General features: G+C 39.1%; 6 protein-coding genes across 9 annotated transcripts in view; 5 read left to right on the top strand and 1 right to left on the bottom strand.

Moving 5' to 3' along the window:
• LOC108671277 (malate dehydrogenase, cytoplasmic) overlaps window positions 1-9,111 on the top strand; it is an 11,086-nt gene extending 1,975 nt beyond the window's left edge. The window contains exons 2-7 of the mRNA XM_018158779.2: window positions 3,215-3,410; window positions 4,046-4,182; window positions 4,418-4,573; window positions 5,021-5,191; window positions 5,756-5,980; window positions 6,286-9,111. Of these exons, the coding sequence (XP_018014268.1) occupies window positions 3,215-3,410; window positions 4,046-4,182; window positions 4,418-4,573; window positions 5,021-5,191; window positions 5,756-5,980; window positions 6,286-6,390 (990 nt within the window). The 3' untranslated portion in view covers window positions 6,391-9,111. The remainder of the gene's footprint in view (window positions 1-3,214; window positions 3,411-4,045; window positions 4,183-4,417; window positions 4,574-5,020; window positions 5,192-5,755; window positions 5,981-6,285) is intronic.
• A 3,016-nt stretch (window positions 9,112-12,127) lies between these two features.
• Window positions 12,128-24,294, top strand: LOC108671283 (coiled-coil domain-containing protein 6). Its single transcript, XM_018158787.2, has 9 exons — window positions 12,128-12,439; window positions 19,050-19,199; window positions 19,400-19,543; window positions 20,018-20,106; window positions 20,578-20,741; window positions 21,184-21,269; window positions 21,768-21,918; window positions 22,537-22,658; window positions 23,141-24,294. Exons 1-9 carry the CDS (start codon window positions 12,212-12,214, stop codon window positions 23,486-23,488), a joined length of 1,482 nt encoding a protein of 493 aa, XP_018014276.1. The 5' UTR covers window positions 12,128-12,211; the 3' UTR covers window positions 23,489-24,294.
• A 10,497-nt stretch (window positions 24,295-34,791) lies between these two features.
• LOC108671292 lies at window positions 34,792-44,680 on the top strand. The gene is made up of 13 exons (XM_018158800.2): window positions 34,792-34,947; window positions 35,096-35,443; window positions 35,850-36,189; window positions 36,369-36,592; window positions 36,792-36,951; window positions 37,292-37,598; window positions 37,944-38,230; window positions 38,467-40,398; window positions 40,611-40,805; window positions 40,983-41,107; window positions 41,302-41,832; window positions 42,079-42,223; window positions 43,236-44,680. Exons 2-13 carry the CDS (start codon window positions 35,325-35,327, stop codon window positions 44,331-44,333), a joined length of 5,463 nt encoding a protein of 1,820 aa, XP_018014289.1. The 5' UTR covers window positions 34,792-34,947; window positions 35,096-35,324; the 3' UTR covers window positions 44,334-44,680.
• Window positions 44,681-46,181: 1,501 nt separating this feature from the next.
• LOC108671276 lies at window positions 46,182-67,951 on the top strand. Of its 2 annotated transcripts, XM_018158777.2 has the most exons (5): window positions 46,182-46,205; window positions 47,181-47,448; window positions 57,635-57,802; window positions 60,497-60,619; window positions 67,385-67,951. In XM_018158777.2, the coding sequence occupies exons 2-5, from the start codon at window positions 47,302-47,304 to the stop codon at window positions 67,502-67,504; spliced, it is 558 nt and encodes a 185-aa protein (XP_018014266.1). In that variant the 5' UTR covers window positions 46,182-46,205; window positions 47,181-47,301; the 3' UTR covers window positions 67,505-67,951. The 2 variants fall into 2 exon arrangements, with proteins under 2 accessions (XP_018014266.1, XP_018014267.1); XM_018158778.2 differs by lacking the exons at window positions 46,182-46,205; window positions 60,497-60,619 and adding an exon at window positions 65,904-66,005.
• A 5,037-nt stretch (window positions 67,952-72,988) lies between these two features.
• LOC108671275 (hemocyte protein-glutamine gamma-glutamyltransferase) lies at window positions 72,989-83,346 on the top strand. 3 transcript variants are annotated; one of them, XM_018158775.1, is made up of 17 exons: window positions 72,989-73,042; window positions 73,740-73,818; window positions 74,396-76,037; window positions 76,218-76,371; window positions 76,595-76,773; window positions 77,035-77,226; window positions 77,453-77,588; window positions 77,901-78,127; window positions 78,574-78,787; window positions 79,010-79,119; window positions 79,572-79,722; window positions 80,045-80,210; window positions 80,566-80,746; window positions 80,899-81,077; window positions 81,265-81,502; window positions 81,747-81,883; window positions 82,294-83,346. In XM_018158775.1, the coding sequence occupies exons 2-17, from the start codon at window positions 73,778-73,780 to the stop codon at window positions 82,433-82,435; spliced, it is 4,089 nt and encodes a 1,362-aa protein (XP_018014264.1). In that variant the 5' UTR covers window positions 72,989-73,042; window positions 73,740-73,777; the 3' UTR covers window positions 82,436-83,346. The 3 variants fall into 3 exon arrangements, with proteins under 3 accessions (XP_018014264.1, XP_018014263.1, XP_018014265.1); XM_018158774.1 differs by having other exon boundaries at window positions 74,375-76,037; XM_018158776.1 differs by lacking the exon at window positions 73,740-73,818 and having other exon boundaries at window positions 73,003-73,042.
• Window positions 83,347-86,376: 3,030 nt separating this feature from the next.
• On the bottom strand, window positions 86,377-95,458 carry LOC108671256 (neuropilin and tolloid-like protein 2). The gene is made up of 8 exons (XM_018158753.2): window positions 95,417-95,458; window positions 92,463-92,615; window positions 91,461-91,712; window positions 90,218-90,378; window positions 89,724-89,967; window positions 88,545-88,672; window positions 88,048-88,191; window positions 86,377-87,614 (listed from the first exon to the last, which is right to left on the bottom strand). Exons 1-8 carry the CDS (start codon window positions 95,451-95,453, stop codon window positions 87,039-87,041), a joined length of 1,695 nt encoding a protein of 564 aa, XP_018014242.2. The 5' UTR covers window positions 95,454-95,458; the 3' UTR covers window positions 86,377-87,038.
• Window positions 95,459-144,179: the final 48,721 nt, after the last annotated feature.

Raw genomic sequence — 144,179 nt, 5'->3', positions numbered from 1 at the left:
AAAGACCATCACTTTTTTTTAAATTACATAAAGACTATGAGAGGCAGGAGCCAGCAATTTATGGTGAGTGAAGCTAGAGTATAGACCTGTATTTTGCATGTTTCAATTCAAGTTTAATTTAGCTAGTAAAAAATGGCTTCATTTGCAAAAAAAGTGGTCTAAGTTACCCCATTTTACAGTACATAAGAAGTTGGTTTAAATCTTGAGTAAATGAGGAAATTAAAAATGAACTGATTCTAAAAAATCTCTGGTTTGTCACTATGATTATCATACTTAAGAAATTGGTTTAAATCTTGAGTAAATGAGGAAATTAAAAATGAACTGATTCTAAAAAATCTCTGGTTTGTCACTATGCCTAGCTAGTAGGTACCTCTGCTAAGGGGGATGCATGCCAGAGGCCAGCATTGCCCAAGACCAGCATATCTTTCATCCTCCTTTCCGTGCGTAAGCCTGCTAAAGAGCAGAGTAGACTAAGGGATTATATGTTGAAAGCCAAAGGTACAAATCCCCTTCATGGAAATTAACCAGCGAGCTAATTGGAAGTAAGCCACCAATACAACCGCTCTACGCCGTATTCAAAACTGCCCAACAGCTCTATCCCATGCCGTCTAACCTCATGATTTTTGATAAGCTACTCCCTACACCATACCGCTGTTGATACACAGCCAGCACTCCAGCCCGTCTGTTCGTCACAGCTTTTTTCCCCCAGCATAATTCTACCTCCATGCCTCCATCTCCCCGCTTTTTTTACCCCAACTGCCGGACGGCTTTTCTTAGTTTCTGCTCACTTGACTGCATTACGCTATGAGAAGAGAATCTATACAAATTGTAACCTAACCTAATTCAGATAAGCATCAAAGGTCTGTGAAAAGAGCCTCCAGTTAGCCATGCAATAATGGTGGAGAGTTGGAGTATGTGTGGGGGAAGAAGATGCTGGGGCATACTAAGGCAGGGAAACAGTGATGCAGGGTTAACGTCTTGCGGAGTAAATAAGGTGATGACGCATTACCATTTGGTACAGTTCACATTTGCGTCAATGCAGTGTGGTCAGCGGACACTTAGGATAACAGCATGTGTAAGAAGTGATGGTATGGGTTACGAAGCATTGCAGAACAATGTATTGACTGTTGACAATGTAGAGTAGCAGCTTGTGTGCTGAAGCAGTGTTGGTTTAAAGTTTGTGTGGTAAAATAGGTCAATTGACTACAGCTGCTTACGTGCCAGGATGACAATATCTATAGCATTTAGATGGTTGATGTTGGCTTCAGGGCTGATTTGAGCGTTAATTTGCTGGTCTATGGCTGCACACCCTGCAAAGGTCTAGACAAAAAAATATTCCCCAAATTCAAAAATTTTACTTGCATGAAAGTTGCACATGGGTGTTGGCTTAAAAATTTGATTGATAGAATTTTTGTATCTCACTAAAAAAATGGCAGCCATTTCTACAAGACAAAGTAATATTGAGGGACACCCCCTGGGCCTGGGGTAATTAGGGTCCTAAGATTAAAGGTTAAGGGACACTCCTAAAAATTAATTTACAGTAGATCCTTGATTAGCCAAGGCTCCATTTAACAAAGAAATCAATTAACAACAAAAATTTTTGATTACATTTACTTTGCTTGCAGGTCACACTGTCACAGCTCACTGACAATGCTCAGGCTCAGCAAAAAAAATTCTACCATGAAAATTTTACTAATAACAAAAATTAATGCTTCATTGGGCTTTATAAAATTCCTGCATAGAATGTCACAATCATAGATAGAATTGTGCACCTGTCAATTTAGAATGAAAAGTAATTAACTTGAACTACCTACCATTGTTTCTCCAAAAAAATATGGTAGTTGTCACTAAAATATTCCTTTCTATTTTAGGTATGTTTTTCACAATCTTTTTTCATAGTGAATTCACTTGACATAGTAATTAAATGGTGTGAAATTAGGTACAAGCTGGAAGCTGCCCTGTAAGCTTAGAGATACATATAAAATGCCATAAGGCTGCTGATATGAAGCTGGCAGTGAACAAGGTCATTGTAAATGCTCAATGGCATGTACATGGAGATGGTAATATCACATCAATAATATGGTACCTAATGAAGTAATGTTCAATCTTGAGCAAATGGAAGTTCTGGCAGTGATTTGCAAAAAATTGTTATTATTTGGGACACAACCATTTGTCCGGTGTCACTCTGGCATCTCATTATAATAAATATAATTATATTATATTATTAGACATATGAAATTGGGGATATAATTTTCACTTTACCTGGTAGAGATTGATGGGGAAAGTGCTAGCAAAACCTTGTTTATGGGCAGAAGCTGATGGCTATATAAGGGATTGAAACCTTAGGAAGAACTAAAAATTGACCAACATGTGTAAATTCCCCATTACCAAAGGGAAAATTAGACAAAATCGTACTGTGAATGTCATGCAAATGTCTGTGCTTGCAGTTAGTTAAATCCATTACTATGACAGCTCAGGGGGTCTTCTTACTTCTTCTGCTCATTAGAATCCCTCGTGATTTTGCCGTTTTAGGGGCAATTTTCCTGAGTGCGTCACAACAGAGCTCACAGTGCCTAAAGGAGGGTTTCAGTTATGGGGTTAAGCTTTCATGTAGGCAGTATTCCTTGCATTTTTCTTCTCCGTCTCTCTTGTGCGGGGGGGCGTAGTCCCTTGTTAACAACCTCTTGTACGAGTCTTTGTTTTTTTTCACTTGTCCCTCCTTGTCACTTTGCCTCATTCAGATGCTATTACTACTTCTTTCAAGTCAGCTTCAGTATGCTGGACAATTGAGACCTCCAACCATTTTTGTTCTGTTTGCCTTGACTTCTGGTGCATGATAGCTAAATAGCTGTAGTGCTAGTGAATATGTGGCCACAAAGCTTAAGTAACCCCCCATTACTGTGGCCGTTGCATAATTTAATTATAAAAAAATAGGAGGCACTATTTTTTCCTGAAATTTTGAAGATTGCCTGTAACAGGATTTTGTAGGTTGGCTGAATGGTCTATCTGGAATTTTGGGCAGGTATTCTAGATGAGCTGTGGGTACAGATGATCATTTCATGGATTATTTTTAAAATTGTGGCAAAATGATATTTTTTTATGAAATTGAAATTGTATGTGAGCATGAGCAACATGTACCAGCAATATTTTATTTCTTGACCACTGTATTGCTTATTGAGTGACGCTATTATGCTAATCTTTATAATGTGTGCAGGCATCCCCTGTGAAAGTATGTGTGACTGGTGCTGCCGGTCAGATTGGCTACTCTCTGGTGTACATGATTGGCTCTGGTGCTGTTTTTGGCCCCAACACGCCTGTCTCTCTTCACCTCCTTGACATCCCACCCATGATGGGGGCACTTGAAGGTGTCTGCATGGAGATAGCCGACTGTGCTCTACCATGTGTCAGAGGTGAATATTAAATATACTTGTATCACAATTAGGTACCTCGTGTAGAGTAAGAAAATGGTTTGAAGCCTTGCTTTGAAGTTAGTTTACATAATGTTCTACTGTATAAAAGTTATTTTTTACCTTTATAGTGCAGGCCTCTCAAAAAAGTGTTGATTTGAGTTCAAAAGAACTTGCCCAATATAAAATTGAATAAACATGTATAACTTGGTCCCCTAAGTTGCTCTAGTCATTCAGGACCAATTGCAATGACATGAAATAAAAAAATGACCATCAGATATTTCCTTCAAATAACATCCATTTTATGATTTTTGCAATTTCATAGAAATTCTTGGGCATTTTTTTGCAATTTTTGTCACATTATTACTAGAGAAAACAACTTCCAATGTTTTCTGTAATTAATTTATGTTAGCTCTTCCTAAGCTTTATGATTACTATAAATTTCCAATTTGGCATTAATTTATTTTACAAACTTATTTCTCAAAGTGAAACAAGTACATGGTTGTAAATAGTTTGCACCTAAAAGCATATGTATACTCAAGAATACACCAGCCTACCAGGTGAACATTTTGGAATTTTTTAATTCTACTGCAGGGTTTTTCTTGTTGTTTTACTTCAACTTTTTCCTTCTTATATAGACGTTGTTCCTACTGCTGACCCTGCTGTGGCATTCAATGACATTGATGCTGCCTTCTTGGTGGGAGCAATGCCTCGCAAAGAAGGCATGGAGCGAAAGGATCTGCTGGCAGCTAATGTGAAGATCTTCAAAGTTCAGGTTAATTCTCAATTAATTTAGTGGCTTCTTATTTACTCAAGCATGGTTAACTGAGATATAAAATTCTCATCAAAGCCTTTATCTCCTCATTTTTGAGTTTATTAGATGATAGACTTAACAGAAAATCTTGTTGTACGAGATCTTTTACCTATTGTGGAAATATTACAGCAGTCATTACATTTGAAACACGTCTGCAACCTCTGTTGATATTTGACCACTTCTGATGAATACGCAGGGAGAAGCGCTGGACAAATATGCCAAGAAGAGTGTTAAAGTTTTGGTTGTGGGTAATCCAGCCAACACCAATGCCCTCATTTGCTCCCAGTATGCACCCACGATCCCTAAAGAGAATTTCTCTGCAATGACCAGACTGGATCAAAACCGGGCCCAGGTATGCCTTCTCATCACTATGAGAGATTTATATATCCCATTAAATGTCCAATTAATGAATGTAATATTTGTTGATGGTTCATTACATGCAGTTACATTTTATCTTTGATTAATGTGTCGTTTTCTCATGAGATTGACTGCCAAATCTAAGCTTTATAGCATCTTTAAATTACGATGACTTCAAACATTTCAGTCGGTTTAGTTAATTTTCATGGCATGTGTGAATAACCACCATTCATTTCCATCGAAATAAAATTTCTGATTCAAATTGAAAATGAAAGTCTTCTACTACTATTGCACTTGGTTTAATATTTATTATGTTTAATGGTACCAGTTTCTTGCAGTTGATTGCTTTCATGGGTAAATCTCACTTCAAATGCTACTTGCAGGGGAAATTGTGATGCACTCTTCATGCCTGCCGTGATTGCTAATTCTGAATACACCTCAGGCTCAGATAGCGGCGCGCCTGGGCGTGCCAGTAGCGGAGGTGAAGAACTGCATCATCTGGGGTAACCATTCGTCCACGCAGTTCCCGGACGTTCGCCACGCCACCGTCAACGGCAAGCCTGTTTACGAGGCGGTCAATGATGACGCCTGGCTCATGGGAGACTTTATCTCTGTATGTTATTGACTTGCTATGTGAGGGAAGTTCTGGCACTAAAAATTTATATTCATGAAGCTTCTGAAATTGCTGTGAGGATCCACGAGCAATTCTAAGAAGATTACTAAAAGAAATATGTGTAAAAACCAAGTGTACATTTTTGCGCACATAGTTTGTTATGGCCAATATAATTGATTGATGTAATTTTTTATTGGATTACATGTTCACTTTTCATCACGATGATATAATTGATGTGATTGTTAATCCTTGACCTTGTAAATGGATAATCTTGATTAACAATGGTTTGTACTTGCAAATTTCACCATCAAAAATTTTGGGTTTTTTCTAGATACCAATTTGAAACGCAAAAAATGGTTGTAATTAGCAAAATATTGCGTGCTCGTTGTCTTTTAAGAGCCAATATTCTAATACTTCTTTTGAGGCAGGGTTGCTTCCTCTGATGAATTATGTTCTCGCCAATGACGCCAAATTTATCCATCAATGCTTTTTAGTATTGATGTGTACTTAATTCAAATCGTTAACTTGTGGCCAAGGATAATGTGTCTCCAACATCACTGACAGACGGTGCAGAAGCGCGGCGGTGCCGTCATCGCTGCCCGCAAGCTGTCATCAGCGATGTCGGCGGCCAAGGCGGCCTGTGACCACATGAGCTCTTGGTGGAATGGCACTCCCGACGGCCAGTTCGTCAGCATGGGTGTCTTCAGCGATGGTTCTTACGACACTGCGCCCGGAGTCATGTTCTCGTTCCCTGTCCACATCAAAGATCGCAAATGGTCTATCGTGCAGGTGAGGAAATATAAGAATGATCGATTGACCATTCAATGTTTCATATACTGCAATTTAATTTAATATACAAGACAATGGCCTCATTTGTATTATACCCTGAAGATCGATTTTCAAATTTAAAAAAAACTCCCAATCAAGAAGCTTTCAAAGTGAAACTGTATTATAAAATATTTGTGTAGTTTTAAGCTAATAAACAGTGATATCAAATTTTTATGCTACTAATATGAAAGTCATATTGCCATAAATTGAACAGGTAAAACTTTCACTAGTTTTTGCTAGTATAACCCATAACCCGAACATTGCAGGGTCTTCCCATTGATGACTTTGCGAAGGGGAAGCTTGAAGCTACCGGCAAGGAGCTGTGCGAGGAACGTGACGACGCCATGTCGGTGTGTGCCGCTGCTCAATAGGATGACGAAGCAGCTGTTTCTAAACTCTGAAATTCATCACTGCTGGTCATTGAAATTTACCATGGTGCATATCTCTCCTAGCCAGCAGCTCTTATTCAATTATACTACTTCCTGCTTGAAGCATACAGCCAGGGCTCACGCCTACACATCTTTAGTCTTAAATTCGATCATCACCTCTGAATCTAAAGATAAATTCCCATCCATCTGTTCTCGGGAACCATGCCAACAATGAAGCTGCGGACAACATATGCACAGAGTTTCTGTTGAACTACCCCAGAAGTGTTCGTTTTGTGAATGACCTTGTCGGTAATAAATGGGCATCTTGTGCAAGGCTGAGTCAATGGAGCAGCGTAAAAATGACACTAAAATTGAGAAAACTTTAAATTTTCACTGGCAATTACAACCTTGTCTTGCCAGGTTTCCGTTTGGATCCTTCCGTCTTTTTTAAAGCAGAATAGGACCACACGTGGCAATTTTTTGCGCTCATGGATGATTCCATGCTGCCGCGTTGTTAGCCATGTTTTTTAACAGCACAATTTTTCTTGGTTTTTGCTAATCTTTTTGGAGATGCTTGTCTTCAGTTATCTCCTGCCTTGTAACCCATGCGCGCCTACACCCACTCAAACGCTGCCTCGGAGTGGTGCTTTCGAAGCTGGCTACCTTATAAACTTCTTAAGAGCAATCAGTATATTAATCAAAATAGGTTCTATTGAGACATTAGACAATTTTTGAAGCGAAATGTGCAACTGCACAGAACTCATTCGCATCATTATTTCCCATGAGAAATGTTATTCGAAATAGATCGTCAATAAATTATAATTTTAAATAGCTTTTAAAATGTTTTGTGAAAGGATGGCACTAGTAAGATTCCATTTCATCATCGTTGATGTATGAATTTATGCAAATTTAATGCTGAAGATGATACACCTGCAGTAATAACGTCTCCCTATAATAACTCCGATTATACTCATTGCATTACGTCTCAATCATTGTGATTGACTCGTATAAAAAAATTGTACATCAAACGAACGATCAAATTTTAAACTCCTTTTTAGCAAATTTTGTCTAGCAATTAGATACATCCTTTATTAATATACAGCTTATTGCAAACCTCTGCTCAGCCCCTTGTTCTGTTCATCATGATTTATGTTAAACCCAAGTTTGGCTAAATGCTTCGAAACTCGTAGTTTTAAGGGCTTTTTCTTTATTGAAGTCCCTGCCTTATTCACTGTTAGAGTAGTGCTATGTTGAGTAGCTGATAGTAGCACGTTGCTATCCAGAAGAATTGCAAATTTTGTTCGTAGATGCTTGTACATAGTTAAATGAAACAAACTTGTAAGTTTAGTTGCATCGTTATACTTTTGTCAATTCTACTGATTCTGTTTAAAAATTGTACGGCACTGCACGTTTTAATAATAGCAGGCCTACGCTCAACAAAACGGCAGTCCTCGTCACTCAACCACTCGTAATTCATGCTCACCTATAAAGTTGATTCCCTTAACGGGTAAGGGTATGGTTGTTGCTTCTCTCATCTGTAAACAACCTTGATAGTTTATTGTAATTGTTAATGCAACTTCAGAGTTTAGAGTCGTAAACTTCACCGTTTGTTGAAATGTGGGAATGACTTATACATTTCCTACAAGACGTTCCTGGATTGTTGCATTCATTGCTATTTTCCTAAGAATTTGTCGTTTACTATTCATATGATTTCCTTTCTCCTACGAGAATTATATGAAGCCAAATGTAATATTCATCAATTGCAATTTTCTTTTGCTACTCTTTAGAACCAACCGCGAAAATTATGTTCTGATAAGATTTTGATATACTCTTTTGTTTTACACAAGATTCTTTTGTTCTTTTCTTTCAGACATGCTAGACATTGTTGTCTGTTTAAGCGTCATCAGTATTTTTCCTCTTGTTACTTGTTCTCCTAGTTCACAGGATAATGGGGTTTCGATTTTAGGTTACGACGTGCCTTATTACGGCTAGAAATATTCACTTTCACGAGGATTAACTTGAAGCGGCCCCTCTTGCGTTCTTCTCAGTACGATCATTAATGGCTTGCCATTAACATCCACGTTTGCAATTGAGCCTATTAACGAGGTAAGTCCTGCAATTGAATTTAAAAATCCGTCACTTCAAAATATTTATGATATTTCTATTGCATTACTTAAACGCGCGGATCGTGGCTATAAACTGAGCTACAGCAAGTTTTATGGTACAGAGGTGCGCTTCATCGTTGTGCAGCTCACCGGAATTTTAGCAACTATTGTTCATTCGCATGCATGACCTTTTAATTAATAAGCATGGGCCGTGAGTAATTTCAGTTAGTTGCCGCTCGTACAGTCGGTCGGTGAGCTTGTTTTCTTGCTGTGGGAGGTATATGCAGAGCTATCCTATGCGATTAATTTTGTGCCATTGATTATATTAGCGTTACATATTCTCTGAGCACATATAGATGCTCATTTTGCCCGAAACTGCTCATTATTGTCATGCACTTCTTTCAGTGCTATTCAGTTATTGACCACCAGTTATCCCTCTCAGTTTAGAGCAGCTGCCGAGTTCCGAAGATGTCTTTATTGCTGTAAAAATTTTATCTTCTATGTCGGCAAGTTATTTCTGTCTATGATAGGTAATGCTATCGAAATTATTCTTTTCTCGGTCCGTCTCTGGTTTATTGATTCCTTTAATAAGTTTTAAAAATATATATCTGTTCGTTTATTGCAATTATTATTTGATGTTGAAATGAAAAGCTGTTAATTGCTTAGACTTATTTGATTGCCCTGCTTACGTAACACCTTTAATGAGGCAAGAAAATAAGATTTGAGTGTGCTGTATAAAGGTAGACGCGCAATGAGTTCTGATGCTACTTTGCATTATCCAGCCGTGCAAGGCACCTGCCATGCCCATGGTGTGAATGCATCTATAATAGGAATGCATTAAAGAATACTGGACTGGCAGGTGCCTAGCAGTGTGGTGTGAATCCGGCCTTATGATCACATCCGAAGTTTTCAGGCCGTCATTCAGACGTGGTTGGTGCCTCCTGGTGCGGTTGGTCTTCGGTACTCAGACCTGGGCAGATCACTCAAGTGTCGTCTTCTCCCTGACGTGGTCTTCCTCCTCGGCGTTGTCCAATTGTAAACTCGAAAGCATTTGAAACTAGTGTGTCGTCAGTATACATGGAGCACACCCTTGTCACTGCTTGTGATAGATCGATAATAAACGCAATGAACAAAAATGGCCAGAGAACGCTTCCTTTTGGCACGTCTCTGTAAACTGTTGTGCGATGCGAAACTTTTTCCTGGACCTTGGTACTGTCCCGTTGAAGTCTACCAACTATAATAAACCTGCCGTAAGTCCACAGCCAGGTGCTTAACCATGCCTACTAAAAAGCAGCCAGTTCTGCATCCGGTCGCACCTACTCTCATTGCCTTGACTCTTTTACCAAAAACCTGCAGTTTTTAGAGACGCTGTTGCATTTTGAGGCTGGGCATTTGCTCACCGGCTACCTTCCATGACACACAAGTCATTAGCAGAAACTGCTCACCTCGCCGCTCGTCACTAAAAACCGTATACGACTTCTCTGAACTGTGATTTTTAGGTTTCGACAAATAATGTGAGGAATGAGGATGGCTAAAGGAGTTTGAGATTGGATTTAGAAGTTACAAACGACCGTTCTTCTCATTATTTAGTACTAATATGAAGGTAGGGGTCAAGAAAAGCGTGCTGAAAACTTGAGTCAAGGTGTATTGATCAAGGTTTAACTCGAGAACGAAGGAGCAATCGGAAAAATTTTCATGAGCTTAATTTCACCATTTGGTTCTAATAAATACGTGTACAGAGTTACATTGACCTCCCTTCATTACTTTGGGAGATATTTCTTGGTAAATGCAAATTTGAAAACCGATCGCAAAATCTGCCACAGAAATGCCGGTCGTTCCTCCGTATATCTCGCAAACGAAGACAAAATCGAAAAAATTGCTTTGAGCTTAAGGGGGGGGGGTACACCCTCCAGAAAAACTCCCACATTTACTAACGGTTCTTTCTGAAAATTCACACATATGTGTAAAAACAAAATGCAAGAACATTTTGTTCGTATGATTTTTTCGGAAAATTAATAGAAAACGTGAAATTCATAGAAAACGGACAAAAAAGGGGGTACTGTAGAAATCTATCTCTTAGGGTTTTCAAGCTACAACATTGAGACGCATACAACATTGAGACGCATATCATTCGATGCGTGAAGACCATACCAATCGTGTAACGAAGCCCGATGTTTGATTTTTGCCTTAGTTTTTTTACACTCATTTTTCCGTTTTCTTCTCATTTTCTTCAAAATTTTCCCCCTCCCCCCATTTTGAGTCCAAACTATGCATAAATCTAAAAAATGTAACTCAGTACTCACAACAGTGAGTGACAGAGAGCGCATTTTCTCGTCGACGAAAACTTGAGGTCACGGACAGACGGACGGACAGACAGACAGACGGACATGGCGAGCACAATAGTGCATTTTTTCCATAAATGAGAAAATGCGCTAAAAAAGGCTTCGTTACCTGATAGGTATGGTCTTTACGAATCGAATGGTATATGTCTCATCGCTGTAGCTTCAAAACTGTAGGAGGAGAAAGGTTTGCAGTGACAATAAGTTAAACTTTTCAGTAGAGCGCGACAAAGTCCCGCGTTCATCGCAATAGGCACTCAATGTAGTAGGGATATGAAACTGAACGTTTCTGGAGTTTGATTCCACTCAAGGATGGTGGGAGCGACTACATGCGCACCTCCTCATACAATGCCAGGCGGGTTACTGAGCTGCACCTCAAGCTTAGTCGGTCAAGCAAACACTGTATTTATAGTGCTGGCAGCGAATTAGTTCCTATCTAATTTGTTAAAGAACTCCCCCACCCGACCCCTATCATGATCTGTCGTGAAAGCATAAATCAACGTACAGAGATGGCAATGGTACCGTTGGATAGGGCAGAATGTCAGCTCTAAGATGAGACTAAAACCCGAAGAAGCCAAATCCGAAAATTTTAAGGTATAACCCCCCCCCCCTTAACATTACCATTGAGCAGTTAGGAATGTATATTCAAAGTTTCGTTCAAATCTGTTCAATAGTTTAAAAGAAATGTCTCGGTTTGGTCACTGCACATTTTGGCCCGTATTGCTGTATAACTCACGAATGTAGGTGAATTGATAATAGGATATTAATAAAGATTTATACGGCCCGTTTCGCGGTTTAAATCACGATTGACGGTGAAATACAGAAAATTTTCACGAGCTAATTAACAATGTTAGGTTCTAATGAATGCGTGTACCAAGTTTCATCGAGCTGCGTTTTTTAGTTTGGGAGATATTTCTTGGTCATTAAATTTGGAAATTGGCCACGAGACCGGCCGCGAGTCCGGCCGTAAAATTGTCCGACATGTCAGCGATGTAAATGTAATCGTAGGACTTTGAATTTACATATAGAGATGTAATTGATGTAACCGAAATAGATTTGGATTCAAATATTCTAATTTTTAGTTTTTTTTTATATTGATGCACTCTTCATTCATCTTATGAAGCATACATAGATTATGTCTTAATATTCTTTAAAGTTTTAAACCAATTAGATAGATGCATTGTCAATTTATGAAAGACCACAGGAAGTATGGGCTCGCAGTAAGAAATTTGCTAAACTGAATACAAAAGTTTCAGCATTTATTTCTCCGCTCCATATAGGAATGACTTTGATTAAATTATTACTGCACTTCGGTTTTCTATGATATATCTTATGGTATTGCTTCGTCTATAGTTGCATAGCAGTTCACGTTTTGTAAACATGGCGGATAGCGCTAGTGAGAGTGATTCGTCTTCGGTTGCCGATGGCCCTACTATGCAGCCACCATCTATGCCACCGTCACCCATCACGAGAGAACAGTGGCAGAAAAGGATTGATTCTCTCCAACAGCAAAATCGAGTACTTAAAACAGAACTTGAAACATTCAAGCTTCGAGTAAAAAGCCTGCAAGAAGAAAATCGCGCTCTTCGACAAGCATCAGTCAACATAGTAAGAATAAAATTGAAGAGTTGAATATTGTACCTACCGAGTACCGACAGTACCATAGCAGGGCTTCTTTATCGCTTTATGTATATTATGCCATAGATTTTTGATAAAGTCATTAATCATAATGCAACCAGTTGCTATTCGTTAATCTATTTTGAAGTAGAAATATAATTTTTCTTAATCATCTTCAAACCCAAGTCAAGCATCATGATCATAGCATGGAAAACTTCTAGGTACCATTAGGGCTATGGGCTGCAGCCAGAGCTTTCCTACCATTTCTGGAACCACAAGATATCTGCCCATTGACCAATGAATTACTTCCTATCTAGCCTAATTGTTAACAATATGCACAAATAAATCACAATGATGATCAGGCCGCAAGATTCCAAACTAGTCTGGAAAAGTCCTATTTTTGTCTGAAATATCGCGGCTCTAATTTAGTCTGGAAAAGTCCTATTTTTGTCTGAAATATCGCGGCTCTAATATCATATAATTTCAGTAGGTATGAAATCTCGCGGCTCGAATGTCACAAATTTTTGTTTGATTAAAAAATCGCGGTTTGCACTTCGCAAACATGTCATTTCATAAAATTTTCAACTTCCGCAATCCGCATTGCTTTACCGTTTCTGCCAAAAATATCTTGCAGAAAAAACATAAACATCGTAATGTAAACAAATAAACAAAACGTTTGTTGAAGATCGCGCATAGTCATAGTGGCAAAGCAGAGAGTTTTTTAGACTCTCCCTCAAGTTCATTTTTGAGTCCTATATGTAGACCAGTAAAGTATCCTGGATACCTGCATTATCCTACATATGAAACTGGTTTAAATCATGAGTAAATGAGGAAATTAAAAATGAACTGATTCTAAAAATTCTGTGGTTTGTCACTATGCGCATAGTTGCGGTCATGTCAAAGCGGTCAGACTGTATATTAACACGTGCTGAACTTACAGTAGAGACAAATTTTATTGTTGCCGTTTGACTGTTTAAGGGTAAAATTAGAGATTTGGGGTAACACGTGCATAAACTTTGTAAATAAATTTGTGCTAGAGGCGGGAAAATGATGCGTTGTGAAAAAAAGTCGCGCTAATCAAAACTGGCACCGTGTAGATTAAGGGTAGGTCGCAAATTTTATTTCCGCGTTGATCAAAACCGCGGTATTCAAAACCGTGCTAATCAAGGGATTGCTGTAGATTCCAAATGTACTAAAAATTTGTCATGTTGGAGCTGTGAGATTTCAGAAACTAGCAGGAAAATTCTAATCCTTCCCAAGTTTAAACTGGAAAATTATGCCAAAGTCATCAGTTAATGAAACATTGAAACCTAGTGTGGAATATTGGGTTGTCCTATAATCTTATTTATTGCCCAGCTTGTTGTCTTATTTATGGGCACTTGAGATTGTATTGACCTTTTGGGCATTTAGAAAGATTTTCCATTCTAATACCAGTATTCTAATTGAAATATTTAATTTCAATCTTTGAATATGTGAATTTATAACTAGAAACAAAATAATGACAATTATTAAACTATCTATAAAATAATTAAATGCAGTAAATAGAAATAAAATGTTTGAATTGTGTACAGGTTTATTTCAAAGTGTTAGCTTTTCTCATAACATAAGTCTTGTTTCAAGTTGTTTGAGGTTTGTTTGATTGTTGTTCAGTTTATGTTTAGTATTGGTTTATTGGTCTGAATTAAATGGGAACAGTGCAGTCAGTCACTACTATAGTTGGTGTGTTTAGAGAGTAGAGTCTGGATCTGGTAGATTTATAGCACATGAAACTAGTAGTTCTATCAATAGTGCTGTCCACTGTGCTATCAGCTACCTATCTGTTAAGTGACTCTTCAATGTTTAGAAGATCAACATTCCTGAAGTGTTTTTGAATATTGAAGCCAGTTGAATGGTCAACATTTAGCTTGTTACTTTGCTCCATACAAACTTTACAAAGCTAATGAATAGATTTATCAATAATTATTTACCCAAAAGTCCCAAAGTGGTAAACACCACCTTGGCCATTCTTGAAGGCAATAACTGCCCTTTTTAGCCATCCAGATACTGTTATTGTTATTAGGCGAATTGCAACATAAAAAAATAACATTTCAAAAAGACAAAAAAGCTGAAAAAAAAAAAAAAAATTATAAAAAATAATAAAAAAATAACGAATTGCCAGCCCTGGAAGCCACCATGAATGAGACAAAAAGACCTATGCTTCTGGTCAATTTCACCTGTTTTGACATCCCCTGCCTAATGTTTTTTTGTAAAAGTTGGGAAAAACAGCACATTTTCAACTCCATTATTTAAAAATCACCCATGAAACAATTACACGGAGTCTTCAGGTAACAAATAGGTTGTGTTCCAGGAGGCTGTTAGTAAGTACATTTAGTTGTATGTACAAAGTGGTGCATACAGTGTGTTTTGTTTATGGTACAACCATATATACTGTCGGATGTACCAATAAAAACTATATTTAATTTCAATCTTTATATATGTGAATTTGTTAGGGTGTAAGGCAATTTTATTTTTTATTTTTCTGGTTTCATTGTCCAGAGTTGTTTAACTACAAAGGTTTAGTTCATAAATCAAAAATTTTAATAATTAAGCTCCATTTACTGGTTGCACAATGAATGTTGAGTTTTTACAAATGAAGAATTTTTAATCAATTACAGTGTAAGTTTCAATGAAATGCTTAACCCTTTACTGCCAAATTGTACTTTCAAGTTGCCTTTAAAAAAACCATCAGTTTTCTAATAATATCACATTTTCTTTCATTTTTCAAAAAATTCACACGAACAAAAAAAGTCTTAGATTTATTTTTTACATATGTGTACCAAGTTTCAAAGTTATCTGTCTGTAAATAACCGAAATAAAATTTCCAATTTTCAATGGCAATTTCCAATTTCTTGTGGAAATTTTATTCCGGTTATTTACGGACGGATCACTTTGAAACTTGATACACATATGTAAAAGATAAATCTAAGACTATTTTTGTTCATGTGAATTTTCCGAAAAAAGTACCATCAACCGGGGCTACTCGGGACAAGGGGGGCTACTTGGGACAGGCCTCCGACACGTCGTAAAACTGTTGTAGTAGCGAAACTAATTGGAATATTGCAAAACTGAAAATAGTGGCGTAAACGTCAACATTTTTCCTATCTATGTAGTATAAAGGAAGTCGAAAAATACTACATTTACTTGCTTTGAAAAATTCCTGAAAAAAATGGTGAAAAACTATATTTTGTAAAGTTACAACTGCTAAGGTATGTAGCAAAAAAATATTTGCCGTATTAAAAAATTTTACTTACATAAAAGTTGCACCCAGGTGTCGGCCTGAAAACGTAATTGACAGAATTTGCCTATCTCATTCCAAAAAGAAATGGCAGCCATTTCCGCAAGGCGGGGCTACTCGGGACACCCCCCCAGGGCTATTAGGGACACCCCCAAAAACGCATTTACCATAGAACCTCAGTTAGCAAAGGCTCCAGTTAAGAACAAATTGATTAAAAACAAAGAATATTGATTACATTTACCTTTACCATTGATTACGCTGAGCAAAAAAAGTTCACTTATCATCACACAAATTACAAGCCGTCCTGTATGCTTACAGATACAGAAAAAATGCTATAAGGCTGCTGATATGAAGCTTGCAGTGAACAAGGTTGTTGTAAATGCTCAATGGCATGTTCATGGATATGGTAATATTGTGTCAATAATACAGTAATATCCCATCAATAATAGGGTACCCTCAACTGGGGGATTCTGCCATGTTCATAATGATGGCCAAAGCAGGGTCATAAATGGTCATAAACAATGGCCAAAGTCACTGGGGCGTTTATGTCCTGGTTTACAACCCTGGCGTTTATGACCCCGGCGTTTATGACCCAGGCGTTTACCACCCTGCATTTAGGACTCCAGCATGAATCAAAAACAAGGCCAAAGTCACCCCAGTTGACAGTAATTAATGTTTATGGTAATATCATATCAATAAAGGAAAAACAAGTATAAATCACAGAAAATGTCATTTATTCTACCTCTACATCATCTACAATGAAAGAGGATGACTTCAGAGTACTGTTAGTAATGGATGAGTAAGCTCTGCATGCTTCAAATGTTTTGAAATGAAGTTTTATTCCCCTTGTCCAGAGTAGCCCTGACCAACAGGGCTACTGGGGACAATCTTTATTTTGCGTCTGGCACCTTAGGAATAGCATATGGAATTTTTTTGACAATGCCATTCGATAGCCCTGGCAAAGAGCTATAAAATGAGACTAAACTTGTTTATGAAATGTTTCATCATAAGAAGTTATTGACTGTTATATATATATTTAAAACTAATCGACAATGTATTGCACACTTGATGCCTCTGTACCAAAAACATTCCATTTATTGGAACCTAATACACACTAAAGGCAACAAGTTTATATACCAATTTGTCATTCATAGTACATTTATACTAAACCATGAATAACAATACCTCAATATAAATTAAAGACTGCCACTCAATATTTTTAAATATATGAAAAAATAAAAAAAATCATGATTTTTTATAAAAAAATCAAGTGATTTTATCACATGATTTAATCATTTTGATTTAATCATTGCCAACCCTGGTTGATTGACATGTTAATGAAGACATTTTTGAAAAGTTTTCTCTGAATTAATTTTATGTGTCCTTCATAATTTCATGCACCTCCTGAACAGTATCTTCTTAAAAAGCTGCTAGTCTTACTTTTCTGTTTGCCTATTGTTTATTCATCATAGTTCATGAGTAGTTATTCTGTCTAAAAATAAACATTTTGAATTACCGTAAAATGGGGTAACTTAGACTCCCGGGGTAACTTAGACCACTTTTTGTTATTTCAACAAAAAAACCCAAAACTCAGAAACTATTTGACATAGAAAATTTTTGTCAATGGGCATTAAAGGCCTAATACTGAGGCTACGTAACACAATAGGAAGATTTAAAAAGTTTGCATATCTAATAGGTTAAAAAATTAAAAATGTGACCCATGAAAAAAGCTATTATTTGAAGCCTGTCAGAGTACCCCCTCCAATTTTTCCATTTTTTGGTAAAATAATACCAGGTTTTGATGCATTGTAGTAGAACTCTTCTAGTTACATGTGCAAATGACAAATTTTAGGAAAGTCAGTTTGCAAATGGGGGGCGCCGCCCCCCAATGGGAGAACTTAGACCACCTAATGTCAGCCCTGATGGGGTAACATAGACTGGCTTGGAAATTAATTTTAAATTACCATATATAACATATTTTATGTTTGATACACCTATTATGTTTTTTCTATATGTTTCAGACTCTACAGAGTCTTATATATGGTAATTTTTGCTTAATTTCCAAGCCAGTCAATATTACCCCTTCATGGCTGACATTAGGTGGTCTAAGTTCTACCAACTGGTAATTCTTATGTTACAAGGTTTCTAATAAAAGTACAATTCTGATATTCAATATTATCCATCTAGAAAGACTTTATTTGATTAAACAACCACTTGTTACTGTTTTGTGTTGTGGGAAGTCAACTCCAATATCAGTCACATTGGAGGTTTTGTAACGAGAAAACTTTGTTGACATTAAATACAGCCATATGATCCATTTAGTCTTTTTGAGCAAAAAATATGGATGATATTATATAGCTGGCATAGTTAATTATCATTTTATACTTTACTTTTGCTAGCAAAAATAAGAAGTCCAAGAAACTTGCAAGAAACTCCAGTATTTTAGCAATAATGCCTTATTCAAGATTGAAGTTTTCAAAGAAATTTGGTGAGAGTGAGCAAAAGATAAAAATTTTGACCAAAATACTCCAGTTACTGCATAATAATATATTAATTTAAAAATTATTTTTGATATACTGTAGGGTAATAGAGAACCATTTGTGGGGTAAGACTGGACCATATGTGGTGTAAGATAGGACCGTTTGTGGGGTAAAACAGGATCATTTAGTGGTCCCGTCTTACCCCATGTCCGGTCCTTTTTTACCCCATTTTAGAATACATGTCAGGCAGTGATGGTAGCAGGTAGGAATGCCAAGTATGTCTCAAAAGTTGCTTATTACTTGAGGTTACCTGCCTACATCCACAAACCTGGCCAAAAAAATTTTTTGTCATTAGACAGAGCTTATTTCCTAAACAGGGTTAACTATTTTGTGACCGTTCTTCACATAGGTTTTCTTTAAAAATTAGCCAGAAATTCAATATTTGCAGAAGAGGGTTGAAACAAACACTGAAATGACAGGCAATGATTGCTCTAACATATTCTTTTGTTAAATTAAATTTAGTGCAATTAGAATGCACACCATGGGCTGGTCCTTTCTTACCCCATGAAGGCTGCGATCCTGTCTTACCCCATTTGACTATAGACCTATATTTTGCAAGTTTCAATTAAAGTTTAATTTAGCTAGTAAGAAATTGGCATCATTTAAAAAAAAGTGGTCTAAGTTACCCCATTTTATGGTACTTCTTTAGTAGCAAATTTTCATCTGGGAGCATCTAAATTTTTCTGTGTGTTTTTGATTGTCATATTATGGCCTCATAAATCCTTGGTTTGAATGAGTACTTCAAATCTGTTTAACTGTCACCATTACTAAAATGTGTATTTTGCAGCAAGCCCGTGCTGAGCAAGAAGAAGAATACATCAGCAACACTTTGTTGAAAAAAATTCAAACTTTGAAGAAAGAAAAGGAATCTCTGGCTCTTAATTATGAACAAGAAGAAGAGTGTCTCACAAATGATCTCTCCCGCAAACTTGTTCAGGTGAGTATATATGCTATTGGTTCATAAAATATCAGCTTCCTAATTTTTCATTTCTAATGCTTCACACATTTTTCACAAGTGTATATTAGAAGTTGGAGAATCTTCCTTGTGGAGAATCCATTACTGATCATATTGCAAAAATATCTCAAATAAACTTAACTTAATTTATTGAAATTTTAATAACTATATAATTTTTCCAGCTTCGAAATGAGAAAGTGGAGCTTGAACAAACCCTGGAGCAGGAGCAAGAAGCTTTAGTGAACAAATTGATGCGTAAAATAGAAAAACTTGAAACAGAAACACAGAGTAAGCAGAATGACTTGGAGACGCTGCGTCGAGAAAAAGTATGTGGCATATTTGTGAATCTATTTTTCTCCAGTCTCAGCCATTATTGATTATTGTTGCAAAAGCATGTTTAGCTTTATTTTCTCCAGTGGACAAATTTTGCCTATCAGCAGAAAACTAGAATGTCATTGATACCATCTCTATCCTACAAGAGTGATTGAAACAGCCTTAAAGCTGCTCTCTGAAAATATTAATAACAATAAACAATGCTAGTTTTTCAGTATGTGTTTACCAATAGTAAAAAGTTGAAAATAATATATTTTGAAAATTAATGCTAATTCCTACAGAAATTGCAATCTTCTTTCATCAAAAGTAATTCCATTTGAAATATTTGCTACAGTTTTGTAGTAGGTAAAATATTTCCCTTTCTCCCTTATAAATTACCTAGAAGTAATGTGTGATTAACTGTAATTCAAAATTGAGCAATTTATTGCAATGAAATTGTGTCTGACTAGTTGTTGTATATTATTCAGATTGAACTGGAGAACACATTGGAGCAGGAGCAGGAGGCGCTAGTCAACAAACTGTGGAAACGCATGGACAAATTAGAGGCAGAGAAAAGGTGTTGTCTCTTGTTGCCTAGTGACTGATTTGTTTTTTATTGATTTGATTTTTATTTACCCTTGTGTTTATTTTCAATAATTTTGTATGACCACTGTATCTATACATTGTTGAAAAATGAATGTAACCCAGTAATTCTGGCTAGTTATTGCAACTTAAGCCTAAAATTAAATTCTTATTGGATCAGTCTAAAACTGTTAACATATATGCATTGATTTCCAGTCCTGTGTCTACTGATTTTTTTATGACAATTTTACATTGCCAAGTTATCAAATATTAATTTTAACTTTGAACTTCCAGCAAATTCCATGATATACGGTACGGTACTTGTATTTGAGCAACCAAATAAGCTCAACACTGCGCATTAGTCCTAGAGCCCTCACAACCAGAGCCTCTCATTGCACTACAATAGCACTACATTGCTCAACAATTGCAAAACTTTCTAAATTAATATTCATTTCTTCATGTGCAGGTTATTGCAAGGTAAACTTGAACAGCCAATTAGCAATCCTCCATCTCCAGCTGACTTTGCTGGTGGAGATGGTGATGCTGCAAATAATATCTCGAGTCACATCCAGCACCTTCGCAATGAGGTCACCCGCATGAGGCATCAGCTCACTACTACTCAAGATCAGCGTATGTCCTGTTGATAGTTTTATTTATCAACTCAAAACAAACTCACTGCTGTGTTTTTCTTTCTCACTCCATGCAATTGACTGTCCTGAATCTCATGAGGTACAGGCTTTTGGAAGCTAATCCAACTTTAAAAAAACTATCAACCCTCCTGTAGTCTCTGGGACAAAATGACCCACATTTTTGACTCGATGCCCAGATGTTAAGGACATACCTAATACCTGAAATGAAGACAGCAAGCAAGGTGATAGCATAAACTAGTGCCATTCCATAAATATAGAATTTTTGGCTTCTTACATAATTTTTCGTACAATTGTACTATTGTAAAACTATACATTTCCCTGTAGTTTTGTTGTGAATATTGTAATATACTGTTTCCTGTAGTTTTGTTGTGAATATTGTAATATACTGTTTATTGACTGTTTTTAGTTATTCTGTGTTTTAGACGAGCGTAGCAGTAAGCAGCTTGCCCAGGAAGAGCGGATCACCAGAGAGGAGAACAAGAGGCTGCAAAGGCGACTACAAGAAGAGGTAACATGAAATTTATTTTTTAATATCATGATTACCTTGTCTACTGTACCAGCTTATGGTTGTATTAAACAAAGTGATTATAGGCTCTGAATCAAATCTATCAAGTCTTTGCCAACTCATACAACCTAATTTCCATAAACATGCCGTTTTGATGGTGTTTTCAGTTAGTATGTTATTATAGAGGAATATTATATTCCTTTAATGTTTTTTCCAAAACATAATTTTCTAAAAACCTACTGTAATTCAACAAATTTAGGAGCGTAAATACTCCATTAAATAGAAATAATATACATGAAAGGAAGCTGGAGCTGTCACTCCTACAGTCCTGAGGATGCTCAATCAGCATCTTTTATTAAATCATTCTTTTCAGAATCGTAATTTTTCCTCGTAGTCAAATATCCATTGTTAATTATGATTATAGCTGACTGAACTTAGAGAGACTCCTGTGCACTGGACGAAGCGAATGCAAAATATGCACCTTCTTATTTCTGTGTGCAGGTCGAGCGTCGTGAGGCCCTGTGTCGACATTTGTCCGAGTCAGAGTCGTCACTGGACCTGGAAGAAGAGACCCGCGTCCTTGACAGCGTCCCTCCTCCTCCCCACGCCCGTCACCGGGTCTCCCCCACACCTGGCAGGCCACTGTCCCCAGGTCACTAGTGCAGGCTACAACAATTCCGTCATGTGCTTAATTGCAGCCATCTTCGTATATCCACCAGGTTCAATAGTTTGCCAGCAAGTCGGAGCCAAGTATAGAGATGATTGCCTTCTCTTCATCCCGGAATTTACTGTCAGAAGTATTTTAAAAATTCTTGTGCTAGTTTCCAATTTTTATCACTGGATTCGAAACTTACATGTCATGTAAGGAATCAAGAGTATGAGCTGCAGCTGAAATGTTCAAGAAATATATAGATGAATGTTTCAAGTAAGACGTTTGGAGGTAGAGTACAATATTCACATGCTCCCCAGTTTTAATAATGATTTTGTTCTTGATTTGACCCTGTTCATGGTTTCCTGTGATCTGCAAAATGACTATAGACCAGCTAAAATTCTGAGCTTTAGCATCTGGAATAAGTTGAAACTTATAATGCCCGTCAAAATTTATTCAATCTGAATCCACAACTCATATTCATCTACCCTGAGAGGACCAGCAAAAGCTAATAACTCTTTCATACATAATAAAATGTTAGGGTCTACAGCTCATTGTTATTTGTAGTTTAGTATAGATCTATAATATCCAACCTCTAAATTTGCCTGTGTTTTAATCCAGGGAGCGGCAGCACCAGCAGTAACTGGATGTACTTGTACAACTCACCGATGTGCTCACGCTGCCCAAACTGCAATGCAGCTTTGCCCCCAGCGCTGTCTTCGTCACCTTCTGGGCATTCTCACGTGAGTGCCGCTAACTCAGGATCCACTCTAGGTTTTTCTCTTATAAATGGGTTTAATCTCTACCATAATTGATTGATATTGGAACATATTATCTTGCTTTGGAATACTTTTTTAGATTTTATGAAAGATCTTTGTACTAAAGTACTTTACCAGAGGTTGAGCATATGAAATGACGTCATGTGACTGTTGTTTCTCCCATTTCCCATGAACAAAATTCAAGTTTTAATCTCGTAGTATGACACCATTATTTCTTGGAAACCAGGCTGTTAACATGCGCTATTTTTTATGTGGGATTTCGTTTATGTGCGGTATCTTTCACGTGAGGTGTTGTTTTCGTGCGGTGTTGTTAACGTGCAGTGTTTATTATGCAAGCTTCATGGTCTATATTAAGTGAAGTGTTGATATGGAATCATCATGTTTCCTGATAACTTACTAAGATTTTTAATTCATGTGAACAACCTTGATTTATATTTTCTCTTCAGTTTGTGCGTCAGTCAAGTCGGGGAGCAGAGCGTTTCGTGAAGCCATCACCTCCCCCTCCTTCATCTCCGCTGTCATCACTGCTTTTGCAACAGTCGGGCGGCTATGGAGGCATGCCACCATTGGCATCTGGTTCTGCTCGCGCGCCGGTCGAAGTTCCTCTTAATTCTATGAGCATTAACAATGCCTCTCTTGGCCTAAGTTCTGCTGGCGGCAGCAACGGTGCATCTCTTAGCACGAGGTTGAACACTGCAGCGACCACCAAACAGCAACGCCCACCAACGCCCGAGACCATGAGTCTTGACCACCCCGCTGCTCCTCCTTCACCTATGGACATCTCGCGAAACTGAGTTTCCTCGTGTATTTGGTCAATGTATTGACTGCAGGAGCTAGGCAGCATGTAAAAAACCTGAAGTAATCGTCCATTTCCGGTGCATGAATGTTTTTTGTGCTGAATTGAGGCAGAGTGATATGATTTTTTTTAAACGGTACTTAGTTGCAGAATACTTAGTGTTAGCGCATTGTATCGGACTTAATTAGTCTGCTAACCTTGTTGAACTGACGTCAAGGGTATTATTGTTTCAATCATATTACGAGTGCTGCTGCTTGATATTAATATAATTGCACGCAAAATAGAAAATAAGCTAATGCATCTTCCTATCTCTTGCATACGAATGCAAGATGCGGGCCGAGTTAATTAATTCTAATGAGCTGGGATGAGACTCTTATTCTAGAGCATTCTGAAACAGAGGCTTCTTTATTAACTCTAGAAATATCTTGCACTTCACAAAGGATCCCTAAACCCTGGAATGGAAGGTGGCTCTTCCCACGCCAGTCTTGTTGGGACTTACGTGCAGCTTGAGCCTTACAGTAATTTGATCTCTGTTCAGTGAGCGTTTGCTGCAGCTTTTTACCTTGGGTAAAATGAACCAATTCCTCAATAATAGGCTTGATAGAAATTATCCAGTGTTTAATAATAAAATTATAAAGGGTAACTCTCGAATTAGATCCATCACCTGTGCATTGTAAAATTAAAAATTATTCGGGTACAAATTACTCACTAAATTTTGACAAGAGTCTGTGGCTCTGGTTTGTTGATGGTTTTTGGGTCTTTCTTGTTCAAAGTTATTTAATTTTCACGATACTGCGAATCGATTCGGTACAGTGATACATGAGGTCCGTTGACGCCAGCATAGCGTTTTTTTAAACTGTTTTTGCAATGCCTCAAATCCCGTATTTCCTTGAAAAAATTTCCTCTTCATTAATCATGCAATCAAGCACAATCTATTTTCTAAACCAAATTCTTCAGTCGTTGACGTGAATTAGCCTACAGTTTGATCGACAACTTAGTTATACGGGGGATAACATTAGTTTAATCATCGTCGGCAAAAGAGTTCTGCGTTCCCAGGCACCTATGCACTACAAAGCCAAAAATCGGCCTTTCCATAAACTGCTCTTGTGAAAACTTCTGAATCTCATTTTAAATGCGCCCTATTTGCGTAGCATGCAATTGTTCTTAATTGTGGCATTTGACAAGCCAACCTCTTGCTCTGCACTAAAAGAACAATAGCAGGTTACTTCCATAAATATTTACAACCATTTATTGCTGTACTTATCAATTAGTGTCCACTGCATTAATTTTCCTCATTCGTGTTTGTTAGCGTTGCTGCCGACTGAAGTCAACACGATGAGAGGTAAAACGGTATCTCGATTTATTTTGGAATCTTCATTGAAATTACGGATGAGTTTACAGTTCACTATCGTTAATTTATTACTGCTTCATCTAATTATTTTGAAGCATTTTCTGTATGTTTTTGCTTGGTATTTTCTCCTTGATAATATTTCATACGGTGACAGCAAACATGATAGGTGCGGTGTTGTTTACGTGCGGTATTTTTCACCTATATCCTATAGGTAAAATTATCCTATAGCGGTTACACTAATGTAGAGATGTGAGATAACTGTGCTGCAGCTTATTCGTAACGAAATGTACTGTTCAGTCCCTGCAGCGAATAATGAATATGAGCGTTGCATTCTGTTGGTTTCCTTCCAATATTTCATGACCCTGGAAAGAGCGCACCTCATAGTTGTACGATAAATGGTTTGCTTACCTACTTACTTATCTAGTCTTAACTGTTCCTGATGCACAGAGGCGTCAGGAAAACGATCATACATCGCTGCTGGCGCGCCTGGTCTAGTATAGAGCACTCGTGTCTTTCGCTCTCGTTATTGAGCTAATAATTGACAATATCAGCTTTGTCTGGCGCTGTGCTGATAAAATTTATACATGTGGTGTCACCAAAGAGAAATTCGCTTCCAATTCTCTCATGGTGGGTACTCATTGGCGCTCACATTGTTTCAGCGCGTGTTGAACACTTATTCTTAAAATTCAATTTATCTATATTTTCTTTATTTTGGTATTCTTAGGAAAACCAATTTGCTATGAAATTACCGTTAATTCCACGAAAACATTGCTTTCTGTTCCAGTTGCGAAGGAAATTTTGTTTTGATCTGCATACAAAACATTCCCTGGTCTAAATTTTCGCGACTTAACATAAGTTAATGTACCAATTCTTTACACCAAAATGTAGGGAAATGTAGAAGTTTCTCCTTGTATTACTTGAGTTGTGTTTTTCTTGCTTGAATTCTTGGACTCCACATTTGCTTTATATTTATTAATTTGACTTTATGGTTTAGACAAATACAATGAAATATGATCTGATTTTGTGCTATTAATTACTAAAAAAGTTTAAATTAATAACGTTAAGAAATTATTGTATTGAGAATGATCTTAATTTATTTGAAAATTAATAGTATTTCATTTCGCTGATATTTTCTATGCAAGCTATAAATCTATGCAGATGATGTGTAACATGGCGTCGTCTTTTGCTATTCTGTCTTCCCTTTAACGATTTCATGTTCCTGAGATATTTTCCGCATCTCTAGAAATTAACGACGCACTTGATAGAGCGACATTAAACACAAATTGAGTTCATCATATCACAAATTTTTCAAAGTTGGCCTGACTTGCCGTGTTAGAAAGACGTGACCGATCTTTATTCTTGGGCAAAAATAAATAATGTCGTGTCATTGACGTTAGTTACGTGCATTAACTTGAGAAAGCATCGTGTTTTCGGTATTTTGTAAACCATCTGCTCATGTGCAAGTCATGGTATCTGCAAGTTCATCATTATTGAAGTATTCAAGTTTATGTACCAACGCTTGAAATTTATTTCTCAATCATGGATCAGGCGAATTTCAGAATAGTCTTACATTTGTTCAAGTTGTTTTGTTAGCGATGGATAAATCCACGGGCTTAAGTGCTTAAGTGCGCTCTGAGGACATTATTTAATTCAGTAAAACTTCTTGTATGTTTCCCTTGCCGGCGTTTGAACGGAGGCAATTTCTTCTTTTTTTGTAGTGCATTCGCAAGGTCTGATAATTTTTCTTCCATTTATTATGTCACCGACATAAAAATGATGAAATATGCAAGCTGCTTAATGGTGATGCTGGCCCAATCACAATTGCGTTTACTAGCTTCAAAGGAGGGTCGATAACGGGAACGTGAATGACGGTGTTCACTAGGAGATGTGATAAAATTGTTTGATTGTACAGCTTCTCATTAATTTATAATTTTCCGCTGTGTTTTTCTATATTAAAATTTTCGATGTTCTGAGCTTAATGGAAAAGTTTCTAATAAATATGCCTTAAATAATTTCGAAGTTTCCTTCCTGTATTACGGCCTTTATATTACACTAGATCTGACTTGAGCTCATCAGACGTATGTACGGTCATGAAACCCTCATGAGACTTCACTAGCCGCTCTTTTCTTTAATTTATACCTGGGAAATAATAACGCCAACAAAACTATCGAGTTTATACTGATGTAAATAGTCGTTTTTACCTGAGCTCGTCAGATATCCTATGGGATTTTGCGTTCCTATGGCATTGCTCCTGAGCGCTCCACCACAGAGCTCGCGGTCTCTGTTGTGCGAGTAAAATTGTAATTTATGCCAATCGGCTCTTCTTGTGCGATTCGAGTGAGCAACCTCGTGTAGTCGTGTATAGGATTTTCGTTGCTGTTGCTTTTCTCCTGTCACTCCTTGTCTTTGAGAAGCTAATTCTTGCCAGCTTCATTGGGCTGGACACCTGAGACCAACCGCCCCTTGTGGATGATGAACAATTTGAGAAATTTTCAATAGTTGAGACCTTCCGCCTTACTGACGATGTTTATTTGTATCTCAGGGTGGTTTTTAATAGCTTTAGCCTAACCTTCTCTCCTATGCAGAAAAATTAATCGACTCTCCATGGATAAACATCGATACGGGTTTACTTTTTAGCGAATTTTCTTATTTATGAAAAAAATGCACTATTGTGCTCGCCATGTCCGTCTGTCTGTCCGTGACCTCAAGTTTTCGTCGACGAGAAAATGCTCTCTCTGTCACTCATTGCAGTGAGTACTGAGTTATATTTTTTTAATTAACTTACCCGAACCATGTTGCCAGTGCCATTTTCACACCTCTGCTTTAGTTTTCCTACGTGAGTTTGTCTCCCTCAGGGGGGACTTCTGACGCGTGTCTGTGCTCATCAGAAGTTCTATGGGATTTCGCGCTCCCAGGGGGATTGTTTCTGAGCGCTGAGCTCGCGGTGTCTGACATCAGTTCTCGGTTGTGGGGTTAAGTTATTATGTAGGTAGGATTCCTTGCATCTCCCTTCTCTGCAGAGGTGGGCAGTAGCGCGCTACATGTAGCGGCCGCTACTAGCGGCCGCTACAATTTCAGTAGCGGTAGCGGTAGCGGCTCTACATTTAAGGCAATGTAGCGGTAGCGGTAGCGCCCGCTACATATTTAAGTAGCGATACGAGGTTTTGCCGCTACAGCGCTACCGCTACATTTATAGATAAAGCCTTTAGTTTAGTTGTTACCTGTTAAGTTGTTACCAGTTACCCCTTACAGGTTTTTTTCATCTTTCAGTTTGCTTACAGTTATTTTTACACAGTTATTTTTATGTTTCACCTTCCCTACATGGATGTCTACTTTAATCTACCAATCTCAAAAATAATCCATATACCTATATATAAACTAAAAAGACTGATTTTTATATGTATATGTGGATAATTTCTTAGATTGGTAGATTAAAGTTCACATCCATGTAGGGAAGGTAAAACATAAAAATAACTAACTTTTATTTACTGTATCTAACCCATACTAGTTCGGTTAGGTTAATTGCAATAAAGTTGCATTGATATGTTTTAAAAATGTTTTATTATCATTAAATGTTAATGAGTAAATCCCAATAGCAGAACAATAAATATTAATAGATTTCTAATAATTTTGGCCATTGTAGCGGCTAATGTAGCGCGCTACATTTTACTGTAGCGGTAGCGGTAGCGCCCGTTACAATCTAGTGGATGTAGCGGTAGCGGTAGCGCCCGCTACATTTAGAGCATGTAGCGGTAGCGGTAGCGGCGCTACATTTCAAAGTAGCGCTGCCCAGCTCTGCTTCTCTGTCTCTCTCGTGCGGGCGGCCGACGTCCCGTGTAAGCTACCTCTTGTTCGAGTGTCTTAGTTTCTCTTGCTTTTCACCTGTCCCTCCTTGTCACTTCGTCTCTTTGAGATGCTAACGCTGTTTCTTTCGAGCCAGCTTCAGCGGGCTGGACAATTGAAACCTTCCGCCCCTTGTGGGTGATGATTAATTTGAGATGTTGAATAACTGAGACCTTCCGCCTCGCTGGCGATGCTACTACATTTTGACTTCCGGTGCGAAATAGCTTGATAGCTGAAGCGCTAGCAATTTATTTTACTACTACTACGTGAGTTTGTCAATAATGGTATTGTGTCTTTTGACTGTTAATAGAAGATTTATCGTTCCTTCGATTCAAGTGCTGCGTCTTGTGTGGGCTTGACGGATATCCGTAAAGAGCGTTTTATGATTTGGATTTTGAACTAGTAGTCGGAGTGAGGCTTTTGGACTTAGCTACCACAAGTAAACTTAGATTAATGACCTTTCGAAGATGCTATGCATTTATATCAATTTAAAAAAAAAAGTCATAAAGAAAACACTGGGCAGGGTGGCCCAGTGGTTACAGTTCAGAATACCAGGATTGAAGCAGAGAGGTGCGGGTTCGATCCCAGCTCTGTGCGCCAGTTTCTGGTCAGAATCGGCGAGGAAGCCGGGCGGTTAAGCACAGCAGAATTGTATCAGTGAGTTGCGTGTTCGAGACCGCAACGAGCTGTGAATATTCTGCGATGTTAGTTAAGAATCGGCGACAGGCCTACGGCCTAGTAAACGCTGAAACCGCTATTATTATTATTATAAAACCTTTAACGGACCTCAGCAGGCTCGTCTTGATTTTTCCCTACGTCAGCTAATTAAGTGTTATAGCAGAGAAGCGAATACTTTAGAGCTTAGACTATTAGGGATTTATGGTTATGGATTTATGACAATTTTTTCTTAGTAAAAAAATGAAAAATCGTGAAATGTGATCCACCGTCCGTGGCCCTGGAATGGGCCACGAACACGGAACACTGAGAAGTTGATAACTCGTGTTATATATCCCTCACTCGTCACTCCTCCAAGTTTGTCATATTCACAGACTCCCTTGCCTGCATTGCCTGCCTTCGATCAGCCCGCCCCTCCAGACATCACCTGGTGCCATGGATCCAGAGCCTTCTCATGACTCTCACTCCAAACAAATTTTCCCTGGAGTGGGTCCCTGGCCATCCCATACCAGTGCTCCTCATGTCAATGCCGGCTCACTCTTGACCATCTCTTCATTAACTGCCCTGCACTGTCTCCTCATCGCAACCAACTGAAAGCTGCTTGCATCCGCCTTGGAGTCTCCTTCAGCCTGTCCTCGCTCATCAAGTACCTCCAAGACACCAACATGCTTGACAACATTTAGTAATCCACGAAGATGCTGAATGGGGGCGCCAATACTTCAGTCGGTGACGCGCCTCATCTTAACCAAGTAACCAAGTAAGTAACTCCTCCAAGTCCAAAGCAGCTTGCGTCGGGGAAAGGAACCTTCAGGCTGAGCTTGGGAGGAATGGTAACTTATGTGGATTATGGACCACTACCTCGCTCGGTTGAATGTGCTGTGGCCCGTCTGCGTCTCGGTCATGCTGGTGTAAGGGCTCACTTGGCCCGTTTCAATCAAACCAATTCCAGTATCTGCCCTGAGTGTAATGTGGAAGACACAATTAGTCACTTCATCTTGCACTGCTTGCTCTTCACTGATCAGAGAAGGGAGTTTCGCTCAGCTCTGGAGAATCTTTTGATTCCCTGGAACCTCATCTCAGCTCTTGGTGGAGGAGATATCCCTCAAAAAAGAAGAACTGCAGTAATTCGTCACCTTGGACAGTGCCTGTTGGGATGCAACATGGTTAACAAACTTTGAAAAATTTCCAGTGTCTAATCCTTTTTGTACTTCCTTCCATACAACATCCACCGGCTGGTGAGAGGCCTTAGAGATCTACTTTGAAATCAGAGTGGCATTGTGGCAATATAGTACAAGGAAACCCAGTTGTGCTCAGGCTGGGAGGTGTGATCTGTTCATACCCGAAGTCTTAAAAGCAATTAAAAAAAAAAAAAAAAGCAGCTTGCGGTGTGAATCGTTGAAACGCGCAGCACACCGATAACTCGCCAAAGAAGACAAGACAAGTCCAAAGTATTACGACGCGGGGCTGGGCCGCTGGGTCCCCAAACGAAAATTAAGAATAAATACATTTGACTATTTGCATTTATAAATTTATATTATAATTCTCTGGTCTTTAACAAAACTTGTTTAAGAGAAGAAATTCTGCCAGCCTACACTAATATTTATAAATTTGCGTACTGTTGATTTGTTTCAAAAATTTGTATGAAGTAATCTAATTTCAGTGTTCTATAAATTGTACGAGATGAATGATCAGTGAGTTATGAGTCGATGCTCGAGCCTCGATGACGAGCTTGCCCCATGCCAATGATGCCATTTGCCAGTTTGCCGCAGTCATATGGCCCCGCTCCCACCTCCGCCGCTCCGCGGACGGTGGACCCCACCCCCGGGCCCCAGGAGTTTTCCCCTGGCAGTCTGGGACTCTGGGTACTGGGTAGGCTAGTGTTGTAGTGGGTAGTACCGTACATCTAACTATCTAAGTGACACTGTGACCATAGCCATAGGCCATAGCCATACTACCACTAGTCCACTACGATTACTACCCACCCAGGAAGATGTGGAAGATGTGCCAGGTGCGCGGGAATTTATTTTGTCATTTTAACGACCTGCGCGGTGCGCCGTACTATGCTGGTAAAATAATGCGCCGTGCGCCGTACTTTAGAAAGCTAAAATAGTTCTACTATTTTAGTCGACAATATACGTGAGTCAAACTGACAATAATAAAATGTAAGACATGTCCAGGTTACTTCTGACTCTTCCGCTTGTCCGCCTTGTTGGATACGGGAACGTTCGTACGGTAATCGTAAACTGCGGCTATTATACATACGAAATGTAAACAGACGGTGTTCAGTGTTGCCATATGACTTTGGAGAAAATTTCTTCTAAAATAAAGTTCTAGATTTCTCATTCACCAAATTTCCGTATCAAGAAAAATCATATATTATTGAAAGATAATTAAAGGCATACTGTACTGAGGAATGTGAGTATTACGTCTGTTCTTCCACAAACAGACAAACTGCTCGTGCGCGGCAGCGCAACGTAGAATTGATGGCCGGGATTGCGCAAACACGTGCGTGAAGTGTGAAGAGAATCAATTTTCATTACATTGCGCCAACTGTGCACAGCAATAGCTTAAAAAAGTGAAAATACGCGGGAAAATTCACCAAAAACATACATCATCCTGAGTGTGGCTACCCACTAACAATTACAGCTTACAAAGTTACAAAGTACCATCAATTTGTCAAATGGGGTAATAAGGGACAGGCGGGATAAATCAGGATGCGCGTCCCAGTCCCACATTTTGTAGAAATATTGTAGCAGCTAAACTAGGTAGGGCTAGGCTAATCACTAGGGTAAACGCGGTATATTCCGTCACATTAACATTAAGGACGCATCGAGAAATGAAAAACTATAAAAAAATAACCGTATGCGTTACTCAAGTTCTGTTTGCTTTAGGTGACTCTCAAAACACTGTACTACGTGTCGGCAATGATGAAACGTCACAAAATGTTGCCATATTTATGTAAAAGCCTTTAGAATGCAAACCTACAAAATCTCTATATTCCGTCACTGTGTTTGGCAATATTTGGCATGTGGTGAGGCGTATTCCGTCCGCGCTTCAAATTCTACTGATCTGATAGTGATACGTAATGCCATCATCCACGTGTTCAAATTCCGTTCGCTGTGTGAGCTGTATTGGGATACAACACGGCTTTTAATTAGAACACTAATGAATATTAAACACTACCTAATTATGCTTTTAATTAACAACTATTAAGCTTTTAATTGAGCAAATTTTAATTTTTGTACAAAGCTTGGAACGATCTGTGTGTGTCCAATTCAAGTTTTGACGGAATTAGTTTTCATGTGTCTAAATCCATTTCTCAACTTAATCATCTATTAATTTATTTACCACTTGAAATCAGCGAATACAAGTATACTTAAAGGATTCCTAATATATTCACAGACGTATTTAAAAGTCTCAAACCATAATATTCTTCCTATACAAACAGTTATTCACTATTTGGTACAGCAAGGTCAACTGTCAAATTTGACACATTTTTCGATGATGTCACTGGGTAGCGTGCATTGTCTCTCTTTGGATCTCAATATTTTCCCACTAGATGGCCAAGACCTAGTGTTTTGGCAGTAGTTTGACGCACAAATGTATGACGTCATCATTTCAACCATCAACAAATGCATGGAGCTAAAACAAAGCTTAATATAAAGGAAAAGCTAGAGAGGTGACAGAATTACCCACGATGATGGAATATACCGCGTTTACCCTAATCAAAATATTGCAAAACTAAAAATAGTGGTGTAAACTTCAACATTTTTACTATCTAGGTATTATGTATATAAAGCTACCGTACCTACCTAGTTAAGAAATCAAACATTTACCATCTTTAAAAAATTGCTGAAAAAAAGTGTGAAAAGTGCGATTTTGGAAAAGTAGGCTACCTCTACCAAGGTCTAAGGTCTGGAGCAAAAAAAAAAATTTGTTTTATTAAAAAAATTTACTTACATAAAAGTTGCACTTGCACACAGGTATCGGCTTGAAAACGCAATTGACAAAATTCGCCTAGGCTATCTCATTTAAAAAAAAATGGCAGCCATTCCCGTGTGATGGGGTATAATAAGCCAAATAAGGGACAGTGGCCCATAGTGGCAAAGCAGATAATTTTTTAGCCTCTCCCTCTGTTTCTCAAGTTCATTTTTGAGTCTGATAAGTAGACCAGCAAAGTATCATGGATACCAGCATTATCATTGTCATACATAAGAAATTGGTTGAAATCTTGAGTAAGTGAGGAAACTAAAAATGAACTGATTCTAAAAAATCTCTGGTTTGTAACTATGAGGGACACCCCCCCCCTCCCATGGTAATAAGCCATAGTACTGTCAATGATGATATAGTCAGATGGGGTAAGACAGGACCGAAATCACTAACAAGCATGTAGCATCTATACCATGAATAAATAAAAAACCCTAAACCTATCACAAGGTGTAGTTATGCAATGGGCTTCTAAGCTACAACCCAGACTTTCTGCATACAACATAGTTTTCTGTACAGATTAAAAAAAGTGAGCTGGTCCCATCTTACCCCACTGGGGTAAGATGGGACCGGGCATGGGGTAAGACAGGACCAACAGGTAATTCTTGTGTTTCAAATGTATGACGTCACCATTTCAACCATCAATGAACGCATGGAACTAAAACAAAGCTTAATATAAAGGAAAAGCTGGAGAGGTGACGGAATTACCTACGATGTCGGAATATACCGCGTTTACCCTATCAAGCAATTCTGTCTGACACCTGGTTCTTATATATAATTTGAATGTTAACTGAACAGGTGGCAGTCAGCACAGCAGCACCAAACATTGCCAGAATATGTATAAGATACCGTATGAATCAAACCAATGCATCAAATTGTATATTTATTTGATCATAAAATTTTACTATGAATCTATTTTTTTGCTGGTTCCAAATGGAACTGCTTGGCATTAATGGGTCAAGTTGCTGGCCTTTGACAGAAACGATCTATTTAGAAAAATTTAACTACAAATCTACAATACTGCATGATCAAAACAGCATTGTAGTCATTACTTGGTTGTCAAAACATACAAATCATACATATTTCTGACCAGTTATATGCGGTTTTTAGTGACAAGTATGAGCAGATTCTGATGTGAGTAACCAATGTGTTATTAAAAGTAGAGTATTGCATTGAAAAACTGCAAACTAGACCTCCCTTCTATAACTCTTGTGATTATTCATAACTGATTTTAGTTACTAGGCTAGTTTGATCCTGAATATTTCAACCACCAAATAGCAATTCTAAAATTGTGATAATAAATTTTTATTTTATTTTTTTAAAAACAAAAAAATAATATCAACAATTAGAATAGCTGACAATAAAAGCTTTTTAGTGGGTAAATTATGTTGATCTTTAGTTCTATTTACACCCAAAGAATTAGTTGGCAAATGGTTAGCAATGACATAAAATTGCTCTTTCAGGCCTAATCCTCCAGTTTTATAATTCCCTGTGTAATGAATGAATGTGATTACTTATGTAATTATTTTCTCTAAATAAATTAAAAGTATACGGTATAATGGAAAACTTCTGTTTTAATTTGGGTTGTTAATCATCTTAAGGTAAGTTTGTTACATATCTGTAATGATGTATCTAGCAAAAAATTTGGTCTGGGTTTAGCAAGTTTTGTTAAATCTAAATTTATCCAATTGTTTCTTGTTTGTATTTTGCATGTACGGTATACTTTTTGACATCTATACTTTTTTTCAGATGGGTGCTGTCACTCATTACTGCATTTTTGGGATGACAGAAACCTTCATATCTGGACTTCAGCTCAATTCACAGAAGACCAAGACAAGAAGTGGAATTTCCATACCAGAAAAAGCTAGCTCTCATCCTTCTTTCATGTAGCTTACCTGTTGAATAATGAGACAGAGGCTGAACCCACTTCATACATAAAAATTTCAATAGATTAGTCTATAGAATTTATAAATATAGAATGGAAGAAGGAAAAGCAAGAGCCCTTCTGAAACTGATGTGCTCAGATTCTGAGAAAGAAAGAGGAATGAGGGAAATCAAGAAGAGATTAGTTGATGCTACAAATATTCCAGTATTTAGGTGAGTCAATAATATAGTAGCTGAAACATTGTTGTATATACACTGTGCATTGTAATTGGAATGAAGTACATACTTTTTGTATTGTGTAAAAAGTATTGAAAAAATTAAAACCTCATTAATTTAAGCAACAATGCACCAAATCATATTCTACTACAGATTTGTTTAATTTAATTCTGAGGTAATAATGGGAATTAATGATAGGCTGCTAGCACGCTGCTTTATTGATTTATTTAAATTTGTTTAAGCTGATGTGACTCTCAGTTTCTTTGCATAGGAATTAATGGTCCCAGGATTCCTAAATAAGAAACTTAACTAGAAGTTGAGCTGTTGTAAGTGCATCTATGAAATCAACAATGCCAGGCTTGTTCATACCAATAATGTAGTTCCCTCCCTCCTTTTCCTTTAGGAAGGTTGGTTTGGTGCCCCAACTACTGAAATTGATCAAACAATTCTCTAAGACATCCAGCACCTTGACAGCTGATGCCACTGTTGGTGCAACTAATTTGAAAACTGTTGGTGAAGATGAGGATTGTACCCTTGATGTGCAGAAGCTAGAATTTGAAGACCTGCAGCGTCTGAAAGAACTGAGCTGCAGCTCAAATTCTGCTTCAATCTCGTTGGAGACCAGCTATAAATTTGTGCAACTTCCTCAAGTTGCTGAAATTAATAATAAAAGTTGTAAAATTCTCTTGTATGCTATGAGTCTCCTCTGTAGCATGCTCCAAGATTACTCTGTCAAAAAACAGGTAAAAATTGTGCTGCATAGCAACAACCCAAATGAATAGAGAGTGGTTGACTGCAAATTTTTTCAACTTTGTAATTATTTATTTCTCTATATTATGTTCACAGTTGACAGATATATAAGGCATTCAATAGACATATGTTATTTTGCACACATGATAAGGTTAAAAATAACTTATTTCAGTGTGAAGGCTACAAAGCAGTTCGTTTTGTGCTGCCACTGCTTCTCTGCGGAGAGCAGCTAATTGCCGAACGTGCAGTAAGAGCGACTGCATTCATGGTTCAGCTGCCTGGCTGGAACCGCCAGATGTTCATTAGATATGAAGGACCTAAACATCTTCTTCAAGCGCTTCTTAAGCCTACTTCTGAAGATGCTTCCTTTCATAAAACCTTGCTAAATGCAATTCGGTATGTGGGTGCTAAGGCTCGTTTCTAGCAGACTAGCTTTACATGCTTGTCAATTGAACTTTACATGCTGATCTCAGATCATCATGTCTTGCAATTAATGATTTAATTTGTTTATCTTTATGAAATATGTTGACACCTACTGTAGCTGTTTAAACTGCTCTGCCACATTTTCCGTGAAAGGACTGTCATGTGTTGACAGCTTAGTGTCATGCTGGGGTGACTGCTGTGAGGCAGTGCTAAGAGCCAAAGGACTCGTGACCGTGTGCAATGTGGGACTGGCTTGCCCTGACCTCCAAGCGTCAGCCGTGCGCATCTTAGCGACCTACAGCTCCTTGCAGCAGCAAGATGCGCTAGTGCAGGTAACTTCATCTCTGAAATACCTATTGTCAATTTGTTGGTTATTTTGTTGAGCTCATATTTTGAATGGATTTGCTTTCTTGGAGAAATTCGTAACATATCTGGGATACCATCCTTCACAGTGCTCATTGATTATGAGCATTTCACGTGATCTAAGTTTTTAGTTCATGATTTAGGTATCCTCTATTTTCTATTGCGTCTAATCTAAATACTGATAATAAGCTATACATATCAAGGGAGGCACAGGAGCTTGTTTCAGTACAGCATTCTTATTGAAGACCTGTTATATGACTGGATTTACATGTTCATACTAATGTTCATGTCTATTTATATACTAATAAGCTGCTGGATGGAACGAAGGAGTTGAATCTGCTATTGCGTGTGTGGCAAGACAACCGCGCATGCGCAGTCGTCCATAGCAACACGGTGCGCGTGGTGCTGAACCTGGTAAAGCTGGCGACCCTGGCCACGCAGCAGAAAATGGGCAGCGCGCGTCATACGTGGGTCGCATCCAGTAGAGCCAGCGACAAAAACGACGCCAGTGTGCGTGCTAGCGCTAATCTTCCTGCATTGAGAGTCCGACTTCTCAAGGCTTTATTTGGGAGCAAGGCAGCCACTGCTCTCGTTGCTGAAATAATTAGTTTTGAAGGTAGGGCGAGGCCCAGACTTCTGCAGTTTAAGCAAAAATTTTAGTGCCTAGTTGCTCCTAATATGTTAGGAGCTCACCAAGTAGCTTGCAATTCATAATAAGAATTTCATGTATTTCCTAGTCGGATAAATTAGAAAAAATATTTCCAAATTTTCTTAGAAATCCAAGATTCTTGAAAATACATTTGCTTTATCCTAATGAATTTTCGTGCGATATTTAACTAAATACGGTACTGTTACTTATAAAGAAAGAAACTACTCTGATCCAGTGTCAATACTATATTTCACATTTCCTCCATAGTTGCTCATATATATATATCCAATATTATTTGATTGTCATTTGTAGGCATGTTGCCAGAGAAGGTTGTATCGGGCCTATGCACCCTGTGTGACGGTTCACTGGAGCCTGGTGACCCATTGAGTCGCTCGAACGTGGCCCTGGTGTGGCTGCAGGTGGTTGATGCTGGTGGCATCAAGCCGCTCGTCGGCGTGCTGCTCAAAGGCGACCCTCAATCTCCTGACGACGGCAGCCAAACGTACGATGACGAGGAAGACGCCGGCGTCGCAAGGATGCAGAAAAAAATATTAAGTTCTCTTCTTGCACTCGAGTGCAATAATGGAATTCAGGAGATGGTGAGGAAGTGGTCTATTGGAGTTGGTCGGTTTTCATCGTTCATTCACAGGCATACGAGGAGAAAATATCCTCACTATAGGTTAGTGTAGGAGTATATTTCCTTTTATGTTCATGTGTGACTACTTAATAGGTCTATACTGTTGGATGCACGAAGGACCACCAACGGATTTTAGAAATGAATTGTAAAATGTTTTGAATCCTCCTCAGTGCAATGTACAATTTTATAATTTTTCAGGTCTTCAAGCACTGCCTTGCTGCAAAAATTCTAACTGCGTTGTGCTTGCATTTTGACGCGGCTTTTGCACGGTACCAGAATAGCAGACTTCCTTATGTTGAAGCGTCGTGCTGTGCGCATCAAGTCAAGTTACTTAATGGGAAGCAAGGAGGCGACAGCGGCAGAGCTGCCTCAAGCTGTAATAACAGCAATAGCGGCACAGTGTCTCATAATTCTAGTCGAGTCAGTCGTTCAGCAAATTTGAAACTCATTGTTGATGGATCTTGTGTCCCAGAAAATCAAAGAAATGGACGAAATTCACGCTCTCTATCCCCTCCTCTAGTTCATCCCCTCGCTCCCGTATCTCCTCCCTCCAGTCCCTATGACAGACCTCTGTTTGTCTACACTCCATACTCTCCTCCATCAAGAAGAAGACACAAGGAACGATCAACTTCAATTTCACCCATCCCGTCGCCTTTTTTCCAGCCCATCACCTCTCCGTCATCTTCTCCACCGCACTTGACTGCATACTCACCCATCAAACCTGGCGGTTCATCACCTTTTGGTGGCTGGAGCTCACCGTCTCATTCATCTTCATATTCACCTACTCATTCGCCATCATATTCAGCTGCTCATTCTTCATCTTATTCGCCTGCTCATTCTTCATCAATCTCGCCGGCTTATTCTTCCTCATATTCGCCTGCTTGTTCTCCGTCAAACTTATCTTCAGGTTCATCATCTTCTGCACCCTTTCAAGCATCTTGCTCATCAAGTGTCTCCCCTAAAACTGTAAAGTCTTCCTCCTGTTCTTCTGTGTGTCGCCCCGAGCCATATCTGCCAGGAGATCTGACTAGTGCTTCTGTTGCAGTCGAAAGAAAGGCTGAGTCTGTACCTCAAACTACTTTGAATTGTTCCTTGTCTGTCAACTTAAAGAGAGGCAGGAGTGGGTCTGACAATCCAACAAGAAGCAGCCTGAAAAAATTCAAAGACTTGGGAGCAGCTTCTAGTTCTTTGTTGATTCCTCTAAAATCTACTGAGAAACTGGCAGATAGTGAATTTGACAGTAGCATAAATGAGGATAGACCTCAAATTAAAAGTGGACATCGCAGCGTGAGAGAGAGTGAAACTGATGAAACATCGCACCTTGCAGAAGAAGTTACAAAAAAGTTACTGGAGTCAGACTTGTTGACAGACCAATCTATTAATAACGTGCAAATGGGTTCTGGAGAATCATCTTTAATCGATTCACCGAATTCATCGTCCAAAACCAAAGTCAGTAACTATTGCAACCGTCATCAAAAGTATGCTCAAGTAGAAGTGCAGTGCACTGCAGTGAAGCCGCTTCAACAGGATTTTGATATTGATAGCCCAATGTTTGAGGATCCTGTAATTTCAAAAACATCATTATCTCAGATGACGAACACAGAAACAGTTGTCGACACTCAGGCCATGAATCGCGTCAAGTTTCAAAGGAGTAAGCAAACCCGTGAACGTCGCTCCTCGGAACCTGACTCGAAAGTCGCTGCAATTCCGAGCATCTTTGATGACCCCGCCGAGTTGTCTCCCGGGGACGTTAGTGATTCAGGCAAGGACGAGTCTTCCCTTGGCTTTTTGAATTCTATTAGTAGAAGTGATGTGAACAATGCACCATCATTATGTAATTCTGATAAAACTAGGATCCAGAAAGATAACCTAGAAGATGCATCCAGTTCAAAACCGACTATTGAAGACGAATTCAAGACTAAGCAGCAACTTAAGAGTGTTCTTGTACGCGAGTTCAATCATATCAAATTTCGGGTCGGTAAGAGAGCTAAAGCCAATGAATCAATCTCATCCATCTCTGGAACAAGTGATCAAGGCAATGAAACTGGTCATATTACTGTTAATAAAGACAGCTTGGGCAATGCATCAAATGCGCGACCATCAGCTCTGGCCACGTCTAAGAACATTTCCGTGAGTATGGTTGTGTGATTTGCTTAAATCATAAATATCGGTAATTTCCTAAGGTACCAATTACTGTGTAATTTTAAAAACTTGAGTATTTAATGACAAATTGAAGGATCCAGTTTAAATTATTCTATCCTAAACAATTACAATCACGTTTACAGCAGTTAGACCCTTTCATTATCCAAAGTGGTGTGCTCGATAACATTTTACCACTTCAGAGACCTTCTGGTTCGGGGGGAAGTTTGCTTTCTAAAGGAGCTTTAAAAGGCAAATTAGGAGGTAGCGATACGACCACGACTAAAATTCCAGAGAAAAAGCCACTTGAAGCAGAAAACGATGAAGCCGACCGTCCCCAGGAAGATTTGGAGTCTTGCTTACGTCATCTTGAAGTTATTGTCCGAAATATTTCTCAGGTATATTATTCATGTATGACTTTCCGCCATGTCCATGGCAGTCTGTAACATTGAGAGAATTTATGTTGTATTTGTTACTGTTACCTTAATATAGTACTATTGAAATAATCCTCGAATTCTCCTTGATCACGTCTAGCAGCAGAACTTCAATAGAAATTTATTGTTTGTATGGCGCAGGTGTGTGAGATTCAGGAGGCGCTGGGGAGCGTGTGTCAGGAGTTCCTGCCCCGAGTAATGCTTTATCTGCGGCACTGCCATCGCGTGCACCCCGCCGCCACGCGACTCCTCTCCACCATCACCAAGTAACTCTCCCTAACGTTTTATGTAGAGGTATTTTATCTATTGCTAAAATTAATGTGGTTCAGTATAGATTTGCCATATTGAAGAAATGTGTTGCACAGCATAAATTTTCCCTATTTGTCCTCCTTGTCAATATTTGTATTACTGTTATAATGATAATGATGAATGTTTGGTTGACCGCCTATTCGTACCTCAGGACGCCATGCAGCATCCAGGGACTCCTTGACACTTATTTCCCCGCGTACGTGGGTGTGCAATTGTGCGAGAGTAACATAGTCGCCAACAGCGAGCTTATGAAATGCATCTGCCCTTGCTGTGTCAGTGGAAGAGACTTGTGCAAAGTCTCTTTTAACGAAAATCGCCTCACTTCAAACTCCTCTGAGAAAAAGCACAACTCGACTACCAGCATGGCTTCCGATTGTACAGCCTGTGATACAAGTTCTGCTTGTGATGAAAGTTGTGCCTGTGATACAAAAAGAAAAGTCACTACTTCTCAATCAGAACCCAAGGCTTCAGATGGACGCAGCGTAAAATGTGCGGGAATTGCGAAGAGGTGCAGCCAGTGCCTGCTACTCGTGGCTGGCGGTGAGGCGTTTCTTAGCAACGTGCTAAATTTTTTCGGCCACGTGCATCAGTACGGCAGCCAAGAAGCCCGCAACAGGCTGAGTCCAAATGCCCCTGCCTATGTTAGAGAAACTTGTTCTCTTAATATACCTCACGTTGCGAGGTGAGATTGGACGTTATTTTTCTCAAAAAAATGTCAGGCCACCATTTCTTGTGTTTTTCCAGCAATTTATCTAATATTGCATGGAATTAAAATGTTAATTATGCTGTTGAAAATCGTGTTGTGGTTCAACATCGAAACATGACAAATTTATCGTACAACAATCTTGTCGATCACTATCTTACCAAATACCAAGTGTGTGGTAAGGCATAAGTATTAATTTCACTGGTACACTAACTGTTGCTACAGATGTCCGCTGTTGCTGCAGAAGCTGTTGATACAGTTAGGAGGTCTGCAGGATATCTTCAACGTTCTCTCCGAGAACGAGTCGCCTTCATCAGTGCGCTACATCTACGCGGCCGCTGCTCTACACGCCCTCGCCAAAACCCTCGACGTGAGAAACTTTATAAATCTTGATATGGTATAAATATTTACAATTTTTTCATTTTCTTCTGAAAAAATACCACTCAACAAGTTTAACACGTTGACTACGTATTGGTACATATGTGTACCACGAAATGTATTTCTCCAGGAGGTAGTGGTACATAATTCAGGTTGCCTAAAATCGGCCAAATCCGAGAACAAAAAAGGCCAAAAAAGGCCGCTAATTCAATGTATACTAGTTTATTTGTAGGTTCCGCCATAAAAATTCCATTTATTTTCTTTTTGCAGTATTTAAAATTTAATTAGGAAGTACCCCTATCATAAATTTTAGCCGGCCAACGCAATTGAGAAAAACTAAATCACGGAATTTGTCCGGAAAAAATGACCGTCTGGCAACCCTGCTTAAAAAAAGTACAAAAAGTGAAATAATAGTACAAGATGAAGCAATCTTAGTCAACGTGTTAAATGAAATTTTAAATGTTTAATCTAATTCAACCCCTCTATTTCTATATCTCATGATGACTGCACTAAAAGAAAAATTATTCCCTGGAAACACCCCGACGTGATAGGTATCAGCGATACGCGCACTAACAGCCCCTATATGATTACAGCGCCATGAACAACACGTGAACAAACATAAACTTTCACAAATTCATATATTTGAGATTATCAGCGAGGAGAAATTTCACTCGTGTTTTGAGCAATTTAACTTAGACTGAAATTTAAGCCCTTGAGCAAACTGCTGGCAACTTCTTGAGGAAAGTGCAAGTCTTCGGCAGACTTGGGAAGCGCGCTTGGATATATACAACTTGTGGAACAGAAAGCCTAACTAATTAGCTCCGGATATAGCCGGAGCCTATTCAATTTTTATGAAAAAATGTAATCTTTCACACAGACGCTATAATTGTCCGAAATTAACTGTGTTGTAAAATGTTGACATTTAAATTATGCAATTTTAAGGACCACTACACGCAAAGGGGTATGGGGTTATTTAAAGATATCTGTTGTGTTTTTCTGTGCAGCTTTCCTTAACTGCAACTCGCGGTACAACCTGCACCATGTGCTTGATCTCAGCATCGGACAGCGAATGTGGAGAGGAAAAGTCTCATCCAGAAATTTCATTTTTGAAAACTGCCCCGAAAGCCAACCACAAAACACCGAGTATAAATTCTCCCAATGTAAATTCATCACACACTAAATTCAATCACGGCCGTTGCTTGTGGTCTGAACTTAGCGATCACGATGTAGTTCTCGAAAGCATTGACAGCAATGAGATAGAAATGGAAGATGATTCAGGTCCTGAAAACTTCCTCCAGGACGAGTACAGCGAAGAGGAACTCAGTGACATGGACTGCCATGATCGCGATGAGGCGATGCCTTGCGGTGCTTCTAACATACTAAAGTGTGGTGATTCTGTACAAGTAAACACTGGTAAAGAACCCAAATCCATTGTTACCCTCGATGCCGACCAAAGTTCCACGCAAAAACCGAAAGTTTCTATAGCAGGTAACGAAGTTGTTGAAGATAATTCACAGACCTCTGGAAACGCGAGAGGCATTCGCGCCCACCGGTCTGTCCTGCGGGAGGCCAGTGAGGCTTGGGCGGCCATGTTGGGTGACCAAGGATGGAAAGAGTCCACTGACGGGGTCGTGAGGGTTGGTTCGGTCGGTCCTGAGAGCCTGAAGGCCATCGTGCACCACCTGTATGGCTGTACTTGCTCTGCCCTGTCTTGTATATCCCTGAGCTCGTACGTTGAACTCCTACACGCCTGCCACATGTACGGCTTGACGCGCCTACAAAACTACGCTGCTCACAGGATCGTGCAGGTCTGCAGGTCCGGTAACGACGTCGTGTCGGTGTTCAGTCGTGACGTGGGCAGGATAGACGAAGAGGTCGTAAAGAGCGTTCTGTTACGTGTCGTGACGTGCACCAACGTGCGGTCGTGGCGTCGTGCTCAGTGGCTGCACAGCATAGCTCACTCCGTGCATGGCAAAGACCTTCTGCACAACCTCCACACCATCCTCTATAACGCGCTCAACAATAACAGGGACTGCTGCAATTGCAACTCTGCTAAAGGCCTCTACATGACCAGTTACTCGGTCTATGATAAACTCGTGTGAGATCTTCTCAGGCCACGACGTTCTAGTGCCCCTGCCTAAACAGTTCTCAGCCAATGAAGTCAATGATAAGCTCGTCTAATGTCTTCCGTTGTTATAATAACCTTGTGACCATTTATGACCAGTTACTCGCCCAGTCAATGATAGACTCACGTTATGTCTTCCGTTGTAACGATATTCTAGTGAGAGCGATAATTTAGGTAAACTTTCCCCAAATACAGCATCATGTTTTCATCCCAGATAGAGCGTTGTATGTTTTTTCCATGTAGAATAGTCTCTGATTAGAATGTCCTTGTCTTATTTATTGATGATATCTTATTTTATTTACTGGGCAGGGTGGCCCAGTGGTTAAAGTTCAGAGTACCAAGATTGGCGCAGAGAGGCGAGGGTTCGATCCCAGCTCTGTGCGCCAGTTTCTGGTCAGAATCGGCAAGGAGGCCGGGCGGTTAAGCATAGCAGAATTGTTGCAGTGAGTTGCGAGTTCGAGACCGCAAAATGCTGTGAATGTTCTGCGATGTTAAGAATCGGCGACAGGCCTACGGCCTAATAACGCTGAAACCGCTATTATTATTATTATTATTATGACATTTAGGTGTTGCTGTTATCATTGTTATTTATGCCCTTGCTATTTATTTATGTAAGGCTATGTATGATATTCAATAGAAGTTGTGTGAGCAGTTTCCTTTGATTGCGTTTCCACCTTTGAGCCTTAAGCGGAGCCAATCAATCTCGCATGCTTTTGGCTGTACCGATCAACCCAAGTTACTTGCTGTGGCTGTGCCAATCAACCTATCTGTCATTAGTTAGGCGTGCAAAGGAGGCTAAAACTTCTCGTTCAGTACACTGCCTGAAAACGAAGTGGAAAGAAACTTCAACGCTAGCAGGAGTATAGAGTGAATAAATGGCTTCGTTTTTAATTGGGTTAAGATCGATATCTATTTCAAAACTTATCCCTAGTAAACGTGCTCAAATTTAGCGTTAAAATGTGCTAATTAAAAACTATAAGGGCAAAAATATGACTACGCTCGCACGATCGGATTGCGAATAAATAGCTTTTTAATTAGTTCACGATCAGCTTCGATCTGAAAAACTCGTGCGTGGAAAACGTGCAAAGAACATTCTTGAAGGGGTCGACGGGTAAAAAGTTTGCCGACCCCTGGTGTAGAGTGAATAATAAACTTCGAGCTAAATCTTCACGTGCTCGGCGTTTTAACATTCGCCCCACGCCCGTTGTGGCGAGGAAAGTAGTCAAGCTGAGACGGTTGAAACCGCGGGTTTTGAATGGACCTGAATGAGCTACCTGGAGTAATGCGTGGGTGATGACGACGAAGGAGGTAGTGCGTACGCAGGTGCGTGGGAGCGGCCGAAGAATTGCTGTATTTTGTCAATTCAACTTCCCCTTGTAAGCCGTATCGTTTTTCCGAGTTGCGCACCAAACATTCTATTTGGATGTGAAGGCAAAACAAGAAGGATAAATTTTAATTTAAACTTTTTTTATATGTGTATAGTAGTAATTTTCTAAAAGTGTGCGAGAAGATAGAAGAATCGTCAATTTGAAACGTTTGAAGCGCCCTCTAGAGTGCGCTTTGAAGAATAGTTCTTTTTCTTTCGTTCAGTTTCGTTCGTTGGGTGAGTGATAGCAGTGCATGACTCAGACCTGTAGGCTACCTAGAGACTGGTCTGAAGTCTGAACTCAGAAGCTCAGTAGAAAACACAACTTGGTTGTGAGAGTTTGGTGCGCTAGAAAATTTGTGTCAAATGATTTAGAAGGAACACGTCCAGTATATTCTCTCAGTGTGCTAATAGCGATTTATTCTTATGAAAAACTCATCTCTATCAAGTGATAAATATGGTTTGAAAAGGATTTTCTCACAGGTTTGTTATTTAAGCACGTTAGTGCGAAAAGAATGTTTATGAAATTCAAGTGAAGCAGAGAGGCGTGTGTGGACTGTAAAGGAACCTTACATGGAGCGCTGGTGTCCAACCTGTGGCTGTAGGGGTCGTCAGATAGACTCTCGCATCAGAAAGATATATTTATTAAAGTTCAGCAACCACAAGTTATAGCATAATTTGAATTGATACGAAATATTTGATTGTGAAAGATGATTGTGTGGTTGCAGATTTGTAATTGTTGAGGGTTCGAAAGCATTGATTATATACCGTAGTCAGTGATCCATTCCCGTCACCGTTATAAATAGCATTCTGGTCTGAGTATAAATCTAATTAAAAATCAATATTAATCTGGTATCGGCACTTGACCCTAACTTGCGCTGCTATTGGCTCACTTTATTCCGTGCTTACAGTTAATAATTTAATAATAATAATAATAATAATAATAATTTCCAATTAATTTCGTGTAAGTATGTATAATTTATTCAAATACGTTTCAATCAATGGGCATATCTCTACCTAGCACAAATTCCTTACGACGTGTCTAAGAAGAATTGTTACTGAGTAAAGTTCACTTCATGGTGGAGTACCGTACAACATATTTTTGGTCGTTGCGATTACAATCTACAGCCTTGCTGTATTTTATCATTTATGGTCATATTTTTCATTTTTAAAATATATTTCGTCTTATGAATTCACAAGTCGAGCTCATTCATTCAATATTATCGTCTGTATAATTATTACTTACAAATCTAATTCCTTCTATCCATCACAATACTTCGGAGTTCGCCTTAATGTTTTTTTAATAAAAATTAAACTAAATCATGATCAAACGTATCTATAATTTTCCATACGCGCTGAAAAAATCTTAACTTGTTTTTGTGGAAATACGCAATAATTGAAATAAATCATCATTGTGACCTTGCACATGCCGACTTATCCATGGTTGACTTTGGGCAGGCCTAGTTTTTCTGCTTGCATCCCTTGCTGTGCTGTTAGCTTCGTTGTTGCTTAGAATATATATACAATTTAATACAAATAAAAAAGGCATATTAGTTGTATAATTGACCCGAAATAAAAAATGATGGCGGAGAGCAAAGCCGAACCCAGCACGATTTCCGTGACCACAGCTCCGTCCTACAACACCGCACCCAAAAGCGGAGTGGGAATCTCGCTAAACATGGGGTACTTCCGCACAGGACCTGGCATTGTCAAGCTTGTGCAGCTGGTGAGTAGTACGCTCTTGACAGAACAAAAGTGAACATGATTGTGTGGCTGGTAAGTCGCTATCTTGTGACTGAACATGCTTATGTGGCTGGTAAGTCGGTATCGAGCGACTGAACATGCTTATGTGGCTGGTAAGTCGTTATCGTGTGACTGAACGTGATTATGTGGCTGGTAAGTCGGTATCTTGTGGCTGAACATGTTTATGTGGCTGGTAAGTCGGTACCTATCTTGTGACTGAACCATGCTTANCTGTCTCTTATACACATCTAGATGTGTATAAGAGACAGGAATATGCTTATGTGGCTGGCAAGTCGTAATCCTGTGACTGAATATGCTTATGTGGCTGGCAAGTCGTAATCTTGTGACTGAATATGCTTGTGTGGCTGGCAAGTCGTAATCTTGTGACTGAACATGCTTATGTGGCTGGCAAGTCGTAATCCTGTGACTGAATATGCTTTTGCAGCGGTTAAGAAGTTATCCTGTGATCGACAATATTATTGCAGATGTCTGTAGCCCATTAGAAGTATCAGTATTAACGTTGTACTGTTGATGCTGGCAAACTTATTTGAAGAGTAGATTATAAAAGATTAAACGCACTGTAATGTAAGGTTCTTCATGCAATTGTTTAAATCAACCTTTTTCTTTGTGGTGAGGTGAAAGAGAAAAGATAAGAAGGAGATAGGACCATAATGTTGAAATCTCATTAGCTGTGTTCACGTTGCTACAGTTTAATTTCCATAGACAATAATTATGATAACGTATCGGCAATAATTAAGTTCAATAATTGTTTCAGCACTTGAAATTGATGTGTGTTTTATCACACGTGGAAATGAAGTAGCCCCCATCGAACCGTATTTAAGGAAGCTGCTATAGCATCACAACACTCGCTATATTACAGGGTGACACAAAAAAAACAGAGCTCACTAAAAGTCTTATAACTCCTGAAATTTTATTCAGTTTGAAACAAAAATTCTATGGAATTATGTACAACCTATGTAGCCAACATCTGCAAAATCTCAATTCTATACCACAAAAACTCTTTGTTCTACAGCCGCTCAAAGATATGTTCCAGATGCGCGCCCCGGCGCTGCAGGCAGACTTGCATTCGCCTGGCAAAGTTCTCAATGACCCTCCTGCACTCCTCTCTCGGGATGGCTCTGATGGCTGCTGTGATGGCTGCTTTGAGGTCAGGGATGGTCTGGGGGTTGTGCTCATATCTTAATGAATCTGAAACAAATAACAGGATTACTTGAGTATTGTGGAAATTATTCAACTTTTTATGAGCTCTGTTTTTTTTTGTGTCACCCTGTACCAGAACGGTGGCTGTGTCTCTATAACGGTCGCTTTATTACTAATCACAAATTCACAATGTCGATGGCTATATTCCTATAAAGGTCGCTACCGGTATATCACCAAAACGGTCGCTATATCACCAAAACGGTTGCTCCGTCACAATGCCGGGGGCAATATTTCTGTAACGGTCGCTATATCACCAAAACGGTCCCTATATCACACTGCCGGTGTATATTCCTATTACAGTAGCTATATCACCATAACTGTCGCCATTTCACCAAAACGGTCCCTATATCACACTGCCGGTGTATATTCCTATTACAGTCGCTATATCACCATAACTGTCGCCATTTCACCAAAACAGTCCCTATATCACACTGCCGGTGTATATTCCTATAACAGTCGCTATATCACCATAACTGTCGCCATTTCACCAAAACAGTCCCTATATCACACTGCCGGTGCTTATATTCCTATAACGGTCGCTATATCACCAAAACGGTCCCTGCCGACGGCTATATTCCTATAACGGTTTCATCGCGTCTGTTTTGGACTCTCCTCCGGCCTCACGTAGGCCGGTCGGCCGGTAGTCCAGATTTCATAGGCGGCAGCGCGCACCGCGGCCGGATTTTAACGGTTGTTCTCTGCCCGCGTCTTGAATGCGAAGATTGACTATAGTTTTGACGAGCGGCGGATGTGTCCGTCAAGACTTTCTTGTGTTCGCGGTATAAACTGCAGCTAAACTGACGAATTTTAGACGGAAAAGATGTTTGAATTTCTGTTCAAGTGGCGGGTCATTTATGGAAAACAGTCATGAAACACGCTTCGGAATAAATAACTCCAACTACTAATCACTGTTCAAAAGATCGTAAATATAGGCTTATGAAATGTGTCACTTTCTTTGATTTATAAATGTTATCTGTAGAATGAACAGAAAATATTTTTTATTATAATATTTCAACACTAACTAATAGGTCAAACAACAATCCGATGTTCCTATTCCTGCTTGTACATTGCATGAAAGCACTATATCTTCTCAGTGCTCGTAGCAAGCAGCTGCAGCACTCCCTTGGCATGATCTTACGGAGCTAAACACTCGAGCAGGCGTCAGATATTTATCTATTCACCTCTTGTTGAAGGAAAGAATGTGTGTCTACATCACTCATATGAGCGCCTGTATCACCACTCCTTTATCCAATCATCTTCTATATGTTAGCTCGAGAGCTCGGTGCTGCTATGCCCAGTCCCTGTGCGCACATGCTTGGGACCTGCAGTGGTTTTGTCCTTTTATTGCAGACCGACAAACGCAATTTATAGAAATGTTGCGATCTCAAGGTGACAGTGCAGGCTTTCTTTACTGCGCAAAGGTTTTCACAGTTTTGTTGCTGAAGTTATCAGTCTTTGATTTATGATTTATGAACATTGGTTTCAATGACCCGCCATAGTTATAAAGAAGAATATGATAATAAATTCGCAGGTGTCAGCGTGTTTTGATTTGGTACGAATATCTCGTGTAATAAATAGTTGCGGAATGTCGCTGAGGCTGGGTATAAGTTATTATTACTCGCAACCGACCAATACCAACAACTGCGTGCATTGGTGCACTGGATTCGATCATATTTCGTACACGCGTACTGAGTGAGTTTTTCATCCCAAGGTGAACGGTGGACGCTTACATCAGTTGCGGTGAACAATGCTGATGTTAGCACAATCTCATTTTAGGTCTTCCTGGTTTTTCCTTCAGTTATGTTTTAACGTCAATATCTTCACACGTTAGTGATGGATCTAAAATGATAATTATTTTGCATGCGCGCGATGCGTTGCTCATTAAAGAAATTGTTGATTTTCCATGTGTTTTTTGTAGACGTGAATACTTCGGAGCATCTACCGTCTAGGCCACTAACTTTGCCACAACACTTATGTCGCCGGCCTCCAAAAGAAAGTCCATTTTATTAAAAAAAACTTATCTACAACTTGCTAGCACGATTGAAAACGCTGTTTAGGTATTACGAGGCGATCGAAACCTACAAATAGTAATGCTGACCAGTATTATACAGTTTTTATTGGCGAGTTCAGTGCAGTTGCTACTGCGTGGCGACTTATGTGTCATTGACGGTACAGTCCTGCTATGGCACTCCTCTCACTTGACGAAGTTCCTCTGACGTTATCATGGGGGTAATCGCTGACATTTCACCAGGTGTCGTTCATGCCCGACATCAAGGAAGCTTGATGTGTCGCGGTGATAGTTCTGAAGCCATGAAGGACTAAGCGTTGCGTGACTCGTTTATACAACTACGTGTACATTGTTTGGATTTGCATGGAACTCAACAGATCTGCTGGGCATGAAGGTCGCTTCGGGATTCTTGCAAAGAATAGCAAGTTGAATGAGAATGTTTATTCTATGAGTCCATTGTAGCTTTGTGACCTCACAGTAATATCTGATGTCCGCATAAATCTCTGCTATTTGAAGGACCTGAAGGACTGGAAAGTGACCTGCTACTTTAATTAATCAAAGGGAATACATTACCTATGCATTTTTCCCAGTATTAATTTCCGCGGAAACACCTGAATAATCGTATTTATAAGAATTCTGTGAGGCATCTCTTGATAACCTTACGATCATTACCGATTGTCACGATCATATTCGAAGTTGCATCATATTTCCTCCCGAACAACGGTTGGAGGACGGTTGTGGTGTAGGTTACAGTGTCGGCTCACCTACAACTGCTACACGGGATGAGGTTATAGCTACAGCACTCCGTAGATCTGCAGTCTACAGCTGCTGTGGCAAGACTCCAACCGGTGGACCAAAAATACTTGGTGGCCGGCGACACAATTTGTGCTGTGTTCTGCATTACTGAGTACAGCCACAGTACTGGTAAACGCCACACAGCTGTGCTCTGCAGTACTGAGTACATAGTACTGTAAACGCCACACAGCTGTGCTCTGCATTACTACAGCCACAGTACTGTAAACGCCACACAGCTGTGTTCTGCAGTACTACAGCCACAGTACTGTAAACGCCACACAGCTGTGTTCTGCAGTACTACAGCCACAGTACTGTAAACGCCACACAGCTGTGTTCTGCATTACTACAGCCACATCAATGATGAAGGCAAATTTTAACCAGCGTTTTGATCAGTTTCTATTTAATCGGGAACTTTCCTTTAAATCTTCTTATCGTTTTAACATTTAATTTTTATTGATTGTTTGCGATGTTAATATCCTGTCCTGACCGTCCCTTTATCAGCTCTCTCCTTCACAGAAAATATTTGTACTGAAGGACGTTCAGAGCAGACGCCCTTGTGCTGCTGGCGAGGTTTCAAGATTGTATTTTTTATCTCTATGTTTGCGCCTCTTTATTTTTTCGATGTTTTCTTGTGAATTTCACGCCCGATATTTTATTAATGTATGTATAGCTTTGGTGTCTGTGTCTGGCGCTTACTACTTATTTTTACGTAGCTAAGGCTTGCCAACGGGGACTACATTTTGCTTATTTCTACTCAAGTGACGAAAATTACAACGACTGAAAAGTGTTTCATTCTCTCCGCTAGAAAGTACCTCGTTTAATTTTATGTGTATTATGTCCGCTATTAATATATTTACTCTGATAATGCCTGACAATCAAGGAATTGATCGTAATATTAAAGCGAATTTGAACTTGTTGAACTTCTGAAACTATTTTTCACTTTATTATATAATATTTTATCTTAACTTTACATTTTTATCTTAGTTAAAATACGAGTTTAATGAACTCCTTATTTGACATAATGCCTAAAATATTCATACATTATGCAGATTTCATTTTGAGTACACGTACCCAGCTACTCATCTTCTGAGTACACGCATCCAGCTACTCATCTTCTGAGTAAACGTATCCAAGTACTCATCTTCTGAGTACACGTATCCAGCTACTCATCTTCTGAGTACACGTATCCAAGTACTCATCTTCTGAGTACACGTATCCAGCTACTCATCTTCTGAGTACACGTATCCAGCTACTCATCATCTGAGTAAACGTATCCAGCTACTCTACTCATCTTCTGAGTACACGTATCCAAGTAGTACTCATCTTCTGAGTACACGTATCCAGCTACTCATCTTCTGAGTACACGTATCCAGCTACTCATCTTCTGAGTACACGTATCCAGCTACTCATCTTCTGAGTACACGTATCCCCCTACTCATCTTCTGAGTACACGTATCCAAGTACTCGCCCTCAGTTTTGACGCATTCAACTGTACAATTGCTATGACGTACTAATTAACATTTTACTTCGCTCTCCGAAGGCCGATTTTTCAGAAAATTTACCCTGCAATGCGTCTTAATTTCGATAACAATGAGATGCCTTATGACCGCCCGACTTCTGAGTATATAAATGCCCATGGTAAATGATATTTTATAGCATAATAACGTCTGTATTTCTAAACATTATTATTTTTTAAAGGTCTGTTGGAAAACAGCACCAAAACATAATATTTCTGTCATTGATGTTACGTAATTTCTGATGTGTGCAATTTTTGAATATTTACTTAGTTCTTTTTAATTGCGCAATTTTTCAGCGGAAATTAGTGCAATTGGTTTTTCTTAGCAAGATTTTTTAGTATTAATCAAGACGGGCTACAATTGATGTCCATAATAATAATCATATTCCTAACAGAATATGGATCGATGTGGGTGAAAAAGCCTTCATTAACAAGAATATTGTCTACCTATGAGTATCACACTAGCTTCGATATAATAAATGAAATGTAGTCCTGTGTTTTACGAAAGAATTATTCCGTATCCATCCACGTCTTCATTTAAAAATCCATCATTCATCAATATTTAATCAAGTTGATGTCTAGAGCGTGGGTGGACGCTACTGCGCGTAGGTGCGCTCCAGCTATGCGCTTGTTGACGCACAACACAAGCGTAGGAAGATACCCTCCAGCGTGTATCATCCAGAGGTGCGAGCTTTGCTCTTAAACACGCATCACATAATTAGGTCCGATAATTAAACGGGCTAACTGCAAATTTCAAATGTATGAAAATCATATGATTCGAAATCAGCGTGATTTCATTCACACGCTGTACCCTACTTGATGTATACTATTTTTAACGTAGTGCCACCACCCTTAAATTTATAACTTCGTTAGTTTCTAATCGATGTGGTGAGGTCTACAATATAGACCTCACCACATCGATATTTGTGGTGAGGTCTATATTAATTGTGGTGATAATAGCAGGTCCTCAGCTGCTATTAGCCTGTTGCCGCTCAGGTCTTTCACTGCACTGCGTTTGGTTAACACAAAATTGTCCTTTCCGTATGAATGTCGTCATTTAATTACTGTCCTGTTGAATTTTGACTCTTGCTTCAATACAATTTTTAATTCGCGCTCCATTTAAACTATTGCAAGCTCTGTTATTTCGAGCTCTGTGCATCGTATCTGGTCGTTTAGTAACTAAAGATGACCTCTACGGTAGCATTAATTTGGCGGTCACCTTTCTTTTCCAGTAACCCATAACGTTCGATATGACACGTCGCAAGATGATTAACATTTACGTTTATCCACATTTATTAACCATACCGCAAACGGTTTCTGAAAACAAAATAAAATAACAAATGTACAGCAAGAATGAAGAACTAGTGATTCAACTTTGCAATAATTCAAAATAAGCATTCAAATTTACAATTAATAGATCCTTACCAAACAGTTCGGGCACCACGCCGTCGCACCAGTCGCAAGCCACGAATAACACAAAATGATCTTTTCATCCGAACTTGCCTACTTCTTTGGAGTAACTTTCAGTAAACGGTACTGAATAAAGACGAACTAAAATGTGCGCTTGCCGTAACCACCGATGTACAGCAATTCAACTCTGAACAGTATCACCCTGGTAACATTAGCATGCACTGCAGTAAACGTAGCCTCGTATAGCCGTGCATTGTGCACAGCTGAACAGCGGAATGATTGACGTGACCGTGCAAACTGAGGTGCTCACGGTCCCGTTGACCTGACCAGCGACCGGATGCATGGGAAATAATCGCCGTAGCGCAAATTCTCAGGCGAATGCAATGTTCAACATGCATCCTCCTCTCCTGGCAACCGTTGCCGTGAAACCCCAGATTGTGAGAGTCGGGCCTAGCTTTGGAATTGTTTTTACCACATTAAAAATTTTGTCTCTAATTGAAGAACCCAACTTCAATGTTGTAAAATAGCTTGTTTGTTAATTGCGGTTGATTAGTGTCAACTTTTGTAAATATTTACTAAAGTAAATAATTTTCTATACTATATATAAGTGAAGTGCAGTAGTCTTGTAACTACTGCACTTCAGTAATGATTTACGCATGTATTTTTTGGATGGTGATCTATTTACCCTTATTAGTCGAAGGAAAAACATTTTGCCTGCTCTTATATCTCAGGATTCTGATTTCTTTTAAAACTATGTTGTTTGACGTAGTTTTTTCCTTAGATTGATAATGATTTTAAAACTTAATTTTTGCGTTGTTAGCAGAACCTAATGATTCAGGAAATCAAGTGACCAAAAACTTGTAATTGGAGATACAGGAGGGGGAGTTCGGGTCTCTGTATCAAGTGACCGTACGTTCATTGTTTGGAAAGTTTGCGTCGCTGTATTAAGTGACCTCACGATTACAAAGGGAGAGTTTCGCGTCGCGTCTATGTTTCAAGTGACCGCACTGTTACAGGAAGGGAAGGTTCGCGTCTATGCTTCAATTGCCCGTACAATCAACCGCCTGGGTCCAAACAGTTCTTACTCGCTCGCAGAGCCAGTTCACGTACGGGGAGGCGAGACCTGCGTTTAAATGTAGTTTATGAGGACGACGTGTTCAGTTGCGCGGTTTTTGGGTGCAAATCGTGTCAGTTTCAATCGAAAATATTTGTTGCACCTGAGCACATACAGCAGGGAACATGACTATCACTTTTCTGTTATGATATCTCGGGAAAAACAAATTTTCTTCGCCAAGATATGAAACCAAAATGCCCCTATTATTTATTTTTCTTCAAAATTTCTTCAGAAAGAAGGACTTTATTGAACTTATAGGGGAAAATAAGCAATAAGTTGATTTGTGGTGATGTAGAAACATCAGTAACTTTCAAGTTGCTCATACATATACATATATATATATGCAAGTTCTATTAAAGACCAGAGAGTATTTCTTATTAACGATCTTCTTATTAATCTTCTCGATGCTGCGAACCAGGCTTTTTGCGGGATTTGAAAGTTCGAATATAAGGTTTCCAAATGACATTTTTATTTCACTTTACGACGTTTCGAATAATCCATATTCATTATCAAGTAAATGATAACACATTTACTTTCCGTTAGAGGACGGATTAAACTCTTGATTTACTATAAAAACCAGAAAATCAAGAACCTCATTATGAAAAATAATCCATGTAAAAAATCAGGACCTCTCCAAGAAACCAACGTTGTTTACAAATTTTCCTGCAAAATAGAAGGTTGTAGACTTCTAAAAAATGTAAACTACATTGGATTGACCACTACTACCTTGAGCCGCCGCCTCACGTGCCATCTCCAGACCGGAGGCCCGAAGAACCACATGAGGGATGTCCACGGGGAGACCATCACCCGCGCGGCACTGGAAGCCGGCACGAGCATCATTATGCGGTGCCCCGACGCTGCAAGACTGACGATAGCTGAGGCTCTCATCATCAGGGAAGAGTCCCCAGCTATCAATCTACAAACTACCGGATCCGTCAGGACATTGAAGTTGTTTTCGGAGTAATTTTAAGTTTCAATTTTGTGTTGTATCCACTATACCCTTTGTACGTACTATTGTCATTCTAAAATTTCAATTTCAAGCGTTGTAAAACACTTCATTTACTTGATAATGAATATGGATTATTCGAAACGTCGTAAAGTGAAATAAAAATGTCATTTGGAAACCTTATATTCGAACTTTCAAATCCCGTGTTCTTTAACAAATTGAATGGGAGGAAATTCGCTGCGAGCACTTTAAATAGAGTGTCTGCTTGAAGTGCATCTTAGTTACCCGCCTGGCGTCGTATGAGGAGGTGTGCATGCAGTCGCTCCCACCATCCTTGACTGGAATCAAGCTCCAGTAACGTTTAGTTTCGTATCCTTGCTACATTGAGTGCCTATTCTGATGCGCGCGGGACTTTGAAGGGCTCTACTGAAAAGTTAACTTATTGTCACTGCAAACCTATCTCCTCCTAGAGTTTTTAAGCTACATCAATGAGACATATACCATTCGATTAGAAAATGAAAGATCTACAAAAGTCACTTTGTCGTTTTTCCAATTTCGCTATAGTTCGGATTTTATTTTGCAAAAAGTGGGGGAGGGCGGGGGTAAAATCGAAAAATTTCGAAAAATATCGGAAAAAATGCTCCCACACCCACAAAAATGAGAAATCCAAAAAACCGCTAAGTGAAGTTTGTAGATATGGTTTTTACGCATCGAATGATATGTGTCTCGATGTTGTAGCTTGAAAATCCTAGGAGGAGATAGATTTCTACAGCACCCTCTTTTTTGGCCGTTTTCTAAGAATTTCACGTTTTCTTTCATTTTTTTCGAAAAATTCACACGAACAAAAATGTCTTAGAATTCTGTTTTACATATGTGTACCAAGTTTCAGAGTGATCCGTCTGTGAATAGCAGAGATAAATTTTACCCTAGACGCTCCCCTTAATCGCCCGGCCTCCTTGCCAACGCTGACCAGAAACTGGCGCACAGAGCGGGGATCGAACCCGCGTCTCTCTGCGCAAATCTTGGTACTCTGAACTTTAATCAAGAGAGGCGCTGAACTACAACTTTCATCAGCCTGTCATAAATAACTGCGCACAATTCTGTGATGTTATTTTCTGTAATATTTCATGATCAACGTTTAACGCTTGACATTTTTCAGTTCATCGCGATCCTGTGCATGGCGTGCGCGGCGCCTGCGTGGACGAATGGCACGCACTGGTTTCTGTTCGTGGTGGTGACGGCGTTCGTTGCCACGTCGCTGTGGTGCTTCATCTACCTCCTCAGCCTCAGGGAGGCCATCAACCTGCCCATTGACTGGCTCCTCACGGTAAACCCCTGCATGAGTTCCATTCAAAAACAAATTTCATTTACAAATAACGCAGATTTTAATTTCCAACCCACATATGAATTACTAGTTACAGGGAAATTAATTAGCGCTTTAAATGAACTGCGTGTGAAATTGAGAATGTTAATTTATGAATTGTATCGTTGGCTTTCGTATTATGAATACTTGGTGCTCATTCTCAGCAAATATATCCAGGTTCTTGTTTAAATTATCTTATGTTTTCCTTCTTTGAATTACATATATATTAAGATTTCAATTGCCACTGCAATCATTTAGATTAATCATAGTCCACCAGTAAGTGAAATATGTCGTTTTTTTTCGCCCCCAGAATGGTTTTCATTACAAGTCATTATTTTTTGTTGTAACGTTTTATAGGTTTACTTTCGAAACTTAATCGATCTCACGCCATTGACAAATTTTGGAATATTTTGTTACTGTTCTTACTAGCTCAAGTTTCTAATTAGCTGCTCATAAAGTATAAGCAGGATGAAAAGATAATTTTGAAATTTCTTTGTGATATTTTACGTGTTTCTGGGAGTGAACATTTCTATTGCAAAGTTTATGAAACTTGATACGAACAAATTGTTGCAAAATGTAGATTGTAGAATAAGCTTAAATGTTTTCTATTTAAAACAATGTTGATTATATAAATTTTCTGTTATGTTCACGTTATCGTGTAAATTGTGTATAATCAATTAATTATTTTATTATCTTGAAATTCCTTTCATCACTGTTTGGCAATGCAAACAAAATCCCAGACACGACTTATAGTTTCACTTTTTCTGACGTCATTTATAATTTTTTTATGAAATGTTTCTTCCTTTCTGACATCACAACTTCTTTCCTGACTTATTTCATGTGACTGTACATCTTCTTTGCCTTTTTAAGCCAATCGCCCTGCACAAATTCCTGTCATATGCAATCATTAATTAATCAGTGTAATTAAACATAACGCTGCATCTAACAACACATTACATTTCGAGTTCAATGGTTACCTGTAGAAATTTTCATGAATACGGTATTTGTTCTAATAATAATGTGTTCAGCGAAATAATGTTCTGGTCACATGAAGTTGTTGGCCTTAAGCCAGTTTAAGTCACAGCAGACGATGTTAATTAATGTCCACAAAAAATGCTTCCTAAGTTTTTTTTTCCGCTCGTTCTTTCCTTCATCCGTTCACGGCTACCTTTCACTAGCGCTATAAGCTCCCACAACAATAACAATGAGAGCACCATCACTAATATTATTTATAATACATGCAAGCATTTTTTCGCCTTTTCACGTTCATTTCTGTTGAAAGGATTTCATTCTGGCTTCTAATTTATATTAGATACCTTTTAGATCTTTCTTAATCCTAACGTCCATTCTCACTGAATTCTCGGTACCTTTCATATCCGCACATTAACAATCTTCACTAGCAGTCATTATCATCTTCGGAGCCTGAAATTATTCTGAAAAACCTAATTCTGGTCAGTTTTCAAAAATAAGGGATTTTTTGTCGAAATATTTGTGAGCTACATCATGTCAACTTTGAGGTAAGAGATGTGGTTGCTCAATGTTTTGTTTGCTTTTTATAATCCCTAAATATTTTTTCGTTACTACCAGTATATATCATTAATATACATTTTGTAAATCGAATGCAATTTCTATGAGTTTCGCGAAAAATGGCTACAAAAATGAATTCAAAACAATTTAAGTGATTTTTTCAACTTCTCAGTAAGACTCTTGATAAAATTGGACGGAAACTAACATGTAGTTGGACATGCGAATTTGACTAATCATGTGCATGATGTCCGTACGTATGTATTTACAGCTGATGGAGTAATCTATTCCGCGTTGGCTTTCTAGCTAAAGCCTTTTCCATCTCTCGGAACACCGATGTAAGTTAGGCACGCTTATTTGCTTATATATTTTCACTTAACATGTCATTCTTCTCTTTTCGTGAAATTATCTTCCATAAACTCGTAGACAATTACTCTGATTTGAGTTATTTTCTATTTCCTTTCAACTTCCGTCTAAGTAATTACGACGATTTGTACATTCAAAGCCACCAAAAGATTTCGTTGTATTCTCTCGCTCTCACTACGACTTTACTTGCGACATTTTCCCGAGTAAGCAAAAACTTTGACCACAATGAAAACTCAAACTTGATGTAGGGACCGCTGCTTAATATACTTCTGGTGAAGCGTGAATTTGACTCATCAAACTGTATCCTTCTAATATAGAAATATTCTCAATATATTAATTATCACATTCAGTAAGCTTTTATTTTCTCCATTGTTTATGAAAAGTTTTTTAATTTGAATTACAATTTTGCATCCAGAATAAAATCAAATTTCGTTGTTTTTTTCTAGTTTTACTCACATGATAATCCCTGCTTTATCCTCAAAATTTTTCCGAGATTGCCAATCTTTCGAAAATCTCCATTAATCCCAGTAAATGATTTAACAAGGCCAATAAATGGACATAAATCCCTGGCGATGAACAGTCTTGTGAAGCAGGCAACGTTTCTATTTAAAGAGTGTTGACAATGATTAGAGTTAACCTTCACTTGCCCGTGTTCTTGTTTAGAATTTTATTCTTACCATAGTTTTGAAATTGATCGAGCAGTAAAATGTTCATCTGCAACCTCATCTTATGTTTGAGCTAATTCCTAACTCGTGTTGTCTGTCGCAGGAGCTCATTCTAACGGCCCTGTTTGCAGTGCTTTACATAATAGCTAGCATTGTGCAAATAACGAGCAGCGTGACAAAACCACGGCCACCCGTGCGGCTGCAACCCTTCTACATAACTGCTGGGGTGAGTCCCGCTCTCTCTACTGCCTCTTCTGGGTCTTGGTGGAGGTCCCTCCTCAGGGTCTTGGCGGAGGTCCCTCCTCAGGGTCTTGGCGGAGTCCCTCCTCAGGGTCTTGGCGGGGGTCCCTCCTCAGGGTCTTGGCGGGGGTCCCTCCTCAGGGTCTTGGCGGGGGTCCCTCCTCAGGGTCTTGGCGGGGGTCCCTCCCCAGGGTCTTGCCGGGGGGTCGGTCGGTTATAATCCAGCTATGGTTCACAGTTAACTAATTGCTTTCATACTACATAACCGGCAAGAAACTTTACCACTAAAAACCTACCTAAACCTTTGGCTCTGGCGAATTTTTTTTGCACTTCTACAGGTTGGGAGAATTCAAACATTTCCGTTTACTGCTGGAGATTTAAATGTCCACTTCATAAATATTTAAATACTAATCAATCCAATCAATAGATTTGAACAGTAATTTTTATATCACTGTTATAGTACTTTCCTGATTAATTTGATACCCACGAACTCCTACCAGAAAGTTTCGCCAAAGCTAACGTGGGACGCAATATTCACCTTGTTTCTTTAATTATTTATGATGCAACAATATTAACCATTCGTAACGCTGTTACTATTACCCAAAATAATAAGTTTTATTCAAGAGTAACTTATTTGCGTTGAGGCAAGGTTTGTAACGCTGTAGCCATGGTAACGCGTGCACGCCACAAACTGTTGCCTATACCCACCTGCTCTGGCGCACGCATGCGATCCCGTTGATACGGTAGTCTGGTATATGCTATTCAATTACTGCACTTAGGGTAGGCATAGTCTGGCAACTGCGGCATCATAACGTCTCTCGGCTCTGATCGCTAATTTTTTTCTGATTAGTTAATTTAAAACTGCAAAATCCTGAAGACCCGGCCAAAAAATTTTCCATATTTCCACGTTAAGTGTAAATAATTTTATCAAAAAATTTATACGGAAATCATTGGTTCGTAGTAATAGCCGGTTATATTATTCACCGATGGGACGCTGCGAACTGGTGTCCTGGTTCCTTATATCTAGCTTCCCTTCGATTCAATTATCAGTTTAAATAACAATTAAATCAGCCAAGATATCCTAGCAGATTGGCTCAGTTGAATCTATTTCAGAAATAATTTTTTTTTGTTTTCCGTAGCCAAAATTAGCCAGAGTTGATAATATTGTTGTCTGCGGATGCGCAATATTTTATTTGCGCATCCTAATTTATTTCCGGACTCCTTCTGCCTCCCGCAAGTGATCCGCGAACAAGTTTGCTCGGTCGGATTACACCTTCATGTTATCGATGGCGTTTATTCATCATAAAGTTTCTTTAACTGTCGGCTCGTGAAAAGAGACATAGTTCAAAACTAATGCAATTAAATAGCTCGGTTAACATTCATGCAGCGCAATTCTTTCCGTGATGAGTGATCGTGTGAGATTTTCACAATCCTTATCCGATGATTGTCTCCGCATATTTTGTACACAGACGAGGCGCCATTGAGAAATAACTATCCTATATAGACATAATAATAGTGTATGTTGCATTTGTACGTAACGCCCCACATGCCGATGCTGTATAGTTTAACCTGCTCACTCTAGCCCCGTTGGTCATAGCTTGCTTTTGCTTACCTCCTGCGCTTCTAAAGCCTGCTCTATAATCAGCCTCGCCGTAAACAAAGGTAAGTGCCGTACCTCGTGCTCTTCGTATCTCTTATTCCAAGCCCATAAGACCAAAGAGACTAACTAAATTGATTCAGGTTTCTGTATCATTTCTGTTCTGTATCATGGTACTGACTAAAACCCGGACCCGGACCGGTCCGCCGGACCCGGACCGAGTGACTAAAACCCGGACCCGGACCGGTCCGGCGGACCAGGTTAAAAAAAATATAAGGCTGCAAATCATCTGAAATGTCGAGAAAACTTTTAATTTTACATATAAAATTTTTATATTTACTTAGAAAAATTTCGTCGCATCAACATATTCGGGTCGCAGAAAAGTTCACTTCTCGATCGAACTAATCGATAGAGAATCTTCTGAAACGTCCAGAAAACATAAAAAGTTGGTATCGAATTTTAATCTGAATAAGTATTTTTTCGTTTAAATCTTTCGGCAAAGTCAATTAATTAAGATAAGTTCGGCTGCTTTTGACTGATTATGAGCCTAATTTTTCCTCTCATTACATGAACTTTACGCGCTTTTACAAAACATGTCCAACTTTAGGTGAAATTTTGCATACGTGATCACTTTATGATAGAAATTTCACTACCTTAAATATTGCTAGTTAGCAATGCTCAGCTTTCAGTACATGATGCTTAGTTTTTTATACAGTGTATAAATGGAGTTTCATTCATTTAAACAATTAAATATGTGAGAATAAAACAAGAAGCGACTGTTTTAACTAAAGTCTATATATGTATCTACAAATTCTAAGTACTTCATAAGAGTTTAAGCGAAAGAATGAGAAAGTACTATAGGTTGTGAGTGTGAAATTTGGACATGAAAGCAGAAAAATTGATCCGAGCGATAATTGAATTAAATGCCAAATTTAAAAATTCAAATTTACAAACGTCATATACCAAATGACTTCAAAATAGTTTCACATTAACTTAATCACAGTTGATAACACAATTGCTATGATCATTCTTAGACAAGTCCATTCATGCATAGAATATAGATATCAAATATCACATAGATTTTTATTCCTATTAAATATTGGTTAAACAATTGGTTTTAAACAAAAATTGGTTTTAAACAAAAAAAAAAATTAAAATTTAAACAAAAAAACAATTGGTTAATAGGAACCAATGTTTAAACATTGTATCCTATTAAACATTGGTTAAATATGATTATAACGAACCTTGATTCTTTAAATAAGCATTGAATCTTTAGAACTTAATTTCTAACCAGTTCAATCATTTACACTGACGGTATTATGAGCTAAAAGTAAAACATAATATTTAAAAATCAGATATAACGTGAACAAAGAAAGTTGTTCATTAGGGCACAAATAATTATTCATTGGGGCACATTTGACCTTTTCGAAATTAATTACAAAATAATTTTAACCAGGTCACTTACTACGTAACGATGTAGGCGAATATATACGTACGTTATTGATCAGTTTAATTATAGGCGAAGAATTATTTAATCGAACGATGGACACAAGTAAGAGATGTTTCGTCATTTTGTCTTTTAACTCAATAGCACAAACATATCTAGCGGCAAGACGATTTTGAGCGTTTATTGAGACTTCGTAACTGTTATAGCTTTGGTCGACGAAAATTCACACGAACACTGAAATTAGTCACGAGATTATATTAATTAAATCAAAACTTTGTTAAACTGCCATAATAATTATACCGAGCCTCCTTCATGCTAATTTCGGCTACAACGCAATCAAGAATATAATGAGTTGATATTTGCCATCAGTTCATTAATTCGCTCAATACTCGCTCAATACTCGAATACAAAAGTAAGCTTCATATATCAACACTGAAGACATTTCATTAAAACTCAGGCCAATTTGCATTAAGTACATTGAATCCTGCCTCACTCCGACATACTGGAACAAAATAATATTTGCAGTACAATTGAATTTTTGAAATAGAGTTTCGTTAATGGCGTGTCAGCAAGTTGCACTCAAAATGTTTGCCCCACGAAGCAAAAAATGCTATTATAGAGAGATTGTTTTGACGACCACATGAAGAAGCACACGCCAGTTTGCCGCTCTCAAGCTTGTGTCATAAATCAATCTTGTGGTTGAGTGCGGGGAACACAGTAAGCATGAGGTGGTAACATTCCTGAGAATATTTAATAATAGTGAGAATACGTCCAAAATTAATAGAACGTTTTACGTTGCTAATTATTTATCGTTCATATTTGCCATGACAACAGTAAACAAGACGAAGACAACTGGGAAATTTTAAATATAAATAAATACAAGACAAATTGAAATCTTATGTAGAGTTACGTATATCGACATGGAAGTATCATATTATAATGCATTTCTGACCGGCATTTCATTATTCTGACCGTCATTATATCCATTTTCTAACCGGCAACGTTTGCTGCAGCCATCAGTCTTGTTCGAGTCAAAACAGCAATTTCCGACATCGACATGTTCGTTCGTACAAAGCTAATACTGTGAGATCAGTGGCATTCAAAAGAGTGGAATTCGTCTTGAAGTTGATGCATTAAAAGCTGAGTATCGTTCGCGAATAATATCTGAGTTCAGGCAATTTCTACCCTACAGCATAAGCGTTTGCAAACGTTTACCTAAAATTCGACATGTTTGCTGAGAGCTTATTACTTAAAACGTATTCAGATTACAAAACAAATATTTTATTCTGCAATTGATTCCTAGCGACACCTATTTAACGATAAGTGAAGCGATACTTATTTTTCACTAGTTAGGGTCTAGTTTTAATCACTTTGTATGGAGTTCCCAAAATCAGACATGAAATTTCATAAAGTAAAAGGACGCAAAATTTGCTATAAATGTTTTATATTCCCTGGACGTTTCATAACATTCTCTATCGATTAGTTCGATCGAGAAGTAAACTTTTCTGTGACTCGAATATATGGGTCCGGGTTTTAGTCACTTGGTCCGGGGCTCCCCGGACCTGAAGTGAAATTTTTCAAAGTAAATTTTCGAAAATTCGATACCAACTTTTTATGTTTTCTGGACGTTTCAGAAGATTCTCTATCGATTAGTTCGATCGAGAAGTGAACTTTTTTATTTTTTTTAACCTGGTCCGCCGGACCGGTCCGGGTCCGGGTTTTAGTCACTCGGTCCGGGTCCGGCGGACCGGTCCGGGTCCGGGTTTTAGTCAGTACCCTGTATCATCTTCATCTACTTTTTGGGCGATTTCGTGAAAAAATCTATGAGATAGATTTCACGGTATTCCATGTTCGTAGTACTAAACCGAACAAAAATAACAACACTAAGACACAACCGTGACTTCTGAATAGACTAATTTGATCCTAAAACCTAATGACAAAAGTAACCAACATTTATCCTTAACCATCATCATCGTTTTATCTCAACCTCCTCTAACTTTTGCACAGTCAACTCTCTCTTATCATCTCGGGGTCTATCCCTCCACTAAAGTACTGCTCTTTATTTGAAGAATGACATTCCACAAAAGACGCACAAACTGACTAAACGACATGACAACACAAACAAATTTTCCTCAAAATCTATAAGAAAAAATATCGCCGATGAGCTTGACATCTCTGAAATGCAATAGAAACGACCCAACGTCGCTAGTACTATTCTCGTTACAGGAGTTACTAAACACTTCCCTGACCACCATACTGTACCTCATTGCCGTCATAGTTCAGTTCTGCAGCATCGAGAGGAGCGCTGGACGCAACATTACTGCAGGGGTAAGATCAATAGATCAATCAAAACTTTTAAAAATCATTTCCCGAGTTAACAGTCGATGTACGCTGGAATAGCATCACTGCTCGAATAGACCAGTGCGCCATCATCGATAGAGTAGTCTGAATTGATTATTGAAATTAAATCCCGAGCGCGTCACGAGCAGGCACCAATCGGCTGGTAGGAGGGTGATGGTGCTTATGTAAGGTGATGGGGCCCAGGCTATAGTTCCTAATTTCTCACGGCATTCCTTTAAGAAAATTTAACGTTGATGGACGCTGTCTCATTTCTGCCAACTCACTGTCTGCTCTGATATACTCGTACATTACCAAATAATGTGCGCTTCACTGCATATATTGCTGATGGTTGTTTCATTCACGTACCTGAAAGTTGGGGAACGAAGGTAACTTTATTTTAAGCGCTACGCTCAAGTGGTTACCTCGTTTCTGTGTACGATATCATAAGCATTATATTATCGCCTGAGCACATGCTTTATGATTTCATTATAATGACAAATCAACCTCAACTTAACATGAAATTAGTTTGAATGTGGAACAGCTCATCGAAAATTCTTGGTAGAAAGGACATTCTATCAAAGCTATAATTTTATTATTCTTTAATAGACGGTTGGTAGATATTTTATTAGTGCGTTTAAGGGCGAAATTTCATGCAACTGTCACTGTTCTTGGTGCAAAAATAAAACTCGCTGCCTTGGCAACAGCGCCCGCAGACGCGTTGTAGGGAGACGCCGCTGATCTGCCCTAGATTCATCTCCCTAGCATCTTTCCTTACTAAGATCATCGTTGAATTTTCGAACTCGCAAACAGTTTTCTGCATTTTCCCCTCCCTCCATGGTTGTCTGGATTGGTTAGTTCAATTGAACAGTATGACGCCTATTAATTCGTTCATTATTACTATGCTCTTCAGCATCGGATCGGAATATTATTCTGTAGCGTAAATTTTTACACATATGAATAGTAAGAAACAAGCAGAACAGCTCACGCAAGAAAAAGTTTTCTCTCAGTTAGGAAGTAAGACTTTTTCTTATAGTCTTTTTAGCGACATGTCTCTGTATCGATATGCATCAATGGATCATGTTCGTGGGCATTCAAGGTTAGTTGTGTCTATATTTTAATATTGTGTTTACACCTTAGGTATTCAGAATATTTACTGTTCAATAGAACTGCTCCAAGCACGGAAATTAGCATTTCCTCTGCGATATAATTAAACTGATGGATTATCTAGCCTAGTCCTTCAATGAGAGGAGTTTAAAATCATGTCTAAACTTCAAGCATAGTAAATAAAAACGTGCAATTTTTATAAGTTTAAAACAATTTCTTGGAAGCTCATGGAATTGTTCACCTGACATTGCCTTATTTCGCAGGTGTTCGGAGTGTTCAACATGCTGGCGTACACGCTGGGGTCTTTCTTCCTCTACAGAGACTGGAAAGACTCGCACCCCAACTCGTCTTTCTCAGGGTCTGTCCTCAAGAGGAACCCATAGACCACAACGAAGAGTCTCGTTTGGAGCCACGTTAATCACAGAACTTGTTTGAATTATTTATGTCTGTCTCTGTTCGAAACGATGGAGTTTTTTTATATAAATCTAAATATTGTAACCCCAATGTTAGCCAAGGGAGTACAATATTTACACGCTTGAATATCGTTCAGTTATTGTTTCGAGTTCTTTTAGTAAATTAAGACGCAAGTTAATGACTTTATATGTAGAATCCGCTGTTTTAAATCTTCTTGAAAATGTTTAGACGAGCGATCAGCACGTTAGGCTAACCAAAAATCTAATTAGTTATCATTCAAGAATTCCCTATTACAGCGCACGTGAAGAAGAATTCAGAAGCAATTAGCAAGCCTGTGCTCTGCATAAAATGAACTCGCAGGCTAATTTGTAAAAAAAAATATTTTAAAACAGAATCCCAGAAATCAGTTGTGTTTTAATTAATTTTGAATTGCATTATCATTGTAAATGGATATAATATTTATGTTATTATACAGAATTATCTGACTGGTGAGCATAAGATCTTTTTAGTCTTTCTCGTGTGTTTAGCGCCAAACTGTCGTTGCGGGTCTAAAACTCACAATTACTAAATTATTGCTCTCAAACTTTAAATTTCACGAAATAATAATTAATAGATTAAATTTGAAATGATTAAAAATAAGCTTGGATATTCAATATGGCTTTCTTGAAATTCAATTTTCACCGTCTGAAATTTATGCAATTTCATCTCGATACAACTAACTTATTATTTCGTAACTCGGGTATGTATTTTTCGTATTAATAGCATAAATACCATGGACAACATGCGTACTAAGTGCCTTGCAATGCCGTCCATCATGAAGATCATTCTCATCATCATGCGCGATGCTTAATGAGGTGCAATGTGGATTTTCTGATAGCAGTGAGTAGTTAAATTTTTAATTCGGTAAGATTAAGAAGACATTGCTTTTTTTTTATTTCGTTGCCTTTCCTCTGTTAGATGCAAGGTCGTATACAATAATGTGGATTTCGAAAAGTAATTTTTAGGTTGTAAGATTTGAGAATGATTCGCTGTAAACAGAATTTGCGTGATTATCGAAGGCTGTTAATTAAAATTTTACTTCTTTTCAACATAATTTCTTGCGTTGTGCGCAGCTTTTGTCATTGAGAGGACACTGGATGTCTTCTTTTATATTTAAAATAATGTCTTAGCTGCTAATATCTTAGAAACACAATTGCCGCTCCAGGGTAGAATTTTATTTAAGGAGCTTGAATTTTACAAAGTTTTTTTTCTCTAGTTTATCTTTTTTATTGATATTTGTTTTTTTTCGAAAATGCGTCAAAATGAATCCTTCGTACAAGTTGTATGTTATTGTCCAATCTAACTGCCAGCCGTTTGTGCTCCATCAACGTCTTCCTGGCCAAGTGAGCCGAGTGTTCATGCTGCCACGCTACCCTGAAATTGTGGTCGCTCGGCGCACAGTTTTTATTCTCCCTTAAAAGCCGTAGAATATTTGACGGTTAATCTTGTTACGAAGCGCAGCTGAGTGTACATATTTAGACTAACTATTGATGTGTCGCCGCGAATTTTCGTCTAAACGACACAATCCCCTTGTTTTTTTTTCTGAGATAATGAAACTGAATTCAACTCAATTCACATTTCGATTAGAACCGTATAAAGTTTTTTATATCAATGTTCCGTCATTTATACAATTCAAGAATCTTATTATTGAATAGCGTCTAGATTCATTTTTGTAAGTGGCAACTAGCTAGATTTCGTTCGAAAAATTACTCAGCATGTACAATACAAACATTTATATTGACCGAATTTCATAAATTAATGTTCTAAGACTCGTTTAAATTAATAGAATTTGTGATGACAATCACTGTTCAGTTTCAGGCTCCAAGTAATGGGCACCGAATAATATCATATAATATATAATATAATGCTTAAATATTGCAAATACGATAAGTCCTGAATTATCAAAGCTAATAACTAGTTGGATATATTTTGAAAGAGTAATTATAATCAATAAAGAAAGATTATTGCATGAAACTAACAGAGTACACATTGCTTCTTCCTTGTACATCGTTACAATTTTCTCAATTAATGCTGAGCTCGATGCCCATGTTTTCTTCACAATCATGTTGACTCAATGTAATGCCTGCTGGAGTTGTACGGTTGCTAGAAATTCATCATAATCTTACGATGAATTGCCAACGCAATGCAGTTAATTCAGGCATTTTCACAGTTCTTAGTGAAAAGGTTGAGTTTTTATCTAAAGTATTGCTGGGGATATATTTGGAAGAAAGATGTTTGTAAATGAAGTTTGGTCTAACTATTAACCTATCCGAGAGAACCTTAACGAAATTGGTGCTCAAATAAACACTATTTCATTGTAATAAACAATAAAAAATTCAACGTAAACTAATTTATTTTCCATTACTCAGGCTTTTGCAAGACACTATATTTAGCCCCATTATGTATCGGACAGCAGCGTTCCAACGTACGAGTAATGTCCGAAATATAACTTAAAATTACTGCAACTTTTAATCACAGTTCCGCGAAACAATTAGAAAATAATAATTTTGTTAATGGTTTACAGATTTGTCGCAAAAAATTGCCATTTAGTTCATAATTAAATGGTATTGGTGACGAAGAGTTTGCTTTGTTTTGCCTGTCGCCGATATTAGGCATCGCAGAATTTTGCAGCTAGCTGCGAGTCTCGAACTCGCAATTCACTGTTCCAATTTAGATGATCTAATTCACTCTGTGATCTTGTGGAATTGACCGATGAAACTTTGTCCCATCCATCCACTTGCGTTGACTGATTACAGTTCGTTTCACCCATCTTGTTTGGTTGACCGTTTAAAGTTTATCCCATTAATTCTATACGATTATGGTTTTTCACCAATCCTCTGGAGTTGACCGACAAAAGTTGGTCTCACTTATCCAGTGGATATTGAATGGTTACAGTTTGTTTCACCAATTCTGATGGGTTAATTGATCACAGTCTGTTTAACTCATTCTGTGTAAGTGACGTATTAAAGTTTGTCAGTGTCAAAGTTCTAGTATTATAGACCTCAGCTCAGATTAGGTGAAGCATCGACATGACGGCATTGAGCTGTAAAAGTTTCATACCTCAAGAAGAGGCTTAGTAGCATCTACCGTTCAGCGAGAAAAATGGTTCGTTTTTAGTTTCGAAAATGAATTTGCAAAAAATGATATATTTGTATTAAAAGTTTGAGAGAACTACAAGTTTTAACTTGTTTTTGGGTTTTGCTTCGAGTAGAGTCAGGGGAGCATCCAGCCCCGGCAACAACAGCCACTTTCATCACGCCAGGTCGTGACAGAATAACTCAAAAAGTAACTACAAGTAGAAGTAAGACAAAATATACCCAGCAGGTGTCCAACCCAAAGCGGTGAAGTGTATTTAAACTACAGAGCATGAATTAAGAGCTGGCCATAATCTGATAGTTTTTTGTGAGGATCTGGAAATCGAATTTAAGCAGTTACAATTTATGCCGCCCTGTCCGATCTTGTATAGATATCGCGTGGTTTTGAGGTTAGCTTCCACTCAAAGAAGTGAGTGAGATTAAAAAAAGTCAACTTATGGCGTTTGTCCGCAATGTGCGGTAGGTATAAGAAGTGTGACACCATTTAGACACTATAACACATATATTTTTCTGAGCAGATACAGTGCCCACAGAAACATGTCGGGCAATTTTTAAGATTATTTAAAAATTAAACTATGTAAGAAAAAAAGCTGTTTATTCCCTTAGCTTTTAGTCTGATGACTACTCAAATGGTATTCATATGCATGATGGAACCATTAATTTAAACTATAATTTCATAAATGACTCATACCAACATCAAAAACAAGGCAGGCCTCACGGATCGTATTCGTCACGCTACTAAGTTACGCTAGACAAGGCAGTAACAGGTTCGCATGACAACGAGCTTCTTACCTGAGACGCGTTGCTAAACACGTGTGTTGCTAATATGCAACGCTGTGAGTCATTTGTGTATGGTATTCAGCTTGTTTATTAAAATGTTAATGAGACCAAATTGAGATGAAAATCTAAAATTAATGATTATTACCATTGATTTTGATCGTCTTTAACACTATGCTATATTTGTTTGACCATTCAAACTTGTATCATATTTTTTCTAAAACGATTAAGTGCAACGGCAAGCGACAACGATTTTCTATTGTTTCTGAGAAATGCGGCATGTAAGTCACGTTGAAGAAGAATTAAACGAAAAATGTTTATATTTTTTTATTCCTGAAGAACATGTTAACCCTTCATTTATAATAATACAATATATTTTCTGTCAATTTTCGCCTGAAAACTTTTCATATTGAAGTTCCCCGGCATCTTATCCGGAGGTCGTTTGCGCACCGTAATAAAAACTGAAAGTATATCTCCAGAAATTCAGAAAAATGTGACCACTCAGAAATAGTTCGCCGCATGAACACATTTCTGGCCACAGCCTCTGAAGGTAGAAAAACCTGAAGGCGTCGAACAATAATTTCCTGCCTTGATTATTGGAAGGCTGTGGATCCCTGCAGCCCCGGCAACACCAGCCCCGGCAACACCAGCCCCGGCAACACCAGCCCCGGCAACACCAGCCCCGGCAACACCGGGGCTGGTGTTTTTGTTTTGTGTCTGGCCATTTTGTTTTCACTTTTTTTAACGGCACCCAGCGATAACAACCGAAAACGAGATAACAACCCCTAACAAACACCAGCCCCGGCAACACCAGCCATAACAACACCAGCCCCGACAACACCAGCCCCGGCAACACCAGCCCCTGCAACACCAGCCCCGGCAACACCAGCCATAACAGCACCAGCCCCGGCAACACCAGCCGAGGCAACACCAGCCCCGGCAACATCAGCCATAACAACACCAGCCCCGGCAACACCAGCCGAGGCAACACCAGTCCCGGCAACACCAGCCATAACAACACCAGCCCCGGCAACACCAGCCCCGGCAACACCAGCCGAGGAAACACCAGCCGAGGCAACACCAGCCCCGGCAACACCAGCCCCGGTAGCCCTTAAATATCTATCAGAAGGTGAATTAACAGCAGCCATTTTTTTACAAGCAAAAGCTAATGACTGCATTAAAGGAAAGATTGCTATCCATGTACTCTTTATATAGGATAACACTATTGAAATATACTTCTATTATGTGTAATTTAATTATTTATTAATCGTTGCCTTATGTTTGGTTCGATAATTTTCGGGGATGAAGTCCTTCCACAAGTCTGGATTTTAATTCTAACAAGTTTGTTGTCATATTTCCATAATTTGACTTATCAGAAACTTTTTCGCAATTCAAGTGGATTTTTTTGGTATTTGAGTGTAATGTTGCTCAACCGAAGCGTGCTGAGCTGCCGCCAGCGTATCGCTGACGCGCTCAAGTTGCCGTGGCCGCCCTAGCGTGGCCCGCGGTGCCCTTATAAGCCGGCGCTCCTTCGTCAGCAGCACCACACGCTCGGGTCCTCTGCCTAGCAAAGCATCCCACTGCTACCTGTGAAAGGTGAGGTTCTAAATGCTCAATTTAAGACGGGAATTTAGGTTAAATACATTACATTTGTATGATTTTTAAATTCGGACAATTTAACTATGAATATGTGAAGGCATAAAACTTGTAGCCACGCAAGGTTGAAGCAGTTATCAGGAACAGTTTATAGGCTAAGGACTATTCTGAGTAAAGTGAATAGAATAGCACAGAGAATAGATATTTTGGCTGGGGTGAATAAACTGTTCGGAGTGAAACTCCGGTCTTCACCAGAAAGTCTCAACCACAAACTTTAGATGGTCCTTGTGATGCAAATTGGATATTTATCTAAGTTTAAATTTTTTTCGTTAATACCTGTAACTTTCTTGTAATTTTGTTTTCATTTTTTAACGGCAACCGAAAATGAGATAACAACCCCTAACAAAATTAAAATCTGAGTTATACTGCATAATAATATAAATTTATTCCAATTATTAGTTTATTTGCATATCGAGTCCCCCAAAAATATAGGCGAAGAAAATCAAACGAAAATTCAACTGAATTCGCTAATGAAATTAATGGCAATTTAAATGGCTTTGAAATTCTGCGTCTTTAGAAGTTTTCAGCAATTATTCATCTCTAATATAGTATTTTTATTCAAATAACCATGCATGTCTTTCGTTACTTTTTTCTGAATATTTTTCTTCTGTGTTAATCCATTGATGGCTCATTTTAGCCTAAGGTCGCTGCCTCAGCCATCGTTCAGAAGATTTCATGCCAAAGTTTGGCGTTGCTTCCATTCTTAAATCAATCAAGTGAGTTTCGGAAATAATATGCCAGTGGCAGATAATTAGATAATAGATAATAATTTCTAAATTTTTGACGCCATTTAATAATAGTTTCTGAAATTAATTGGAAATTAATACCTCTCGAAAACCTTTATCATGGACGCCCAGGAGCGTTTCGAGTTACCTAGTCTGGTAAAAATTGAATATAAATAATAATCCTGTTATTAAATCTATTATATATTTTATACTAACGTCAAAATTATATTTTTAACCATCAAAAGATAATTAAATGCAAACCTGAAATTTTAAATCATTGTCAAATCGAAAAACAAGAACAATAATTATAATCATTGTGAGGGCTAGCCAGGTGAGTACTCGTAATAGTTAATATTGGCAGCGCCACAAACCCACATGCAAATAGCCCTGAATTTTCTAAGATTACTTGAGGCATTCGCATTAGCTTTAACTTCGATCTATTTCCCTATTTTCCCTTAACCAGCTTTAGGCTGAGGCAAGCACAAGCTTAACTCTAAGAGCCCCGCACCCTAAGAATGAAGAGTCGTGGCGGCTTAACCAGCCTCAGGCGTTCCCTCTGTGCCCTCAGAATGAGTCGTTTCGGTTTTGATGACGGTCAGCGCGACGGCGGCTACTACGGCCGCAGCCGTTACAGCAGCGGTCGTTACGGCGATTCCGCTGGTTTCCGCGGTTATGGAGATCAATCCGCAAGGGCCGGATTCGGCTATGATGAAGGTGACGGTTACTACGGACGTAGCCAATCTGCCGGCCGTGTGACGCAGTACCCTGACTATCGGTACGGCCGAAGCCCTACACGCGACAATCGAGACGGCCACTCTAGGGGATTCCGAAGCGTTTCTGGCGGCAACCGCGAGTACGGCCGGGATCGTTATGACCGTACCCGGTCTGGAGGAAGCCTAGAACGCTACAGAGCTCGCTCTGCTGGTGACCGTTACGACGGTGACCGCTACGGCCCAGACAAATACGACTACGGTGGAGACCGCTACGGCTCTGATAGATATGGCTACGGAGGAGACCGCTACGGCTCTGACAGATATGGCTATGGAGGAGACCGTTTCGGTGATCGCTTTGGTGCCGACCGTTACGGTGCTGCTTCCAGCGGAGACGGCTACGGCCACGATCGCTTCGGTTATGGTAGTGGTCGCTCTGGATATGGGGTAGACAGGTACGGCTATGGGAGCAGCCGCAACAACCGCGAAGCCGTCAGTTACGGTCGATACGACTACGGCAGTGGACGTTATGGTTATGGAGACACGCGTTATGGCCAGGGTGGAGACCGCTTCGGCCAAGGGGGCGAACGCTACGGCCAAGGTGGAGATCGCTATTTCCAAGGTGGTGATCGCTACGGTCAAGGTTCAGTTCGCTACGGTTACGGAAGAGACCGTTTTGGCGGCGATAGGCTTGGTGGGTATGGGGCTGGAGACCGTTACGGTTACGGCGGCTATCGAAGCACAACAGGAGGAGATCGTTACGGGGCTGGTGGAGAACGATATGGATACGGTGTTGATCGCTACGGCTCCAGCGGTGACCGCTACGGCTACGGAGGCAATCGCTTTGGTTTTGGAGGAGATCGTTACGGGCAAGGTCGCTACGGATCTTACCAAAATGGTGTTTCTCCTTACGGCCGTGATCGTTACGGTTCAGGACTAGAACGTCCTAACTACGATGAGGGCTACATTTCCGGCGCAGACCGTTACAGGTACGGCAGCGGCCGTTACGGACAGAGTTTGTTCAGTGCAGATCGCTTCAGCCGCGACCAGCCCGGCCGAGTTCGCTTCGATAGCGGACGCTTCGACGACGCCCGTCGCGGTGACATTTACCAAGGCAGCAGGTACCAGGGCGGTACATTCGCTGATGGCGGCCCATCGGACCAAGAACGAAGAGATCAATTCTCTGGCCGGCGGGATTTTTACGGGCGTACGTGGAATCAGAGACCAGCGAGTGATGGCTTCTTTGTCGATGATCGATACAGAACCGAAGGTGACAGCAACATCAACAGGAGGTTTGAGCCCTCCTTCCGAGGAAAGGGAAGTTCTCCAAGACCTTTCTCTGGACGACCGTCCGGAGAAAGAGATGGAAGACGGTTCGAGATGCAGGGCAGTAATAAATTCCAAGGAGGTGGGCAGTTCGGAACTCAGATGGGGCGGGATAGAATGCCGCCTCCCATCCCTCCCTTCTCCGAGCCGCGGTCAAACTACCCTGCCACTCTCGTGAGTTGTCTGTTTAACAAGATTTAGTTTTATGAATAGTTCAGTGCAGTATTTTCCATCAATACTTTTTTATTCCATAGATATTTTGATCATTTTAATTACTCTATTCATTACTGAGTCTTAAAAATTTTAATGGTGATGACTGATTATGAATTATACGTTGTCCGGAATGGCTTCTAGGCTTTAACTTGGAATGACGAGGAGCGATACGGCGGGACCAGCACCAACAGGTCTCGCGAGCTGGCCGTGCGCGCCACCTACGACCTCCTCCGTCGCCGGTACTACGAACGAGCTGCCGATCCTTCACAAAACCCAACCTGGCTCCAAAGAGGCGGTGGGTCTTACTTTAATTTAATCTAGCACCGCAAATAGTGATTACGTTTCAGCATTTAAAAATAATGTAATTTCGAGAGAAAGTAAATAATTTGAACCAATTTTTCGCCGATTGCTTCTTGCTTCAATTACGTTTCTTGAGGTATAATATATTTTGACATCTAATTGTTTCAATCGCTCAGCAAAAAAGAAATTAAAATTTTGATCTAAGTCTTTTGTCACAGCCAATGGCAACGCTTACAACCTTGCTGTCGTGCCACCTGAAGTTCTGCGTGTCGATTTTGTCGACTTCCGACCGCTCGACAACGCCAAAGAACACAGGACCTTCGAGTATGAACTCGTCCAGGACCGCGAACAGCCCACGCCTGTCTTCCGCAGAGGCCAAACTTTCCTCCTTAATTTAGTAAGAAATGTGAAACATAAGGCTTTTAGAAACATAAGGCTTTTCAGTATTTTGTAAGCGAAGTCACACAATACTAAACAATCGAAATCAACGGTTATTCATTACCGTTCATAACTAATACTGTATAAAACGTGCGTGGCAACAACATCAAAATATTACCTGAAGGTAATATTACTACTTGCATGTATCACAAGATCTCCCAAAAATGGACCAATACCAGATTTTAGGTGCTCACAATGAGCGATAATCTTCTCCGTGCAGAGGTTCCTGGAACGGGAATACGATCCGAGCAGGGATAATGTGTACCTCAACTTCTATTTCGGCCCGAACCCATCTGTGCCAAAGAGGACGCGCGTGGTTCTTCGTGTCAGTCCGGATCAGGAATTCCAACGAGTTCCTCATCAGTGGGACGCTCGAATCCAAAACCAAGAAGGACTCGACGTCACCGTTGAGGTATGTATTTCACAGAACAAACGATGGCCTCAATTTCGGGATGCAGGTACATGAACTAAACGTTTTTCCGGAAGGCATCGGTGATCTAAGACAAAAATCATGTACACGCCTCAGAAATTTAAATCAATTGTCGCAATTATTCCGTATTTCTACTACAGTTTTACAAATATTAATCCGTGAGTACACTTCAATGAGTCTTTTTTCAAGCTGAGTACTTGCGCCTCAGGTGAACGTGCCTCCTACGTGCCCCGTCGGCATGTGGCGCTGCGTGGTCGAGACCTCCACTCGGGACGCGTCGAGTGCGCGGCTCCAGTACAGATGCCCTGAAGACATCTACATCATCTTCAACGCATTCTCCAAAGGTCTGTTGAGTTTCTATCATTTTAGCTCACTTGTGGAGCAAATAACAATTGTATGATTATTATTTTGTTATTGCAATTGTATGATTAACTTATGATTGACTTTGTTGATCATTCAAAATGTTGCTTTTATTTCGAGTTAAGAAAATCTATTTACGAAAAATAAACAATTCCTTATCTACTTTGTCCTCTAAGTGATGAGTTTTTCCACGAATAATGCCAGAATTAAATTCATTTGATTAATTACACTCTTTGGGTTAATTGTGCATATAATCTCTATCTTGTGCAATTCGCAAAAATTAATCTCTTTGGCAGACGACTCTGTTTACATGGAGAACGACGCCCAACGTCTCGAGTACGTCATCAACGACAACGGAAAAGTCTACACGGGCGGCTTCCGTAACGTCCGAGGACGTCCGTGGATCTACGGGCAGTTCGACGACTGCGTCTTGCCGGCGGCCTGCGTGCTGCTCGAGATGTCAGGACTATCGCCCTCCGAGCGCGGCAACCCAGTCAAGGTGGCGAGAGCCTTGGCGTCCATGGTGAGATAAGTCCGCCTGTTTAAATAAATAAAGTTTTTTCGTGAGACGTCTAGTTATTTATTTCAAACAAAACAGATTATAAAACAAAGGAATGCCATATGTTTGCATTATTTTCCTCGTAATCTAAACAAGTTTATCTACAAGCACCTCGATCAATAAAATCGAGACAAATACACTACCTTGATAGATTAAATTCTTTGTACGCAGGTACATGTATTTTCAGGATTTTTGTCTTTCAACTTGTTTATACAAACTACTCCCTTCCTCTTTCCGCTTCCGTCACGCCATGCCTTGCAAACTTCCGAACTGTCCTCCAGTTGAATATTTTCTACTCTCTTCCAAAATTAACTCCAACTCATCCACGATATTGGCACCATCTTTACCGTCTGTCGTCCACTCTGTCGTTCTGCCGTCCCTCGTCGTGCGTCGGCCCCGCGCTGCTGCAGATCAAAGCCTCGCGACCAGGCCAGAGGTCGAACTCCTTCTGGGACTACGCGAGCTACGGGCTCATCGAGCCGCGCTTCGAGGACGACTACAGGGGGGGCAACACCCCCCACCTCTGGACGGGGTCTGTGCAGATCATCGAGGAGTTCTTGCGAGGCGGGGCGACGCCTGTCAAGTATGCCCAGTGTTGGGTAATGGCTGCCCTCATGACCACATGTGAGAACTGCTGCATGAAACTAATTGTCAATATCATCTTTAGTTAGTGCCAAGCGAAATAAACAAATATAGCAGACTGTGTGCTTTAATATGTTTGATGATTATATGACTGCCTTGAACGAACGTTGAATAATTCATCTTATTATATCATTTATGTAACTGATACAAATATGATATGCCACCAAGCACCTAATGAAAGAAATATATGCAATGACCCGCCAGTGTGCCGCACTCTTGGTCTCCCTGCTCGTCCCGTCACCGCCTTCGTCAGCGCCGTCGACACGCAGGACTCTCTCACCGTCGACCGCTATGTCGACAGATACGGAGACATCGTGAGCCTTAATTATTTGTATTCTCATCCCATAAACAAATTAATGCATATGGAATATTGAGTGCTTACAATTTAGAAAAGGACTTTTTAGTAATTTTATTTTCATTGCAATGTGTTATGGTAGAAAAGTTATGGTAGAAATTTGACCGTTGTCCGCCTCTTAGCACAAAACCGGTGGACAAAGTAGCTACTGTACCCCGACCGGAATTGTAGTTTTTATATATTTCTAGCTGAACGACGCACTTATAGAAGATTCGGGAATAGCCATTTGTATTGGCTAGGTCAGCCGAAGCATGGATTATTGTGCTTGGTTGGGTTGGGTCAACTGAAGCAGGGATTAATCTGGTTATTGGTGTAGGCTGTGTTAGGTGGAGGAAGGACTGATATGTTTTGCGTGGGCTGTGTTAGTTTGTACAGGAATATTAATGTAAGTATTTGTGTGGGCTGCGACAGCTGGAGCAGGGCCCCGGGCGCGACCAGCCCGACGCGGTATGGGCGTTCCACACGTGGACGGACGTCTGGATGGCGCGGCCTGACCAGCCGCAGGGCTACTCCGGCTGGCAGGCCACCGACCCCTGCAGGACTTACAGGGACTTCAGGGACTGTGAGTTACACCATCAATACTGGATGTGTCAATGATAGAGTAGTGGAATTAATGACTGGGAAAATACATATATGCGTTGTTTGTATACTTTACCTAAATTGAAATTAATGTAACCAGTCAATTAAATCATATTCAATCATGAATTACTGAAATTTATAATTATCAATTTGAAGTGGCTAACTTACTCGTCGCCATATGACCTAACTAATTTACTCATAGCCGTATGACACACATAACTTTCTCCACACCGTATGAAGTAACTAATTTAACAAGGGTCGTACGACCTAACTTATTCACCCATGTCCTATGGCCCCCGACGCAGTGTTCTCGGGCTCGTGCGGCCCTTGCCCCATCGAGGCTCTGCGCCGCGGTGAGGTGGGGCAGCGGGACGACGTGGACGCCTTCTACGCCTCCCTCAACTCCTACGTCAGATATTTCTACGAGGACGAGGAGTCAGGCTGGGGCTTCTCTCCCTTCAGGCAGTTCAGGTGAACATTAAATCTCGCGAATGTTTTAGGCATAAAATTCGCGTCTGATTTATTTACGTTACCAAATTGTATGGCCACGATATGGAAATCTGTTGCCACATGCCACACACCTGATCCCAGCGCTCCATTGCAAAATTCAATCAGTGCTGCTACTTGGTGCGCTAATTCTTAGAGCATTAAAGTAAGTTATAATGCATGCGAGTTATTCTGCATTTTTTCGGCCAAGATGTAATGGCAGTCGTTCATTGTGGATGTACGGTACCTCTGAGTATTACTCGAAGGGAGAAACCTGGAAATTACTGACTTTCATACATCCAGATGTGTTTCAACTATTTTGAGTACATGTTCTCAACAGGTACCCAGTGAGTCGGTACATCCTTACGAAGGCAGTGGGCCGCTACGATGAAGACGGTGACAACGACTGCGATGATCTAACGAACGTCTACCGCGACAACGAACGATCTGACGTCGAGAAGTTCGCTGTGTTCAACTCCTGCCGCGGCATCAGACAGGACTCACCTCCCTTCGAGTATCAGGCAAGAAAATAGTAGAAAATGTTTGAATTTTTTAGATTATTGAATATTTGACTTGTTTGAATTGATACTATAATTTAGTATTTGGGCAGTAAGAAAGATGGCGCTATGCAAGCATTAGGCAAACTATCTAAACTCATTACAAATACATGCAGGCGGCCGCGTTTAAATGGGGCCCCTTCAATCCTGAGGAGTCCGACCAACGCAACTTCGACGTGTCCTTTGAATTGGACGCTCCAGAGAGGGTGATGGTCGGGCAGCCATTTGTCATTCCTGTGGTCATCCACAATAACTCACCCGAGCCCAGGAACATTCAGACCAACATTTGCACAAGGCATGACATCGATAATTATTGTTTCTATGAAGAACGGAATATAGAGTATAAAACGCATGCGAGGTCATGTAAAAATCCGTTTGAAAAAACAAACAATGATTCAATATTTTAAGAGATTCCTATTATACTATAGAAGAAATAATACAGAAATAAGATATGCTGTACATAGTTTATTTTGCAAATACAGGAGCAGTTTTTACACTGGCGTGCTTGGCCCCTTCCTGAAGCGGTCCAGCACGCAGATGACGCTGTCTCCCAACGAACAAGAAACAATCACTCTCACGCTCGACCCCTGGGACTACATGGACAAGCTCGTCGATATGTCCTTCGTCAAGATCACAGTGACTGCATTCGTTCAGGAAACCGGCCAGTCCTTCATCGATGAATTCGATTTCCGCTTCAACAAACCTTGGCTCAATATTGACGTGAGTTGCAAGGAGATAGCGCTCGATTGTGGTTGAGGAGGTAGCTCTCGATTTATGTTTGTGTTTATTGATGAAAATTTCAAAACTAATTTCAAATTTTTAAGTTAGCCCTCGCTGACCATGTGGCAGAATTTACTCGTTTCAATTTTGATTCATTTACAGGTCTAGAGCCAACTAAATTTTGAAGCGGAAAGCAACTTCCGCATGTATAATACTCATGTTTTTCATGTTGTTTTGATGCCAGTTGCCGGATCCTCGCGTGGGATCAGAGTCTGAGGCGACGTTCTCGTTCACTAACCCACTGGACGTGCCCCTCACCGACTGCTTCCTGACCATGGAGGTGTCCGGCTCTGTTCGCCCTCGCACCATCCGCATCGATAGGTAAATATTCTCTCATCCTTTCTCATTCTCTAGCTTGTATTGTTTATGAATTTACTAGTATTTGTATATTATTTTTTTCTATTGTGGTGAGCGAGTGTGCTACACAATGTCGTACTCATGTAACACGAAAGCTATTTTTGTAACAATTTTCTGAAATTGTTACAAAACGCTCAAAAAATCCTTCCTACTACAAGGCTTGGACTTAGCTGTGCATATGCAATGCAACTTATCGATTGCAACTCTGATGGAAGACGTGTGTTTGTGATATCATCTAAAAATGCCGTTCAAAATCTACGAAAGAGTGAAAGTCCCGCAACTGATGATACTACATGCGAGTTAATCAAACCATCAATTAAAGTTATCTAATTTTTATCAACCCGTTGTAACTAATGCTCTTATTTTTTCAACAGGGAGGTGCGACCGCACGAAGTCTTCTCCTACACGCACACCTTCACGCCCCGCGCTGCAGGGGAGCGGCGTCTCGTCGCCTGCTTCGCCTCACGTCAGCTACAGGACGTGGTGGGTCAGCGGCCTGTCGTCGTCAGGGACTAAGACTTCAGAACATCACTCGTCAAGAACTTTACGAACTACGCGGCATCTAAACTGGTCATGTTTTGAAGACGTAATAACGTATTAGCTCTTAGATTTAAGAGACCAGTCTTTTTTCAAGAGTAATGCGTTATGAACATCTTGAAGAGCCAAACAAATGGCGCTCGCTAACTGCTCATTGAGATAAGACTTAACGAGTGGTTTAGTTATTTTAGATGTTGGTGTCTATACTTGAAACATTGGGAGCCGTGGATTGATAAAGTTCGAATCGAGGATCGATTTCACCCCCAAAAAAGGCTAAATCTCTAAACTTCTAAAATAGTTCTGAAAATCTTTGGGAAGTTATTTACGAAAGATTGAAAAGAAGCATTAACATAAAAAATAAAAGCTTAATTTATTGCGGTACCAATGTGCTATTTTTTGCACTTTCTAGTAAATTACTTTATTAACTTTTACAAATATTTGGACTCGTAACTATTTAGGAAGAGAAATCATTTGCACTGCCTTCTATCGGGATGAACATTAAGGACTCGTCTTGGACACAGGTTGTCTTTAGGATTTATTGAACCCGCTCAGCTCGTGAATTTCAATTTCTAGTTGTTTCTAATCTAGAGACCTCAAGAATTCATGGTACGCTGACTGTAAGTATCCTAAAGAAGCCGACAATCATCACTGCCTAAACTTTCAAACACAAATGCATATTTTCCTGACGATAGTCAACCTTTTAACGACCACCGCGCGCGAAGTTACAGAGAGTGACAGGAAAGCAGTTGTGTCAAGTATCTTATTTCTTGCTTATTTCTGTAGAACTTTCTGAGGCTAGGCACCATTTCCAAGCTTTTCTGCTGTGTTCGGTGCTAACGCTTTATTTCTCCTGTTGAGACTAAAAGAATGCAATAAAATGCTCTGCTTTATTGATATTCATTGACCTTTACACCAACTTTACGGCGCCTTTAGATTATTGCGTTTCTTAGCGGCTTTAGCTTGAAATTGAGATTTTCTGATTGATAAAAATAGAATAACTCTTAACTTACGAGTTGTTTCATGTTACAGAAGATGAGATCTGACGAAACTGCTGAAGCCATAAGCTCTTCATAAAATATAGTTTGGTTTTCTTGATAGCATTTAGGAATTACCTTAGACATTTTTCGGATGCTTTACTTGGAGCTGATATTTTAAGAAAGCAGGTGGTAAGTTCAATGAGATTAACCTTGCGTGATCTTATTAAAATTCATTGAGTGCAACCGATTTAGTTTAAAGCTTCGAGGCTTTCAGCGTCGCCACAGATGGGATGAAAATATCTCAACAAAATTTTTTTATCCTTTTTGAAGATTTTAAAGAACTATCGCAGTTAATTTGGTTTAGTTTAGTAATTAAAATTCTTCATTAATTTCAATCATAAACGTCACTGAACAAGTGAGCCTAATTCGATTAGCCAAGTGATTAAATTGTTCAGGAGATTGAATACATCTATGGATACATACGTTATTCCGAATAAATATTACGTACGTACATCATTCCGAATAGATATTCGTACTGGTCTGTCACAAATCGCCTAATTGTGAAGTAAGTTTATATATCACACATATTAATTGTGAAGTAAGTTTATGTCTCTTTCAATTGACTATCATTCAGCTTATAATATTAATATGAAAAGCAATCAACACTAATGACGTAATACTTGCCCAATGGCAATGATGATAAATCAATGTAAAATCATACCAATGTATGTACTCCGAGAAACCTTTTAATACAGGAAATATATACGCAATGTTCTGTACTTTCTGATGAGAATTTACATCCTCCGGTTTTCCATGTAAAAATCTATTGCACTAAAATTTCACGCTTGTCTAAGGTAATGGTAAGGATTGAAATAACAAGTCAAGCTGCAAATATTGTAGATCTTCTACACCAGCATATAAAGAAATGATTAATATAAAGTAAGGTTACGTTTCAGCCACAACATTTTAGATATTCAGTTGCTTTGCCTTGTGCAGTTGATATTTTATAGTGTCAAAAAGCTGAGATATCAACACGAGAAAATATGTTAAATATTTTACAGGGGTTTATTGAAAGAGAAATTAAATATTAAGGCTGATTACCGTAGATTTCTGTCTATGACCAGTTGACCACGTCTGATACTTAATGAAATAACGTAATTTTAAAAATTAATAAAATTTGGCGTTTGGCAGCAGTAGGAAAAGATTCCATGATGAATTCGTATGTCATAAGAACATTAATGCTAATTTTCGCCTCCTTACGAGAAGAAATTAGGTTTGCAGGTCTGGAATATTGAACAAATATCCACTATTTTGTAGAGGGTCAGGTAAATAATTATAAATCCTATTCATTATGTTCTAACTGGTTTTCATGAACATTGTTTGTATATCAAATATGGTGCACCTTTGTATGATTTTTGCAAAGATTCGTAAGTTTGTTCGGTACGATAGCGTTAACCTATGATATTGTAGTGTTTGACTGTGAAGAGCTGGTACGTGTTATAGGGGCGGTGTTTTTTTATTTGTTGAAGAGATAGTAGAATTTGTGATATTGAGAGATGCCTTTGTTACTGAACTGAATTTTTTAGGCTTTCGTACGCCATGTTATTTTGGTTTCTTTCATTTGTTTATTCCATATTTTAAGGGTAAGCCTTAAATTTCATTGTTTATTAAATGTCAAGATCCACTTGCACACACATAGAAGATATCTAAAAATTTACATACATATTTTTTAGGAGTTAGTCTCTCTGTATTTTTATTAAATTATCTCTCGACAACAGAAGACATTTAGTTTAACAGTTCATGCGAACCTGGAAGCTACACGAACAAGGGTTGTATGGCATTAGCAGCATTGCCTTCATACTTTTCAAACCGATAGAGTGTCCGTTATATATTAATTAATAAAAAGATTTTCTTAGAGCAAGTTCAACAGAATAATATAACAACATTCGAGTTTTACCTTTACCGTAGGTAAGTAGATAAAACAGCGATTTTTTCATAAAACACCCACGCTTAAATGCAATATTTTTGCATCGAACTGCCCATATAGATGAATTTCTTCAGTTTCTACAGCTATATTCCTAGCATTGACTATTCGAGGAAAATAGGATTGTAATATTTTAATGTTACAATTGACATCTCCCATTGTATAAAAACAGAAAATTGGTATCAAAATGATAACTTTGAGCTTTTGTTTGCAGTTTCGCTCTACATTCATATGAATATTATTGTGCAAACACGGTGCCGTTTATTTCATAGTACATGACAAAGACCTTTCCTTTATTATGTGATTACTCTATTGCTCACTTATTTGCGTTAAAATTATTTCACAAAGCCGAGCAAGTTTTCACATGCAGCTGCTATAGGAAATAATAATTATAACATTTTCATACTACTCTAATAAACCAGCGTTCAGATATTTCATTCAGATCAGCGACAAAATTACGGAGTCACTCAATTGAGAATCCTAATAGGATGACGAACAAGGCGCTACGTCCCCAGACACGTGAGTCCGTAAAGTGAAAACACTCTGCCTACTTAGTGCGGTAGACCCACACTAACAGGACCTCAAAATCAGATTGTAGGAATGCATTCCTTGGATACAATTTCTGCATTAAAGTTCAAGGGCTTATCGGTCTATAAATCTTTATGATGTCCGACATAAAAACTTTCGCTACAGCCCCACGTTACAACAATGGCGCAAAATGAAAAGCCGTTTGAAATAAGAACAATTTTCAAAAAAAAAGGAAAGTTAAAAAACTCAAAGTAACCAACTAAAATTTTCCAATTAGAAGATCGAGTTTTGATCACTTTTGATGAGACTCCACCGTGTCCTGGACTACGTGGAAGTTGCCAGGTTGAAATTTCATGATAATTTGTTTGAGATATTTTCAATTATTATTGATATTTAAAGGAGTCAATTAGAATATGAACAATTTTCGAGGACTCATCTCAGACATTATTAATTTTCGTCATTAATTTCAATTTTTTCCTCAGACTGTCTATAGAGCCAAAATATTTAGCTATTCACTATGTATTTTTCAAGTAAATATTGAATCAATATGATTCCTTATTAATTCTTACTTCAACAGGAGGTTTAACGATAAGGTGCGCAAACGTTCAAGAAACCAACAATTATTGTGAGAAAATTTATCGGGAGTTTAACCCCCTTGGTCTCACACGTCAATGGTCATGGTTTCAAACCACTAATCTGAGGAACATTATTTGTGAAGCCTTATCTGTTTATGGAGATTGTACCTATCTTGGAAAATATTATTTTTACCAAGACCATATGGGCCACAATTTTCTCGATAACGCACTCTAGTATAAATTTTCAATCCAATTGAGGTCACTACTCTATTTCACGATATATGCGGATTACGTGCGAATTGAAACCTCGCTTCATTAAATTGACGTTATTGGAATAAATTATTTGAAAGCAAAATTTCTTAGTAATTTGTTTTGATTATACGCTACTACGATCTCGGTGACTGGAATTGTTTCACTATTTCAATGTGGGACAGCAGACAAATACATGTATGATTAACATAATGCTTGATAATTGGCATCTCTCAGTTAGAGGCTGTAGTTTCTATGCAACACGCTAGTCAGTGAGTCACTAATACGTCTGGAGTCGACTTGGGAGACTTGGTGGCAGCTCTAGAAGTCTTGCCACTGACTTTATCTGACACGTTTATTACAGTGTGGGATCTATATCTGTAGGGATCATCGGACTCCACGGCGTAGGGATCTTGGGGAACACCTGTCCGACCATAGTGGGAAGCTGGAGGAGGGGGAGGAGTGGGAACAGGATCAGGACTTATTGCTAAGGAAACACCCGGAGGCCGACGTGTGGGAGGGGGTGGTGGAGGAGGAGTTCTTTGTCCGAGGGAATCCCTTTGGGTGCTTAAAGAATCGCGAGTTTGGCACTCGCAGTCTCTCATCTCAACGCTTGTTTCGTCTTCAAGTTCATCCATTTCATCGTCTAGGTCCTCGTCTTCTTCGCTGTCTTCCGAAGACCCGGGAAGACACGCACGTCCGTTCGGCTTGACGGTCGCCATGTAATCGTTGTCCTGCATAGTCGGCGGCCGTTGCTGAGTGACCACCGTCGTCGGCGTCGACGGAATTGACGTCATCGAGCGCGATCTTCCTTCCAGCTGCTCCCGAGATCTCCTTATATTCTCCTGCGGGTGTTGACACGAAGTTCAAAAACTTCGAACTTAGAATTAAGGTTGATAATTTAGGTCGATCTGGTTGAAAAGTTAGTGAGTTGTTATCAAGTGATTCCATGCATAGCACGGAATATTTAGCATTAATATATGTAAATTAAATATTACTTGCTAGAAAATGTATGGAAAAAATGCTCTTAATGCAATTGTAGCTACTTTTGCGTACATAATCACTTTCCAACCTTTTCCTGACTGAAAAATTATGCTAGATTCACTACTTTGATGGACATACCTTTACAGTTCTAAATTTTGTGTAATTTTGTTATTTAATCTTTGCCAACTTCGACGATATTTTTGCAAGTTCAGCACCCAGATTTTTCGGCCTTTCCCTATTTCTGCGAGTGCCGTTAATTTTTTACTTCCGAGGCCGGATTTTATTTTTCGTCACCTGAATTTGCCTGCCGTCGCTGATGAGTTTCCTGACGCAGTTGAAGCACATGGCGAAGCACATGCCGCCCAGCAGTCCACAACCCATCGTCAGTATGATGATGATGTGCTGAGACGTGATGTCAAATTTCAGCTTCTTCAGGTCCTGAAATCACGAATATCGTGCTACTCAACGGACATTCTTGAAGATAAAATTGCAGCGTGAGAAGTGAAAGGTTATTTAAGTTTTTAACTTAAATTCACTTAAATATATAGGTAGTTTTTTAACTCGTGTGTTGTGACGAAAGTGGGATTAGATTCTTTTGCATCTGCCCAATACTTTTTTTAAAGCACGCAATAAATGTGGCAGTAATTTGTGGTTGAGACACAACCTTAAGTCAGAACGCAGATGCTAAATTAATATAACTAGAACGCAACCGAGGTTCAAACGAACCATGAAACAATTGTACTGTAAAAAGAATGGTAGTTGCACCGATGTTTGGCTAAAGTATTACTCACACTGCAGCCTTCCTCGTCGTACTCGTGCCTGCAGTTCTTGATGTCGTTGCACTCAAGCGAGGCATCGATGCACGTCGCGTCGTCGCAGTCGTACTCGTCCGGCCGACAGACGTTCTGGTCATCGGACTCTGCGTCATAAGCGCAATGCTTCTTGGTTATGCATGAATTAATGGAATTTAAGTTCTGCCTAAAGAGGTGTGAGATCGCTTTCAACATAATTCAGGTACGATTTAGCTCTATGATAATTTATTTTAAAGAGATTTTAACGCGGAATGAAAGAAAAAGTATGGCATTAAGATTGTTTATCGATTTTTGAAAACATTCTGTACAGTTAACTTTGGAGAATATTGTAGATTTTCCGTGATTATCTGCTAGTGGTATTTGTAATTTAGCCCTGAGTAGCAGTAATTATTTAAATACGACAGACCATGGAAACGTTAAAACTTGACTTGTGTTTCCACTTAACCGTCAAAAGGACTATTAAATCATTGACAATTTAGATTCTCAGATAAGTTGAACGTCTAATAGCAGTTTTCAGTTCATAGAAATTCTAGCAGTAAAAACTGACGATGGCGTCGCCTTGTTTTTTCAAACAAAAATAACAAGAAAAATAATAGATTAAGAACTATAAGAGATTCGGACAGTCCCTGTAAATTAAAGCTTTGATTATACCACGGTGTATCTCAGCTCGACTTATTTTGTATCGTTCTTAATATATTGGGGATTTTGACAAGCCTTAAACTGTAACAATTAACAGGCTCAAAAAATCGGCGCTTGAAATAAAATGATATCAAGTCCGGATGTCTCAGACACAATGAGGATAATAATTGCTTTAAAATAACACACAATAAAATTTCCCATTCGAAACTTTTGTCGCAGCAACCGACAAGGCTTTCATATTACGGAGCCAGAGTTAGATAAAGTCCTGTATTAAAATAACCTTTGCAGAGACTAAAATATATCCATTTGACATAAATAAATGCCAGAAAATTAATACAATTGTGGAGATAACTCATTCATTGGATATTCAAGCGCCTATAATGTTTATGCAGTTATATTGAGTCATTCTTAACTAGAAATAAACCATGAGTATAGTTACTCCGTTGTCTCTACTTGTCTCAAACAAATATCACTAATCTTCCTACAATTCTCGCCCTGCCAGCAGTCCACACCACGCACCTCCTTCCACGATTCTCTCCCTGAAGGAAGTGAACCAAGCCTTGAACTTGGAGTGTCTTGCTTGTCCCACGGCGAAGAAGCGAACGTGCATCACATTTGTGGTCGTCACCACAGAGTCTGCCACGGATCCGCAGAAATGCTTCAACCGCGATCGCAGATCTCGAGCTTCTCCGAAAAGATCCACGAAATTCACATCGCACTCGTTCGGCTGATGCAACTCAAACTCCTCGAAAAATAAGTAAATCTGAAACGCAGAAATTATGGATACGGAATAATTACGTGATACATTAACAAGGATAATTTTATTTTAAACTTTGCCGATTCAAGCTGCGCACGAAGCATTTTTTATTTAAAAAATCTTAATTTCGCGTGATTTTTAACCAGCAACTTTAATTGAGGTAATTAAATAGGGTTTTTAATACAAAATCGTACGGTAAGCTCTTATTTATTATATACAATTCAGATATTCCAGTAATGTACTGCACAGTACTCACCATGTGTCCCTCTTGCACGCGGATGGTCCAGGTGCAGTCTATAGGCATGCGGTATGTGTAGGAATAATTGAAACGAAACTGAGGAATTTCTGCATTGGAAATCACGCCAGCCACGCCCCCGGTCTCGAAACTGCAAGGCGGGATTTCCGGTCTACCCATTTCTGAAAAATTAAATGATTTAGATACGTTTAGAATATAAATAAAATATTATTGAAGAGTGCTTCAATGGCACCAAATCCTAATAAATTTGTACGTTTCCAGCGACATAATTTTTAGTTATTTTATGCCCTCTCGGAGACCGGATTTTTTCCGTAATGTGAACCAATTCCTTGCCATTGTTATTAGTTTTACCTTGTAATATTTTTTACTGTTTGAAGAAAAAAAAAACTCCTTTTCTAGGTAACAGATAAATTAGACGATTAATCAATTTTGTTTAGCAATTAATATCTCATATATTTTGGAAAGAACCATTTCGCTTACTCATGTATCATTATAAGTATGCCTAATTTGCATCTTTGTAGTCCAAAATTTGTAGATGTCTAACAATGTCTACTATCCTCGGGCCTCAAGCATAATCAGAGCCTAATCCTCGGTCCTAAGAGGACGGACGATTAACCATATAAAATATTCGACTTGTCTTGCTAATCATTTAGCATCTTCAGGCCAACTCCCGTCTATACAATTTAGTCAAAATGCAGCTGGGACGAGTTAATGCTTCAGGAGTGGCTTCTGCCAAATTATTGATTCTATGGAATGTTGTACATGTCAGGTTAAGCCCGTGTACCGCACAAAATGGAAAGCTAAGATTTTTTACGTTTTTGAGCACACCGAGATCCTGTTGACTGACTCCTCCGAAATGGTCGGTTTCGTGAAACCAAAATTTCTTCCATTATCTACAACCTTTAAAAATCTGGTTAATTGTATACGGTACTGATGATCTGGACTCGTGCATCTCGTGTTAGAAAGGTGTCGCGTTATCTTTAGAATAATGTCAAGTTATCTTTGCAATAATGTCGTGGTGTCATTTGCCAGAGTTTGGGTTCCCATGATGCTTGATGCATTAATAGGGCTGTCATTTCTCCGCATACGAATACGAACGATTACTGGGACACGTTCTTCATGCGGCTGGTGTCATACATGCCATTCCTTTTAATTTATTTTCGAATAGATTATTCAGAATCTTCTACATCTTATTTATTGTTCATGTTATTAATTTCGAACTTTAAACTAAGTTATATCTAACCTTGCATGATGAATTCATAGACAGCTCGGAAGCCTTTGTACTCGAGGCTCTCGTCGGAGCGGAACCGGAGCCACAGATGCCGGTCCTGGGAAGTTATGATGGGCGGGAAGTCAGAGCCGCAGTAGCGCCCCACGAGGTCAGAGTAGCCGTGCTGTCCGTCTCTGATCTCCAGAAAGTCGTTCTCGCAGTTCTCGGAAGGCTCGATCTCGAAATGGTCGCGGAAATCTACTCGTATTATGTAGCCAAATTCCGCTGCGTGGGATAATAAAAAAAATTGAATCACAGAAGTCGGAAATATCCTAGACGAGAAAATGTACGGACAGAAAAGAAATATATTATAACTTTGTATACGATATGTATATATAGTTCTGAGTGTGTTTGTCACAGATCTGGAAAATATCGTCATTTGCAATATTAACTACGTCTGGGGAGGAATATATTAGCCTCTCCTCTTGCATTCGGAGCATCATATACATAAAAAGCAATTCTATATCTCTACTGCTACTTACTTAATACCAAGGAAATCTACATATAAGGTAAACCAGAATATGTATACATTTCAGTCAAGTTCATTTTTTATAAATATGACGGGCATGGAAGATTTGGGTCTCTTGTGCAACATATCGAGTAATAAGTTATGGTGCTCATGTAGTTTGGTGCACACCTCTTACATAACACCAACCCACGGGGTGGTTCACCCCTAAACCTCCGTGTACCCGTTCATATACCCCTCCATGTATCTCTCCATGCACCTCTCTACGTACTTCTCCTTGGGTTCCTTCATGTACCACTCCATGCGCCCCTCCATGCACCCCTCCACGTACCCCTCCATGGGCCCCATCATGAACAACTCCATCTTCACCTCCATACCAATGTCCATGTATTCCTCTACATACCCCACCATGAACTGTCCTATTACCGACAATGTTTTGTCTGCTCAGTAGGTACTTTGGAAATATGTATCCCTCCGCGGGATAACATTCGCTACGGTAGAGGGCGTACCTTCAATGTTGAGGGTACAGTCGGTGTTGTTGGGGTACTTGCTGGGGTACATTGGACTGTAGAATTCCTGCGAGTCTTTATTAGCTTCAGAGAAAGAGCGACATCGCTCCTCGAGGGTGAGCGGCCGGTCCAGGTAAGAGTCATCATACTGACCTGTGTGATGGTGTGAAGAAGCATATTATTTTCTACACGGCTTCGTATATATATGGATATTCGCTACCATATTAAGATATCTGCTATCTAAAGAGATATCTTACATATATTTGCAAATTAAGATATCTGCTATCATATTATTATTACCACTCATATTGGACACCATATTAAGGGTGAAGAAACTTGAAGGGCCTCATTAACAGATCATTAAGTGAAAAAAATAACTATTAAGTTTCTCCATCATAATTTTTACTTGGGATTGGGAAGTTATTCGTGGTGTGAATTAATGACTAGGTAAATATTAATTATATGAATGACGTACGTGTCAAAGTAACTAATATAACATTGAGCACTAATTAAATTATTTGGTATGATTCCCATGGATACGAGCAAGTAATTAACAATATTGAAATGTTATCAAAAGTTATTTTTTGATTGATTTGAGAATAGAATTATCAACTTTTTCTCAATATATTTCGATGGCACTGAGCCCACATTTTATGATTTCCTGAAGCGCTTCTGGCAGCCTTGCCCACGAGAAAGTAAAAAGCGAAGGTTCGATTGTGGACGGCAATCGAGCGGACTTCTATAGCCTTCTTTGAACTTATTAGAAGAGTTGAGGCTTAAAGATAAGAGCGAGCCAAGTGAGCTGGACGATTGGCGCCGTTATGAGCAAAATAAGAGAGAACTTCTGCGCCGGCAATTAAAGCTTGTGGCCGCAGACTGCCTGCGTGTCTGTGCTCTGAACTCCACTAGGCAAATCAAAAGGCCCTGATACCGATAAGGTTTTGTTAGCTCTGTAAGTACTTTGGAAATATTGGCAGAAAATAAGGTATTTTCAGTGTTTAAATAATGCGTGCTGAATTCTTAAATAATTCCAAACTATTATGTCGCATCTAGATCATCTTATTGTTGCTTGGACATTGATTTAAATATTTCGGCGATTTGTTGCAGTTCAGTTCGTATAAAATTGGGACACCAATATTGCATGGTTCTGTATTGTATTACAAGTGTTGTCTATTATTGTAACTGTTCACAATATAGGCAAGTATAGTGTCATTTTGCAGGCATCGCCATAATGTTGACAGCTGCTAATAATAGTAGCTATCGTGTGTCGAGTATCGCATCCTGTTGCCTGTATCAACCAATATGGCGCCTTGATGTTAACTTCGCCTTGTGTTGCCTCTTGTTGCCAGTTTAGTGGATAGTATTGTGTTGACAATATCATGAATTATTGCATCATTTAGATGGTATAACCAATTTTCGAATTATATTGGCTGTAACACAATACATGTGTAACAGAGTGTTGCCAGTAGCGACAATATCGTAACGCGTTGACAGTATTGCCGAGTATAGCGACGAGTTGCTAAAAGAGCCGATTATCACGTCATGCTCCCTGTTCGCGTAGGGTTGCCAGTATCGCCGTGAAGTTGCCAGTATCGCATCGGGTTGCCAGTATTGCGTTGGATTGCCAGTATCGCGTGGATATGCCACGTATATCGCGTGGGGTTGACAGTATCGCGTCAGGTTGCCAGTATCGCGTCAGGTTGCCAGTATCGCGTCGAGTTACCAGTATCGCGTGGGGTTGCCAGTATCGCGTGGGCTTGCCAGTATAGCATCATGTTGCCAGTATCGCGTGGGGTTGCCAGTATCCCGTGGGGTTGCCAGTATCGCGTCGGGCTGCCAGTATCGCGTGGGGTGGCCAGTATCGCGTGGGGTTGCCAATATAGCGTCGGGTTGCCAGTATCGCGTGGGGTTGCCAATATAGCGTCGGGTTGCCAGTATCGCGTGGGGTTGCCAGTATCGCGTGGGGTTGCCAGTATCGCGTGGGGTTGCCAGTATCGCGTGGGGTTGCCAGTATCGCGTGGGGTTGCCAGTATCGCGTGGGGTTGCCAGTATCGCTTGGGGTTGCCATTATCGCGTGGGGTTGCCAGTATCGCGTGGGGTTGCCAGTATCGCGTGGGGTTGCCAGTATCGCGTGGGGTTGCCAGTCTCGCCGAGTATCGCGTCTAGCACGTCTTGCTTCTCTTGTTCCGCTCGGACGAACTCAGACGAAACGGAAGCGACGCCACCCCATCGAGTGAGGGGGAGGGGGAGGGTTGAGGAAGAACAGGGGGATGAAGAGGAGGAAGAAGAGGAGGAAGAAGAGGAGGAAGGGGAGAGGGTTAAGGAAGGAGGCACGATGAGGAGGAGGAGGGGGAGAGGGTGTAGGAAGAAGAGGGGATGAAGAGGAAGAAGGGACAGAGTGGAGGAAGGAAGGGGGGATAAAGATGGGCACATGGAAGGGTATATAGCGATTAAATTATTATACCTATAATATTATTATCTACCAATTAAGGTAGAAATGCACACCGAGAAACGAGGAACAATCTCGATTTGCGTAAATAATTATGAAGAACTCTTACTATCAATTATTTTTAATACTTAAAAATAAATATCTCATCTGTTTACACGAGCATTCAAATACTGCCTATTTCATTATACTACTTATTACCATTTTTTTTATACTTAAATGCGTGATAAGCAGTTTTTCTGTTAGTGTACAATCATTTCATTTCCTAAATGACAGGAGCGTGCAAACTCCTAAAATATATAAACCTTCACTCACAAACGACAAACAATTCAAATGTATTATTTCGTGTAGCATAAACTTGGTATTTCAATATACTGTATATCCTATAAATTTCTAAGCTCAACAATTTACGCTAAAAATACTAGTTTAATTATAGCTGATGTTTGGATGAATAAACTTTATATACAAATGAATACATACAATAAATTATAACATACGAATTGCTCACCGTTCACCGCAGGGCAGATGGACGACACCAACAACATCAGCAGCACTGCAAGACAAAGAAGTACGGACAGTCAGTATCATCACTGATATATGTTGCTAATATCATCACCGGGATCACGATTATTCTCGCCCTCCTCTGCCATAATGATTCTTAACTATCATACACTAACCATCCTGTACTGCAATCAACATCACAATACTAACCATGCTGTCACCACGACATCATCAATCATGTTATAATCATCGAAAATCATTTAGTCCTCTCATCTATACGCTACGATGATCGCTACCATAATCTACCGTGCACGTTTATCTCAGTTGCTACAAAAAGCCCAATCGTACGGAATAGTCTGCAATCCTAGCCTCATAGTCGTAATCCCCACCACATGAATCACAGTCACTCCAATAATCAGTTGTATCTACTCAATAATAACCAATCCTTGTTGCCGCAAAGATGATCACTGCCAGAATCCTTAACCAAACAAATCCCTGTCACTACAATAATCACTGTTAACGCAACCATATACATTTAATCAATCATACCCTCCACCAAGATGATCACTGCCATAATCCCCCACCACATTAATCAGTCACCAAAATAATATTCTCTCTCATCCACCACCATCGTGATCACCCTCCTCCAAATCACCCTCCTCCAACCCTGTTAATCACCGTTGAAGCTGCCGACGATTATGCAAATCGACGACAGCGGCAGATCGCAGCGACTTCAGCTTGTGTCGTTCCATTTATAAACTATGTTAAAGCCTTTAAATATGTTTCACGTTATACGAACTTTGTTACGAACAAAATTCGAAACTTTTACTGTGTAAATAAATTTGGGTATTAAAATTTTCATGGGCTGTCGATGACACAAAAATTTTTCGCTATTTAACCATTTTATGATTAACAAACAACAAGGAAGGGACTGTAGCTCAGAGAGCTCAACGACATTCAATCGCCTTAATCCCTCTCAAAAAATCTATCGCTATTGGGACAAATGTTAAATGATGACTCATAGCAGGGCAAAGTGCATCGCGATTGGGACAAATCTCGCTTATTTCACTGAGTACAGTCCCCGAACCCCAGTGACACACCTCGGTGGTCTCGGCATCACAGACAGCGTCGGCCGCAGCCTCGCGAGCTGCCTGCGCTGTTATCTAAGCAAACGTCAAGCATTTGTGCAGGCCGCGCATATTAGCTCGGCCTGTTTTGCTTATCGTCGCTCCGCCTTTGATATGCCACCACATTCTGACCCACAACATTCCCTTGCATTTCTCACTCAGACTCGATTATGCAAATTCAGTTCGTTGAGTGTGACATGAATATCTATTTATTTGAAAAATTCATTTTCTGAAGTTTTGAATTAGTGGAAATTCCGGTAAAATAGAAGCTCAGATAAAAACATGACCGAAAGTTGAAAGTTGAAATAATAAACGGCATTGCCTGTTAGGAAAATAATTTTAACACTATTATAAATTAGATTATTTTGAGTGGCTACACGAGAAAATTTTTACTCGAAATTTTTACAAAAACATGCTCAGCATATTAGGTAAATATTTTGAAACACGAAATTTATTTCCCAGTTACATGATATCTTGTTAAATATGATTTATGTTGTTAAAGTTGGTATCAGTTCTCACAGGGCTAATCACCAGGCTTATGTTGAAGCGATCAGAAATAGTTTAAAATAACAGAGCCTAGTAGAGTTCCTGAAGCTAATGAGCCTCAGATAAATTATTCCTAATCATCAAAACTTCATCAAATGCAAACTTTGGTCCTTGCTTAGTTGGTGGCCATTAAAATAACTAACTTTCTCGACAGCAAACCTCCGCTCCTGCCATTTACCGGCTACCCTACTGAAAATTTTAGGAGAAAAGGGAACAGTTGCTCAGCACTGAATGTGTGGCTGGCTGCCGATCACAGGTTTTCTTTTATATGGGGCTGCTAATGAAAGTCACCATAGGCATTTTTTTTAATTTCCATAAAAAAGGAAAATATCTAATTTACATTAAATAATATATATATAATTATTAGCCTTCCGTAACAGCTTTTTGAATAATTCGATCGCTAAATTCCATTCTATTGTCCACTATTTAATTCTACGCGGCGTGAAAGAATTTTCCGGTTACTGAGAAATTTCACGCCAAAACAGACGCCTCCTAATTGATTTGGGTCACTAAATTCCTCAAATGTAATTAGCGTGAAATTATTCCATTAAGGCCTTACAGCAACAACAACAACACGCGAAATGACGTGTCAGGCTAACATAAATATAACATATCATGCATGACTTATAAACATAACATGCATGACGTGTGTCTTCGGGAGAGCAGCCGTACATCCCTAATTTTGTACACCAATCAGCCCTGAATGGAACGCTTAGCATATTTCCGGATGCCCACCAATCAACCGCCAATTAAGCCTGCCGTCAGTAACCAGCCCATGACTGGTTACTGACGGCCTCTGGCCGGTCGACCGTAGGCTGATTCGACACACGGGACAGACACGGACGGGTCGGTGGCGGGCATCACAATCACTGCAAGGTTCCGGCGCGCTCTGTCCGGGTGGTGCAAAATTTTTTTGCGTATTGGCAGACGATGCTGGGTCATTCTAAGTCAGGCTACTTCCTGGTGGTCTGATTGATCTAATTTACTGGATGTGATCTGTCTGGTGGCGTGCGGCTAAAAATGTTACAGTCAAGAATTATTTTGGCTACGTTCTTGAGGGAAGGGATCATGATAGTCCATTCGAAGCACGGCAGTGGTGGTCTCCGACAGGCGTCCCGTGTCTTCAACTCATGTGTCTAATGAACGTACAGAGCCATCACTTAAACATCGGTGACTTGCAGGCGTCCTATGGGTAATATGAGATAAGGTCGCTGTTCGGAGGCCGCTGATCAGAGATAACAATAATAATAATAATAATAATTATTATTATTATTATTATTTTTAATTAATAAATAATAATAATAATTATTATTATTAATAATTAATAAATAATAATAATAATAAAATTCCTCTGTGTGTCCCTTTTAGGACAGTGCAACTGCTCATCTACTGACTTTTCAATTTTTATCGATAATTTATAACCAATGGACGAAATTCACGACTCAATTAGCAGTAGGATAATATTTATAATAAAATCGATAATTTTTGTCTGGCTAATATTTTGATATAAACTTCATTTTAGAAACTGTTGGTACTGTATTACCTTTCTACATCAATTATTTAATATTATCATGCGGAAATGACTTACAACAGAGATTATTCAATGTCTTAAATAGCAAGCGAAAGAAATCCCGATATAAAGATTTGCATGCACGCGGTCCAAGAGAATTAATTATGAACGTTCCAGACGCGTCTGTTGATGTTCCATTGAACGCTGATGATCTTAAAACATTCGCTGCGCATAATTCAATTAATAATCGCTTTTTCTCCAGAAAATTTTTGAATTACGACCAAGTTTTTACTTTTACCGAGAAATTTTATAAAAAGCACAGAATTAATCTTGGCGACAATGCTGATTAGAAGAACATTTGATCGGAAATATTCTGTTTTAATAAAATTTTGTTTCTAAAATGTGTTTCTTCATCTCGTTCAGTTGTACGAATATTGTAAATTGTAACTAAATAATATTCTCAAAAGCTCATATGTTGCCCAAGAGTCGGCTGATGAGGACTATATTTACTTTTCCTATAAATACGATGTCAAAGAAATAATGCGATGAAAGTTGAATTTGGTTCATGTTTTCTTGTATTGTTTTCAGAATTAGTGCGATGAGACTTGAAAATTGGCTGCGAGAGAAGAAGTTTTTAAACATAAATTCAGGAATTTTTCTTCATAGATTTTATGTTCATGTTATGTTTCATGGATATTCTAAGTAAATTTTTATATATATTGATCATGCTACTGCATTCTATTAATTTAGCCAAATATATTGAAGGATTACTTGCTATGGAGGATTCGGAATCCCTCTCTTCTGGCATGATCGCCTATATATGAAGGTAAGCTACTGGAACAATGCCGGATAATTGCAAGTCCCGTCATCAATTGCTACTAATTGATTGAAATTGGATTTATAAGCGATATATTTGAGTTAATAGATTATTATAAGCCAGCTTTCGCTGCCGACACCCACCAAAATTGAATGAGGCGTATTGAATTCGTTATTTAATGCCTTCAAATAACATGTTCGCAATTCACTGCCGTAAAGGTTTTTAAATATAAATTATAGTTGAGAGATGTAAAAGCTTCCCCGCAAGTTCTTACGTCGGAGAATATTAGGTAATACATTTTTTATCGATTTTGTACTCTTATTACGATAAGCAGTTGAAAAGGTAATAAATTATAGATATAATACGCCCGATAAGTGAGGTTCCATTCATTAATTAATTGTATTAAAGTCTTGTCCTCATTTTTTTCATTTTTGCTCTCAATGAAAGATTTTCAGGAGAGTCGCATAATTTTATTTAGTTTGCTTTGTCTGAATTGACGTTGGCTTTTAAACAGTCGAACATTACTGAAGATCATTGTCAAAACATCGATATAATTAGAGTTCAGAAACCCGTAAGAGGTTCTAAATGTTTAACGGAAATCCGATAGTTATTCTTAGGAATTAATGGGCCTTATTTTTTTACAGTGGGTATTATATATTTCTTAAATAATAACAAAAGGATATTAAAACTTTGATTAGGAAGATGCAGCGGTTGGATGTTCCAATATTTCCCAGAATATTTGTGTTTTCAACAAGGCTGACATTAATGAGGTAATATATTAAAGGCCATACGGTGAACAATGGACATATATATAAATCCTATCGATTTAATGGGAAATAACATGTAACTGCCAACCATCGGTCAATGAAATGTCACTTTTATTCTGTCGAAAAATTGTAATATTTTTCAGTTATTAATTCGGTCTATGGGCATCAAAACAGTCGCGCCTTAATGTTTAACTGTTTCTATTCCACATTACGGGACAGAAATTGTGCTTCGTTAGGAAATTATCGGCGGCTCCGAAACGCACAATCTAAAGTTTTTCCGTGATAGCCGATGGGTTAATATTTTAAAACGAGAAAAATTATTCGCAGGCTCAGTGACGCCGTTTGCTCGCAGTAAGGCAACAAATTGAGTTCGTTGATGGCAGCAATTTTATGGGAAGTGTACAAAGGAAGCTGCACTCGTTCATCATAAACCCCAGTCCCCGCTGAGGCTAAAAGCTTCCCCTCTTAACGGGGCACAAAAACGCTAACCCCTCAGAGGGCAGCTGCACATCAACGGGGTGGCGGCGTGAACCCCGACCCTGGGTATGCGATAGTAAATTTCGGGGGTTAGAGGCTGGTCTATGCCATAGTTTTTATATCGGCAGTGATTCCATCGTAATACTATAGTTAATTATGGCCGTACCTAGTATTCAGCAGTACATTTCAATGTACAAGTAGGCATGAATTGTTATATACTATTTTCGTGATGAGATCGAAATGATAATGCAACGAGGACGCTGAGAAACTTGATTGTTCTCATAGCAGCGTACGAAAAGCACCTGCAGGGTACAGCTGCACCTGCACTGCAGCACTGCACCTGCACTGTAGAGCTTCACCTGCACTGCAGCGCTGCACCTGCACTGCAGCGCTGCACCTGCACTGCAACGCTGCACCTGTAGCTGGCATCGGCCATCGTGTGAGTGGAGGAGTAGAAGGACGGGAAATAAAGTGAGGAAGTGAATAGTAATATCATGATGAATATTGGTCGAGGCAATAGAGCGAGGCTTGGGGGAGGGCGAGGGAATAAAGCGAGGAGGGGAGGAGAGGGTGAGGAAATTGAGCGGGGCTCGGGGAGAGGGTGCAGGGATAGAGCGGGGCTCGGGGGGAGGGTGTCAGGGATAGAGCGGGGCTCGGGGGTAGGATGTCAGGGATAGAGCGGAGCTCGGGGGGAGGGTGCAGGGATAGAGTGGGAGGGAGGGAGCGCTCTGGTCCTAAATTGCTTAAGGGGATCGTGATGAGAAAACCGGGGGAACCTCCCCGTGATTTGGGGTGTGGGGGATTGATGGGGAACTATCGGGGTCTAGACGATGAAGAAACTCTTGAAATAAGCATCTATGATAAATGCGGACATTTCCACTGATATGAGAAAATTTTCACTTTTAGCTCATTTTGTCTGCGAACAGTTCAACAACTAAAATGGTTAAGTTGTATTATATGTTAATTATTAACTTTCATATTTTTTGGTTGAGTGGTTTTACGATTTTTATTCATGCGCTTCAAAATTTTTTTGACTCTTGATTATATTCATAACTGGCACTTTCTTATTGTATTTTTGTATCGTTACATTTGATTAAATAGCACTGCAAAAAATATTGAGCTCAAGATGAAGTCATTTACGTCATACAGCAAATAAGCCGACTCACTCGATATGGAATTTTGAATATTGAGTCTCGATTTGTACGATTTAATTCAGGGAACTTGTTCACCTAACAATATTAATTAACCAGAGGTGATTTTCATTTAATTTGAGGCTTACCATTGTTGCCTCATTTGATCGTAAAATGACACTGCATACTAAATCATGGATGAATTTAAGCTCTATTTATTGTGAATGGCAATTCACTCTGATATATTGAAATACGATGTTCAAGAGCGGATATCCTGACAACTATTCTTATTTTCTAAAAATTTTCTAAAATAAAAGAATGTTAATCGATAACGCACGGCAGAGTATAACAAAGATTTAACATTGGTAAATCCTTGTGATGTGAAGAGTTTGAAAACAAAATACTATAGCAAAGAATCACAGAAGTGATTGATTCAACGGAATTTCGCGCTGGAGTCAAGAAGGAGGCAAAAGTTCTGAACAACGCATCAGAACTTCGATCAGAAAACTTGGACTGCGTCATAACAAACAATTATCGCTGAAGCCTTGGTTTCTGATGTGAACGCCGCTGCGCTACAACAAACAATTGTCGCTGAAGCCTTGGTTTCTGGTGTGAACGCCGCTGCTCTACAACAAACAATTATCGCTGAAGCCTTGGTTTCTGATGTGAACGCCGCTGCGCTACAACAAACAATTGTCGCTGAAGCCTTGGTTTCTGATGTGAACGCCGCTGCGTCATAACAAACAATTACCGTTGAAGCCTTGGTTTCTGATGTGAACGCCGCTGCGTCATAACAAACAATTACCGCTGAAGCCTTGGTTTCTGATGTGAACGCCGCTGCGTCATAACAAATAATTACCGCTGAAGCCTTGGTTTCTAATGTGAACGCCGCTGCGTCATAACAAACAATTATCACTGAAGCCTTGGTTTCTGATGTGAACGCCGGTGCGTCATAACAAACAATTACCGCTGAAGCCTTGGTTTCTGATGTGAACGCCGCTGCACCATAACAAACAATTATCATTGAAGCCCTGGTTTCTGATGTGAACGCCGCTGCGTCATAACAAATAATTACCGCTGAAGCCTTGGTTTCTAATGTGAACGCCGGTGCGTCATAACAAACAATTACCGCTGAAGCCTTGGTTTCTAATGTGAACGCCGCTGCGTCATAACAAACAATTACCGCTGAAGCCTTGGTTTCTGATGTGAACGCCGGCTTTGCATCAACTGTCAAAGTTTCAGATGATTGGTTAACATCATCTAATGACTACTTAAATCGACGTTAAAGAAATTCCCTTCCATCCCATCAATATAAGTTGAAAGCTTATTATTGTAGGCTTTAATGTGCGTTTAAACTTCACTTCATACAGGAAAACGCAAGGCTAATGCAATAGAAATTAATTGAAAAAATGACGTAGGAGCAGAAAATCCAATTCGATTCTGTATAACATAAAACGGAGCCAAAGGAACTGGGCTAGAAACAAGAAGTCAATCTGGTGACGTATTTTCTTGGGTTCTGGTGACGCGGCAAGGGACGCATTTTCTTGCGTCTCTTGCCGCGTTCACGACGTGGCAGCAATGCATAGTTGCCGTCAACGTCTAGAGGACAAGAACAGGTCACCATCGGCGAATAAGTGGTTAGTCTCAAGTCTCAGTAGGTCCGAATGATCGGCTACCAAGAGAAGATCCAAAGATCGGCTACCTCTTTTACCATTTGACCGTTAGAATTCAAGTTGAGCTAAAAGCTTGGAGAATATCATGCATTTCCGTTTACCGCAGACGCGTAAAGTCTAGCAATTTTTGCTATGAACAATTTATATACCTATTATATTTCAAGCCCCTTGAATTTCATGTAATTTACATTGATGCGTAATAATCAGCTGTGTTGAAAAAATGATTCACGTTCAAATACTGATTATTTTTAAGTAAATTGTTCCTGCGCATGGTAGTGGTTGGTCGAAAATAAAACTTCATAAGAAACATTGATGCAAATACCTACAGGCCCTGAATTTTAGCATGAGCCACCAGCAGACTGGCCGCTAATGTGTGGGAGGCCAGCGATGATGCCGAGCATTGCCGTGACTAGGGCGCGTCTTTCCCGCTAGAGCTGAACGCGGGTGTCGCTGGGCTGGCTGCTGGAGCGGCAACATTTCAATATCCTCGGCCATTATGGAACGGCGGCGCCACAAGAAACCCGCTACACGAAATTTTAAGTGGCTCCACGCAGCCACTTCCATGCATACCGCGCTTCAGGCTTATACTCGCCCCGGAACTCCATTTAGTTATACGCGGGCTCTCACTGGAATTTTCCAGAAATGTCTCTATGTGATAAAATTTGGCGTTAACGATATTTTGTTGTGATTGCAACACTAGAACTGTCTTACTTCTTTTACCTGGATGAATTAAGTGCACTATAAGTGAAGATTTTATTCAGTGAATGACGGCGGAGGTGGTGCTGTACATTGACGCGCTCTGTAATTTTGAATTGTCATATCATATTCGCCGTTCAATGAATTGGAACTTTGGCACCACTTCATACAATTTTGTTGCCAGTACATTAATGTTCACGGTATTAGCACCATGGAACCTGTATAAACTCAGGTAAGCGTTTCCGTTAAATGCAATACATCCTCTAAGAGTGGTAGGATGAGTGGTAGGATGAGTGGTCTCGTAAATTGCAACACTCAGCCTCAGCGAGCGTTCCCGCCAAAAGCAACACTTCTTCAAAGAGAAGCACGAATGTTTCCTCTATATGCACCTAGTATTAGAGGAAGAATATACGGGGAGTGACCACGCCCAATGCACCTCTACGCCCGCATGCATACACGCCCTTTAGGTCGTTGAGAGTGTTTACCCGCACACGTCTGATGTTGTAAACAAAGTTAGGAGAGACCGCAGCACCTTCCTCTTGAGATAGCCTCCTCTACTTACACTCTGTTGCAGCCAACTATCACCATGCTTTCAATCAACTGTAAATAGTGTACTATCACTCAAGTGAAGGCTAACTAATGAATAAAAGCAAGTAGAGAGGCGGATGAAACTTTAACTTGATCGCTATGGTTAGGAAGTTGATTATTACAGCTTATTTGACGTAGTAAAATATCCTTGATAATCAAATGCTTAGCTGGATGGAATGAGGGGGTTAAGTTGGAAATTTTCACAGAAAGGTATAATAGAACATGACTGTAGTACTTCGCTAGGGTTCTCTACATCAGCTTTGGCACATCAAAGGATCACGCACTCCCATATAATACTTTATTACAGCAGCAATCAGTATATACAAATAAGATATCGACGAGGATGAGAGGATGAGGGACTTTCGACGAGGATGAGAGCGTTAAGTCAACAAGATGCTTAATACCTAAAATAACTCGTCCCTAGTAAGTTCCGGTCCGCAATACATATACCACCGTACCGTCAGGATACCCGCTATTTTGTAACATAAATGACTAAATCCTTACAATGGCTAATGGAAGCGTGTAAAGTTGATTAGCTTACATTAATTGCATTAGCAGTTTTGAGTTTTAGCATAATACAAAAAAATCTTCAAAAGCTTGAACAATTTTAAGTCTCATTGGAAATTACAGAAAACATCTTACCGATGTAATTTAAAGGCAAAAAGGCGCTGCTCCTATAATAAATGCAACATTTTTCTATAAGTCATATTTTGTACCGACAGTACAGTGGGAGTCCTATCGTGACAATAAAATGTGGATTTTAAAGTTTTGTTTAAATTTTTATTGGAATTAATAAGCATTATTATTAACGGGATTACGGGAGTGGCGGGATTTAGGATAATATAATTTCAAAATTGCAAGAATTATCAAACCCGAGCAATATATGCCGGACCAACATGCGAGTTATTAAATGAACGTAAATGACAAAAACTGATGGTAAAAATTAATGCAGCTAGCATATACTTTCGTAACTGTAGCGCAATGGTTAGCGCCACTGTATGCACAGTGATGATGCACCGAGATGAGAGGAGCAACCCGTGGGTTCGAACCTTGGAAAGTTCAGTTAATTTCTCGTTGTCGCTGATGAGCGGTGCTTGGGAGCCATCAATTGGTGGTGCTTGCAGCATGGTCATGGATTGGTTTCCCTAAAACGAACATAGGGTACTTGTTACATGAGGGGATCTTAAGGTCTAAGGTCCAGGATTACATCTGCGACGAAATGTTACTGGATTATGTATGCATTCATACAAAATGACTAGATATTTCAGAAAACAATAATCAAACTGATATTCAATCATGCAAAGGGATTCTATCAAATTTCCATGTGCGTTTACAATAAAATAAAACAGAGAACGCTTGTCGCGCGGCTTGAAAATTGCGGGCGAAGCTTATATAATCGTACGTAGATTTTCAGCTGCGAAGCCAGAGTCCGATTGTGAAACACTACAGGTGATGCCAGTGACTGTGTAACACCACAGGCGGTGGCAGCGATTGTGTAACACCACAGGCGGTGGCAGCGATTGTGTAACACCACAGGCGGTGGCAGCGATTGTATAACACCACAGGCGGTTGCAGCGACCATGGAACCACAACCGGCGGTGTCAGCGATTGTGTAACACTATGTTACTATGTATAGGAAATAGCAGTGATTGTGAAAAAAACACAGGCGGCGGCAGCGACTGTGTAACACAATAGGTGTTGGCAGCAACTGTGCATGGAACACCACAAAACCACCAAACCCGCAATCTCGCGAGCAGTGATTGGATCACACCAGAGGACCATCCAGCAGGCCTTCTGGTTATCCTCTTCAGTCTTCGTTTCTTTGGGAGCCAGCGAACATCGATGTTTCTTCGCGGGTCTGATGTAACTACCGCGGCAACGAGACATGTCAGTGGCGCAGGTCATCGGTAACTCGTGAGGTCAGAAAATCAAATTTTAAAATTCAATCATGCAAATGATGAAGGAAAATTTTTCGTGTGATATTATCTATGCATGAAAACAATTTTACAGAGTGAAGATATTTAGTTAGCAATACGTGCTGGGAAAAGTATTCGTGTTGTTGAGGAATCAATATTCTTCAATGGTAAAAATCTATCGATACGCAGGAACGACTCGTTACAAGAGATTTTGCTATTCGCATGGTTTAGCAAGTGGCATTAGTTAGAGCTTACGGTGATTTATTTTAGATTTGTGCTTGGAATATATGATCTTTTTTTTATAAAACCAAATAATAAATTTATTGCATGTTTGGACGGAATGTTTTTAAGCCTGCCACCACAAATATATGGGCACTGTTTGAGCACCACGGTACTATCGCGTCGGCATATTACTTTAAAATTGATTTTTTTTTAAATTGAACGATGGAATTGTACGAGGTTTTGAAACAGGGAAGTGAAAGTCGAATGGAATTTTTACTGTTAAACTTTTATACAGGAATAGAGATTCAAGTTTCTTAACAATTCAATCGCGGGGGTTGATTGGCAGTTTTGTGCTAAATGTAGAATGGGTTCTTCTGTTATGACAACTGCCTAATTAAATACTATCAATAGGGCTTAATTTCTAAAACATTTACGGTATTAAGGAATATGAGATTAGGTGATACTGTATTGTCATACCTAAGGGATGCCAATCCCGGGGAATGCCGAACTACGTTGACATTAACCCACAATTGAAGAAGAGAGTCACAATAAATATATATAAATATATATTATATGAAGAGTCATAAAAAACCGTTTTGAAACGCATTAATACGGTCACCATGAGGCAACAATAAAGAGAATGTTGTCCACACGATGCTGTAGAGCTCACCACAAAATATTCCGTAAGCCAGAGAAGTCCATTTATCGAAAACCAAAGACCGGTTCATTTTTCACCGCAAAATCCATGAAGTTGCGTTGGTCGCGATCGGAGTTCGCTGGAAAGTTGATCATCGTGGATCAGCTTTCCGATACTACGGTTAGCCTTTGAGATCTGCCGATCATTTGGTGCAATACACTAACGATCAGATAGATGATCTATAACCGGTCATACTTGAAGTATATATAAAAGGCATTGCAACATTTAAAGGCATTTGTAAAAGGCATTTTCGTTGTCCTCGTATGTACGATACGAGGACAACGAAAATGTTTTTCACTATCCTGACAAGATACAATAAAGGTTCATTCTAATAATTCATAATATTTTGCTGTTTATAACGTTCTGTTAAGTTTAAAAAAAGCATTAAATGAGTTCAATTCAAGTGAAAAATGTCAACGTCAGAGAAATTTTTTGTAACATTTCCGCTCTGAACTCGTTCGCATTTTTTTCAAGTAGATAATAACGCACTTTGTAAGCCAGAAGTATGAGCATAGGTGACGTGATAGATTATTCAATTGCTAAATTCAGATTACCATTATGTGTGATTATTTGTGATTAACATATTAACATTTAATAATGTTTAAATTCAGTTCCACTGCACATGCTTTTTTCACAAAAGACTCCAAAATTGTTCTAAAAAAAAGTAGCTACTTCAAACTATCGTCAGTCATGAAAAGATCCGGTCAATTGACACGATATTAGATCTTCTGTGAACAAGGCACGAAAAGATCCAGAATCGGTGACAGGCCACATCAGGCCTACGCTTCAGCGCCGACATCACTATGTTATGTTATGTTATAATTTTTCGAAGATAGAGCACTCACACCGCATCAAGATGAAATCCTTTTCTGACCAGCGAATCCTCATCAAACGTAGCATAGCGTTAGAGTTTAGCATGGAGTTCTCATTAAATGTAACCTAGCGCTAGAATTTAGCGTGGACTTCTCAATAAACGTAGCATAGCGTTAGAGTTTACCATGACGATCTCATCAAATTTAGCTGTAGTTCTCATTGACTGTATCATAGAGTTAGAGTTTAACTTGAGTTCACACAAAATGGTACAAAGCTTTAGAGTTCAGTTAAATTCCTCATCAAATTTCACATAACAATAAAGTTTGGCTGAAGCGTTAAAGTTTAGCTGAAGTCGAAATCAGAGTACAATTGTTATTGCAGTCGAAGGCACACGGTGTGCATCTAACGACGCGATCTCTAATGCGCGACGCGTCCTATGTCTGAAGACGCTATATCTTCCTTCAACAACGACCTTCTATCGTCTAAATAAATTCTTGTCAATGGTTCTCGAGCCACTTGGGATGAGTGGCAGAGTCTTTCATATTTTGCTACGCAGGAAATTCAATTGAACGAATCATTTCTCTCGTCGGCCAAGAAAAGACGCTGAGTTCCTAAGACGCCGAGAACCCGAAAAAGTATCCATGTCAATTTTGTCCGGCAAAAATTTCATGGAAGTAACTGCACAATGCAGAAAATGCTGGACGGTTTACTTTGAGATGATTGGAGTTTACATTCATAAGTAAATTTTTGTTACATATGAAAAAGAAAGGCATTTGTGTTTAATAATAGAATGAATATTCTTCTTAATTGGCAGTTGGTTTAAGGCAATTTCTTGTCAGTCTTTTAATTTATGATAACCGTTAACAGATCTGCCCTGTCATATAGAAACTGTATTGAAAGACGACTGAATCTTACACCGATTCAGGTACCTCGTATCTTAACTCTGACTGGCACAGACACTTAATTCGTGGGTCTGAATGACACACCAAATCCGACTCATCATGTATTGGTCTGAATGACACGCTAATTTGGATTTATCATTCGTTTGAATGACACATCGATTCGGGCACATTTTAGTCTGTACGATAAAAGAATTCGGACACGCCGGGGGTTTGAGTGACCCACCGATTCATACATCACACACATCGTGTGTCCGAATGTTGTGCACGTTTTTCTGTGGAAGGCGCTAACTTTTGGACGGCGGGGCTTTGGTCGCAGCCTCAGCCTCGATATATTCGAAAGAAAATGTTTCCCTTCAGAGAGATTGATCTTTGCAATAACAGTTCTACTCATGGTCTCAGATGTACGAGTTTGTTTGGAATCAGCACATGAGTTGACTTTTCAAATTCAATGAACAAAATCGTGCAAAAAATCCAACTGCTGAATCAGAATGTCAAATACCATAAAATTGGATGACGGTTATTCGTATGCAAATTACTTTAATTTACGTGTACATATTCTTTTATATTACCGTAGTAGATATAGCCGCCATTTTCCATGTCCACTGGAATTACTTTAATTCTAGTGTTTATATTCTTGTATAGTAGTAGGTGTAGCCGCCATTTTCCATGCCCTCTGGAATTACTTTAATTTAGTGTTTATATTCTTTTATAAAAGTAGGTGTAGCCGCCATTTTCCATGCCCACTGGAATTTTCAGCAATGAAATCAGCCTACTAAACGTAGTTAATTTCAGATGCGCCACAGCATTTATTGTTTGACATCAGATGCCTGCAGTACCCGATCGAGGAACCTAGGCTAGGGTAGCTATTCGGTTAGTTAGATTTATTGTTCGATTACTTGAATTATTGATTATCCCGTTTCATTGTTATTGATTTGTCTTAGTTTATATATTGTCATTTCATGTATATATCTTGCATTATTCATTGTATATTTTTCTATGTATTTTCTTGTGATTTTCTTTCTAGCTACCGTGAGTAATGGAATACTGTTTTTAGCGCATTTTCTCAATAATGGGAAAATGTACTATTGTGCTTGCCATGTCCGTCTGTCCGTCCGTCCGTCTGTCTGTCTGTCTGTCTGTCCGTCCGTGACTTCACGTTTTCGTCGACGAGAAAATGCGCGCTCTGTCACTCACTGCAGTGAGTACTGAGTTATATTTTCTTTATCTTGCCATGGCGGTGCATCTTTTTTTATATATAGATAATATAATTGCTTTTAATAACAATTTAAAGCATGTCACTTCACAAAAAATGAATATGACACATAATTTCAGGAATTTGGAACTTACCACCGGCAGCGAAGTCCGAATACTTCATCAAATGAATTCAGTTTGGTGAAATTTACGCAATTTTTCCACAAAATAGTTTGTTCATTAAACAGATTGCATTTACAATATTTAATAATTTTTCGACAAATATTTTGTAACTCAAATTAAATCAATCACATTGCCTGATGCAGCGAATTTTTTCTTTTAGCCAAGATTTTATCTGTTTAACGTCAATGCTACTTCAATCGCCGCAGCACTAATGTCGCCGACTCGCAATAGAAACGATCTATTTTTCAACAAAACTAAAGCAAAAAATTCTAAAGAGCTGGAAACAGCTTGATTGTTATTATGTTATAATTGAACTTCCACTAATCGAAGTTCTGACTAGTACATATTGTACGGTCTTTACAGACGAGTGTCGTGTTGAGTGCAGTCAACCTGACGAGTCAACGCTGCACGTTGATATCATTATTTCAAATATGCAATAATGACATGCATTAATTACAGAATGTTGGTGGTCACAAATAATGCAATGTGACTGTGTTATCATGCCTAGCTTGAAAATCAGGTTCATTGAGTTATTTTCGTCACTTATTTGTATGCCTCCGGGACTTTAACCTTTTTTTTCGGCGGCGACAATATCGTTTCGTATTTCCATGCACTGACATGTGCATCATACCATTATTTAGAGTGTGATTATAAATCGAGCAGGTACAATAATTGATCGATTCAATTAATACTGGTAAAAAACTTGCAATTTTCTGTATATTATAATATTTTATCAAAAAATCGAACACAGTTTAAGCATTTTTAAAATAGTTTATACGTATTAAGTAATTAGGAGACAAATTTTCACCGCATATCTAATTTCAGCGACAAAATTCTTACTTTTCGGGACGCTACCCAATGCCCCTGAATGTCTGAGTGTCCGCAAACTTCAATGACATGTTCGACATTCGCAACTTTCGGGCAAATTATTTCCGAGAGGTTTTGGACGAGCCATCTCTGTGCGGCCCATCAGAGACCACGAATTAGCAATCAAGTGAAGCAGATGTTCTGGATTGAGGGCCCGTGCAGATTAAAAATTTTTCAAGAAACTTGAGGTCACCGAATACATTTTGAAGAATTTCGAGCCGACAAGAAGAAGTGAGTGCTCGAAATAGTTCCATTTAGAATTTCATGTGAACGAGAATAAAGCGTGGGAAGAACCTAATATTCTTACAACATGGAGATAAAACTATTTATGAATAAGTTTTTGGGACATGCATAAATGAGTAACAAAGTTTGAAAACAACGATCGGTATTCGCGATACTTCTGAATTAATTTGTTACCAGATACACTGGATATGTGAAAAATTCCACTGAGGATGACGACATTTCAGCGATACGAAAGTTATAATATCAATGGGAGTGCTTTATCGAACACTGCATATAATTTAAATACAAAGCGTATTTTTCTCGCTAATCCGACGTTCTTAATCAAAGTTAGAAGTAATTTTCTAAAGGGTTCTCTAGCTATACCAATTAAGCTCAAGATTAAAGGAGAGAATCTAACCTGTTTTTCCGAGCGATGTGACAACAATAAATCATTTAAATGAGGAGTCGTACGTCTCCATCGCAGACGAGACAACAACACTTTGCTTCATAGATTCGTTCAAAGTCATTTCTTCAACCAAGAACTTTCTAAAGCCGCCGACAGCCAAAAGTTGTGCTAACTTTAAGGGTAAAGTTTTATCTCCACTTCATCAGATCGTCATTAGGACTTTTGGCAACACTGCCTCCACTTCCCCTTCACAAAGTGACAGAAATAAGACAACCTGAACAAAAAATATCGAACCGCCGCCGGCACCGGCGCTGCACCGGCGCTGCACCGGCGCTGCACCGGCGCTGCAACGGCGGGCGCACTGCCTTGCCTCCGCTAGTGTGAGGTCAGCTCGAACGCTGTTCAGGAAAATAGTGAGAAAAACTAGTAAATTAAACTGAAAACACCCTATAATTTTGATTGCCTTACTTACTAATTTTGAACGACTAATCAATTAATTTATTTAAGTTCAAACTTTAACCTCAGTCCTGAGACATGATATGATTACAACGATATTTTAAATCGAAGAGAAACAATGAACGAAATCTGATTAAATTGAATCAGTTGCATGAATCGAGTTGTACCGTGAGACTCTGTTTATAAAGTTCTTTAACGGATTACGAAATATGCACATGAAAACTTGTAATAACTGATGTAAATCCATCCCTGTCAAAATCGAGGCCTCAGCCTCAATAAATTCCGGAAATCGGTATCGCTCAAAAATAATAGGGTCATTCTGCCCGAAAAGTGACCCACTTTCTTACCGTTCAATTACCCAAGCATTGCCATTCATCCATCAGCATTCGATACCATCGAAGCCCCGCCATGAATTGAGAGCACGGCCGTCAATGGCGTTTGTCGGCGCTTCATGGCTCCAGTTTGAGCAGAGAGCGGACGTTGCTCCGAGTTACCCTTTTGCCGGGCCAAACTGGGTTAGAATGACCCATAAAAGGGCAAAAGTGCATCGCTGGTAGGATAATGACTCACTCATTTCTTGATACGCGACGCCTGTGCACCTAACGTCGGCCGATCGTTTATTTGTGAACGCAAGGCCCAGCAGCTGCAACTCTATTGCTGAGTTTCAGGTTGTTGATGAACTTTGATGAGCGGTGAATTAAATTAAATTATTGTATCAAGGAAGAGCAAGGTAGGAAAAACAAATATTCACCTCAAGCTTAACATTAATGATCACAAATTCAATATTGGAAGGAATGAACTAAATAAGTTTATTAATGTCTTTTTAGGTTTCACGTATCATCTTATTACTATATGATCTGATCAAACCCCTTAATATTAGACTTATGTAGGCTTGACCGCAGCATGATCTCCGCCGAGGCCATGTAGCTCGAGGTACAAAGATCCTGAAGATCCGCGGCGAGAGGTCACCCCCCGCGCGCCAGAAAGAGTCGGAGGCTTTTGATCTGCTCTGATCCGCAAATCCTGCGTGGATTTGCGCTCCCCAGATCGGCAGTCCTTGCAAGATTCCATGATTTGGGGAATGTTGGGAGACGCGCGCTGAATTTACTGATTTCTAGAAGTTCGCTGAGTTGATTAAGTCAGCTGAGGCTCCTCTTTAGCGCCTAGTGTTCACGTGGCTTATAGCGGCCAAAGTTTAGGATCTCTAAGTGTAGAAATGATAAGATTTAGTTGCTTAAAAATTTAACGCCATGCGAGTTATGTGATGTTTTCTGGTCATACAAGTATTTATTGCATTCAAATATTAAAATCAGGGACTTATTGAACCCATATAAAAGAATCGTAACGCATAAATCATAACGCATAAATTTATCGTGTCACATGCATTAAATAACTGCTACTTGATTTTGCCAAAGATAATTTTCATCGAAAACGAAAAGAGGAAGCATTAGTACAATATAATTTTGGGACAAAATATATTTAAATTTACCAGAGTTCTCTTGCTGGCCAATCGACGGTTGCATTAAGCGAACAAGACAAGGGATTATAACATTGCAAAAATATATGGGACGAAACTTCAACAATCAACATCAGAGAACAGAAGCAACGGAACTTATGAGAACAAAGCTCGCCGCAAGAACTATACTGTGACTGTCAGGATGAACTGAGCGTCGATCAACAGAACTGCGGCTCGATTTGAGGCGGAAGGTTTCCTCTAATTGTTGAGTCCAGGAAACTTTGGCGCGGAGAGAACAGAGGCGAGAGTCGGCGTGGTCGAGGGAAGTTTGAAGCACCGTAAACTCTTGTGCATATTTGCTCTGGGTTTCATGGAGCCACTGGCAAGAACAGACTCAAGGGCGCTCGTCTCACGGACGTCGTGCTTCCAAACGAACGTCGCGAATGCCCTGGGAACGTCATGCTTCCAAACGAACGTCGCTAATGCCCTAGGAACGTCATGCTTCCAAACGAACGTCGCGAATGCTCTGGGAACGTCATGCTTCCAAACGAACGTCACGAATGCCCTGGGAACGGCGCGCTCCCAAACGAACGAAGCGTGTACTCCTACGTCGCGATCCCAAACGGATGTCGAGCATGTTCTACGAATGTCACGCCACATCTTCTTACACGACATTATTATAGGCCTACAAAAAATCACAGAGTTTGAATACAAAAATCACTGCATGCTTTCCGGAGTATCGATTCGTATGAATACCATTCCCTTTTTTTGCCTGCAAGATTCCTGTGTGATATAATCCATAGCTTCATGACACGAATTAGAGTTTTCTCCTATTTATTAACCTGTTTACTCCTGCAGCCATTTCAATGAAGAAATTTACCGTACTCATTTATTATACTACTCGCTTTATTATACTACTCAATCATATATTAAATAAAAAAATTAAAATTGTAGAGTACATTTACCACTGAAAATAAAAGAAGACCAAACGTAGAGAGAACATTTTTACTCGTCTGTAATGGACGCGATGCCTGATGGGGTTCGGTGGCGTTCAAATGAAATCAGATATTGTGTGGCCCAATGCAGTTAGTGAGAGCTGCGACGGTGTCCAGTCAGTGAGAGCGGTGACTGTGTCCAGTCAGTGAGAGCCGCGACTGTGTCCAGTCAGTGAGAGCCGCGACTGTGTCCGTCACTGTGAATGGCGTATCATATGCAGAGATCATTCTTATGATTGAAGTAAATCATTTTTAACGTGAAATACTGAAATTATTGCGTCTGTAGTCTATTTCCATCTCATATAACCTCATAAAAATCCTAATGGCCACCGTTTGTCCTACTAAGATTTTCATGATTGATATGTTTTCGTGGGAATTCAAGACAGTGAGTGACATTGGCAATTTCCTTGTTCAAAAATGTTTATTAATGGCTGTTAAAAATAGCAATTTGTTACTTCTACTTTAATTTTGAAATCAGTATGTAATTCTTCAAGTTTATTGATCAGTAATTGCGCGATCGTTCGAAGGCACGCATCATATTTCATATTTCGTTTCGGAGACGTGCATCCTATTTCATTGGCCCTGTCAGTAGCTCTGGTGTGGGTTCTCATTAAACGCTCGTGAATTCAAAAGTAAAGCAAAAAGCAAACCTCACCGAGCACAACTGGAGTAAAATACGCAGCTCGGGAGTCTGGAGTGCCTTGCAAACACGAAGATGCCTGGCGTGGGGCTGGCAAAACATCGTCCAGCTCCGCCATATTCGGCCGAAGATGCAGAGGCGCGGTGAAAATCATCGACCATCGATATGCCGTCAATAATTCACCTCGCAAAAAAAATTAAATAGAAGATTATATCACGTTGCTGTACTAACCATCGACATTACAATCACATCAGGTGGCGTGGATGCGGTCTGACGAAAAGGTTGAAATGTCAGGCGACAGTGTTAAGTTACCTGACTATTAATATATGTTCTACCTGAGGATAGGGATACATTGACTAAGTACGTGAGGGATAAGTAAGACACTTCTCTCTATAGAACTTATCTTGATGCAGGGTGGTTATACATGACAGTCATTACATAGTTACACGATCTACGGCTACGATCTCTAACGTGTGTTACATCGCTGAGTTCTATAAAAGGGCTTATTAACGTGCCCCGCCCTTTTATAGGCTTCTTACTTTCGCCCACTGAGTTCTTTTCCTCGTGACACATTTGCTGTATAAGCTGTCGACTTAGCTTCTGATGCTATCTCTCAGTAACGCAATGGACTCAAAGCTAACTAGGTCTGTTAATAAACACAAGGGAATTTGTATCCTCAACTTACTCCAAGACAGAAATACGAACATCAAATTATCGGCGGACGATAAAACCAAAATGGTAGTTAACACTGAAACTGGCATCATATTGGCAAGCTCCCTTTCATATTGGCCGATGAATATACCATGTAAATAAGGGAATGAAGTTGGATTCAACTAAATAGAAACCATTAGCATAATTTTATGCATTCTACTCACTGAAATTAGTTGGTATATTATAATAGTGAAAAAATATATGAGCTTTTACCTTAAATCCTTTACAATTAACTTGGAATGTATTTCAGTCAAAGTAACACCCAGGCTATACCAGTCATCCATCAGCGTTCGATACCACCAAGACCCAGCCATGAATTTGGATGCATGGCCGTCATTGGCGTTTGTCGGCGCTTCATGGCTCCAGATTGACGAATGAGTCGCAATTTCCGGACCGGAATTACCATTGCCAGCTTCGTCGAGAGCGCTTCAGACATCGCGGGACGGTCAGAGCTATGCATGTATTCCGTCTACTTATCCTAATTCAATTGACGTTACCCAGACAGTGTAATACCAATTTTTGTTACTATCATGGTCACACCCGCACAAAATATTCATTTTTCTCCCGTCACATCAATCATTGCTTTCTGGATTTATTGAGTTCCAGCAGCGACTGGAAAACAAGACTCGTCTCCAGGATATGAGGCCTGGGTCGCCTCAGCCCTCGGGACTCATAAAAGCCAGAGCGTCTGTGCTGAGCATACCTAGAGCCGTGGCTCTGCATAAACGACTCTGCCGGCCCGACACCTCGGTAAACACCGCCGCCCAGCCGACGCCTTAGTGGATGTAGCGGCGCCGCGTAATATTGTACCTAATGGTTACGGCTCCTGTAGTATTGTGCCTAATGGTTACGGCTCCTGTCGTATTGTGCCCAATGGTTACGGCTCCTGTCGTATTGTGCCCAATGGTTACGGCTCCTGTAGTATTATACCTAATGGTTACGGCTCCTGTAGTATTATACCTAATGGTTACGGCTCCTGTAGTATTATACCTAATGGTTACGGCTCCTGTAGTATTGTGCCCAATGGTTACAACTCCTGTAGTATTGTGCCCAATGGTTACAACTCCTGTAGTATTGTGCCCAATGGTTACGGCTCCTGTAGTATTGTGCCCAATGGTTACGGCTCCTGTAGTATTGTGCCCAAGGGTCACGGCTCCTGTGGTAACACTAGATGAGGTAACTGCTTCGTTACTCGTTTGATGAGATTTGATAAGTTTAACAAGATTTACATTTTTAATTCGTATGAGATTTGTTTGCGGTGTTGACGAACGAAGGACCAAGGGTAGAATTCTACATTGAAATATCGTATTTTCTAGTTATTAGTCGGAAATGTTTCCGTCCAAATACTCACACGGGTGACGATTACGGGTTTCTGTTGTCACCTGACGATTCATGAATTTTTTCCAGGAGGATTATGCATATAGTGTTGAATTAGAAATCAATATCAAATAAATCAATCATCATCATTTGCAATTATTATCGTTCAATATGCACACTCACAAACGTCGTTGATGATAGTGCAGCGCCATCGACTATTATAACAGAAATCAAATTTCGAGTGAGATACGCCACTTGCTGTAGTGGCATCATCCTCCCCGACACATCAAATAATGGTTTCAAAAATGATATCGCGTCTTGAGAGGCAACATTTTTCATGGTGTGGCTATCGCGTCCTCTGATTTTAGTCCAGCGAGAAGCCGCTATATTTATCAAAGGCGAATATTTGAGGCCGTTCTTGAGTCTAGCAGGGCGCAAATGTGAGACTTCATAAGGCGTCTGAAGCAAGACGCATGCACTGTCATCTCAAGCCTCACAAAAAAAAAAAAACAATGCCGAAACTGAGGAAAGTTAGAAAAACGTCTAGCAATCGACAAAAGTGCAAAATTCTTTTCCAAATGGTGTTTAAGTTTTATCTCAGAAAATACTCGTGTTGATAATTGAGAGAGCATATATATAGAGCAGAGCACTCTTCTACTAATATTTATCATATCTGTTATTGATTCAACTCTGTCGGCAATTTGTTTTTCCTCGTTCTCAGCGTATCGCTAAAAATTAGATTTAGAATGCGTTTGATTATTTTACGTCACTTCAATTGGGGTGTAGAAAAAAATTGCTGCCTATATATTTAATAATTCTTATATTAGTTTGTAATTAAATGACAGTAATATTTTCAACGCACCGGAAGCAGTGCAGTGTTTGCCGCATTTAAAGGACTTGGTCGCAGACCTTGCCGTGTCTCATAAAGTTCTGGTCAGGATAGCAGGCCTGGTCAGTTGAGGGCAACAAGACCAACCTAAAACACGGTCCTGCCTCATCCGGTTACACGGCCACCCCATCTCATGCCTCTAACTTCAGCACGACAATTGTGCGGCCGTTCAACAACTTTACTCGTATATCATATCGAGGTTATTTTACCTTCTTAAATTCACAGAATAAAATTGAGATTAGAGGCTGCGACTCATCAAGCGCTTTCATGCGGCTCTTCCACAATTATTGCAGAACTAGGAAATCGCTGAAAAAAGCTATTCGAAATTTATTGAGCCAACAATATGGCAAACTTATAGAGCTTCTTCAATACTGATACAATGTTAAATTTATTATAAGTATAATGAGAACAAATATTCTCGAGTCCCTAAATCAAATAATCTTTTTATCGATGGAAATACTAAATTAAATTGATTACTTAAGAGAATGTTTCTCGCCTGAAAAATTGCAACTGAGAATATTGGCTTGTCGATGTAGGCGGGAAGTGTAATGTAGGCTCGCCTGGGTATTGGGCGTCTGAAAATTCCACCCTAATGGAACAACGTCGGGCGACTCTCGGGCTAATCGACAGCCTGTCACCGCACGCTTCCGATCTCACCCCTGCGCCCGCCCCTAACAAGCTCGCTTCATCTCACTCCATTTACCAATTTTTATTAACATTCACGAGTAATTATTTTCAAATGAACACATTTCATTGCTGTTCTTTTTCGAACTAAACAATTTTATGTTCAGTCGATCCAATATGTAATGTAAACTGGGTTGAATATAGGCTCTGTAGTTACGAAATGTCGGCGAGAATAAACTTGTAAACGATAGGTTCAAAATGTATCATTTTTCATATTTTAAAAGTTTCTAATTTAACAAATCGTTAATTAAAATTTTGTTAGGTATAAAACATTAATCCAATCCAGTTTCACAGTCAATAAATAATGCTCAGGAATCGAACGAATTGAGAAAAAGTAGAGCATAAAATGAAACAGATAATGTGAAGCGGTGCATCAGGAAAAGATCAGTGCATGTGGTAGGTTAATTAAATGGTGCGCGGATATGTGGTGGAGGGGCAGGCAAATGGTGCGAGGTTCAGTGGTGGAGGGGCAGGCAAGTGGTGCGAGGTTCAGTGGTGGAGGGGCTGCAAGGTTCAGTGGTGGGGCAGGCAAGTGGTGCAAGGTTCAGTGGTGGAGGGGCAGGCAAGTGGTGCAAGGTTCAGTGGTGGAGGGGCAGGCAAGTGGTGCAAGGTTCAGTGGTGGGGCAGGCAAGTGGTGCAAGGTTCAGTGGTGGAGGGGCAGGCAAGTGGTGCAAGGTTCAGTGGTGGAGGGGCAGGCAAGTGGTGCGAGGTTCTTTTGAGTTGCGTTGATTGCGGCGCTGATTGATCGCAATTCTGTGATCTGACAAATTCCCGAGCCTGACGACATTTCTTATACAGGACCTTATCAATCAAGCGTACCTTTGTAATTATATGAGTGGAATTATACATTTATTTATGATTACCAAAAGAATTCAGTTCCAGTGAATGACACTGAACTCTGAATCGAGCTCATCCACGCCGGTTAACTTATATTTTAATTCAGCCAAGGCTATTCATGATGCCAGAGTAATTCTCTGTATTTTGATCAATAATCATACATACAGGGAGAAAATAACAGAGAACACTTTCTGATCAAACAATTTTCAAGTTCAAGAATATATAGAGGAGAAAATGAATTAGAATTAGAAAAAATTAATTAGAATTAGAGAAAATCAATTAGGATAAATGGTGAAAATTTTCCGATGAAATTTATTGTGTTTTGAGAGATTACTCCAAATGAAATCCCAAATACCTGTGTTGCAATATTTTCAACGAATTCAATCGTTACATATTCTTAATTAACCAGCTTATAATCCGCAATTATACGTTTTACTGATTTTGATGGAATAATGTGGTAGATGCATAAGCCATTTACCAATTGATAATCTTTTAGAATTTATTTATTTATATTAGGTGATGTAGCATAGCATATTTTATCATTAAACCTCGATCACAATTTCTTAGAATCAAACAAGACCCACTCGCTAAAGACTTTGATGACAGCCTTATAAGATAGAGCGCTCATATCTCAATAACTAATAAAGAGCGCTCAAACAGCAAACAGTTATTGAGATACTTGCACCTTCTATTCAGCTCATGGATGGTACGATGCGTGTTCGTAGCTCAATTCATGATCATCGTTTCAAAAAATCTCACATAAAATCAATATCATAAAGTGAAAGCATTATGTGCTGGGCTTGTTTCTGATAAAACGTTCGCCGTACTACTAGTTCTAAAATACATGTCTCTCATATCAAAATTTCAACTTGGCTTCGCAAATTGCCGAGCGAAAGCTTGCAGGGGAAGACAGGTTCCTCATTAAGCATCCTTCATAACCGATGATTTCCCTCTAGTTTTTAACGTTCGCTTTAAATATTCAGTTTGGCCATTAAGGTCGTCCGTCCTAGTAAATCGGGTGTTCGGTCACTGAAGCCGGCAACGGCGCTTCTGTTGGCCACCTGCAAAAGTCCTGTTATGGATGACTGCTGTTACCCGCTGCCGCATCCATCATCCATAATGAAACACCCTTCTCCACTAAATTTAAACCTCTTCCACTATCCATCGTGTAATATTGAGATCATGGCAAGTGAATAATGCTGCATTTCACTTTACTCGCGCGTAGAGATGTCCACTCCATAAAACGAAAGCCAGTTCCATCAATGATAACCCCCACAACCCCCATAAAAAATAAGCGATCGAAAGTCAACCAATTTACACTTCCAGAATTCCTAAGCAGCTTTCATGATAACGAATAGAATGTGAAATACTATCTACTTTATCAGCATTACTGAAAACTTTCTTTTTAGCGTGTGCCGCACTAAAAAATCTAATACTTAATCGAAACATAATGAAAAATTAATGCATGTTGCGAGCAGCGCCAATAACAAGCTGCTAAAAACATTAATTTATTTACTAAATCTTCTTCATTACATGATCAGTTGTACGAATAAGAAAATATCATCCCAAACGACCATTATTGATAATGATAATGAAGCCTCAGGTCATGACGACACAAGAGGCAGAACTCCCTGTAGTTTCCTTGTATTTCCTGAGCTCCTCTGCAACCTCAATCTTGACCTCAATGAATAAATTGAGCGATGGAGTAGCCGGCCGAAGTGAGAAACTGGCTGCTACAATTGCTGTATGTGGTACGACTGTGATCCCGCGACATATTTTCCCAGCTCTTTGGGTAATGCCAAATACCACCATGGAGATCTTACTATTTTTTAGCGCATTTTCTCATTTATGGAAAAGATGCACTATTGTGCTCGCTATGTCCGTCTGTCCGTCCGTCTTTCTGTCTGTCCGTGACTTCACGTATTAGTCGACGAGAAAATGCGCTCTCTGTCACTCACTGCAGTGAGTACTGAGGTATATTTTTTCTACCTACTCTAATGAAAGGTAAATCCTCATGACTTGTGAGTATGTTTGCATAACACGAGTATGTCTGCATGACATTTACATTGAAACGTGCACCCCAACGCTTCGTATACGCTCATGTTTCCACTTTATATTGAAAAATTTCTCTGTAGTTAGAAATAGCTATGTTAGTTTTACATGTGCTTCTTTTACAGCATTTTCAACCAATAGTTTTTTATCCTTCGATTTGATTTTTGTTAAAATTTATCGTTTTCGTCTCATTCAGCATCCCGATGGCTGCACTGCTTCACGTTGGCTAGAACGATAAATGAGTTTTTAGCTTCGCGTTTATACATTGTAGACAGGTATTAATTATTTATTTGGTGCATCAACTAAAGCATATGTAAAATCGGTTTGAATGTCTCAATTGTGAACGTCGTCAAATGTAGGGCTTACTTTTTTCAATACTTAAGTTATGATTAGGATTGAGTGAAGACAGCAAAGGAATAATGAGCAAGTGTGCCGGGGCTCGTGGCAATGGCATAACGAATGAAAGTTTCAAGAATATATTCTTGGCATTGACTGAGTTACGAGTGTGCCGATTTCAAGATGGTAATTTTTTAAACTTTTTGGGTAGAACTAATTAATTCGTGATTTTCTGATTGAACGAATAAATTTGTATTAATTATGGAGTGAAATTTGAGAATTAGGGTTTTAGTGTCGCAGAGCAGAAGAGCCAGAGGAAACCAAATAACTTTTACCAAATTGTTTTGTGAAATACGTACAGTTATTTTATTCTATTTATGTCATATATAGAGGTTTACGAAGATACTGACATTGACCCCACGCTGCTTCGATGCGGCTAATTACGTATATAAGATTAGCTTAATCAGCGCCTTTGCTCGGTAAAGGTTTTTCTTAAAAATCTATAATCGTTTCGTAAAATTATTGCTGGATTGATTTTCGAAAGATAGAAAACAAGAGTTTCTCAATTGTCAGACTAGTCGTCAGTCCGAATTACGCATTGATTGTGTGAACTCTCCCGAATTAATTAAAAATAAAACTACACTTACCAAACGTTTTGAAATTCGGAAACAGCTTTAACCCTGTATATAACATAGTTGAATTATACTAAATTTACATTGAGATAAAATCTGCATTCGTAACTTCGACCCTTGTGTTGCGATCTACCAATCAAATTCATCAATTCCAATTCATCATTTTGTGACCTAGAGATAAGGGCATAATGATACACGCTTCTAGATTGTGACTTATTTCTTCTAAAGATTGAGATGTCTTATAATTCACCATGTTTAGGTCACGTATTTTCTATTCAGTCACCATGAAGAATCTTACGCACATTCATGGTATGGAAGAGCTGTGAAGGCAGCTCATACATAATTCATTAGTTTAGCTGGCTGCGCTATAGGCTAAAATTCGGCAGATTTGTCTTGAGAATTTCCGCAGCACTTGGTAGAATTTTTAAGACCATCCACAGATATGTTAGTGACAGGAGCACCCAGAAGATGTCAGCCATGTTACTCGATATCTGCAATGTTTCGATCCCAGTAAACTCGAGTAAACTATTTTCCTTTTCAATAGGAAAAGCTTGATCGTGCCGGAGATGAAGCTTAGATAAATATTATATCTTAAGTTTTTCAGTGAGCTGGAAAATGCATACATTTCACTGACATATATCTAAAATAGCTACACTGTGTAGCCTTTAGTAATTAAATGCTGGTAGTGTATTCCGTAGAGTGAAAGCAATAGGAGGCACGATGGAAGGTGCTGTGAGCAAATGAAATAGAAAACGTAAAATTTGCATTAAATCGAATCCTAACTTTTCAAATTCTAATAGAAACAGAACTAAAACTAAACTAGTTTTGGAAAATAAATATTTGCTATAATATCTAATTTGGCTGCTAAGATATTTTCAATCTGATTACAATCTCAGCCGCAGGACACGCAGTCGACTGTGCGTGATCTGACAAGTCCTGGCTTTCCGGTTTGACCATCTTCTTTAATAGCTCAATTCTCCGTTATGTAACGAACAAATTCCCTATAAAATCATCGTCTTACACTCATTCACAGGCTTAGGTTCCGCTCAGAACCACGATCCTGAAGAGAGTGCAATTGAGCTTTAAAATGGACGTCATTAAGGATTTTCGTGCGTTTGGTGTTGTCGAGCGTGTTTGCGGAGGCGGGGTTTATAAGCAGTTCTCGCTTGCTGGACGCTCATAAAAGCGCGTTGAGCGGAACAGAATTCTTATCAGTGCACGGCTGGCAAGGAGCTTGTTAGTCCAAACAATTAGTGTTTAAAGTAGGAAGCTCTCAAACAATGCAATCAATCGTTCTTATTGGCCTAAAAGCAAATTCTCAGAGAATGAAATTGCGCTATAGACGCAACTAAACAAATAAAAAACATATTATTTAAAAAAGAAATGTTTAGATTTCAAAAACTAAATACATAAACAATTAACTAGACATTTCAAGTTATTTGAATGCAGACTAAATACCCTCTTGGCCACCAACTGAAGATCGCATTAGGTATCGTATTGCGGTAATTACAGCGCCGAAAGGACGAGCCTGGCGCTGCCAAGCTGCGGCATGTGGCAGCGATGAGACAACAGCGCGCGTCGTTGTTGTCTCCTCGCTATTGTTATCAGGAGCTACTCGACCTGATGCTGTGCACTCAGCAACTTGTTGGCAAACATTGTCTGATCTGCACACTAGCATCAACTTACTGTGATACATGGGGAATTTAGTATTGACGCTACCATATTACTTCTGTGACTATGATGACCTGTAAATTGTGACATTATACATGTCCAGACAATACCGTAAGCAAGTGATGATAAAAATAAAGAACAAATTTGTCTATAATTGCTCATTTTTACTGTAAGGCATCGGCTCTAGCATGTACTTTAGAAGATGCACGTTCTTGAATTGAAATACGATAACAATCAAATAGAAACTTCAAAATAATTACATTCAATAACTCAAAACGAAGAAAAAATTAATCAATAAATTTTTAACATTCGTGCTCCTCTGTTCACGTTCCTCCTCTGGCTGAAGGATCCGTGGCCGCCGTAACACGACTTGTCTGCTGTAAACAAGTCCTGTAATGTATGCGCCGACAGAATAAAACTCACGGCGACATGTTGAGTAAACGACGCGAGGGACATTGCATGCGCTACATCCTGCGTGTCGCTCCTGGAAAGAACGCAGCAAAACAATAATAAAATCTTGAAGTTTGTAACTAATTGCCAGTGACTGCGCGATGGAGTTCAGCAACTGTAGCTTCTTTGTCGACAATAGAAGCTTGTGCATTGTTTGGAAACTCGTACAATTCATTATATTTAGTTCAGCATGTAGGAAATGCCGAGAAAATATAGTATTTAAAGTTCCGGAAATAATCAGGTGGCAAACGTTGTAATTTTCAACTTTAACTTATATATAAGTAAATATGTCATCAATATTATCCAGTAGAATATAAAAATCATGATTATTGCTACACGATGAGCTCTGACTGCATTTCGTACACACCTGTTATCAAGTTTAAAAAGATTATACAATTTTCAAGCATCTAACTCATTATTTTTCATGATACCCGACAGTTATAGCTAATTTGAATAAATAATTTCCGACAATTTACTTTAATCTGTCCGCGTAGTATTGAAGAGAAATAAGATTTTATTTCAGTATTCATTTGTACCCATTTAATTTTTACTTACACGATCTTTATCCCATCTCAATAGTATAGACTTTGCTTATCTATTTACCTTTAGTCGGAGCACCGCAACGTCTACGTTAGGCAAGCGCCTGGGGCCATTGGACAGCTGAATATGTGAGCCATGTGAGCTACGCCTTAACAAGCATAACTCGACCTCCCTTTAAAATCAATGACCTGGAAATTATTGCCCTGAAAGTGAACGAAAATTGACTCCGCGGTCTCTGGCCTTTCGGCGGCTGGAAATTGGCATTGTTAAACCTGGTGAGCGAACCCCCAAAATGAATGCTGATATGCGCCCGTCATGATTCAATTCGAGATTTAGAAGTTTAATAAAAATGATTTCAGCCCGTGGTCTACTTTTTTGAGAATTGAATCACATAAATAACAGTACTCTGAGAATAACACATTTTGGTAGGATTAAATATAAATTGTATACACATCAGAGCTGCATAATACCTCCCCAAAAGAATGATATTATTAACTTTGTTTTATTCATCACACAGAGCAGCGTTCAGATGTACACGAGTGCAGCCGTTGGTCGCGCGGCCCAGATTGGTCCTGACACTAATTGTTTCGCTCTCTTTTAGAAGAGCACAAAATTGGCATTTTTGTGTCGCGTGGCCGTGAACGCCAAACTTCGTTGAGACTCTGCATTTCCTGTGATAAATGTCGGTCCGATGGACGGAAGTCTAACTGAATACTTTGAAATATCATTCACTTCTAGAAAGTTCATTCTTTTATTAATTTATATATAATAAGAAACCAAATGTTGCACTGCCTAGACTCTCGAGCACTGTAAATCACTCATCAGAATTTCTTATTTGAGATATATAGGAATATTTTATAGGGGATAGGTCGTCAGATTATACAATCGTACTCTTGACTGAATATTTGTGCGCAGGCCATGACAAAGAGTCCTTGATTGCTGCATAATCAAAGAATAATAACGAAAAGTGAAAGATTTAATAAAACTCTGGTTTTTTATAGATCAAAAAGCTGACAATGAAGAAGTAAGAATGAGACAATATATCTGCTGGGACTTAATAAGCAAATTAAATGAATTTCATACGCGTACCAAATTAACCAGAGGAGGCATTTTCATAAGTGTTAAAGTATCTGACGTACACACCTCCTGCAAAACAGCGTATTCTGACATGCCGACTCACGGCGTAAAAGAAGTGTACAAAGTGGCAATTATACGTAGAATAATAGTTTATTAAGTGGCAGTAACACCAAAATATTGGTGTTACTGAGCAGAAGCATGTTCTTAATAAACGAATTTTTTGGCTATTATAATAATGCTAGTTAATATTTATATATTGTATTAGCTGGGAGAGCAACGCGGCGAGTAAGCGGTTGACACATGCGGCGCGCTGGTGACCCTCACATTTGGCACGGCCGTGGCATTTATTTTTGTCCCGACCCTCGCGTCGTGATGGCCGACATCGGAATCGTGTGCGTGGCTCGTCACGAGCCGCTGCGTTCGCTCTACAATCGTGTGGTGTACTAGGCAGTAATTAAGCGAGAGATGATACCAAGGAAACGCTATCTCAATGTTAATATCTATGGGGAATTTATAAATTGTGTTCGTTTTAATATGATAACGAGGATTTGAATTACTGCTAGCCGATTTACTGATGTGTAGAAGCTAAATTGCTTTTGATTATAATAATAATAATAATACTCTCTGTATATGTGAATACATAGTCAGTTGCAAGAAACAGATTTATAACCTTCCATCAACTGTCCATTTGCATGTTTTTCAATATCAAGCAGGAAACCCGCCTTAAGAAAAACTAAACTCGGTGAATCCGATAAATCTTTTCAATCCTCAACGTCTTACTTTCTCTCCATTTCCCAAGCAAATTCTTCATGAGAATTGAATCTAAAGATAATTCAGTCTCGCACTTGAGGAATGCTTAAATGCGCCGTAGTTGCAGCTTGTTTTTACTGCTTTTGCCTTAGGGAATTTCAGTCTTCGTAACACGGAAGCCAGCACCAAAAGACCAATAAACTGCTTGCGTTCCTCTTTGCAAGGCATGCTTTAAAAATTGCTGAGCACTGAGAACCTGAATCGCAGTTTCTGTGTTAGAAGCGTAAGTGCAAATTGTTTGGCATGTTCCTTAAGCCTGCATCTAAAATTTACATGAAGAAAGATAAATAACCATATAGTTCTAGCTTCAGTCTCAAACATGGAAATTCTTTGATGTCATTAAAAAAGAGTACCAGAATGCTAATGAATTTATTTACAGATTGAATTCATGAGGGCTCTTTTATTCTGAAGTCTTCGAGATAAAAATTGAAAAGCAGAACTTGAATGGCAATTTTTACAACAATACCACAACTATGTAGCGCTACGAGAACAATACACTTCACAAACTTTTCCGTGTGAACGTGAACATAAAAAGTAGCTTTACATGATTCATTTTGCCGACATTACCTACATTAGCTAAGTGAAGATTAAGTGAAAAAATTTGATTCGGTGGTCAAAGACCGAGCAAATTTTTCATCAATAATTTCAAATGTAGAGACTCGACGGATGACTGGCTGTCCTTTCCACGTTGATGATTCGCAATGACAGCGGTTGGATGAAAAACAAACAACGGTTCTGTGGGATTCATAGAACGTTCATCTCTACCACAATTCATGTCGTTTGCGATGGAAGTTGGAGCGGGATTGAAATATTGTTCCTTAGCTTATAATCCGTGCATGTTTCGATGCGCTATTCAATGCAGAAGCCTGCACTGGAATCAATAACGAGCGCCTACGAGTATTGCTAACATCTATGGGTGCGCGCTATATTGATCATCGTGTTCAAAAACGTATCAACTCACGGGTGACTTATACCAAATTTCGTAATGAATATCAGATTTTTTCACTTCTTTCATGAAAAACTGCGTTTTTATAACAACGAAATAATCTTTAAGAATATATTTTAAATACACCTATTCCTGGTGACAAGATTTCGAAGATGGACAATATCTTCGTTTAAGACTTCCTTCAAGTTTGTCCCATTAGAAGTTTTTGTTTCCATCTACCTACAGTTCTTAAATATTTTCCTTTCGCGTCACTAATTACGTACAACTCTTTTTTTATTATTGAATTTAATCGACGGTTCTTCATCAAGTTTATTTTCAGCCATGAACCTGACGATCAGCCAAATCAGCTCTTCTTATCTCACTTGGCCTCGCGGTGAGTAAATTTTGAGCCTCGGCCCGTATAGTAATGACGCTGTTCCTGCAGTAAAGTTTTTTATTTTTATTTATTTATCATAAACTTCAGTTTTAGTTGCACCACACGACACAGGCAGGCTGTCGGTCGAGGGCTCTCCTGTTACTGGTATCAAGTGAGGGAGCGGGGACGCGGCGTCGGTCAATCTATCATGATGGTATCGCCTCATGCAGAGAGGTCCTCTTCTGACTCATGTTCTACGAACTCTCAAGGAACCAAAAATCCACGGTAGACTTTATTAATATTTTTTGTATGAGGCTAAACACGTTCTTACATTTATATCATTCTCACTGATAAGAGATACATTAACGGATGTTTATTATGTGCCTACTTCCCATGGTTTTTAGTAAAACTTCTAAAATACTACGCGAACTCTAATTTACACTATAGCTTCCTGTTTATTTTCCGTAAAATTCAAAAGGCAAGTTAACAAAAAGATCGACGCAAAAAGCATGTAAGAATCAAATAGACTAACTTAACTTAAACGCTGTTTTCGGGGCTTCTGGATAGTTTATGTTAATGTTTTAAAATTTTTCATTGATTTTAATTTGCGAAATATATGTTTTTAATTTATAAGTCACCATCTTAATTCCATATATACGCTAGATTATCTGATGAAAATCGCTTCGCAATTACCAGCGTATGCAAATTGAACGAAGCGAAAGAAAATTGAGTAGAAATTGTTGGCTGTATTGTTGAACCCCTCATCTCCTTGATAACCCAACTTAAAGCAAATAGAAATAATTTGTCTCATCACATTGGAACATCTTTTTTTTCTTTGAAGTCAATCACCGAACACCTGTTGTTGTTCACTGCACCTTACGAAAAGAAGCTCCTTTACTGAAGTGAAGCGTAGACGGCAGAGCTAATTATATTTAGAGCTTCAGAGCTCAGGCAGCAGGTGTCGCTGCGACCGAACATGTCGCTCGGGCCGCTAAGTGCGTCGTCGTCTGGCGCTCAGCTGCACGCACTTACTTAATAACCTGGAGGCGCTATAGTTAATATTTGGGTCTTCTTCATCCACTATTGTGCGTTGTTTAGGATCAGAAAGGCTGATAAATGGTACAATTGTTTATTTATCACCTTGCACACGGGGCACGGGTATCCTTTCATGTAAATTTTGTTAGTCGTTTCTGGTCACATGTATGAAATATGTATAGCATACAAATGACAATTTTAAACTGATTGGTATACCAATGACAAATTTAAACTAAATCAATTACATCTAAAAAAGGTATAGGCTAAAATTATTGAGTTCAAATTTATAAGTTTAAAAGTAACACGGAATGGCTTCTCTCATGGAAGCCGTTTCAACGCTGAGAAGATTACGTGTTTGATGGAAAAGCTCTTCACTTTTGCGGCCGCCAAAATTTGAAAATAGGGCGAAAATGAAGAAATAACTTGAAGAAAACGCTTAGGCGGCGATGGGTCGTCGTTAGCTGGCACGGGCGTGGCGGCTTTATTGCTCCTCAGATGAGAACCTCAGCGCACCCGTCGCTGGTATTGCTGCAGTCACGGGCACGTGCTGCGTGCTGGTATTGCTGCAGTCACGGGCACGTGCTGCGTGCTGGTATTGCTGCAGTCACGGGCACGTGCTGCGTGCTGATATTGCTGCAGTCACGGGCACGTGCTGCGTGCTGGTATTGCTGCAGCCACGGGCACGTCCTGCGTGAATATTATTACAGTTGTACGTAAAATATCGTAGCAATGCTACGTAGCAATGATATTTACGTAGCAATGCTGCGTACAATATCAACGTGCTACCCGCTTCATATCCTTCAAAAAAATATCCTCTTTAAAACTAAATATTGTGCCGAAGATAAAGCCAATGACTCAAAACAGTGTTAAATATGGTGCACTGGCGTTTTTCAAATTTTAAGTAAATTCTCCTCGAATCATCTTTCAATGGAATTCTAGTTTGTTTTAACCATAGTAGACATTGAATGTTATCTGAAAAACTTTGCCTACAACACTGTATTATTTTCTGTTGTAATGAATATTCAGACTTTATATTTAAGTTGTTCGTGGCTGAGGATTGCGGATTCAGATCGAGCACAATCTTTACGAAGCATGAAGTGGCGCGCAGGATCAGATGTCGTTCCCGAAATGGTCTTTTTATGGGACATGAGATGAGAAAAGCCTCCCACGACACTCGTCACGAGCTGGACCAGTGGGCGGACATGAAATATGATTATGATTAATATTTAGTAATGATATTTACATAAACTTAAAATGCGCGGAACTTCAGTGGTTTTGGACTCACCTCAAAATTATTACGTTGTATGAAATTGAGGTAGTTTGAAACACATATCGACACAATAGTTAATTCACTGAGGGAATTTTATATACATTGTTATTCATTTATAATATTAACCAAGTAATTTAAATCTGTATGCGTGATACTATGAAATTATGTAAAATAGTTGTTAACTTTACTGTTAAAACAAAGAAAATCTTTGATTTACCTTAACTAATTATTCCTATATCCATTACAATGTCGTGTGCAGCTGCATGTGCGTAGGACTAAATAGCAAGTTATAATTCATCTTTTTAGAATATATTTGAGGAATACGAATAACACATAGATCGATTTTCAAACATGTAAATTCTCTTTTTATTTGCTAGAGCGTTATGTATGCAAACCTAAAGAATTTAAAGAATTCGCATAATAGCACATCAGTTATCTGATATATGGTTCCCCTATCATCACATTATTCGCAGAGCCAATGTGGTCGAAGCTTCGGGTTGGCTTCTTTCATAACAAATTGACCAGAGCGAGATTTCATTTAAATTTTTGCTCTGTAGACACATCGTAAGTTGTGTCGCAGGTCAAATATTCTGAGGGTTTCTGTGATGTTCGCGTGTGATGACGTAGCACTTGACTCACATCACACCTGAAGAAAGGCGCGGACCAGGTCTTTGAAAGCTGAATGTATAATGAATGTTTTAGCAACATTTATAGGATGAAGTTTAGCTGTTGGTAGTGGAAGTAAATTCGGCGACTTGACGGAAGAGAGTCAGAACGGAAGAAGAGGGAATGCAGTTGAATTTAAGAACGATTGCAGATTCATTTTACATTGTAGTTAAAGAGTAGCTGCGTGGGATTGCTGTCTTGACTAGAAATTAACATAACGATTTGGAGCCAAATTTGTTGAGGAATGAATGTACAATACAGGAGTGGGCGTAAATTAGCACGCGACTGTGAAACCAATGACCAGCCACCATTCGAATATTAACTATAAAAATATCAAAGGAGCATCACAGTGATACTTCTGTTTACCGAATAGCATCATAGCGCAAAAATAGAGCCAGAGTTTGGCTTCACAGTGCAACTTCATAAATCGATAATAATTATAACGCAACAGTCGAGCCAAAGATTTGCGTCACAGTGGCACATTTTATATCACATTCCAACCATCTCAACGCATCACAAATATTCAAGACTTAGAGTAATTTCATACCGCCAGATCAGCATCTAAGCGTAATTTTGAGCGTAAATAGATAAGCATCACATCGGAACTTTAGACTATGCGATAAGCATCACATCGGAACATTAGAGCAGGCGATAAGCATCACATCGGAACTTTAGACCAAGCGATAAGCATCACATCGGAACTTAATACCAAACGATAAGCACAACACCGGAATTTCAGATCAAAAGATAAGCTTCACATTGTAACTTTAGATCAAAAGATTAGCATCATGTTGTAACTTCTGATCTAGAGATATGTATTACAGTGTAACTTTAGATCGCCAGATCAACATCCCGTTGTAACTTCTGATCAAGATATAAGTTTTACATTGCAACGTCAGATCGCTAGATTAGCATTAATTAAATTGCTACATCAGACCATCAGTTAGGCACGTAATGTATCAACAGCTCATCAGACAACTTTTAAAGCATGTCTCCTAATTAACAAGCGGTACAGATCAGCTTGAGATGGCGCGACAGCTTTAGGAGTGCAGCTTGAGAGCAGAGATAACGACTGTACGAGCCGCTGCTGCAGCCGAGGCGTAAACATTGAGTGCTCCTCAAGACACAGCGTAGCCATGCAGTCGCCAGTGTCGTCGCAACCCAAGGCTCGTATCTTTAATTTTCCAGTCACAAATCCCAACTCCAAAAAGCGGCTTTTGTTTACAATAGAAAGACTGGCTTTGTCTGTGGCCAGCAGTCCGCCGCTTTTGCTGTCGCTGCTCTGCTTTTCTGCCGGCAGGAAAAATTACGGAAGCATCCGTGGATATCACACAAGTAAAAAATTCTGCTTCTGCCTTCACAATAGAAAAATCAAGAAGAGACTCAATCGAACTTTCGAGTAATCAAGCATAATTAAACAAATTCTTGATTTTGAAATAAATAAAAATTCTTTGATCTCTCTGAAAGAATACGTTAATTTTTCTCTGTACCAATATCTTGAAACCAACAACTTGGAGTCCCAACTCGTAAATGTTCCTCCCGGTATCCAGCTGATGAAAAGTGCAGCTTCTCTTGTAGTGTAATTGCAAAACGCTTATTTATTGAACACATATAGAACGCTCATTTGTTATATTATCATTTACTGAGTAGCTTAATTAGAGCAGTAACTGATTCATAAAAGTATCATAGATTCGCAATCAAATTTAACATTAAAAACATTATTAATTGTATTGATTCAGTTAAGTTTCTTACTCAGGTAACGCATCTATCTCAATTTTTATTCGCCTAATCAGCCACCGAGAGTGATGAATGTAGGAGTCAGGTCAGGGTTACAATAGGAGCTGATATCGCTCGACTGCTGGGCATGGAATAAATTTGCATATGTTGCTATTTAAAATAATGTTTAATTGTAACCTAATGGCTGCGAGTATCGTTATAAAAATCCTACCACAAGAGGCTATTGTAAATCAATCGTAGGCGTGAGAAACTATGTTCAGCCCTAAAAATATGAAAACTTATTGCTAACTAATTCTTCAGCATGTACTCAGTCAAACATTAAACATTTTCATGACCAAATAGTTCTTCGCAAAATAATTAATTTAACGTAAATGCGACCATACCCATCATCACAAAAATAAAAAATAAACGAGACAGTAAAATTAATTTATCTCTCAAAGTGACAATTTCTCTATCGCATTTTTGGGACATACATAAGTAATAAACAAATAGGGTGCAATACATATACGTTCTCCTGAAACGCAGAATAATACTAGGAACAAACAAACACTCGTTTCTGCATTAAATTACATTTTTTCTAGCAAAGATAAATTCCTATATAACTTATGGAAATTTAACAGTCCCATTAAATTTCCTCAAGTTGAATAAATCCTCGGGCGACAATAGAAGATGAGAATCACTTAAGCAGCCTTCATGCCACGACAACATCGGCGCTCCTGTCACGTATAAAGTCTTTTGGTGTTCCGGTGCCTCAGTTGCTGGCCTTTGTCGCTGCTGCAGATTTGCGTCAAAACTTTTGCCTTGAAATGTACAGCAGCTCAGGACAGTCAAGAGAAGAGGGATGCGTCGCGAGTTATATATGAACTACCAGAAATATATGGATCAATTGCAAGATATATAGACCATTTGTGGGTTTACTGCATGCGTTTCACATGAGATTAAACACATAATCTTTATAGTATTCAATGATTTAAACGCATTCATTTCTTCTCATTTCTGTTAGAATTTGCTCGGATTTACTCTGTGAAAGATGATACTAACCATTTTCTAACTTTAAGGTTAATTAATAGATTGAATATAATGTTTTTTCGAATTGATGGTAATTTAGCGAGCAAATTTCAAAGTTAGAAAAATGGCCCATTTGTCAGAAAAATAATATTACTTATGGCACAATATCTTTATTTTGTCACCAAAAAATCAGGTCCGTTGACGCAATTAGTTTAACTTTGTATTTAGAAGGGCGCTTCACTGTTGAGTTATCTAAAATCGAATATTCGAATATCTTTTAAGAAAACCGTTTTGCATGTCGATGAAACAATCTACGTAACTTATGATTGAAGTGCGAACTACTTCAATGGATACTCCAATACTCTTTTAAAAAGTGTTCAAGTTTGGAAGTCAGAGGCTTAGCCGTGTTTTTCCAGCTGCCTCACTGGCTGGGATCCAAAATTTGGCGTCAGCGATTTCAATCTGCCTGATGAGCAATCTTGTCTGCTGAACTATAAACAAGTAATTTATTTGCAATAACTTATCGAAGTTTTGTTTTGTTTTGCACACCCAACTGGTAAATATCCGATGCCCTCGTTTGCGTATAAGACACATTCGTCAATCGCAGTGCTCTTGAATTACCATCAGCAGGAAAATATCTGCGAGTTTCATTAGTGCTCAGTATAATAGATTCCGATTGATCTCTTCAATTGATAAAATAAATAACGTGCGAAAATAATCCATGGACTGTAATCAAAGTATAATTCAAGATATTTTTTTAAATCAATAAACGCGTATATTCATGAATATGCCACATAGAGTAAGCCGTTCATAAATGCGAATTTTTCGAGCAAAATTTTTGCAGCCTTTACATGAGGCTCCAGGGATCAAGATGTCGCTCATATGTTCCATTAAAGTTCCTCAAGTTCCTCTAACACGACGTTGCGGTAACGACGACCAGTAAAGCAATCCAGGACATTCCGAAATATGGAGAAAAGAGTTTTATCATTGCTAAAAATTCGCAGAAGAGTTTTTACGTTTTAACGGTTATGATCGAACGGACAAAATAAATATTTCTGTATCATCATGGAAGAAGTTATGAAAGAAAGATAGGACCGTTGGCATTAATTAATAACATCCTTCACAGTTTGAACCACCTGATCTTATATCCGTTACAGCGTTGCTGTGTGTATCTACTTGTCAATTTGAAGTTGTCAGGTAAACAAATGTAGGCTAAATCGCCCAAGAAATTGGCCAATAAAAGTCGGGTAAGCAGACATTTCGTAAACCATTTTCAGCATCTAAACACATTTCTACACATATAGATATAGAACAAACTCAAAGTTTAAACTGGCACAAACTATTACTTGATATAAAACAACCATTACTTATAACAAATATTAGAGTTTCCAGGTCTTCTACGAAAAACTCAAAAAATTTATCAACTTATAGCTGTATTTCAACGTAGTCATTTCCGTACTTATTAGGTTATAACCTTACCTAGCTTATTTATTATTCCCTTAACATACCGTTGTCATATTTGTTGAATATTTTCAAAAAATAGTCTAAAATCGATTGTTATAACTGTGTCTTGATAGAATTGCATTTTTAGAAAAATAAAACTACATGATCATAGACAACAAAAATAGATGCTCCATTATGGTACAATCTATTTTAAAAAACCTGGAAATATTTTTTATCTCAAACAACATGTACAATAAATCCAATTTATTCTGCCATACTATCGGCGACAGGCCACATCAGGCCTACACTTCAGCGCCGACATCACTATGTTATGTTACAGTAGTTATACTGTTTAACTTTGCAGCTAGGTCGTCTTTTCCTAAGGACCTGCAGTGAAATCACGACTTGTCGTGGTTTCAAAATCATTCATCAGGCCAGGCTCTGTATTTCAGACCATTAATATATTATAGTTTAATCACTTTAATCCTTCCCCATTTGTATTTCTTACTGATTTGTAAACCGTTATGATCCGTTGCTGCGGTGAGTTTAGTTGATTTGAACCACGTCACTGGAAATAGTAATAAGCTGCCCAAAGCTCGGAAGTTTCATCATTTGTGCCTCTGTTTCTTGCCTCTGATTGGATGAGACATCTCTGCTTATCTGTTTAGACTCTGCTTATTCACCCTCTGTTTTTCTTCTTGTAGGTGGGTAGGTAAGGGTACTTTTTTCTTTGTGTCAGGCTCGACTCTAGCTTACTGCTGCTAACTTCGATAAAGAACGTTTGGTTTTGATGAAACACCATCTTTTGATAAATTCAATGATTTCTTTTGATAAGCCCGATTGCCATTAACTATTATCATTATTGACTATTATTCATTAATAACTATTATTAGCAATTTGTTTGCGCTGGTAAATATGTATAATGCAAGCTTTCCCGCAACGAGGTTTCTGAATTGCATGTCATTAAATTCCAATGCTGAGCTAATATGCTCATTCGCTGAATATTTCAACAAAGGGCCAATAAGTATTCGAACTGATTATAAATAGGAATTTTCTAATAGTACAAGCACTCACTTTGCAACAAGGAGGAATTCGAGGAGCTGCGGAAAGATATTTATGTTGACAAATTTCAACTTACGAGTAGTATTTCAATTAGAAAATTATCAGACTTCAACCTATATTATTTTAATTAAAAATTATCATACTTCAATCTACGTTTCTTTAATTATAAACACTATACAGCTTAACTGGTCTTTGCTCCGTTTAGATGGTTTCCAAATGTTGGAATACCGTTTATAATGTTCAAAAAGAATTAGCATTAATAGCAGAAATATCTATTCAAACAACATTTTTCATGAAAATTGTACATAATTTATTAGGAGACATATTTTATAGCGAAATGTTCGATGTAATAATAGAAATTAGGAAATTGTTGAAAAAAATGAGCCACCTGAGAGAGCAAGGCCATTCTTAAGTTGATGACAACATTTATAGTACATGTCCTAAATAAATCAAGCGAGGAACGAGGCCAAGATTGAGCAGAAGGCAAGATGAGCAGTAGAGTAGAAGACTCGCACACGTACGTCTGGCAGCCGACACTTGTACGTAGCGTGTCAGCAGTAGTGAACCCACCGTGTACACGGTGTACGTGGTCACGGGATGTGCGAGAAATGACACACAAACGATGTACACAGATACACAGATTTTTAAAGGAGTACTCTCGTGTACATACGACTTCTGCGGCACAGAGTAGCGAAAGAAGTAAAGTGTTAAATAAAGTAAAATTATTAAAGTTCGTATTCGCATGCATGGTATGTACATTATGGCGGTCATGTGGACTGGACTTGTGACGGAAACTGAAACTTGATTGTTAAAAATGTTTATTGCAAATTGAATAGTATATTCCATCGTTGAATGAATTAATAACAGCTTGTAAACTTGAACCGAAGAGAGCATTAAAATTTATGGTTGCGGTAACGTAATGCTGCACCATTAGATTTTAATTTATTTCATTGATAGACCTACTTTTATTTAGTAAGATTATATCAGCGGCAGGAAAATTCTAGAATACCAGAATGCGTAATAAAATAATACAGTATTTTACCTATCAAAAAGGAGAACATGAGCACACTTACGTGTCTTGCAGCATCTGATGTGATGGCGGGGCGCTGAACTGCGCGCGGCAGCGACATCTGCTGAGCAGCGCTGAACCATCGCGAGCACCGCGTGGCGCGCAGCCAACAGCACTCTACCGCTACACCTCCTGAATAACTTGTTAACTCTTGTCAACAAGTAGATAGCTTGATATTTCTTCGCTATTACCACTATTCGAGCACGGAACTCTTCTGTCTCTACCTAAACGATAATTTTGTACTTCTGTTATACCGGCGGTAGTTGGCACTCATCTTTTATTGCGGGGCCCTGCCACTTCTCTAATTATATTGCGTGATTAGCTTGGTACTTCACTGTTATTATTGCAGAATTACTTGATGCTTCTTAATTATTGTTGCGTGAGTTTTTGGTATATCGTGATATATCGTTGCTGGATATCGGGATACTTTGCGTTCATTCCTGTAAGTTAGTTCGACACTTTTCTGTTATTACTGCAGAGTAGTTGGGTTTTTCTCTGTTATTACTCCAGGATAACTTGCCACTTCTCTCTAATTACTACACAAAAACTTGCTCTTCTCTACTATTACTGCAGGATAGCAGTGTCTAGCGCGTGTCAAAAAGCTGACATATCTATCTTATCACAACATACTGTGCGATAAACTTCACAATTATAAAGAACCCTTATCAGATCACGGTTCTGTTTTGATCGCGCTGAACAAGTGTCGAACATCAAAATTAAATTTACCACAGCAGCATCTTAGAACTTTGCAGTAGGATCCGTCGTGAGTTCCTCCCAGGTGAAAGGCAGGTCCGATGTCACTCAGAGCCCCAGACCCATTGACCGTTACAAAGTTGAGAATCCTTTGTATCCTTTGCAAATGTTTCGGACGTAGATATCCCAGGCCGCTTTGGAGCCTCAAAATGTGTGGCAATTGACACTTCTGATCACAGAACGCAAATGTAATCAATTCCACCCCTCATTTATTTCTTGATTGAAATTAACGTCCTTGGAAAAACAGGTATCAGGACTCAAATGTATGGAAGATAAAGTTATAAATAACTTTGGGAGCGTCAGCTGCAACTCTACAGCTCAGTTCTCACTATATCAGGCACTAGGAATAATTTTCAATGTTTTAAGTTTTTGAAGGGAGTTCAATTAGAGAAAACATTATGATCCACAGAAATTTCAGCTGAGAATAACATACCAGTAAAGAGTCCAGGTAAAAACCACATGCGGTGTCTACTTTTTAATTGCAACACAATTTATGTCAAATTATCATAGTTAATGTTTTCATAACATGCATTTGTGTCAGTAAAATAGTTACATATTGAAGAATGTTTTTGTCTCATCCCGAACGTTTCTGTCGGTGAAAACTTCGTGTCTTATGACTCTTTGTTGCGCCGCTTAGCATTCCACTGAGAGCCTCGCCTCGTCCGCGACTTATTCTTCTGGTTCGAAACATAAATCACAGCAGGGCTGTGAAATGATCGTGTTCTACACTAACGTTCAACTGTCATGAGGATAATTTTTCACTAATAGAGAACAATGAACATATTTCATATTAATTTACTTATATATAAAATTTGCACCTAGAATAAACTTGACAAGATCTCACTCAAAGTGTCAGTTATATTGACGCTATTTCTCTAAACACTCTAGACTGAAATTCAATAGATATTGCTATTATTTCAATTTTATTTCACTACTATTCTTCATTTTTTTCATTTGATAGCCATTTGTTCCAGTTTGTCACACGATGTAGATATATGTTCTCATTTAACTATGTTTCACACATGTTGTTCTTCCAAACGTTCTCTGTTTCACTTCCTTTAATAATTCATTCTTCTTAAATTCAATTAACTTTTCCTCCAATTTTTTGACCAGCAATGGTCAAATCCATAGTTTGAATTTTGATTTTACGTATCGAATTTCAACGTTCTGTTGGAATAGATAAGCATTTTTGATATATGTATTGAACCAACATTGTAACAATCGAGATATTTTCGATTGCCGACATATATTATTAAATAAATGTAAGTTACGTGGAAGACCACAGAGTATTTCTTATAAGCAATTTTCTTATTGTTTACCTCAGTTCGGTGAATGATCTCCGGTCTTCAACCTAAAAACTTGAATTAATGAACAACTTGTGCCCAACTATACAAATTATGTCTATGCAGTTTTATTCACTTAATTGCATTATATGTATAAGTATCTTATTACATTGTTATAAATACCATCCGCATATACTCCGCTTTGAAATACAGCTAAATGGTTGCAGCTTCATAATAATTGTTTTTCCACTTACCGGCATGTATTGTTTAAATTGATTAAGTAACAAACAAATTACATAATTATACATTACCATTCAAATTTTATTGTTTGTACCATGTTAAGGAACAAATATTTTCGGTAAAATGTAAAACTTAAACGTAATTAGTTACTCTGCATCAACGCCGGATTTTTCTCCAGTGATCTTCAGTTTGTAGAATGAGAGTGATAACATTACAACTTCAGTGGTTAAATAACGTGTCTAAGGCCTATTGCTGTCCTTTGGAAATAGCTTTACAACACTTATTAAAGTTTAAAGGACAGCATATTTTTGCCAATTTCAAGGAGTGATTTGACTTTTCTGATTAATTAATTTACAGGCATTTTTTCACGTGTAGTTGTTAATTTGACAAATCATCTTATTTCTTGTTCTCTCATTTGGCGATTTTTATTATGTGCAATTAAAATACACTTAAATCACCATATGCTTTTTATCGTCCTCTGAATTTGCTGGCATTCGTAGAATTGAAAGTTAGGAGCAAACGTTTTCGTGTTCCGCACAGTCGACGCAAAGGTTGTTGGATTTGAACGCAGCCCTCGCAGTCGTGCCTGCTGGCAGCGACACACTACACCGCCCCACCTCCCGCGCCGAGATCTCGCCTCGAACTGGCAGACTTGTAGCCAAATTGGACAACTTTCAATGTTGCCGCCATTATGGCTGATGAATAGAAACAAGTGACACCACAAACAACAGCAACACCAAAGTCACTCATTCATTTACTGGCTCTAGCTTTGCAAATAAATGGAATTTATTCCCAGCCTGAAGGAATTTGCTCACTCCAACTAGTTAGTTCATGCTCCTTCATTACCATTTACCAGTGATTATTTTGTTCGCTCACATGCGTTTGTTCACTTTCAGAAATCAATTTATATATGATTATTACATTAATCATTATGAACAAAGACGTTGAAAAATCTACCAAATTGTAACGTTACGTAAAAATTACACTTTCACGGGCCAAATATCACCTATCAGAAATGATAAAATGGCATTTTAATCAGATAATGGAGTTCTTTTAACCTACTAATGGTTATGATCGTTATTATGCGGGTTCGAAAAAAAAACATTTTTGAAGAGATATTGTTCATGTAAATCATATAAATGCTATCCATAACAGCTGACGGTAAATGATTTTTCTGGATAACGTGAAATTCTTTTAAGCGTACTGGGATTTGGATGGCTCGCTGAGAAGCTACTAAAGATGAAAAATATCGAGCAGTGTATAGGTCGGGGGCTGAAAGCTCTAATTAGCAGGCGGAAGGATTTAATTGGCGGCACAAGCAGCAGCCGAGAAGACGGCAGCGGCAAGAACTTCAAGAACAGATCCTGGAACAGAGATCCATGTCCCTCACTCAGAGTAATGGTTGAGACTTTGTCTTAATAGCGAAATACTTTTACTCTTATTTGGGTCATTTTGTCCCAGAAAAATGAGGTATCAGTGCTACATGCTACCTCATCAGTGCTACATCATTATTTGTGCATCATCATCAGTGCTACATCATTTATCAGTGCTACATCATTATTTGGAGAATATGACACATTAATTTGCTTCTTGCATGGCTACGCTCTCCTTTTCATTAAATGAGTTTTGTTGCCTAAGTGATAAGGAAATTTTTTGTGATACTTAAATATTCTGTGTTTTTTCAGTAGACTTTCTGAGTCGCAATCCTGACTTAATTACCCACGGTCGCTTCAGAAAAACTCGACGCATTTTGAATGGAATTATTTTAATATAATATATTTTAATCAATATCACGTGTGATGCACTCCATGGGACTCAGAATAACATGATTGATGATGCATGTTAAAGTTGAAGTGAATCATAAAACAAGAGTTAAACTCGCTTGTGTCAACCGCCAAGGAGCGTTCCGTAAGTCAGACTTGTTCCTAATTCAACCATTTCCTTAAGTTTGACGTTGGCTGCAATTTTGTTAATCTTTCACAAAATGGCTTAATTTCCTGCACGACTTTGTTATCTTAGAGGGAGTTCCATTTAAGTGTGACCTGGCCAGCAGTGTTGCCATATACACAACATAACCGTAAAGAACTTCGTAGCCGAGGCCGCAATAAGCGAGTCTAATATTAGGGGATTACAACGGCCAAATGCAGCTTAAAATTGCACAATTTGCATGTTAATAATTGCATTTGAATATTCACGAGAAAATGGGAAAGAAATTCGACGTAAATAACGAATAGCAGGAATCATTTAATTTTCACTATACATGAATTTGTTTTTAACGCATAATAAAAAATGAGGAACATCTGTCGCAAGAAACAGAAAACCCAAAATCTTCTATTTTTTAAGTAACAAATTTAATATGTTCACCCGCAAACAAATGTTCCATAGCTTCAGAGTGTGGGAGCTATAATTAGGCAAGAATATTCCAGGCTCATTTGAATAATCACGCGTTTGTCCTAAATCAAATAAATCGCAAACGGATGTTTGCATGCACTGCATGGTTCTACCATTTATAGTATTATTTCTCACCCATAGCAACTTAGAGGCAATTAATTCATTTCTCTCATTCACGTCCTCGCTCTAGTTTTTTCATATAAATTGAATTTATTCCCAGCCTGAATGCATTGGCTACGAATAATAGTTGTCAGCTGCTCGGTAATAAATTATTTTACACGCATTAATCATTCACATTTGTTTGTTCATTCTCAGTAGTCATTTCATACATGATTTTCATCGGCAGTCATGACTGTCGTTCCCTGAACAGAATTTGTTATAACTCTGAAAATTTTATAACAAATGTTATTTTGAATTTCGTGTTGTAAAAAATAACATTCATATCTATCGTCATAATGTTTTAGTTGTCATTGCGCAAGCACGAAGCTCATAGGCCGAGTCTATATTTAAATCGAATTGGAGGCTGGATCATTTGTTTATCTGATGGACGATGTCCGTGTCAGGTCATGTTCGGCATCGATCTTTTGAAATCGCCTAATATAGACTCAATAACTATGAATAAATACAAAAATATGTAACCATAATGACGTACAAGTTAAAGCTCGCATCTATTTTTATTGATAAAGTGATGAAGTAACTGCAGGCGTTTCTTGCTTTAAAAACATTGTTTTTTTTTCAATAGAAGCTATCGTGTCAGCACACACGTCCAAGTTTAAACATTCCCTATTTCACGCCTCTTTAATAATATGTCGCTATTGCTCTTGAAAGGCAAACCAGATCACGTCTTCACGTGATTATGATGCTATGCATAGCAAGCAAGAGAGCCAAATAACGTGCTAGGACCAGCACCTCATAGCCGGAGCAATGCCATGCTAATGACAAGCGACCAACGCGGCAACATAGAAATAAAATAGTGAGCCTCACCAGCCCGGTTGATGTTCAGGCGTCACGGCTAATATTTCCGAGGAGACAAGTAAATACCAGGCTTCATTTCTGCCTGGAGTAAAATATCAATATTGACACAAGCAACTGTCAGTCTCCAGATCTGTATGAAGTAAAGCAGTTCTCGGGAGACAACTGCACTAGCATATTTCAACCTTATTTCTGAATGGAGTAAACTGATGTTGCAACACAAATTGCAATTTAGCT

Source organism: Hyalella azteca, unplaced genomic scaffold, assembly GCF_000764305.2.
Source record: "Hyalella azteca isolate HAZT.00-mixed unplaced genomic scaffold, Hazt_2.0.2 contig2483, whole genome shotgun sequence".
Taxonomy (NCBI): domain Eukaryota; kingdom Metazoa; phylum Arthropoda; class Malacostraca; order Amphipoda; family Hyalellidae; genus Hyalella; species Hyalella azteca.
This window is presented reverse-complemented; position numbering and strand designations above follow the sequence as displayed.

Coding starts and splice junctions, on each gene's coding strand:
- LOC108671283 (XM_018158787.2), top strand. CDS start 12,212: ATGGCGGATAGCGCTAGTGAGAGTGATTCGTCTTCGGTTGCCGATGGC. Junction 19,200..19,399: donor TCTCCCGCAAACTTGTTCAG/GTGAGTATATAT, acceptor TAATTTTTCCAG/CTTCGAAATGAGAAAGTGGA. Junction 21,270..21,767: donor AAAGGCGACTACAAGAAGAG/GTAACATGAAAT, acceptor TTCTGTGTGCAG/GTCGAGCGTCGTGAGGCCCT.
- LOC108671292 (XM_018158800.2), top strand. CDS start 35,325: ATGGAAGAAGGAAAAGCAAGAGCCCTTCTGAAACTGATGTGCTCAGAT. Junction 36,190..36,368: donor ATTACTCTGTCAAAAAACAG/GTAAAAATTGTG, acceptor AACTTATTTCAG/TGTGAAGGCTACAAAGCAGT. Junction 36,952..37,291: donor AGCAAGATGCGCTAGTGCAG/GTAACTTCATCT, acceptor TATACTAATAAG/CTGCTGGATGGAACGAAGGA.
- LOC108671276 (XM_018158777.2), top strand. CDS start 47,302: ATGATGGCGGAGAGCAAAGCCGAACCCAGCACGATTTCCGTGACCACA. Junction 57,803..60,496: donor CCATTGACTGGCTCCTCACG/GTAAACCCCTGC, acceptor TGTCTGTCGCAG/GAGCTCATTCTAACGGCCCT. Junction 60,620..67,384: donor CCTTCTACATAACTGCTGGG/GTGAGTCCCGCT, acceptor CTTATTTCGCAG/GTGTTCGGAGTGTTCAACAT.
- LOC108671275 (XM_018158774.1), top strand. CDS start 73,778: ATGCCAAAGTTTGGCGTTGCTTCCATTCTTAAATCAATCAA. Junction 76,774..77,034: donor AAACTTTCCTCCTTAATTTA/GTAAGAAATGTG, acceptor TTCTCCGTGCAG/AGGTTCCTGGAACGGGAATA. Junction 80,747..80,898: donor CACCTCCCTTCGAGTATCAG/GCAAGAAAATAG, acceptor AAATACATGCAG/GCGGCCGCGTTTAAATGGGG.
- LOC108671256 (XM_018158753.2), bottom strand. CDS start 95,453: ATGTTGTTGGTGTCGTCCATCTGCCCTGCGGTGAACG. Junction 89,968..90,217: donor GCGTGCAAGAGGGACACATG/GTGAGTACTGTG, acceptor TCTGCGTTTCAG/ATTTACTTATTTTTCGAGGA. Junction 87,615..88,047: donor GCGACGGCAGGCAAATTCAG/GTGACGAAAAAT, acceptor CAACACCCGCAG/GAGAATATAAGGAGATCTCG.